Genomic DNA, 144,179 nt, shown 5'->3' with positions numbered 1-144,179 from the left:
CTCCGCCCGGCACTATGAGCTTGTAGATCGGCTATTTTAGCTAAAGTATAATTGACGCTTAAAACACCAAAAGGGGTCCAGAATGGGTTAAATGAGCATTTGTATAGCAACACAAATTGACATTAATATGACATTAGTTAAGTATTGAATTAAAGCTGCAATGGATACACAGGCCATTCAGAAAAAGTTACATCCAACCAACTATGTTCAGAGAAACAGCAGAGACAGTTTTTAAATGAGATGGACATGTATATGATAGAAAACATTAAAAGCATCCTTATAAGCCCTATAACCTTAACCCAATTTGCTATTGTACATGGTCATTACAGGTCAATCCACTTGGACTCAAGGTGTCTCATCAGCCGTGGACGGTGTCCTGTTGAGAGACGCAGAAACATCACATGATTCAAGATTACAACATTGACAGTCCAGGTTTGTGCATCAGCAGATGTTTTATTTTATCATGCAAGTAAGGACATGTTAGCATGGCCAAAACAATCACCGGTAGAAGGTACTTTCAGTTTTCTGAAACGGGGTTCAAGTCCCTGCAGTGATAGAAGGCTTAATGCAGCATGTCCTGCTTGTATGTTTATTACATGAAATGTTATCATAAGACATACAACAGCAATACAACAACATCATTTGTGTGATATTGAAATGCAATTTTAATTGTCAATCGTCTGAGGACAGGTGTGGGACGTTGCAGTACAGCAATGAAGTGGGGGTCTGACAGATGTGTAGGGCATGAGAGAGAGAGAGAGAGAGATATGAACAGTATATAATTGCAAAACATGGTTACAGTCACTAGCAGGCAACTAGTTTTATACTAATATTTTGTTTGTTGTTTCATTTTTCAAAAATAGCAGACCTATACAAGCTCGTAGCGCGCCACTCGGTGGCGCGCGCTATGAGCTTGTAGATCTGCTATTTTTCAATAGCCTGGGTAACCGGCATGGGTACCAGATTCTAAAAATGTCTTTTACATCCTGACAGTTTTCTGAAAAAGCTATTTTTCTTCCATTTTTCAAAAATAGCAGACCTGCAAGCGCGTAGCGCGACACTCAGCCTTTTACTGGGGACCCCCTGGGAATCCCCCAAGGGCCCCCGGGGGTCCACGAACGCTTAATTGAGAAGCACTGGGATGCATTCTAAGCATTCACGCACAGTTATCTTTTAGAAATGTCATTTTCAATGTGAAAAGACTGTAGTTCACTCGGTGGCGCGCTACGCGCTTGTTGATCTTCTATTTTTCAATAGTAGCTGCGTTACCTACGTTTACTGGGGACCCCCTGGGAATCCCCCAAGGGCCCCCGGGGGTCCACGAACGCTTAATTGAGAAGCACTGGGATGCATTCTAACCATTCATGCACAGCTATCTTTTATAAATGTCATTTTCAATGTGAAAACAGTCTACTGTAGTTCACTGCTGTCTATATACTTCAAAAAGAGCTGCGTTACCTACGTTTACTGGGGACCCCCTGGGAATCCGCCAAGGGCCCCCGGGGGTCCACGAACGCTTAATTGAGAAGCACTGGGATGCATTCTAACCATTCATGCACAGTTATCTTTTAGAAATGTCATTTTCAATGTGAAAAGACTGTAGTTCACTCGGTGGCGCGCTACGCGCTTGTTGATCTTCTATTTTTCAATAGTAGCTGCGTTACCTACGTTTACTGGGGACCCCCTGGGAATCCGCCAAGGGCCCCCGGGGGTCCACGAACGCTTTTTTGAGAAGCACTGGGATGCATTCTAACCATTCATGCACAGTTATCTTTTATAAATGTCATTTTCAATGTGAAAAGACTGTAGTTCACTCGGTGGCGCGCTACGCGCTTGTTGATCTTCTATTTTTCAATAGTAGCTGCGTTACCTACGTTTAATGGGGACCCCCTGGGAATCCGCCAAGGGCCCCCGGGGGTCCACGAACGCTTAATTGAGAAGCACTGGGATGCATTCTAACCATTCATGCACAGTTATCTTTTATAAATGTCATTTTCAATGTGAAAAGACTGTAGTTCACTCGGGGCGCCCCTCACTTCACACAAGTGTGATTTTGTTTTTGCCCTCAACATGGTTGTACTGATCTCACTGACCTCCGGCCTGCAAAGGAAAAGTCACTGGCAGTTGAGTTGAGTGCCTGGAAAGCCCTGGAAAGCCCCTGGGAAAGGGAGAGACCTGGAGCAAAATAAAACAAATGGATAGAGTGAAGAGAGATTAATAGCATGGAATAGAATCCATGCAGCAAGCCCTCTCAAAGTGGGGTCTGGGTATGAAATTTGTCTTAGCTTCTATTTCTAAACTATGTAATTCATATGTATACATTTTGTATGATCTTCTGATGTATTCTGATGTTTTTTTGCATTAGTCGAAGACACTGAAAATGTGTTTCAGATCTACATGCTCACAACTCACTAAATCATGTGTGGGTTTATTATCCCTGGCACAAAATATGTTCTGATGGGGTTCATGGGGCCAGATAGATACATATATATATATATGAATCTTGACATGTAAACGGTTGAGAACCACTGCAGTGGACTATGACCCAGTAAAACCAGGAAAGCATCTGTGTCATTTTAGATTTTCTACAAGCTCTCAGCGCTGTGATGTGACACGTTGTAGATTGGCTATTTTCCCTAAATGTATGCACCACCCGTGTACGACGAAGTGGGGCATTAACTTAAACATCACACTTGAAGTGTGAAGTGAGGGACGCTCTTATCATCATACATCATCATATATCACATTCCGTGCTCAGTCAATCAAATCATTGCTGTGGTAAAACACACACAAAGTTAGGCATAGGAGGTGCTAGCGCCCATCAAAAATCACACTTGTATGAAGTGAGAGGCGCCCAGATGTTTGGGGGCATAATATATTGATATTACCATGTCTGTGAAAAATATATCGGCGAGATCACGTCTTACAATAATTTACCCCAAACAAACATTAAAGTCCATAGATTTGGCTGGCACAAATTACATCATCATTTACACTAAACAAAAATGTAAGTGCATAGACTTAAATGTTCAAAAAGGGGCGGAGGAGTTGAAACAAGGGTTGGAGATACCAGGAACTACAGTATACCCCATTGCTACTGCACTGGCACTATCACTATGTATAAACCAAGTACATGTTTGATATGGGCTGCACTGGCACTATCACTATGTATAAACATAAAGCACGTTTGATATGGGCTGCACTGGCACTATCACTATGTATAAACATAAAGTACACGTTTGATATGGGCTGCACTGGCACTATCACTATGTATAAACATAAAGTACACGTTTGATATGGGCTGCACTGGCACTATCACTATGTATAAACATAAAGTACATGTTTGATATGGGCTGCACTGGCACTATCACTATGTATAAACATAAAGTACATGTTTGATATGGGCTGCTAAATGTTTTCTCTCACGTGCACATTACACAAAGGACTGTGATTTTAATACCTGCTGCTACATTATATCTGCTGCAAAATGTGGCCTCTACTTTTAATTACTTTTTAATTCTACCTCATTTGTACTTCATTTCCTTTGTTTCTTTCTGTATTCTCATGACAATTTTCGAAACTACAATGTAGGCATTTAGCAGATGCTCTTAATCCAGAGCGACTTACATTAAGCAAGAACAAAAAAGCATGGGAATACATCACATAAACAGCATTTATCATGAAACATGCGTAAGCTAAGAAAGTAACAGTGGAATATCTATATAATGAAACTATACATATAAACTATACATATATACTAATATGCTATACATATGTACTATGACGTGCTATGACTACATACAATGCAATTATAGTGCAGTCTACATAACATGCTATAAGTCTGTATCAAATGCTATCTAAGTCTACAGAAATGCTATTTAAGGGGGTAGGGTAAGTGCTATGGGCCATGATGGAAGTCTGAAAAGGTGGGTTTTCAGACTACAAAAACAAACTTCTACTCAATCTTTTACACCTGTACACTTTTGACAATAAAGTTAATCAAAAAGAACATCAACTTCATTGTGACACTGACAGAACAGATGGTGTTTATCCTCTCTCTGTCTATGACACGTCTGGGAAGACTCGCTGTTTTGGCTGTTAGACAAGAGGATGGATGATGGATGGGGTGGGGCAGAACATGTGTGCGCCACAACAAAGCGGAATGCTTGGCATGGTTGCCAGCTTGCCGCCTCCAAGCCCTGATGGCACCATGACCGACCACGGGGACTTTGTCCTGTGGAGACATTCATTGTGGGATCCGAATCATTCATGGTGGTTATTTCCAGTTGTGCCGTCCATCATGTCCATACAGGGGCATTAATGGGCCTTAGTTCCAGAGCGATATTTATGCAAACATGTACTACTTCTACTTTGCCAAACATGGACCATGAACATACGGTAACTACTAGTTAACTAAAGACAAAGTGGCATTTATGTCTTGACTTCTTAAATTCTCTGTGTTCAACATGGACAGTAATTCGTGGAAACATTTGTTATTTTGTTTTGTTCCTACGTGCTGCACATGAATCCTGCACAGGGTCAAGCCATTCAATTATTTGTTCTAATTCTTCTTGCACCGTGACCAGACATGCGGTTCCAGAACCAAACATGTACAACTGGGCTCAACTCCAGATAACGCTCAAGTCTGTGAGGAGAGGCTGAACTGACCTAGCCAAGCCAAACAAACAAACAACCCTGGGGGCCTGGATTTAAAATGTTTCTTCTTTTCAGTAAAATAAGGTTATGTTGGCGTTTCTATTTCACTACAAGAGACAGACAGACACACAGACAGACACACAGACACACACACGGACGCGGAAACTGTAATATTACCAGAACAACCAACTATTCAAGTTTCCAAGGAAAGGAGCTGGGATCTTCGACTGCAAGAAGCCAAGTCAGTTTAAACACAACTTGTATTGAACTGTACTTTCGCTGAACTGTACCCTTTATACAAACTGTTAATAACATTTTCAATTAATCAATGCCATTTCCATGAAGGCTTTTACATCTGCACATGTATATATTCAAAGGTATGTTACATATTACAGACAGTCCCTGGACCGTATTGCTTCCAAACCTCTCAGGACTACATATAGTGTACAGCTTATTAAAAATAAGCAAATAAAGTATCCTATAGTCTCCGACACTCATGTAGGCTACAGTACAGTTATAACAATATGGCATTTGTGCACTGCTGTCATTTAAAGGTAGGTTAAGTGATATAAGGTTAAAGCACAATATTCTGATAGTTATCATTGGTACAGACTAAATGGTAAATGGTGCATTTATATAGCGCCTTTATCCAAGGCGCTTTACATAGATTGTGCATTACATTCACCCATTCACACACACACATTCATACACCGATTGCAGCGGAAGCCATACAAGGTACCAACCAGCACATCAGGAGCAATTTGGGGTTCAGTGTCTTGCCCAAGGACACTTCGACATGTAGACAGGAGGAGCCGGGATTCGAACCGCCGACCCATGGATCATTGGACGACCTGCTCTACCTCCTGAGCCACAGTCAGACTCAGAGTGTTTGTTCTGTAACAGTGGACTCCCTGCCGCTTCAGCTATTTGATGAACAGAAAATACATTTTCAGGAAGGTGACAAACATTCAGACAATCAGGAAAGCATACCCATTTATGAGATTAATTTTTACAGTGTTCTAGTAAAGTTCCAATTGTGTAATAGTAGTAATGTACAGCATTTGTTTCATCACATCCAATTACACTTGTTTAATCTATCTGGGTTCTTACCGAGTTCTCCATCCTGATTGGATAATGGATATAATTGGTATCCTAACCAAAAATGCATTTTCTGTTTAATAAAGAGCTGGAGAGACATGGAGACTCCTGATACTGAACAAAGAAATATAGCAATGATTACTATCAGAATACAGTGCTGTTTTACACTTAACTAAAGAAAATAACGTATCCTTCCATTTAACACGTGACAATGGAAACTGTAACACAGTGCAGTACAACTAAATTAAGCTTTGTCAGTTTGAAGTGAAAATAGTAACTCGTCAAATCACCTCAATGTCAGTGATAACTTCTGCTAATGACGTTAATGGTTCAAGTTGGTTAGACGGTACTAATCTCTAGTAACAATTGTTACACTTGAAAATCAGAACTTGACAGCACTGAATTGATATACTCGTCGTAGTAGGCTATATAAGTTAGGCTTCAATGCTTGCAAACCTCTGACCCAGCATTTGGAAAATGAAAATGAAAAAATACATAAATTAAATCCAAGTGTGTTGGCCCCCTTGTAGTGACTGATGGGTAGAATTTGCCATATTGTGGTTTTCTTTTCTTGGACTGAAAATGTCTAAACTCAACTAGATGTCATAAATCCTACTCAGGCACATCAGGGCAGAAGAGAATAATTTACAACCAGCTATTTGACCCAGGCGTGACTGCCAGGACAGTAGATCTTGTGGGTACAAACACCAAGCTCTTCCCAGTGGAAAACAGCTGAGGAAGAGAGAGACGCTTCTCTTTAGAGAGATTGGTACCAAAGCATTAGTGATTTAGAGCAGTGGTTCTGACATTGTTATATGTCAAGGACCTGCAAATGAATATAGATCTGCCCCATGGACCCCCATCTGAAAGTGTTCTGTGCCAGGAAGGATTGATGTTGTTAAAATGTTGTTGTGAGCTTGTAGACCGAATAATGTTGTTAAAGTGGTTAAACTGATTGTGATGCCAATTATATCAATTAATTTTGCTGAGACCCCCTGGAACCTCCTCAAGGACCCCACTTTGAGAAGCACTGTTTTAGAGAGATTAACAGAAACATGATGATGTGTGTACATGAAGGATTACAGTATGTCAAGGTATATTTCTAGGCATTATTGCTGTTCTAAATTAGAGCATCATAAGTAGATGTACTCAAAGACTTTACCTACCGATAATTGCAATTTTCAGGTACTTTTACTTTACTGGAGTACTTCCAATTGTCTATAGTCCAATACATCTCAGGGACAAATATTTTACTTTTATTCCACTTGAGTCCACTACAATCCTTTGAAAACTTACTTTGTAGATTCTGATTATCATTACATACATTAACCATTTCAAACCTATTTAAACTTTGGCTATTTGAAAATAGCCGATCTGCTATTTTCAAAAGATTTCGTATACATTTTAAACATGTAGCCTATACTCTGCATAATAAGTACTTTTACTTTTGGTACTATAAGTATATTTTGATGCCTATACTTTTGTACTTTTACTCAAGTAACTTTTGATTACCAGACTTTTACTTGTAACAGAGTGTTTCTACGTTGCAGTATTGATACTTTTACTTAAGTACTTTTTTCCACCACTGATAATTAGGATGTCCCTTTCGCAAACACAGTGGATTCAAATGTATAACATTAGGCCTACTATGCTGTTCATTGCAGATTGTCTGGCCTGCCTTTGAACAAGTATGGACACTTAACTAAAATAGACACTACAGCACTTAGCCTACAGTCGTATATCATGAGCTTGGTAATGAGGAGACTATCTGCTCCCTCCCAGAGTCCAGAAGTTGTTCTGCAGCAGCCAAGAGCTCCTTGCATTTGTCTGTAAACCTTTCAGGTTGTTAATTTCTACAGGCCGTTAACAAAACCACATTGAGCACATAATGTAAGCTGTCATGAAAAAGTTAAAAACTAAGTTATATACCACTGCCAGTAGAGAGCATGATAAAGATAACAGATGCGTTCATGGACGCAAACTATCATAAAATAGACTATTTACTGATTAAATTATTTCCTTAAGTAATGTGGTCTTCACTGGTCTAGGTCAGTGGTTGTGATTCGTTTGGACTGGAGACCTAATGGACCTATGGCCGGGTCTTAGCCTAAGATTTAGACTCTCATAGATGTATTTTATCCATTCTGACATTTAACAGCTATATTGTACAAAATGGCTAACCAAATAATGCATCTGTCTGGGTTAAATTAGCTTTGAGGATTTTACAGTAGGCTATTAGAGATTGGGGTCCCAGAGATTAAACTGGGGGTCCTTGGAGGAATGAATGAAAAACAGTTTGAGAAACACTGCTGTCATGAAAACAGTTTTCACGTTTTGCTGAAGTATGATAATCTTTAAAGATATCAGTGTGGTCTTCACTCCTCCTTAACTCTTCTAGGGGTCATCATGCAAGCATGCATGCATGGAAAAACACTCATACCATTCCGTTCAGATGTAGGTCATAGAATTGACACAACTGTTGCATCTCCCAGCATGCAGCTATGCTGCAGCTGTCACTGTAGGATTAGCCAGGCTATTTATTTGATTTGCTTTAAACACGAGTTAAATCTTAATTATGCATCCAAAATGTCTATGTCATTATGTTGCGAGACATTTCATTCAGCCGTGCTTTAAATGACAAGCCATTTTATCATTAACTCGACATAAATAACTATAACTCACATTAACAATCGTGCTCACCATGTTTTAGCCTATAATAACATGAGAGCTGAACAGTCGTGTGTTTACCAGTTCATTTGCACATTTTATAGCCCTACTTTGCATCAACTTCAACGTACCTCCTCCAGTGCTTTTATCCCCCGGCGCTATTTATAGCCCGGAACGTCCTGCTTTGTGACAGCAACGAATACTTTGACCAGATATGGTTTCCTTTCTGATCGAGCAGCCCCGGCACTAGCACTCTTAACAGTCAGCGTCTCCTGTTAGCCAGCCAGAGAATGCAAAAACTCGGCACAAAACTTTTTACTGCACAAAACCGTCCATGACACCCAGAGACTGAGATAATATCCTTGAATGTGCTTAAGTCGCCCCGGAGACCCGCGTATGGTGGGAGCTTCTCTAACTAGTGCCTACTACTACTGGGCTGTACTGTAGTCAGAGAGGCTGGCTGTTCTCTCCCCCCTCCTCCCCCCCCCCCCATCTCCTCTCCTCTCCCCCTCCTCCCCCCCCCATCTCCTCTCCTCTCCTCTGGACCCCTCATCCCCTCCCCTCCCCTCCCCTCCCCCCTATGGAAGCATAAAGCTGCCATAACTCAAAATGGCAAATACGAAAAGTCAATTGACAAAAATAAATCTAAAATGCAAAAGCTTTTACATTTCATCTCCAGGTGTGCTCATTCTATGACAGAATGAAAACGATAAATAAAAGATCATTTGATTTTACATTTTCCAAAAAAAAAATGGTCCGGTAATTAGTGGACAATATTAAAATGCAATTGCAATTTTGAAAATGAAAATGAAAAAAAGAGAAATGCCGTTTAATCTTCAGGTCATTAACACATTTGAGACAAAAACTAGAAAAAGTGCCCTTCTGGGCACAGGTCTCCACCAGGATAGGAATGTAGGACATTGCAGTTTGCCTTCATCTGGTGGTTGGATAAAAGGGCAACAAAAGTAAATTAGAGGTAAAAACACTTTTCGGCCAGTTATAGCGCCACCTTGAGGCTGAGTTGAAATTGTTCATGTGGCATTTCTTCCTCGGCCTAGTGGGAATGTGCGTGCACAATTTCACAGAAATCACGCGATGTGTTCATGATTTGCAGCATTTTGTTTGAAACTGAGCACTCCTGTGAACTTTGGAAGCCAATCTTAACCAATCAGGATGGAGTCTGAGAAATCTGAAAGACCGGTTTCGTTGAATGGCTCTAGAGAGACTGTGTACCAATTTGCGCGATGTTTGGACAAAATCTGTAGGTGTACTGTGCAAAAACTTGTTTTGCACAAAGCGGCCTCCTGGTGGCGCTATAACAGGCCGTTCTGGAAATTTTGGGGCAGCGGTTCATCGTTGGCATCCAGGGAGTGTGTGTGCAAAATTTGGCATCAACCGGGTTAACGGTGGCCGAGATTAGGTGCTCACGGACACACGGACGGACGGACGGACGGAGTGCAAAACATACTCTCCCCCCATGCCTTCGGCCTGGTGGAGACAATGAGTAAAATGCTGCAATTTGTAAAAATGGCTAAATATGACTCCTAACATTGTTGACGAGGGACTGGGACTCATCTAAATGACCATCCCTGGGACTCATCTAAATGACCATCCCTGGGACTCATCTAAATGACCATCCCTGGGACTCATCTAAATGACCATCCCTGGGACTCATCTAAATGACCATCCCTGGGACTCATCTAAATGACCATTCCTGCACTCATTACATTGAAAATCTATTTACATCACTGACCTTACTACTCGGTAGGTACTGTAGTAGAACTCCTACTTCCACATTTCATTAAAAAAAAATGGCAGCTCTACAACCTCCCAATGTATCACTAGGTGATGCATTGTGAGCTTTTAGATCAGCAATTTATTTCATATTTTATAAAGTACCTCCCTGGTTATCACAGAATTTCAGATTCTGCAAAGATTCAGGTTCTGGATTACTCTTCATTGTCTAAAAGACTAAGACGCAGCTGAGACGACATTGGAAGTTTATTTGGATGCAAATGAGGCGAAAAACTAAGACCTTCAAAAGTTCACCAAATGGATGCTTAATGACAAGGCTGCCAGCCAGCAGAGAGCCTGATGTGTTTTCAACCATGCCCCTGCTACGGCAGACCCCATACATTTGGCTGTCTAATTATTCAGCTGATGTGTCCCTATTTTTTGTGACGAAGACCCACAAGGGTCGAAACGTTGTTCATACAAATAAAGAATTTTCCCTGGGAGCAGTGAATCAGTGTGCGGACATCCCTTTCTTTTCATTGTACGTATATTTTTAACCATCTGGAGATGTGCGTGCTTCCCGTCGGATCCTATCCCTATTTTTCAACCACTTTAAATCTGGTGCCCCCGTCTTGGGACACCAGGTTTTTTCTATTTTCCATTTTTCCCCCCTTCTTTTTAAGAAATTTGCTTAGATAAAATGATTTAAAAAAAAAAAGAGTTTAGAAGTGTTCATTTCTTACACATTTATTTGAAACACAAGTCTTTTTCAAATTATTAAAGAAAATGACAATTTAAGAAAACATGCATTTAAACCACAAAACAAACAAACTCAAACTATTCAAATACAAACAGCATGCAGAAACAAAACGATAATAGAACTTTTTAGTGTGTCCTAGTCAGTCAGTGGTGGGCAGCTTCTCTGCAATGTCTGCCATGATTTTGTGGATCCACACGTCACTGTTTTCCTGGCTGGTGTCCACCAGGTACACCGTCAGCCTGCGTGGTAAAGTAGGGATGTCACTCACTCATCATTACATATAATTTATTTTTTACACTGAAAAATAAATACACATTTACTTTTGCCTTTTAGGCTTTGTAAACAAACATTTCACAGGGTAGATACATATGACTCACAGCTTATACTGTATACGGCGAAATGGCAGACATTTAATAACTTTATACTCTCAAAATAAAATAGTGGAAATAGCCCAACTGCATAATGCATCGCGTTGAGCTTGCATATTGGCAATTTGTTTTTATAATGTTTTAAATCTTATTTAACCCATTCTGAACGTGAACCCATTTTGGTGTTGGCTATTGAAAAATAGCAGATCTACAAGCTCATAGCGCGCCACCGAGTGGCGCGCTACGAGCTTGTAGGACTGCTATTTTTGAAGAATCGAAGAACGACTGACATTTTTAGAATCTGATCTCAGGTCAGAATGGGTTAATCAGACCAGTGTGTGTCCAGTGGAAACCTCGTATGAATCTGATCTCAGGTCAGAATGGGTTAAGTGATTGTGATTAGTGGTCATAATTGTGAGCAACCTACCTGCGTGCCCACACCTCCGGGCCCTCCTGCACTCTCTCCACCTGGGCTACCAGGGCCTTCTTCTCCACGTGGTTCCTGAACAGGTTGGAGGCTTCTTCGGACCACTGCTGCTGTCCCACACCTGGTGTGCAGACAGGGATAATAATAATAATAATATCCCTCTAAAAAGCAAGTACCCCTCAGTTTGATATGCATTAGGGATAATATTAATATCCCTCTAAAGCAAGTACCCCTCAGTTTGATATGCATTAGGGATAATAATAATAATATCCCTCTAAGCAAGTACCCCTCAGTTTGATATGCATTAGGGATAATAATAATAATATCCCTCTAAAGCAGGTACCCCTCAGTTTGATATGCATTAGGGATAATATTAATATCCCTCTAAAGCAAGTACCCCTCAGTTTGATATGCATTAGGGATAATAATAATAATATCCCTCTAAGCAAGTACCCCTCAGTTTGATATGCATTAGGCGCCACAGACAAAAAACATTGGATTCAGACCCAATCTGAATCTGTCTGCACACAGCTGAGAAACACACATGTAAATCCCCCTCCCCACCTTTGTAGCCACAGAAACACCTCTTTGCATGTGATGTGACAGTTACATTTATTTTATATTTCATACAAAGATGCCATTGCCTGTAATCGCAAATATGCCTTTCTTTCTGTACATGCATTATATCAGCAAAGTGTAGATTTTTATGTTTGAGGGAAATTAAGATTCTCAGTAAAAAAAAAAGGCATTTATCAACCGGTTAATCGATCGATAAAGAAAACGTAATAAATTAATGAAAATCGCTTTATATTCTGATATTAAGGCTGCGGGGTGCGCACGCTTATCTAACACACCAAAAGTCCGACATGCGAAAATCACCCGTTGGTCCGACATGCGTTGGTCCGACATGCGTTGGTCCGACATGCGTTGGTCCGACATGCGTTGCATCCCGCGTGTGGTTAGCGTTTATGGTAGACTCAGAGTATCGGACTAATGTTGGACTGTTAGTATGTCGGAACTTATGCCTGTACCCAAGGCTGCAACGATTCATCGTAATCAAATGGATTATTCAATTAGTTGCCAACTCATTTAGTAATTGGCAACTAATCGCTGGAGTTTTTCTGCAATTAATCGTGCGTGTTTTCCCACTTTGTTTTTCCAGTGTTAAATGTAACTACCGTAAGCTAAAGAGGAGTCAACCATCGGTCTTCCCTTACAATCTGCTGATGGTTGCACATGCACAGTAGCGACTGCAAAGCATGATACATTAACAATGGAGAATCACATGGTATCCAAAAACATCTGATTTATTTCAATGTTATTTGTCTTTTATTTGAATAGCAGCCTAATCAGCAGCTGAGCAAAATGTAATAATGTACTTTGAATGAATTATTCATCTTTAATGTATTTTTTTTAGTTAGAACATGTCTAAAATAACCTAATATGTAATGTATAAGGCGATTAATAGATTATGAAAAGAATCATTAGTTGCAGCCCAGCTGCCCCATCTGATAGTAATCACGAAATGAAACAAGGAAACGAGAAGACACATTTTAACCCATTCTAACCGGGCACCCATTTTGGTGTCAGCATCATGTCGTGCTTTAGCTATTTAAAAATAGCAGATCTACAAGCTCATATCGCGCCACCGAGTGGCGCGATACGAGCTTGTAGGTCTGCTATTTTTTGAAAAATCGAAGAACGACTGACATTTTTAGAATCTGATCTCAGGTCAGAATGGGTTCATCAGACCAGTGTGTGTCCGGCGGAAACCTCGTATGAATCTGATCTCAGGTCAGAATGGGTTCATCAGACCAGTGTGTGTCCGGCGGAAACCTCGTATGAATCTGATCTCAGGTCAGAATGGGTTAACTCAAGACTAAAATTGAAGCTAATAAATGCTTCCCTTTCCTGATTGAATGAAATTTACAAACTACCTGAAAATGTCTCTAAGTAAACGCGACCATGTCTTTCCGGCACCCCAGAGCTATTTTGAAGGAATCCTGGGAATGGTTGTGTCAATATGACCACCGTCTGACTCCGTACATGTATGTCTACGGTACTTATACATGTAGTTATTTAAACTATTTTACATTGCTTTGCACTCAACTGACCTGCCAGCTGTGCGGTGATGGCCTGGAAAGGAAGCTGTCTGAACTCCTCTATGAGAGTCTGGAGTTGAGTAGAGCTGACCAGTTCGTGTTTGCCGTAGTCCAACTCGTAGATGGACACCAGTCCGTTGGTCAGAACCCCCTTCACCATCACACGGTGCCAGCTAGACAGACAGACAGACAGGTCAGGTTTATTGGAGGAACACGTCACGTTATGAAACAACAAGCACGACTATTCTATGACGGATTTGCAGGATCTAATGGAACGTAACATTGAATTCACTGTGTTGCAAGAACATATGATTCTCAAACCTTTTCATTTCAAAGAGCCCCAGTTACTATGCATCAGGCTACAGATGGCCATAACTCTGATACTAATAATTTAGCTGGTGACCCCCATGGAACCCTGGGGGTCTCTGCCTGGGCCACACTTTGAGAATCACTGTGCTAGAGGTGATATTGGGTTGGGTAGTGTTCAGTGAGGGAAACAAAGAAAACGATGCTTTAACCACGTCAGACCGTACAACGTGTACAGACGTCATAACTAATCCAACCGATGGATCCAGTGGACGTGTACACAACGACCTAGCGCTTTTTCATTGATGTCAAAAATATATATATATATATATTCAGATTATTTTCTTGCGTTGGCCTCTCCTTCTGCACCATACTCTGTTCACGCAGCGTTGGCCTCTCCTTCTGCACCATACTCTGTTCACGCGTGCACGCTGCCGTTCACTTCCTTGTTTAGAGCTCCTAAAGGCTCGTCTCTACTAATCTAGGGAGCTCTCCGTGGTTTTGACCAGATGGGTATACTTCCGTCTTCATTTCTGACTTCAACATGCCTCTGGTTTAAAAATATCAACACTTCTAGAGACTCTCGTAATGATCGCAAGGTAAGCAAGCAACATTATGCCTCCCGGTGTGAAGTGTCCTTGAGCAAGACTGAACCGTTAATTTCTGTTAACTTGTTGTGCAACTACACAATAAATAATATATATATAGCGGTAATAGCGCTGGACTATTTCAGTTTGTTGACCCTAGATGCAACATTGAGAAGAAAAAAAAAAAAACTGCCACTTACGTCTTGTCCACTTTCCCGGCATAGACGTGTCCTTTGTGGATCAGCGTGTCTGTGGAGGTGTCCTCAGTGCGGTTGTAGTAGAGAGCCATCTCTCCCATCAGCACAGACAGCTTGTACAGCTCCCCCCACGGCTGCACCACGAAGTAGCCCGGGTGAAGAGCCACAGACACGTACACGTCCAGGTTCTGACCCGCCTACAACAGCAATGCATGGATGGATATAACAACGAGGAAGCATCAAAATAATATTTATATGGCGGGGCATTTTCACTTAACCCATTCTGACCGGGCACCCATTTTGGTGTCGGCATCATGTTATGCTTTAGCTATTGAAAAATAGCAGGTCTACAAGCTCGTATCGCGCCACCGAGTGGCGCGATACGAGCTTGTAGGTCTGCTATTTTTGAAAAATCGAAGAATGACTGACATTTTTAGAATCTGACCTCAGGTCAGAATGGGTTAATCAGACCAGTGTGTGTCCAGCGGAAACCTCGTATGAATCTGATCTCAGGTCAGAATGGGTTAAGCCACAGTACTGTACTTCTACCCAACACATCATGTGGAAAATGACATAACAGCAGTGCATAGCCTTTGCAGAGGTGTTGTGCTGTATTCAATGCACCATTCATTTTCAATGGAAACCAGCGACGGCAGACGTTTGGAGCTGCTACAAAATCTACAATCCAAATTTGAGCTGGCTTCAACTGCAGCTACAAAATGACCAAGTGTTGTTTAACCATCTTCTCTCTGCACACAATTCCTGTTTGTAATTAATGGGGAAACAAATGTACATGATCCAGTTCCTTGATATTGTTGCGGCTCGTCAGTCAGGACACATGCATAAATCTTTGGTAGCCATTATGTGGTGGTGCTTTTTATATTGTTACTGCGGGCAGAAACCTCTTATCTTCATATTCAAATGTTTTGGAGTTTTATTTTGTAAATGAATGCCCTACTTGATCATGCATCACACAAAAGCATCAAAAGCAGTATTTATTTTTACTTGAATCGTGAAAAGTAACAGTTTTGGACACCCACCCGGGGAGCCTCCAGTGGAGGGGGCAGGGACAGTGGCTCCTCTACAGCAGTGGGGGTCTTGGCAGGGCTGACCACTTCAAGCTGGTCCCGATGGGATGAGCTGATGGGTCTCAGGGCTGGTCTGCTCAACCTCTCCACTACAGTCGAGTCATCATCACCTATAAGGAGTATGAACAGCCTGGGAGTCATCCTTGCACACGTCTTTAATTCTGGCCCAGTTATTATAATAAGCTACCATGTGTTGTCCAGAGGTGAATAAACTGTTCAACGTGAATGACAAGACATCAAAATTATACTATAGGAAAGTCAATTGTATGCATTACTAAATGTGACAAAACTTCCCTGTTATGTAGTAGCTTGAAATTAATCATTTGAAGTATCAGAAAAGACACATTTGGGTTACGCTCTAGTGGGCCAGAAGCCATCCTGCACGTAACCGATTGTCATTCAAACAACAATGAATTGGGCCTTGGCTACTGGTAAACCTGGTAAAGTGTAAAGCATATACGGTAAATAAATCTGGGTTAAAATCGGACCAGAGGCTCCCTTTGCTGCATATCATCCCCACTATATCTCCCGCTTTCTATCACAGTAAAGCAGAAATACAAAGAAATAATCTCTAAAAAAAAAAAACTCTGAATTAGTCGTTTCAATGATTTGGTTTCAGACCATTTGAAAAAGAGTACTTTTAGTATAGCAAATAATTAACTTAAAACTGAAACCTAAAACAATCAAACTTTACGCACTGAAAAACGTCCAACGTATTATGAAATGTAAAGAGGGATCAGCGATGAACAGGCTGGTGGGCTGAGATGGAACACACACAGGCTCTGGATCTAAGCTCTACCAAAGACTGACCCCCACTGCTTTCAGAGGAAGACTGGTGCATCTTAACCACTTGAATGGGGGGGTATTTTTGGCAAAGACACCAGAAAGAAGCGGTCCAAGTGAGTTTCACCAAGACCCGTGTTTTAAGTAGTTAAGCACTTAGCCGTACTAGAGTCCAGACGCTGGTTGGGGCTGCCGACTTCCACAATGTTGTTGTTCTGCTCCGTGAGTCGTAGCCACAGTTCTGACTGGGCCAGCTGATGGTTGAAGCTCTTGTCCCGCTGACCTCCAGAAGAGTTGGGGAAAAGGTAGATGTGGACCAGCCTGTCCTCTTTCACCTGGTCTAACTGCACAATCTGAGAACAATGGGGAGGTTCAATTTGTGATGATTTTGTTAATGGGTAAAGTTGATCAGAGTTGCACTCTAGGCCCAGGCCGTAGCTTAACGGTCTGGGCACCGGACTGGTAATCCAGTCGCAGTGTGCCGCGGGTTCGACTCCCGGACCCGACACGGCCTTTACTGCATGTCATCCCCCCATCTCTCTCCCGTTTCCTGTCAGCCTACTATCTGTCCCTTCAAAAATCAATAAAAGGCGTAAGCCGCAAAAAAAATATCTTAAAAAAAAAAAAAAGAGTTGCACTCTTTCCTGTAATACCAAATCTCTTCATGGGAAAAACTACAAGTTCCCCACAGAATGGGGGGGGGGGGGACGGGACGGGACACACGACGACGACGACTTGATAGGGTTTAAGTGTTTAAAAACCAACCCGACTGACCGTAGATATGTCATTCTTCATTTAAGCATCAACATCTATATTCAAACATTGCATTTGTGGATACATTTTGGGATTATGTAAACTACAGATGATTACTACACCGTGAATGGGCTTGCGCCTGGGAACAGGATTCACGGTTCAATCCCTGCCAAAGGCCGCCTGTCAAAATGCCCTTGAGCAAGTCACTGATGAGCCCATAACTGATAAATAGGATGATGCCTTGCGTGATGCTTCCATTATAAATCTTTGTTAAAGGGCTACAATGTGCATGCATGATACGGTTTGTGGTGTGTGTGTGTGTGTGTGTGTGTGTGTGTGTGTGTGTGTGTGTGTACCTTCATGCTACAGTTGGTGGTGTATAGTATAGCTTCTCTCAGCCAAAGAACGGTCTCAGGATTCCCTACTGGGCCAGTCAAGTCAGCCAGACAGCATTTAATAGCCTGGGGGAGGGGAGAGAGAGAGCATAATGTGGCTTAATATACCGTAGTTTCACAATCTTACATCAAGTTTACAATTTTCTAAATATTAAGCTCTGCTGCGTGTGCATAAGGATGCCGCTGAGGTCTGTTGGACGAAACGACTTTGCAATGGTGATTTTTATTTATTTAAACTCTCCAGTGATATTTTAAAATATCACATTTTGCCACACATTTATAACAAGAATTGGATTCATTTCACAACAATTTGTTTCATGAAACAAAGGTTTTGAAAATAAATAAATGTTCAATGTTTATCGGGTACAACATCCCATGTGTGTCCTAGCTCTCAGCCAAAACACTGACAGGCAGACGTATGGATGGACCGGACCACTCCTCACAGCTAAAACTCTGTGATGAAGTCACCCGAGCACCTTCTGGCTGGAAGACATCTTCACCTGTATTAAAGCGCACGTCGTACACGCATGCAACTGACCTGTGGTGGTATGACGGTGAGATCATTGAGGAAGGGTGTGGGGATTTCTCTGAGCTCAGTCACCGACACAGAGGCTGGTATACCCAGATCAATGAACACGATGTCCATCACTCTGTTGCCATGGATGTTGGTGATCTAACACACACACACACACACACAAACAGTCTGATTGAGTACCGAGGGAGTTTTCCTCTGCAGGTTCTTTTATTATAATTCTTCCACGATGTGTGGAGGAGATACTAGATGTTCTTACCTCTGCTCTGGACCACTTGTCTTTGTAGCGGGACAGGCAGAGCTTGCCATAGTAAGACCTGGAAACCAGAGACTCTGACGTCACCTGAAAACAAACACCCAGCATATATCAGGACTCTGATGTTAACCTGAAAACAGAAATCGTCCATTGGCGATTTTGGGCCAGATGATGGGTGATAGGAAAATATTGGTCACCCAACCTTAAATCAAACAATTGTCAAAACCCACGTCAAAACTGTTGTGGGAAGAAGGCAAGATTGTTTTAACCTGACGCTGCCAGATGAGGGCGGTATTGGGTAACCATGTTCCCCAACACAGCAATCATCTGGGATCTCTCAGGGAGTTGAGCTGACACAAATCCGTTCCGTACCGAACCAATCAGCGTGAGCTAAGGGCGGGATATGTGCGAAACCAGACGTGAAGCTATATAGACACGTCAATATGATTGGTTGTGTTTGCACGCCCACACGGTGATAGACAGACGGTCCCATCCAATCATCTACCAAGTATCTTGAAAAAAAGGAACAGCCCCGTCATCGAATTTGCTTCCGCGATCCCAGATCCCAATAAGCTGTGAAACAAATTTGTGTAGCAAGCTTCTTGGATCTGGCAGCGTCAGGTTAAGTTTGTTTAGGACCGTCACAAAACGATATTAAAATATACTATATATATCTGATTGACTTTATACCACTTAAATGGTATAAAAATCGGGTAAATTGCAGATCACTGATCAAGTTATTTTGAGTGAATACCTATCTGTTGCTGATCGATCGGAGCACCTCTAAAATGAACCATTTATTAATTAACTACACCAGTTCAAATATAATAATTTTACGCTCAAGAGTAAAAGATCTATAAGGGGTTCATTTGGACCTCTGGTGGTCCCCGGACCACTGGTTGAAAACCACTGATCTAAACATTTAGGGGGGGGGAAAAAAGTAAATAAAATCAATTCCAGTGATACATTTACGGCGTTGGTTCACACATTAAAAAAATTAAAAACTACCAGCCACTACTATCCCGTCACTTGTGATGTCATTGCGTACCTGGGAGAGGAAGAAGGCCTGTATTTTATCCAGGAGTTCATGGAGCTTCACGGTGCCTCTGCTGGGCAGCTGGCAGTGCAACGTCCCATCTGAACACACATTGGTCACACTAACGTCCTGGTATGTACTGTTCACCTGGGACACAATAGAACAGAAATACTGTACTGTTCACCTGGGATACAATAGAATAGAAATACTGTACTGTTCACCTGGGATACAATAGAATAGAAATACTGTACTGTTCACCTGGGATACAACAGAATAGAAATACTGTACTGTTCACCTGGGATACAACAGAACAGAAATACTGTACTGTTCACCTGGGATACAATAGAATAGAAATACTGTACTGTTCACCTGGGATACAATAGAATAGAAATACTGTACTGTTCACCTGGGATACAACAGAATAGAAATACTGTACTGTTCACCTGGGATACAACAGAACAGAAATACTGTACTGTTCACCTGGGATACAACAGAATAGAAATACTGTACTGTTCACCTGGGATACAACAGAACAGAAATACTGTACTGTTCACCTGGGATACAATAGAATAGAAATACTGTACTGTTCACCTGGGATACAACAGAATAGAAATACTGTACTGTTCACCTGGGATACAACAGAACAGAAATACTGTACTGTTCACCTGGGATACAATAGAACAGAAATACTGTACTGTTCACCTGGGATACAATAGAATAGAAATACTGTACTGTTCACCTGGGACACAATAGAATAGAAATACTGTACTGTTCACCTGGGATACAACAGAACAGAAATACTGTACTGTTCACCTGGGATACAATAGAATAGAAATACTGTACTGTTCACCTGGGACACAATAGAATAGAAATACTGTACTGTTCACCTGGGATACAACAGAACAGAAATACTGTACTGTTCACCTGGGACACAATAGAATAGAAATACTGTACTGTTCACCTGGGACACAATAGAATAGAAATACTGTACTGTTCACCTGGGATACAATAGAATAGAAATACTGTACTGTTCACCTGGGATACAATAGAATAGAAATACTGTACTGTTCACCTGGGATACAATAGAACAGAAATACTGTACTGTTCACCTGGGATACAATAGAATAGAAATACTGTACTGTTCACCTGGGATACAATAGAACAGAAATACTGTACTGTTCACCTGGGATACAATAGAATAGAAATACTGTACTGTTCACCTGGGATACAATAGAATAGAAATACTGTACTGTTCACCTGGGATACAATAGAATAGAAATACTGTACTGTTCACCTGGGACACAATAGAATAGAAATACTGTACTGTTCACCTGGGACACAATAGAATAGAAATACTGTACTGTTCACCTGGGATACAATAGAATAGAAATACTGTACTGTTCACCTGGGATACAACAGAATAGAAATACTGTACTGTTCACCTGGGATACAATAGAATAGAAATACTGTACTGTTCACCTGGGATACAACAGAATAGAAATACTGTACTGTTCACCTGGGATACAACAGAATAGAAATACTGTACTGTTCACCTGGGATACAACAGAATAGAAATACTGTACTGTTCACCTGGGACACAATAGAATAGAAATACTGTACTGTTCACCTGGGATACAATAGAATAGAAATACTGTACTGTTCACCTGGGATACAATAGAATAGAAATACTTTAACTGGTATGTACTGTTCACCTGGGATACAATAGAATAGAAATACTTTAACTGGTATGTACTGTTCACCTGGGACACAATAGAATAGAAATACTTTAACTGGTATGTACTGTTCACCTGGGATACAATAGAATAGAAATACTTTAACTGGTATGTACTGTTCACCTGGGACACAATAGAATAGAAATACTTTAACTGGTATGTACTGTTCACCTGGGACACAATAGAATAGAAATACTGTAACGTCCTGGTATGTACTGTTCACCTGGGATACAATAGAATAGAAATACTGTAACCAACAGCAGAGAATAATTCTCTAAACCACACTTTCAGAATATCACACTACTTGGGTAGCCTGCCTTCCCCATTTTGGGCAATTCATTATAGTGGTTCTCAAACGTTGTGATTTCAGAGGACCCCATGACTCTGAGAGTGTACAAATGGCAGGTCCATTTGTACACACTCAAGAGTTACAGAACTGGCCCAGGCCGTAGCGTAACGGTCTGGGCACCGGACTGGTAATCCAGTCGCAGTGTGCCGCGGGTTCGACTCCCGGACCCGACACGGCCTTTACTGCATGTCATCCCCCCCATCTCTCTCCCGTTTCCTGTCAGCCTACTGTCTGTCCCTTCAAAAATCAATAAAAGGCATAAGCCGCAAAAAAATATCTTAAAAAAAAAAAAAAAAAAAGAGTTACAGAACTGTAAAGACCCCACAGCATACTTTAGTTTTAGGTGATAACATACTCACCGCGTTGGTGGGGAAAACTCACTCACACCAACACATTACTAACCAACATCACTTAAAAGGTAATAAGGTGCAGGGGTAGATGGTTTGTAAGGCTAGACGAGGCTAAATGCACATTTATACTCCAGTTTGAGTTTATCACCAATGTGTAGTTTAATGGTTAGAAAACTACAACACTATGTCATTCACCGCGGACCCCGACACATCTCTGTATTTACTGTCAGTCTGTCAGACAAGTCCTTTCACTCTGGGGCTATCACCTCCTTCACTGATTGGTCTAGAAGTTGGGTGGGTGGTCCCTTAAGGTTTTGCAAGCATGCGGGGACACGCATCTGAACCAGAGGGAGGCGGGGTCAATGCTCGACAGGCCTCGACTCATTATGAAGGCGACAGGTGAAGGTGATAATTTATCACCTAAAACTGGAGTATTTATGAGCCTTAAGCCTTCCCAAATTTGATGCTGGGTATTTTTCAAATCTATATAATATATGTGTGCAGCATTATATAGGCTGTAGTGTGTGTGTGTGTGTGTGTTGTCGCTGCCCCCTGGTGACAATCGGGTAATACTACAGCAGCCGGTTGGATGAGGATTGCGATCGACTACTTGGCATGTCTGCAAACCTCCACCTTCCAGTCTCTTTGTAGCAAACAGTAGAGCGTGCCGTTTTTTGGAAAACAGCAAAAAGCTAAATGGATATACAGTATGGTCTTTTTCAAGGCAAAGATGAACTAATTTAGAAGAAGCTGTGAGTCAGCTGTACCAGTGACCTCACAGTTCACACCCCCTGCAACACAGCGAGCCGGGCATGCTGACACGGTGGTATGCGGAGAACTCACCAGTTTTCCTACTCGCCGCGGTTTAGTGCATTTTAGTTTTACTTTACCTTCCTTTAAATTGCATTGAATTGAGATTGAGCGAGAGAGAGAGAGAGGATAGTTGTTTAGAGTTTACACTAGATGAAGTAGAAATGCTAAAGTTCATTGGAATTCAGATACTCAACATTTTATCATTATCTAGCTGACCATTTATGCACAAAATAACTTGCTCACTTTGGAAATGAACCAACATCTGTGGGTTTGACATACTACACTGATGAAGACAGCGTGTTAACATAAGGATGAAGACATTGATGAAGAATTTTTCCTGCGGCGAGTTGGTAAACCAACGAGTTCTCCGGTATCCGACACGGAGATGCTGCCGTCTCTGGGTGCAGTACGTTGTTCAGACTAGTCATTGGTCCCACAAATGACAACCCACCTCATCTCCTAACCTAACCATAAGCGCAAGCACGGGGGCAGACGCTAGTCCGACATGCGGACGCACGTCGGACTAATGCCCCGTCTGAATTACATGCGGTCCCCGCCGTCTGTGTGCCGTCTCTGAGGAGCCATGAGCCGGGAGGGGCAGCAACATTGCCGCCACCGGGTAATCTCCACACTGACTTGAGACTCCAAAATATCCCAAAACAATGTCCTGGAAACAGAACACTTCATTTTCCTCAGACTACTTTAAAAAGGTAAGATGCAGTGGCTATAATTGTGTCAAGGATCTTGCTGTCGTGAGCAATGGTGTACGAGATCGGTAGTAAATTGGTCAAATTATGCGAAATAACAAATTTTAGGCCATTTTGTGGGAATAAATAAATGCCGATTTCACGGGAGTAATCACCCACGCAATTTTGACAGCCTCGTCAAACATAAACCCCACTCGCCACCTATGATAAGGTGATCTAAAGTGGAGTATGCATACAGCTCCATTTGGAACCTCCTCAAGGAACCCTGAGGTAGATCTTGTAGATCGGCTATTTTTTTAAAACCAATCAAGTTAAAGTTCTGGAACTTTAACTTGCCAAGTAGGACCCAAAATAAGTTCTGAGAAGCTTACCTGAAACAGAGTCATAATGTACAGAACGGGAGCCACGATTACAAAATGTAGGTTGACTACTATTAATTGTCAAACAAATAATAATTTTTGGCTTTGAACACTGAACATATGACTATACAATTTTAATTTCCGTTTGCCTTGCATCAGTTACTTAAACAATGTACAGTTAAGTACAGTACACACTCTGTGGCATGAGGTGGGTAGTTAATTGTATAGCTCAAAAAAAAAGTTAGGTGCATCCCCGATTAAGACAGAATGAAAATGAACTTTCCAAAATGGAAAACGTCCATTGAACAGAAAAGGTTAACAAAACACAGGTTTACATGTGAACAATAGTGTTGCCTACAGCGATCACACTAATAATTGTGACAGACCCATTATATTTCACGGCACCACTTGCTAAGAAAAGAGAGAAGCGTACTACAGTACTAACCGTCAGAGGGTTATCCATGGTCCTGTCCTGCACGGCCTTGAGGCAGAGCTGGTTGATGTTGACGTCGTCATCTTGTGAAGTGTCGTACAGCACGACCAGGGGATCACAGCGATCCACGAACTCCATCAGGAGGATCTTGTCGACGGCCAACGTCTCCAGGCTGGCTAGGACAGCCTGATGGGAACTGAACGACTCTAGGCCTGGGATGGAGGCAGGGAAGAGAAAAGGATACAAGGAGAGGGTGGAGGGAAGAGGGAAGAGAAGGATACAAGGAGAGGGTGGAGGGAAGAGGGAAGAGGGAAGAGAAGGATACAAGGAGAGGGTGGAGGGAAGAGGGAAGAGAAAAGGATACAAGGAGAGGGTGGAGGGAAGAGGGAAGAGGGAAGAGAAGGATACAAGGAGAGGGTGGAGGGAAGAGGGAAGAGGGAAGAGAAGGATACAAGGAGAGGGTGGTCAGAATTGGGACCAATGTTCCCCCTAACGTGCGCCCGTGCGTGCACGGCTGCATCACATGTTCGACCGTTTTTTCCCGACACACACACACACACACACACACACACACACACACACACACACACACACACACACACACACACACACACACACACACACACACACACACACACACACACACACACACACACACACACACACACACACACACACACACACACACACACACACACACACACACACACACAATGCAAATGCTAGAATCACTAAAAGAATGTTTTCTACCATGAAAATGCAGCGGCCCGAAACATGCAGAGCCTAGCCTAGCCTACAAAACGAACATAAATGTTCTTTTGCGTCGCATATGGAAAGTGACCATGGATATTGATAGATAACTTCTATCTTTTGTGGGTGAATGATCAGCTCCTTTGACCTTTTTGACCCTTTTAATCTGGTTGCCCTGTGTAGTGACTTCACACTGTCTTTTGGCGTTTAGTTAGTGAGAATTATTGTTGCACTGTCTGTCTAGAACCCTGCATGTAACAGACCTTGGAGGCCAGGCATTCTCTTATCAGCTCGCCGAGACGGCATACCATAGACAAATTATCCTTTATAGCCGGGTGCCCACCTCTGTGCGCTTTCGGTTTAGCGCCGGTATTTTTCCATCCAGTGTTTTTCCATCAAGTGCCCAAAACTACATACATTGAGTAAGATGCTCCTCGGTCTTGCCACGTCTGCTTTGTACCATTCTCCATTTTGTATTGACGAAGTATATATACTGTCTCCCATTTTGGAGGCGGTAGAGAGAACCCACTTACAAACCAGACCCGCACGGGGTCTGGGTCAATTCGATTGTAAATTATTATGCTGTGTATGTGAATTCTTGTTCTGTTCTCTCTGAAGCTATATATAAAAATGACTAAAAGCCTCATTTTGATATGGATGTCTCTCCTTGGGTGGACTCAGGTAACATTTTGACATTTATTGGGTAATCCTCCTGATGTAACAGTGTTTATAATGGCTGTTTACTTAAAGTATCCTGGTAAAAGCTAAAGTTAAGTATATATTGTAATGGGATTACTCCTAAAGTATTCTGAGTGTTCCGGCGCATTTTGGCTCTGCTCCGGAGCGCTCTCAGCTTCTAGCCCTCTGCAATCGAAGCTTATCATTGATCATTCTTAGTCTTCTTTACAAATTATACAGTCCTTTCAAAGCTATCATTATTAAAGATGGATCCTATTTAAATTTATCCATCAGATATAATCCCTGTGTGATGCGCACAGGGATTATATCCATTGTCTTTTTCAGTCTGAGATAACGCACTTACTCCAGGTACGAACAAAAAACTGATCTGAAGCGGCACATTCGTTTAGTGTTGATTTTTAACTATCTACAGAGTCCTTTTTGTATTTTCTGTGGATTAACTATAGTCTACAGTTTAACCCAGTGAATCTCTGCCATTTTAATTTCAAGGGGCCCCAAATTAAATGTATATGAATTAGCCTAGGCCATTTCAGTATGATTTTCATCTCTGGACTGGAACCCGGATCTACATGGCCAAAAGCCAGTGTTCATTTAACTCTGAGTGTAGGCTAGTTAGGCTACAAATGGTAGGCCTAGCAAATGCTCACATCACACCATACAGTATATAGATTACATGCATACATTGTATTAATCATAATGCCTGTCACATCTCTGCTAGGACTAACTTGTTTTAGACATCTGTCAATATCAATCAATAGGTCAATGCATTATTTTGTTGACTCATTTAGGCCTATTGTATTTATGTACACAACATTTATTCCTATACATAGTGTTCACATATAATACTGAATAATAATGGTGCTTTTTTTTTTCCCTGGCAGGAAACGGTTAATTAAAATAATGCAACCGTTACTAATTCTGTAATTAGGTTTGAATAAGCCATAATTGGACATGAGCATAATGTACACATCACACTCATGTTGCTCAGCAGTTGTTCAAGTTGCACTCAGAAGGTTGGAGTGTTTGCTCAGATCAATGATTTGAAGGAACATTGATTGAGACCGGGAGAATCAGATCCAACATTGAGGAACTGGACTCCGTTACATCACATTTGGAGACATTTCCAGAACCCATTTTATCTCACTGTCAAAGCTGGTATGTGGACTTCACTTCTGCTATACAATTACAATACCAGTGCTTCCAAATACCAAATGTTTTAATTTCAAGGACCACCATAACTCTTGAGTGTACAGATGGAACCAAATGGACCAGCTAGTGGCCACTACCGTTAAGTACACTCTCAGAGTTACAGACGTGTAAGGATCCATTCCATAGGAGTCGTTAAAGGGAACCGTTAAGGAATCGGACCGTCGTTACAATCCTAAAGGATTCCATTCCATGGAAATATGCAGAAAAACAAAAAAACACTAATACATTACTCTTGAGACAAAGTAATAATACTTTTTAATATAACATTACCTTCCTGAATCCTGAGTAATATCGCCCAACACTGGTCTTGATACATATCAAGTTCGGGGTCGTTGGCATGAAAATGTTCCTGAACCACTGACTTACATGTACAAAAATACAATCTACGTGATGTGGATCTATACCTGCTAGTCTGACGTTGGTGGCCTGGAATGGCAGTGTCAGGAAGTCCTCATGAAGCTCCAGCAGATTTGACCTTTTGGTCTCCTCTGACCAACCGTAGTCCACGTAGTACACCTGGTGTGCACACAGACACATGTTTGTTTTTTTACAGACACAATTAGTTGTCAACTAACCACCTGAGTAAGCTAATGGGCTCCATTCACACCAGGACCCCAGAGCAGCTGGGAAATGTTGAATCTGCCTTACCGTACTGGCCAAAGCTGAACTGCAGGCGGGCAAAGTACTGTACATGCACGAGCAAAAGAGTAGAGAGTTCTTCCAGGTGCTTCAAACGCCACTGAGCAACTTCCATCGAAAAATGAATAGCTAGGGGCAGGGCAGTCCGTCCCTCTATTTTATATATCTATTCTAAATTCAAGAAAAGCTGTCGCAAAGTGTCGTCTGTCTAAGACCTTCCTTAGAGCAAGACTGCTGCTCGCTTTGGGGCCCATCTCACAACGCATGGACAGCCACAAGGAACCTAGCGCCGCACAGCCCTGTCTTCCAGCCTCAATGTGCACTGCTTGCAACCACCACCCATTTCTTCCACTATTTTAATTTACTTAATTTTTGCCAAAAAAAAACCCAACTCTTACGTAAGACTTCTTCCCGCAGATCACGTGTAACAAGTGAAATGCATGTTCGGAGGGACACGGATTAATGTATGGGTCAGTTTTCTGTGCAACACTCCCGGAATGTGGGTCTGTCACCACAACATGTAATGAGCGGGTCCATTTAGCTACACACCCAAAGTTACATTACTGTGACAGCACCATCCTGTGCCATCAGTCAAATAAAATTATAAATACATATATACAGAGATGCAATGACAGTTTATGACAATCCATCTATCTGAAATAATAATTAATTAATTTTGTGCCCAACAATTCTTCTTCTACATTCTCTAATTGTGTAGACAGACTCTAATTGTGTAAATTAAATAATGCATCACAATAATCTAACTCTTGAGAACGTAACATGAAACCAAATGCACACGGGTCAATTTGGTTTAATTTTACGCTCTCAAGAGTTAAAGATCTATAAGGGTCCATTTGGTCACCAACTCTCCATTATTTAGCTGGGGACCACCTGGTGGTCTACGGACCACTGGTTGAAAACCACCGATATTTATATAACAATAGACAGGTAGACGGCTAGACGCCCCTTTGGCTCTGGGACATCTGTATCTCGGGCGCCATCTTACAGGGAAGGAAGCCACAGAGGCTTCCACGTGGTAGGCCAGAGGCAGGTTTAAGTTAGTTCATTTTAAGGACCTCCACAAATTTGTACACTGTCAGTTACACCCCCATACGGGGCCATTTGGAACCCACTGGCGTAGCGGAGTGTGAGAGCCAACATGCACAATAGCAGCACCCTGACTGTGTTTGACCAGAATGGAACAGAGCCTTCATTAGTATCATCGGTAACACCTGTGAAGGAAGTAGGGAAGGGGCCCCAAGTTCTTTCCAAAATGGCATGTGTGTATAGAGCTATTAACACAAACTACACTACAGCATAATATAGTATGGCGTGCAAAAACAGCACATCTACAAGATCACAATGCAATACTTTGTTAGCTTTTGGCTAAAAGATTTGGTGTGGACAGAAAACTCATATAACTCAGGTTATATGGATAACCATTTATGATGAATATCATTTTGCCCATGTTGACAATACCTAAAATACATAGGTACGCTACACCAGGTTGAACATGGTCAACTCTTACCATGACCTTGTCAAATGGCAAGACTGCCACAATCTGGGCCCTGGCCAGCTCATCCCCATCCTCTCGGACAGCTGCCAGCTGACCCATGGCAGGGCTGGAGAGGGGTTTTTGGGCAGAGCTTTGGCTGTAGAAGGTGCGCATGGTGTCTCCCATGGCCTCTAGGGCCTTGGAGAAGTTGTCACCTACATACCTGAGGTCAATGACACAAAGAAAGAGAAAGTGTATTTAGTGGGCATGTTTTTCAGTCAGATTATTATTGTCTGTGGCCACTTCAAGAGCACTGGAGGCTCTCCCCAAAGCTTAGAACAATGGAGAAAACCATAGCTAGATAGAACATGGAAATATTGATAACCCACCAATTACAAATAAGAAATGGAGTTAAAGAGTCAGTCCAGAACCTGTGTCCTACCTCACAGTGACAGCAGTGCAGTCTTTGGCTTCAGTGACCAGTGCAGAGGCGAACTGCTCCTTTGGCATCTCCAGAGGCGGAGGCACCACAGGGCTCTGAACTCTGAGTCCTGAAGGGATCAGTGGACTGCTGCCAACATGGCTCTTATGGGTTTTTGACATGTCCAAGTCTGCAATAATGGAACTATACAGGATGGCCTGTATGGGGTCAAGAGAAGAGCATTAAATCACCATAGACCAGTGGTCCTCAAAGTGGGGTCCAGGAACCCCCAGGGGTACTTGGGGGGGGGGGGGGGGGGTACCCAGCTAAATGATTGATAGTTTTGAACAAAAAGGATCCTTACAGCTCTATAACTCAGTCATGGGGGTCTGTGGAGTAATACATAAAAAAAACTGTGGAATTAGAAGTGGGAGAACCACTACTATAGACCATTTTAACAGTGTCCTTAATGTGCTAACCCAACTACCTGTATGATTATTAATTGTTTTGAATTATCCAACCAGTATTATACTTATTCTAACCAATCCTTCAACTTTAAGCCCTTTCATGAATGGGAAAGTGCTGCGTCACCACTTGCACTCCATTTCAAAAGTAACCAATCTACAAGTTCGCAACCCAGACTTTTGTAAACATTGTACCTATAATGGCATGTCGAAAATAGGGACGCAAGGGTTAATGTGGCTATATAGTGGTGCAATCGTGAAGTATCTTGTAATGAATAGTGAATCCACATTGACATGCCAACAACCTACCTTGTTCTTGTTATTGGGGAAGGGGTATTCCACAGTGCATATGTCTGGCAACATAGACAGGTTGCTGTGAACCTGTTCTGGGAAGGCAGTCTTGTACGTGTCCAGGTAAAGCTTGGACAAAGCATGGGCCCACAAACCCTGAGTGCAGGTGGAATTTATTGAACTGTTAGTAAATTGTCATAAGGATAGAGGGGAAAAAGTCAGATGACAGAACATCAAATATATCAATGTCTTGTAACTGCAAAGTATTGGGAGGTTTTAATAAGCCTGAAGTTGATCAGTTTACTGATGTAAATAATGTGCCATTTAGAAGTGTTAGGTATTTGATTATTACGTGAACACAATATCAAGATTGCCTGAGTTCAGATAACTTGTGATGGGCAAAGAACAAAGCATCAACAGATGAATGGATTAAGTACCTGTGCATACTTGGACAGTAGCTCCTTCAATTTTACACGCACATCTGGCGATACATGGACAGAGGGGGGAGAGGTGACGGGGGTCAGGGTGATGTCACCGGGAGAAAGTGGGGATACAGTGAAATGAGGGGGGGGACATAAAGAGATGGAGGGGGACGCAACGACAGATGGACGAATGCAAGTGGCAGGAGGTACAGGTTTGACCGGGGAATCGTCCACTGGCTTTGGAGGGAAAAAGAAGGTAGGACTGGCTAGCGGACTCTTGGGGATTATGGTGGGTTTCGGGGTGGGGGGTGGGGTGAGGATCGCAGCCGGGCGGCTCGTCCTTGGCTTGGGTGTAGGGGAGCACGTGGTGTTGGACACAGAAAGAAGGAGAGGCGGGTAGACCAGACAGTCTGCTCTGTTGACGAGATGCTCTATCTGTAAGCAAAAAGGCAGGGGAACATGGAGCAAATAGTGAGGACAATGGTGAATGTGAAAGGCGCATTTAATGTTTAACACTACGCCAACTGTCCGTTTAAACGGCACACGCACACACAAAAAGATGTTGCTTGAAAATGCGATTCAGTTCAATTGGGACCAATAATTCCTCTCCTTTGTGTGCAGATGAACTAACCGATTTATATATTATTCATCTTCCTGGTGTCAGTTTTGTCAGAACCGCCTCACCTGGTTAGCAATACACTTTAGTTTAAAAGCGACAGATTGTGCCTTGCAACATGTTTTTAGAATAATAAAAAGGAACAGGTTTGAATCAGTGTTGTTTTTGGCAGGCATTTTTTAGATTTAGTCAGTCTTAGTCTTTTGGAAAAATGCTTAATTAGTCTTAGTCAGTCTTAGTCATTTGGAAAAATGCTTAATTAGTCTTAGTCAGTCTTAGTCATTTCTATCCTTGATAGTTTTAGTCGACGGAAACTCCTAAGGGTTTTAGTCAGTTTTAGTCATTTTAGTAAAAGGTTTTAGTCCAGTTTGTCAAAAAAATTAAAATGTCTTTAAATAAAATGTCAATAGCGTACAGGTATTAAATAGAGCTGGGACTCGATTAAAGAAATTAATCTAATTAATCAGAGGCTTTGTAGTTAATTAATCTCGATTAATCGCATTTTAATCGCATATCATTATTTGACCCAAGAACTGTGAGAGAGCCATTTTTTAATGGATTTTGGTATACTAGTGAATAAATGAATAGTGAATACATAAGTTTAAGCAATAAAACATTGTTTTTGTAGTAATATCTCAAAATTCATAATTTATATAGAGCTTTTCTGAGTACCCAAAAATGCTTTACAAGGGGGACATGATAAATCAAAAACAACTTTATTAAAGGAAAAACACTAAGTAAATAAAAATAAATAGCTGGTGAAAGCAATATTGAAGGTTTGGATGGTGGGGGCATGTCTCTGAAAGTTTTGGGGAATGCATTCCACAGGGTTTGGGGCGGGCTTCAATTGGTGCAGCAAATATGTGACATGACCATAAGAAAACACCTCTGTGTTTCTTCCGTGGACATACAGTAACAGCCATAGCAGATTTTACATTTTATTTGGCCATAACCGTTTAGTTAGAAACCATGTCATCTGGCCAGGTACTTGAACTGCTACTGGGAGTTGGAATAACATTAGCTCTGATCCATAGTGTTAGAAGGAGGAAAGTAGGCTTTCACATCTTTTTTTATGTTAAAAACGAGGGGCTGCACAGCCTGCACTTCCGCGGGTGTGAGTGAGGGGAAAGGATCAAATTAAGTACCATAGAACTCCTGAGTCCTAACTACGCTATCGACCAGAGCTACTGTTGTTGATTGACGTTAGCTTCCAGGCTAGGCTAGGTGCAACATGTTTCGCATTGAGCTGATACTGGAGGCTTGACGAGGTGCGGTGATATGTGAATTCTTTATTGAATAATTGCACACAACTGTGCTGTAATCCACGCTATTATCGGATAGCCTTTTAAATCCTATTTCCGATCCACGGGGACAAGCAAAGTGATCTCAGCGGCTTCCCCCAGTCTGGTGGTGTTATTGTTGTCTGAAGAGGACACTGAGTCGAAATGGGACGGTGTGTGTGTGTGTGTGTGTGCATGCATGCATGCAGATGGGGGTGACCAACAAGGAAAGGAGAGGAGGATAGAGAGAGAGCAGTGACATTATTGGCGGAACATTTTCATGCATTTAAAACTTTGTTCGTCAATCAACTAAAATGTTCGTCTAGCCTCGTCTTGTCAGCGATAACACACACACGTCTCGTCATCGTCATCGCGTCAAACAGAGCTAATTAGTTTGTCAGCGTCAGTCTTGTCCCGAATTATTTGAGTGTCGTTCGTTTCAGTCCGTCTTAGTCCTGGAAAAAGGGGCGTTGACGTCATCATTTACGTTATCGTCAGTCCTGACGAAAACAACACTGGTTTGAATGTAGAATGTTTCCAACCAATAGCGACAATACACAGACTACCAACTCACCTGACAGATGTGTGTCCACTTGTCCATGTCTATGAGGGTCTGGGGGTGGAGTTGCTCGTTGAACATTTTCTTGTAGACGTCTGGTAGCTTCGACTTCCACAGACCACTGTAGTGCTTAGCAAGCAGCTGAGTTAGCCTGCTCTGAACTTGCTCTATGTGATAGACAAAGATTTTAAATTAAAGCTGTATTCAAATGAACCACTTAAAACAGTCATTGTTTAGTAGTAGACCAAGGGTCAAAGGCCCCCTCCTTTTTCCCCTCTAGACAAAATATTTGCTAAATATACAGATTTACAAGCTCAAAACACATCAAGTTGCATTGCGGGCTAGTAGATCTACCACTTTGCCTCTGGGTTCTCGCGAGACTGACTGCATATAACGTTACTGAGCAGTTGTTGTCGGGAGATCACAGTAGCTTGTTTCCGCGTCAACGCAGGGAAACTAACAAACAAAACACAGCGCACATGTCAGGAGCTTATATACCCTAAGGTCAGGAGCCGATCGAGCAACATTAATGATGGCAGCAGCGGCAGTCAGTTCTTCCTCGCAAGAGGAGGATCCGCGACAAGTGATTTACAACCCGGGCAATCTTAGAAGTGCTGTATGGAAGCACTATGGCTTTTGGTCAGTAAACGGGGAAAAAAAGTTGTTTGCAAGATATGCAAGTCGGAGTTAGCCTCCCACGGCTCAACAACCAACCTGGCTAACCATCTCGAAAATATACATCCACCAGAGCATGAGGCATTGTCAACCCCCGAAACCAAACAAACAACCACGTTTGAGTGAATACTAGTATAATTTGCCTGCGGCAAGTTCTCCCTCCAGCGAGGCAAGAGGCTTAGAATGAAACTTAGACTGTCCCATTTCATTAAGTGTTCCAACTCGGTTTTCAGCAGCAGCAGCAAATGCGCACATTGCGCAGAGAGAGAGAGAGAGAGCTGCCCACCTGTGTTGAATAAATACATCTACACACACTACACAGTTGGTTTATGTCTCATGTTGCACAGTATTGGTGTAAATGATATAAAAATCCGAATGGCTCGAATTGAAATCCGAATGGGTCGAATTGCTCGAATCCATGTGGGTTTTTAAAAAGAATATCCGAATGTAATTTTTGGACAATTCCGGCAGCACTACTCGACACCCTCACTGAATATAAAGGCTTAGGTTAAAAGGAACGGACTGACAGGGGAAAGAAATCCCACTTTACAAGCCGGAATTGTGTGAAGGGAGAACATGACTGAAAATCGTTACAAGTGTCAAGCATCCATTTGTATCTCCATGTTGCTGAAAACGGCTCGTTGCCTTTGCTTTGTAGCCATAGCTATGGCGTTAACACAGCATAACACCTTAAGGACCTTTAAGCATTCTATTTTGACACAAGGACAGCATATAGATGACTTTATGTTATGGTGAAACATACCTCCAGGCTGTTCTTCTCGGTAGCTGTTCTTCTCGGTCCTGATGACAGAGAGAAGAGTTAGTCCTGAGAGGGCGATCATTTTGTTCAAAAGACATTGAGATGCATGCTTCCAAACACTGGCACATGAAATGCTTTTTTGACTGCTCAGTGTCGGTTACAGACTCACCGGTTAAGCTGGACACAGTGTTGTTCTCGTCAACGAAAACTAAAACGAAATATGTTCGTCAACGCCCATTTTTCACCGCACGAGAACTTGACTAAACGAGACAAAAACCCACATGTATAAACAATAATTGGACTAAATCATTATGCAATTTAGTTGATAAATAAAGACGAAACGAAAATGTAGTTAACAAAAATAAAGACTGAACTAAAATCTGTCTTCATTTCGTTCATGAACAAAGACTAGACGAAATATATTTATTTATATATTTTCTTCCTGTGAGCGCATACATGTGCTCGGCGCTCGCCGAGGCAGCACCAGCAGCACGCACGCACACACACACACACACACACACACACACTAGAGTTGCATGTTGTGCTCAGAACAGTTACAAAAGTTACTAAACTACGGAACGCAGGTTGGGCCGTCTGTCACCGAGTCATGGTTGAATTAAGTGTTTGCAACATGAACCAACGTTATCAAGCTTATGTTCGACAAGCGACAAAGGAATATAATAAGGCTTATTGGACAGCAAAACACAGGGAACTGGAGATGTTATAAACGCCAGGAATTGTGAAGAAATAGGGTCTCGTCATAGAGAGCACCCTCTCTCTGATCCCCGCCCGGTGAGTAGCAACACACATGAACGTGTGTGCGTGCGTGCAGCCTAGTAGCAATAATAATAGTGACATTAGCTTAGCATGTAGCAACACACAAAGGGTGCATTCGGAAATGCGCACCGGGAGCGCACTCGCCTATTAGTTTGCGCCCCAATGGTGCTTGCGTGCGCAACCCGCGCGTGCTCAACTTCTAACCAGGTGTTTAGTAATGTTTGGCTGCACTGGGATCAGTTGGTTAAACAAGTGGACATTAAGGTTCTATAGGAGTTGTCTTGTTGTACTGCACTGGGATCAGTTGGTTAAACAAGTAGACATTAAGGTTCTATAGGAGTTGTCTTGTTGTACTGCACTGGGGTCAGTTGGTTAAACAAGTGGACATTAAGGATCTATAAGAGTTGTCTTGTACTGCACTGGGATCAGTTTGTTGAATTGATTTTTAAGTTTTAACTCATTTTTTTGAGTGGTGCAACTGGCTGGCTGTGTCCGAGCACGAAAATAGCATTTGGTTTGTTTTCACAACCAAGTGCACTGTAACACAAACACATATTAACTGTTTATATGATCAGTTTGGGTGTGACAGTACAGTACAGTAGAGGGACCCCCTGGGGACCCCCACACAGTAACTCTGTCATTTTTCAACCGTTTCGGATGTGGGGCAGCTCACCAGAACCGGGCTGGCACTTCATGTGGAAGTTCTGGGGACCCCCCAGGGACCCCCACACAGAGTTGCATCACTCAGTTCAGTAGATTTTTGTGAAATATTTTTTAGATTAGATGGAATCATGGAAACATAACTGTTGATAAAAAAGTAAAGGGCTAAAATAATTGTCTGACTAAAACTAGACTAAATTGTCAGACTAAAACTAGACTAAATTGTCAGACTAAAACTAGACTAAAATGCCAATAGTTTTTGTTGACTAAAACTAAACAAATAAATTCACGGTTTCTTGGACTAAGATAAAGACTAAAATTCGTGACTTTTAGTCGACTAAAACTAAAGCATGAGTTTGACTAAATATGATAAAAACTAACGGTGATTGAAGACTGAGACTAAATTAAACAATAGCCAACAAAAACAACACTGGCTGGACTGGCTGAGCAGAAGGAGGTGAAAGGACAGGTGCCCTGTGACAACAGAGGGAGAGTTAGGCCTGAGAGAGCAAACATTTTATGTTCAAACCACGTCAAGATGCACGCTTTTAACAGAGGCTCATTTTAACATTTTGCAGCAAGATCAAGTATCACAGAGCAATCCAGTCCCCCGCCGGATAACCCAAGTGTTGTCATTCAACTATCCTAGGACACGTTGTGCTGTCAGTTACACTCACCGGTTAAGCTGGACAGGTTGAGCAGAAGGGATCACAGGGCACAGGATTGTCACAGGGACTGTCACAGGGACTGTCACATGGCACCTGTGACAAAAGAGGGAGAGTTAGGCCTGAGAGAGCAAACATTTTATGTTCCAACCATGTCAAAATGCATGCTCTCAGCAAGACAAAGTATCACAGAGCAATCCAGTTCCCCGACAGATATAGCAAGTGTATTCATCCTAGTCCATTTGGACCACTCCTCTGTCGTCAGTTGCAGACTCACCACTAGGGTTGGGTGACGATACGAATACATCGTCAATCGCGAATATACGAATCCAATCGCCGAATATTTTTATTAGGCGATTTCTCGGGACGATTTAGCCCAATTAACCTGTAAAGTGTGAGCAACATGTGAATCAATTTGGCCCAGCAAAGTAGTAACAGCGGCCGGGTGGAAATCACCTCCTCCCGTTATAATGTATGCTCCCACAGTCCACGCACTCAGCAGCATCGGGCACCAGGGCACGGCACTTACGGCCTGGGAGCTGAGGGAGGCTGTAGCCTACATGTTGTTTAAGCTCCGGAGTCCAGACCGATGCAGTTTAATAATATACAGTCACAACAGAATGCACACTGCTGTCTCGTGTCTCATCACAATCCCAATGCCTCACCCGTGAAGTCGAAAAAAACTGTCTACTAGTGTTAGTGTATAGGCTCGGGGATCATTCGTTAGCTTAGCGCTTAGCTTAGCGTGTAGCCCCTACTGGTGCTGCAACCCACTGATTGAACTTCAACTCCACCTGTAATCTAAGTTATTTTTATTGACAACGTGAACAAACCCCGACACCAGCGCTGCAAAAATAGACAGATCTACAAGCTCTCAACAGCAGCCAGCAGCCCGGCCGCAGCAGCTTGTGGGCTCCGCTGCTCCGCTCCGAGCCTCCGACGGACCGCCGGTGCGGGGAGTCAAGGGAGCAAGTTACCCTGGCTGTGCAGCTGCGCTGCAGTCTGCAGAAACGGACTGATCTACAAGCTCTCAACGCCTAGCGAACGGAGGTGCAAAAACAGGCAGGACGCGGCGCCTTGAGAGCTTGTAGATCTGGCTTTTTTGCGACCTGCAGTGAGCTTTTATGACACGAATACATCGTTAATCGGCGAATATTGGTCAGACGATGGGCGGTTGAAAAAAATTGGCATATCGCCCAACCTTACTCACCACTTAATATGGGCAGGAGGAGCGAAAGGGAGTGAAACCACTGGTCCCCTGTGGCAACAGAAAATAATTAGGCCCGAGACCTGAAACATCTTAACCCATTCTGACCTGAGATCAGATTCTAAAAATGTCTTCTATGTCAGTCGCTCTTCGATTTTAGTAAAATACCGGTAAGCAAATTAGGTATTTATGCCATGGTTGATCTGCGGAGAGGGTGAGCCTGTCCACATAGACCATGAAAAAAAAAAAGAATGGATGTCACGCCAATACGACTCTACAGGCAGAAAAATTAAGCCAACTCTGGAGTGATTTCAAATCCGCCATATTTCTATATCCGGGTCCAGACATCCCAGACGAATGCCATTGGTTGGGACCCGTTTAAAAAAGGTTGTCCACACACGTCAGTGAAATTACCCGCCTCCCCCGGGGAGGGGGAGGCAGTTGCCCCCTGACCAGGGGGAGGCAGTTGCCCCCTGACCAGGGGGAGGCAGTTGCCCCCTGACCAGGGGGAGGCAGTTTAGTGACCAGAATTACTGCATGTTTGGTGAGGGTACCAACCCTAGGGGATTAGGGCGATATGACATTTTGCCCCCTCTGTGTTGTCAGTTGCAGACTCACCGGTTAACCTGGGCAGGTGGAGTAGAATGGGGTGGAACCACTGGTCCCCTGTGCTGAACAGGAACGGTAGCATTCAACCTCTGATTAAGCTGCCTGTAGTTAGAGAGGAGCGAATGTGATAGAAACATTGCAGTCGAGCAGGAACCATGCAACTCTATACTCTTAAATCTTTGTTAGAAAAAATAGAAATATATCTATATTAAATTTCCCCTTCAATGTCAGTGGTGTTTAATGTTTTGACCCGTTTTTTCCACCCAGTGTCAATTATCTAATGTGATCCTGGGTGCTTTAAGTTTCCATTCTTTAGAAATAAAGAACCCAAAACCGGTAATCCTGGCCACTCGGCCAACGCTACACTATCAATAAAGGCAGAACAGCCAAAAGAAGAAATACAGGAGCGTATACCTGCCCTTTTTGTTCCATTCCTAAGCTAATAATGCTGGTCTGACAAAATTCTGTCAACCAATTGCTTGGTCAGAAGAACTACCTGTAGTACCACCAGTAGTAGTACTTCCTCTGTGGGAACCTCTGAATTAGATAACATGTAGTGATATGATTAACTGTTTTGGTACGATTGATGTGCGACCGATCCCACAACCTCCTACCTGAAATCTCCTGTGGTACTGACACCGCTTCTGGACATCTGGTTATAGGGCCGTGATGATGATGATGATGGACGGCTCGGTGGCCAAGAAGGAAAACCATATGACGAGGGCTGCCGGAGGAAAGACTTGGGAGTCACTGGAGGGAGAGAGAGAGAGAACATTAACTTACCACTTCAAGTGTCTCTTTTCTGACCAAAGGAGAGTGCACAGCGCACATCAATAGTGGGGTGGTACTGACCACGGGAGATAAACTTGAACAGAAAGGAGAGGTTGCACAACTCGTAGTCACGATGCAAGAAACTTATTTTAAGATGACCAACGTTCGGCACAAAATGCCTTCTTCAGGGTTACCCTTTATAATTTTTATCCCACAATTTTGTAACCCATTTTTTCACCCTGTACCAATTGCCTAAGCTGTAATCCTGGGAGATACTCCGCCCTCTGCCAACCTGGGGAGGGCCTTAATTAAACTGAGCTCATGCCTCCTCCAATGGGTGAGGAGTGAGTGTGCCGCTTCTTATCACCTGACTGGGGGTGGGTGTGTGGAAGGGGGGGGGGGTTTGGATGGAAGGAACACATACCATACATGGGCAACTGGTGGCCGGTGGGCCCCCACCTTCACTTAACCCATTCTGACCTGAGATCAGATTCATACGAAGGTTTCCACTGGACACACACTGGTCTGATTAACCCATTCTGACCTGAGATAAGATTCTAAAAATGTCAGTCGTTCTTCGATTTTTCAAAAATAGCAGACCTACAAGCTCGTATCGCGCCACTCGGTGGCGCGATATGAGCTTGTAGATCTGCTATTTTTAAATAGCTAAAGCATGACATGATGCCAACACCAAAATGGGTGCCCGGTCAGAATGGGTTAATGCTGCCCTCAGGTTAATATCAGAATACTGATATATTATTGATTTCAGCTGTTACAATTCCAAACATGCAAACATGAAACATGACCCTCTTTTGCATGTCCAATGTGTTTGGATTTAGTTCATAAAGTTAACATACCGGTAACTATAACTAAATTAGACAATTCTTTTTCAGGATTTCAATTCAAATATAGCAAAAATAGCTGATCTACAAGCTCAAAACACGTCACGGTGCGACGCGTTTTGAGCTTGCAGATCGGCTATCTTTGCCACGACAGTAATGTGCAACGTGGCCCTGGAGTCTGGAGTGTGTAAATATTGTGGCCCTCTGGAGTGAGTGTGTAAATATTGTGGCCCTCTGGAGTGAGTGTGGAAATATTGTGGCCCTCTGGAGTGAGTGTGTAAATATTGTGGCCCTCTGGAGTGAGTGTGTAAATATTGTGGCCCTCTGGAGTGAGTGTGTAAATATTGTGGCCCTCTGGAGTGAGTGTGTAAATATTGTGGCCCTCTGGAGTGAGTGTGTAAATATAGTGGCCCTCTGGAGTGAGTGTGTAAATATAGTGGCCCTCTGGAGTGAGTGTGTAAATATTGTGGCCCTCTGGAGTGAGTGTGTAAATATTGTGGCCCTCTGGAGTGAGTGTGTAAATATTGTGGCCCTCTGGAGTGAGTGTGGAAATATTGTGGCCCTCTGGAGTGAGTGTGGAAATATTGTGGCCCTCTGGAGTGAGTGTGGAAATATTGTGGCCCTCTGGAGTGAGTGTGTAAATATTGTGGCCCTCTGGAGTGAGTGTGTAAATATTGTGGCCCTCTGGAGTGAGTGTGTAAATATTGTGGCCCTCTGGAGTGAGTGTGTAAATATTGTGGCCCTCTGGAGTGAGTGTGTAAATATTGTGGCCCTCTGGAGTGAGTGTGGAAATATTGTGGCCCTCTGGAGTGAGTGTGTAAATATTGTGTCCCTCTGGAGTGAGTGTGTAAATATTGTGGCCCTCTGGAGTGAGTGTGTAAATATTGTGGCCCTCTGGAGTGAGTGTGTAAATATTGTGGCCCTCTGGAATGAGTGTGTAAATATTGTGGCCCTCTGGAGTGAGTGTGGAAATATTGTGGCCCTCTGGAGTGAGTGTGGAAATATTGTGGCCCTCTGGAGTGTGTGTGGAAATATTGTGGCCCTCTCCATCGTCAAAGTTGCCCCCCACTGACGTATACAGATATGATGCGACTATGTTCACTATATACGTTATTTTGATAGTTCATTAAAATAATGGTGATATGGATTTGAAGTCATATTGTCCAGTCCTAGTGTGGTTGGTTCTAATGCATCTCTCCTACCGTTGGGCATGTAGAGCCTAGCGGGACTGGGTCTCATTCTACAGTTGACCATCCGGTTGGTCTTGCTGGTTTTCTTGGTGGACTTTTGCATGGCCACCATCTGAGCAATGTGGGCCGTCTCCTGACACACTGCAGCAAAGCACGTTAACTGCACAACACAGACGCACAAATCAAAATATATCAAATCACCACAATTCAGAAAGACAGTCTGTGTTCACAGAACATTCTGTTGATTACATTTATCTAGAAAGCAACAGCCATTTAATGTTTCACGAGATAAATATTAAATTACCAAATAAAGTCTGGGTTGCAGTAGCCTCGGAAACCCCGACGTTTTTATTTCCAGGGAGGAAAAAAACGTCTGGGTCTGAGTCCACAATTCGGCATAGAGTAGCGCAAACATTGCTCACTCTCTGCTGATTTCTGATCGTCTGCACCTTTGTAAAATTGACATACACACGCACACATGTACACACACGCTCCTCTCTCTCTGTCGCTCTAAGTAATTAGTCTCATGTCGCGCAGCTGCGCATGGATCCTGCCGGGAGCTGCCCATGCCATAAAAAGCATAGGCGAGTTCCAGGCTAGGGTTGCAGCAACAAGTCTGAACTTTTATAGCAGCAATTTAAGAATCTTGATTTATTTTCTTAAAAAAAATTAAGTACACAGATCTTGTATACCCATACAAGATCTGTGTTCTTAATTATTATTTTGGCATATGTTAATGCATTTAAAATAAAACCATATCACCACCATTAGCCTTTTCATGTCGCGCACCCCATATTTGTCTTAAACTTTTCTGATGAATTGAAAATGGTGGACCCTGTTACAAGTCTTACTGCTTTAGTGCTTTGCATGATTTTGTCCACAAAGTAGCAGTTTTTGAAAACAAGCACTTCCAAACTCTGACACTTTAACATTGTTTAATGCAATCAGACAGGACTTTTTGGATGAATGGGATGTCAAGGCCAGAAAGTAGTTTTTTTCCCACTCAGTGGGCGTTCCCGCATGACTTCCACGTACGATGATGTCACGCGTATACACTCTATACAAGCTAGTAATGTCTGCCTCTTTCTTATAGCTATAAGTTTAGTAATGTCTGCCTCTTTCTTATAGCTATAAGTTTAGTAATGTCTGCCTCTTTCTTATAGCTATAAGTTTAGTAATGTCTGCCTCTTTCTTATAGCTATAAGTTTAGTAATGTCTGCCTCTTTCTTATAGCTATAAGTTTAGTAATGTCTGCCTCTTTCTTATAGCTATAAGTTTAGTAATGTCTGCCTCTTTCTTATAGCTATACGTTTAGTAATGTCTGCCTCTTTCTTATAGCTATACGTTTAGTAATGTCTGCCTCTTTCTTATAGCTATAAGTTTAGTAATGTCTGCCTCTTTCTTATAGCTATAAGTTTAGTAATGTCTGCCTCTTTCTTATAGCTATAAGTTTAGTAATGTCTGCCTCTTTCTTATAGCTATAAGTTTTGACAATCTGGCCAGTGTTTTTATTGCCACCACAGGTCACAGTTAAATATGAAATCGGTCATGCCTCGTGACATCACGTGATGTCATCAATATTAAGCCCATATATGGAGATCCCTGATGTCATCAATATTGGCCAGCAACTCTACATCTCACCTCAAACCCTTAGATCTCCATATAGTCTATATGGAGATATAAGGGGTTTGGGGTGAGATGTTTGAGAGTGTAACATGAAACCTTGGTTTCATTTTTGAGTTTAAGATCTATAAGGGTTCATTTGGTTACCAACTCTCCATCGTTTAGTAGCTGGAGACCACCTGGAACCCCCTCAAGGAGCACTGGTGGTCCCCAGACGACTGCATAACAGAGCAGGCAGCGCATGGTCACTGTTATGATCCGAATGCAGCTGCCATTAGAAAATAAAAGCCTGGATACCGAGGCTACGCTACTGTATGATGGATGCAACACAACACGTAATCACTGAAAGAAGCCACTGAATTACTTCTCCCATGCGGTTCTCCAGGCGGACCACGGACGGGACGGAGCGCAGGTAGGGCTCCAGCTCCTTGTGGCCGAGCCTCCACAGCGGGATCGTCTCTCCGCACAGGGAGCGGTACTCGGCCTGCAGCCGGTGGATGGCCACCCCGGTCTTGCTGGACTGGAGGACGGACCTCAGCAAGCTTTTCACAGACTCCGCGTCCTCCGACATTGTTTTAAATCACTGTACTGAAACAGAGAGAGAGAGACAGTGGTGGAAGTGGAAGATATGATTTAATTCAAACGTTCATTTAAAATGAAGTCCAGCGTGTCTGCGGTCGGTTGGATTGATTGATTGAAATATTTATTAACAGTTTGTAGAATTTACAGTACATTTTACGCACAAACTCAATACAAAGACTGTTAACTGTGAGTGGACGACCCAATTAAGCATTACACTTGTTTACAACAGGGTCCACATTGTTCAATTCATCAAAACATTTAGAGACATACAAATAGACATTTCTATGTAGCTAAAGAACAGAACAGGAATTCATCATATAGGAAGCAAAAAGGGAAAAGATACATATACAGTGAGGGGAAAAGGGGGGGGGATTCAGATTTTACAGAGGCCAGTTTCGAATTGCAGCCATCCGTAGGTGCCCTTTGAGAGCGGTTTTGAAGGAGTCAAGGGATTCACATGTCTTAATGACTGTTGGTAGGGCGTTCCACATTTTGGTGGTCGGTTGGAGGCCTTGGCTTTGCCAAACAAGCCATCAACTCGTCACGGGCAGGTTTGTCCCAAATTGTCCGCGACGCGTCGATAGCTTAATTGTAGCCTTATCTGTTTTCTCCTTTGACAAACGATGGCGTGTGGTTGTCTTGACTCTTCTAGTAAGTATAGTACAAGTTACATCGCGGGTGGAAAGCTTTAAATACAGAAGACCGGCTCATAGATATAAACCACCTGTTTGACATCATGACATGGGTGTCGAATATCACATAAATGTAAAAATGGAATACGTCAATGTAGTTTAAAACGTTACTTTGCTTCTTTAACGCGAGGCGAAGTCGGGGAGTTGCAGCTGCTAAACGACCACGCCATGAACCAACACACACACACACGTTTGGTCCAGCAGGTGTGTAGGCTTAGCTTAGCTCAGCTCTAATTAATTACACGTTTTAGCGACAATGTCGAATCGTGAACGAACAATATTACTTGCGAGAACTAAACGAAAAGCTTTGTGTTGTGTCGCACGTGCTGCTCGACGTATATTTCACACTTTTTTTTACCTGTTTTCTGCTCCTTGAAAGACTTTAACTCCAAACTCACTTATGTTCTTCTCGTTCTGCGTACCTTTACTTACTACCTTTTCTCCCTCTACAAAACTACAAGTTACAAAACTCGCGAGATGAGATCATGGCATATACCACGTGTCAGGGCCTGGCACAATGTTGCCAGAATTTGAGAGAAATAAGCATCCAGGTCTGTGAAAACAAGCCCAAAAGAAGCGACTATTATTGATTGATTGATTTTTGCATTGATTTTTTTCACAGTATGCAGAATGGCCCCTGGGTACATTTCAAACGAAAGTCAATACAAAAGTCAATACAAAAATTGTTACATTGTGGACGAGCCATGACTGATTAAGCATTTTCACTTGTTTACACTTTTTCAATTCTGGCACTATAGGCAATTGAAAATAGCAGATCGACAAGCTCACGACGAGCTTGTAGATTTGTAGAAAAATATTGGGGGAAAAAAAACATTTTAACGACACAAATCTGGTATGGGGGTCCCTGGCACAAAATATTTGTAGATGTAGGGTCCGCTCTATGGTCCTTGACAAGACAGAAATGTATGAGAATCACTGGTCTAAACGACATTAGGAAACAAGCCCAAATAAGCGACTACACTTTATAAACAAGCCTCAGAAAAACCGAAAACCACAACAATTACAAATATTTACAAGCAACTACAGAAAAAGTCGCTTATAAATAATAATCGGACATGGCAACACTGGCCTGGACTGGTCCGGGTCATAGAGTATAACTCTATGGTCCGGGTGGGTTTATACAAACGAATAGCTAAATACATAAACGTAATGTAATATGCGGTAATATAGAACCAACTAAAAATATATAATAGTTAGTATATGAGTGAGTAACAAACAAAAAAAAACAGAAATACACAAACATTATTTCAGGATTCAGTAAATCTATTTGTTGTAAACCGACTGATTTAAGTAGCCTACATAATTCTGTTTTAAAAAGAGAAAAGAGTGATTTCATTTAAAATAAAAATCACTACCTTTAGAGGTTGTGAAAAAAACGTTCATCAGATCATCATCAATAGCGCCATCTTCCGCATTATTATAGTAACACATATAGCTGTTAGTTAAATGATAAATAATGGCTCGAATTTATATAAGCTTTCCATGAGCCTGCCCAAGGACGCTTTAAATTAAAAGTGATCAATAACAAACAAGTATATAATGCCATAAGCTTGAGAGAAGTGTGTCTTTTCAAGGCAGCCTTGAAAGAGTCCAGGCAGTGAGTGCTAGAGCATGGGTTCCCAAAGTGGGGTCCGGGGACCCATAGGGGTACTTGAGGGAGTTCCAGGGGGTACCTAGCTCAATTAGAGATAGTTACGAACCAAATGGACCCTTATGGGTCTGTAACTATGGAACCAAATTGACCCTAACGGGTCCATTTGGTTCCATTTGTACACTGTCAGAGTTAAATTAACAGTGGTTTTACAATATGAATTGGGGGTCTCAGAGATTGAAATGCCATTAAATCGGGGATCCGTAGCATAATGCGTGGGAAACTGGGGGTCCATTCAAATAATATGTTTCGGAACCCCTGCTAGAGCCGTAAAAAGAGTGCGTCCACTAAGGAAAGTAGGCTTTCTAATAGCACAAGCCGCCTTCGTATTGTTGAGTAGCAAAAACGTTCTTTATATTTTCGCTACAGACGAGAGGCTGGTCTTGTTTTAATAGTTTAATAAAGTAGGCCGTTCTCCATAGCGTATCAAATAGTGATGACAAAAAAGATGATATACGTTTGACTCTTATCATCAAATTAATTTCCCATTCCAAGTGCATTTGTCTCATACATAACACCAGTGCTGCTATTCCATATTTAAACTATTTTGAGCAATGGTATAATACAAAAAATTCAGTCGGTAGCTCAGTCAAAAAGGTGTGGGCACACCTGGTTTAGGCTAACTGTACCATCACGCTGACATTTCTATAAGTTTGACACCAGCAAGGCAGCAATCAATATCAGCATAATTATATTATGGGCACATTTCTGCTGCTTCCTGCAACCAGAAAACAGAAAATGCAATGTGTTCATTAGAGCGCACCACCAAGCCGGAGGCTCCACTGCCAGGCATTGGACCTGGGTCATTTTAATCTGTTTTAATGCTACCATAATCATTAAAGGCATTAACAATGGCTCTGAATCCCCATTGGAATCGTTTAACTTATGAAATACCATGCAATGGAGGGAAATAATTCCTCATAAGTTTACTTATACGTATGTATGGATGCTGACTGAGTCTTTATTATTCTTCACATGGCGTGATTATGATCTCCGGTGGTGGCGGTGACTCTGGCTGGCCGTTCTGCATCCGTGAGGCCATGACCCATGTCCGAACCACTGTGTCCTGGTCAGGATGGTGGCTGTCTGACTGTGGTGATGATGGATAGTGCTTTCTGAGGAGGATCAGACGAGGGTTCCTCATCAAGGTGTAGAGGAGCAGCCAGCGTCTCCTTCCTCTACTGTGTGCAGAAGACTCTGGAAGGAGAAGAGATGAAGAAAGAAGTAAGAAAGAAACAAGGTTGCTTCAGAGAGACACCAAGGTTGTACGAGGGACAGAATGGGAATTATTGGACATAACATGAGACATGATTATGAACCTTTATTTAAATGTATAGTATACAGACTTACTGAGGCGAGCCTGGCCCTAACATGTGGGTCACGCACCCACACACACACACACACACACACACACACACGCACACAACTGACCGGTTGGTCTGTTGTTGAATGTGGAGTAAGCAGAGGCCGTACGTCTCTCCAGAGTGTTGGAGACGAGAAGCTGACAGAAACACACCATCACTGGATTGTTGTGGTAGTGATCAGCGAATATCATCCCAATCCATGTACTGTAGCCTGGAATATGAGGGAGATAGTTACACACACTGGAGTGGACAAAGAGTTTATCAATCTGTGTTCTGTAGTTACACACACTGGAGTGGACAAAGATCTTATCAATATGTGTATTGTTGAAACTTGGATGCTAGATACACATACCGGAAAAAGATAAATATCAATCCATATTGTATCCTGGAATTGACCCATAATGTTTATTGACTGTATATCAATGGTTTTCAACCTTTTTCATTGGTGGTGAACGTACCAGGGTCCATGGTCTCGTACCCTCTCTGCATGATGGTTCGGTCGATACGGGAGACCAGCCATGTTCCCACCACCACGCTGGACAGCAGTCTCAGGATGCAGTTGCTCAGCCCCATCACCACATTGTAGAAGAAGAAAAAGTAGTTGAAGCAGTGGAATGCCTTCCTGCATGAGTGGGGCACAAAAGGTGCGTTAAAAGAGCAACTTCACAGAGACCTCGTGCCATTATGAACTGGGTGTTAACACCTTAGTCTTAATGCGTTCTATGTCTTCAGAGCTTGTCTCAATGGAATGGTAGGAGGAGGAGTAGTTTACCCCAAAAATCACTTATTTTCTCTCATTACACACAATCCTAGAATTCATGGAGCTCTTTTTTGGGTGTTTGTCGCATTCCTAATCCAGTGAGTGGTGGAGTCTCGGGTAGGAGACTCAACAAGTCTACTACTACTTATTTAAAGAGTCTACAGTAGAGTAGGAGACGTCTCCCGCGAGTCTCCTATTGACCCGCTCATCAAAAAAAAAAAAAAAACATCTCCACGAGTTCAAGGATAGAAAACAAGCCATGTTTGGGAGAACTAACCCTTGAAGCATCACATAGTTTCTGCTTAGATGTTTATGCAGCCTGGGAAATTAATTTGTCAATTAAACTACACCAATAAACCCAAATGTATGCTACGGGTGCGTTCGGAAATGCACACCGGGAGGCTGGAGTGCCTATTAGTTCGTATTGGCAGTGTGCTCAGTGTGCCTATAACAGAACGCACCCTAGGTTTTACCCATTGTCCTGTGTGCAGTGTTGTTTTTGGCAGCAAATTTAGATTTTAGTTTTAGTCATAATCCCTTGCATAGTTTTCACCTGGAATGTTTTAGTGTTAGTCTAGTTTTAAATCTAGTTGATTTAGTCGAACAAAATGTATTTCGGCAGGTCTTGATGCCGTGATGACGTGACGCGACGCGAGCTTGTAGATTGGCTATTTTCAGCATGCAACTAATTGTAAAATGACTTATACTTGATGTCCACTAGTCCCTGACATTTTAGTCTAGTTTTAATTTGTTGACAAAATTGTCAGTATATTTAGTCTTAGTTTTAGTCATCATAGCTTAGTTTTTATTTAGTTTCCATTTACCTTCCGTCAGTGGAAAAAGATTGATGAAAATGTTTCGTCTTAGTTTTAGTCAACGAAAACAACACTGCCTGTGTGTACACTTTCATTACTGTTGCCTACCTGTTGTTGAGAGCTAGAGGTTTGTGTTTGTCAGTGGGAGAAATCCTGTCCTGGAGAAAGAAGATCTGCACCAGAACGACCTGCAGAATCACCACCGCTATCACCACACCTATGGTTAGACTGACACAAGCAGTACAGACAGGTCAGTATCTATCACCACACCTATGGTTAGACTGACACAAGCAGTACAGACAGGTCAGTATCTACCACCACACCTATGGTTAGACTGACACAAGCAGTACAGACAGGTCAGTATCTATCACCACACCTATGGTTAGACTGACACAAGCAGTACAGACAGGTCAGTATCTATCACCACACCTATGGTTAGACTGACACAAGCAGTACAGACAGGTCAGTATCTATCACCACACCTATGGTTAGACAACAACAAGCAGTACAGACAAGTCAGTATCTATCACCACACCTATGGTTAGACTGACACAAGCAGTACAGACAGGTCAGTATCTATCACCACACCTATGGTTAGACTGACACAAGCAGTACAGACAGGTCAGTATCTATCACCACACCTATGGTTAGACTGACACAAGCAGTACAGACAGGTCAGTATCTATCACCACACCTATGGTTAGACTGACACAAGCAGTACAGACAGGTCAGTATCTACCACCACACCTATGGTTAGACTGACACAAGCAGTACAGACAGGTCAGTATCTATCACCACACCTATGGTTAGACTGACACAAGCAGTACAGACAGGTCAGTATCTACCACCACACCTATGGTTAGACTGACACAAGCAGTACAGACAGGTCAGTATCTATCACCACACCTATGGTTAGACCATAGACTGTAAAAAATATGGACAAAGCGTTCGCCGGGTCTAACATGGACGTAAAATGAAGCCTGTTATTCCTGCACTGTAAGTCGCCATCTTTCTAGATCCGTTTGGTACCAGCTGGCCATTGGCTGGCTCCGTTTTGGACCAGCTGGCCATTGGCTGCCCAGACAACGAGGCGGGACTTCCCCCCTTCTTCTCCGTTGGTTTTTATTTTGACTCGAGTGGGAGGGGAATCCCGATCATAGACTGTAACGGTAGCCACGCCCCTCAGAACATACGCGATGTTTTTTTTTCTTTATGGTAATTCTTTTAATTAATGGGACCATAATTTTCCAAAAAGAATATTATGACATTAGAAATGAGACTTTAAACTAGTGACTGGAAGAAGAAAGTATTCATGACCATGTTTATTAAGGTAATACAGTCTAGGTGAAGTTGGGCCAAAATACATGGGCCTCTATGGAGCTATGGGGCTTTTTGGGTCCAGTCCAGCGCCACAACAGGCCATTATATGAACTACCGATTTCAAATGAGGCTTCACGAAATATCTGGCTGACTGCCCCCCTGGGTTAGACAGACACAAGCAGTACAGACAGGTCAGTATCTATCACCACACCTATGGTTAGACTGACACAAGCAGTACAGACAGGTCAGTATCTATCACCACACCTATGGTTAGACTGACACAAGCAGTACAGACAGGTCAGTATCTATCACCACACCTATGGTTAGACTGACACAAGCAGTACAGACATGTCAGTATCTATCACCACACCTATGGTTAGACTGACACAAGCAGTACAGCGGTCAGTATCTATCACCACACCTATGGTTAGACTGACACAAGCAGTACAGACAGGTCAGTATCTATCACCACACCTATGGTTAGACAGACACAAGCAGTACAGACAGGTCAGTCAGTATCTATCACCACACCTATGGTTAGACAACAACAAGCAGTACAGACAAGTCAGTATCTTTAGGTATATCACACAGGTCAGGTGTCTGTCTGTCTGTCTGTCTGTATGTCTGTGCAATAGACAGACAGAATGAGAGACAGACTATTGATCAATCAATCATTCAATAGACTATTAATTGATTGATCAATATATCGATAGAGGATAGGCTTTTATTGATCCCACAAATAAATTCAGTCGCCAAAGGCAGCACTACGGCAGTTAGAAACACAGGGCAGTTCGATACGGAAAAAAGGAGATATGGCCGGGAATCTTTCTGTTTCCCAGGCGGTACCCATCAGGTAGCAACAATATACTAATAGTAATGATAAATGTATGCTATATTATAATACAGTATCAGTGAAAAACAATATCAGTACAGTGTGCAACACTGGATGTTAGGACAGCAACAAATGCAGACAAATCCCGAAGACCACAGTTGTCAGAGAGACAATGTATGCGTAAATACATGCATACATTTACGGTAGGTAAAGTAGGTAGTCTTACATTATGATTCCGAGGTTAGTGAGCATGGATGCCACTCTGCCATGCTGTATTGGTAAAACCAGCACGTAGACAAAGAGCAGGGCAAACAGAAACTGGACAAAATGAACTATCAGATAGCCTGGAATCACATCAGAAAACAATAATGAAGCACATTATCTGTCATATTCTTGTCTCACTAAATCAACAGCGCTATCATATATTTGTACTAGCATAGTATTTGAGTTTACGGAAAGTCAGGCTGCTCTTGTATCATATTGTGTTTTTATCTGCATCGCAAAAGAAAGGTTCTTACCCCACAGTGTGAAAGCTATCTGCCATCCCGAGTATCTTGCAATCGCAGCCTGCAAAGAGCATTAACAAACACATTTACGTTGTGTTTTTGTGTTTTGAAAGTGTGTAGTTGCGTGTGCGTGCGTTCGTGTGTTACTCACTACGCTGACAGCAGAGCTAGGGTTATGGAACTTCTCAGGAAGAAAGCCTTTCTGTCCAGCCCACAGTCTCTTAAGGTGTTTCCTATGACCGTAGTACATTGAAAACAGTATTTAATAATGGATTCATGGCTAACAGGTATTTCATATCAATAGGTCAATTGGAAAGACTCTTTATAGAGGGTATGCACAATTGCACATGCACAAAGTCAGTGGCAAAGTGAGTTTAATATCATTTAACATCGTTTAATACAATCAGATAGGACTTTTCTGTTTGGAATGACTGTCAAGGCCCGAAAGTCGTTATAAGTTGTTCCCGCATAACTTCCGGGCACTTCCATTTTCAACTGGTCACTTGAACAATGTACTGTGCCTGTTTGCTTTAAATCTGCGGTTATCATTCCTGTCCCAAAGAAAAATAATATCACCTGTCTTAATGACTATAGGCCTGTTGCCCTAACATCTGTCATTATGAAAGTCTTTGAGCGACTGGTATGTAAACACCTGTCCAGCATAGCACTAGATCCCCACCAATTTGCCTACAGAGCAAATAGGAGTGTAGATGATGCAGTGTCCCTCTGTCTGCACACTATTACCCAACACATAGAATCCAGATCCACCTATGTATGCTCGTGTACTTTTTGTTGACTTCAGCTCCGCATTTAATACAATAGTGCCTGGGAAGCTGATTTCAACCCTACAGGAGCTAGGCGTCAGTACACATCTATGTAAATGGATCTTTAATTTTCTATGTGACAGGAAACAGGTGGTCAAAATAGGTGATCTCGTCTCGCTGTCGAGGCTCCTAAACACTGGGGCCCCCAGGGGTGCGTCCTTTCTCCACTTCTGTACTCATTATATACTCATTTCTGTCAATCTCACTCTAGTACAGTTATGATGTATAAGTTTGCTGATGACACATCCTTAGTAGGTCTTATTACCAACGAGGTTGAAACCGACTACCGCAGAGCAGTAGAGGAGCTGGTGAGATGGTGTGAGAGTTGCAACTTGATTCTAAACATCTCTAAAACCAAAGAGACTTTAGGAAATAGATATCGAGTCCCCTCCCCCCCTTTTCATCAATGGGGAAGAGCTAGAAAGAGTTTCCTCCTTCCGGTTCCTCGGGACCACCATTCATGAATCCTTATCATGGGATCTTAACACCAGTCTCATAATAGGTAAATCACACCAGCGTCTCTATTTCTTGCGGCAGCTTAAGAAGTTTAAAGTCAGCCAAGCAGCCATGACTCACTTCTACAGGGCCACTATTGAAAGTGTTCTCACCTTCTCCATGCTGGTCTGGTTTGGTCACACAACCTCTCAAGACAAATCAAAGCTGGAAAGAGTAGTACGTCATCAAAAACGCATCAAAAACCATTGGATGTAGCCTCCCTACACTTTCCTCACTCTATTCCACCAGAATAATTAGGAAGGCTAATAAAATCATTGCAGACAACTCCCATCCTACACATCACCTCTTCAATCTCCTCCCATCAGGCAGGAGATATAGAAGTATCCAGAGCTCAACATGTCGCTTCAGGGATAGCACTTATACCCCGTAGCCATTAGACATCTGAACTCATAGATATATGCATATAGCACTTAAAAAAAAAGAAAAAAAAAACTGAATGTAATTGCCTATGCTGCTGGTTTTTGTATTGTATTGTCCTTCTTGTTTGTGTGTATCTATGGTTGTCTGTATATGTTGAGTATGAACCAAGACAAATTCCTATCAACTTGTTGACATGGCAAATAAATTATTGAATCTTGAATTGAATCTTGAATCTTGAATCTTGAATGATGATGATGCCACATGCAAACCCTCTATTGGCATCCATAATGAACCATGTACATACAGAACCTTTGTGTAATATTATTCAAATACAAAGGGGTGACCCAGAGATAGATGAGCGACGTGGCTGCCAAAATTAAATGTAAATTTAAAATCTTTTGTCATCTTAAAGCTACAGTTTTATGTCTATTGTCTGTCTCTCCTGACCGAGTTCATTACCGGCACATTAATCCCATTTGGTGTTCAGTCTCCTTCCGATAATTCCATTGACAACCAGTAGGTGTCATATTCAACACTCAACACTTATGTCTCAATGGAACACTACCTCCAATCACTACAGTACTATTTTATATTGTAATTACATATAGTACAGAATGATTGCTTAAAATAACGTTGAATTTACTCAAATAAGACCTGTAGCTTTAATTTGGGAAAGTGAAAATAATAAAATAATCTTTCAAAATGCAATCAGTCTAATTCCTATATGATAACTAGTTCAACAAGTTACAATTTGTGATAATTTTTCTTCTTGATCTTGACACCACCAAACTACAATATATATGTCAGGTACTGAGTTTGAGATCTAATATACAAATTATGTTTCTTGTCCAGAATCAAGTTTCATGGCTTTTCATACCTGTAACATGCCAACACATGGAAGATGTACACTCCAGAGGTCAGACTGGCAAAGATGGTGGTAGCAAGCCAAGACTCTGAACCAAACAACAAACAAACAAACAAACAAACAAAAATTATTTGACTTCACTTTACTAATTGCTAATTCATGGTTATGGTTGGGATTACACTACACATCAGTGTTTGCGCTCGGGTCGATTTAATTCTAGTGATTCGATTATATGGTTATGAATCATACAACTTTGAAGACAAGTCAGAAAGACTTCTTTCACTTCAGCCAATAAGCAAGAACGCACGCACACACGTACGCACACACCAACTCACTCCTAGCCACATAGGTGAACTCCTCTAGCTGTGGAATCATGGCTTCCAGAGCCTGACTCTGGTTACAGGAAGCAGCCAGATGTTGAAGAGTGTCCTTCCACATGTCCAACCTGTCAAAAGCCAGGTCACTGAGACTGTAGTCTGCTAATGTCATCTGAGAGAGAGAGAGAGAGAGAGAGAGAGAGAGAGAGAGAGAGACAGACAGAGACAGAGACAGAGACAGAGACAGAGACAGAGAGGAGAATTCGTCCACAAACTGACAGACAGATAGACTATGTTTCATTTGTCTTCCTGTAAGAGGATCATAAAGTTCTGTTATAATCTACACAGCCATGTGAACTTCTGTGTGCAAGTGTGTGTTTCTGTTAAAAGTTCACACACACAATACATGTACATACACTAAGGCTGTCCCCAAACATTCAAGGTTCGAATGTTCGCTCGTTAGGGTTGGCACTCGAATCTTAATTAATGGGCTTGAACCATTCGTTTTTTTAATATAATTTTTATTTAAAAAAAATAATAATAATAATAATTATTTTTTATTTTTTATTAACTTGAAAATATATCTCGGCGAGAATGCGATATGAACATGTAAAAAAGTTTCTAGTGCATTCCTGTCAGAAGTTACGATTTTTAAAAGAAATCTCCCCTTATTGTTCTGCTGTGCACGTTCATTTGGTGATTGGAGACTGACGCGTCTCTCTCTCTCTCTCTTAGCATTGTTAAGCAAAACGGTCACGGAAGATCTGCTTTTTCCCTGTGCCCACTTCTTGTGAGTGTGGAAGAACACACTTTTGTTGCATTAGAGCAGGGTAAATATGAAGTTTAGCGCCACGGTCTTGTGTTTATATTCCTCTTACATACCGGTAGGCTGTATGTTATTGTCGCAACAAAACACGTTGTGTGTCAGAGAGTGAGGGGGCCTTCCTGAGCGAGGGGGCTTCTGACGGCGTCGCTTACTCGCTTCCCCTCTGTCAGAGGAGGAAGCGACGCGCAGCCGTCGGGAACCCCCCCAAAGCGACTGCTCCCCCACCCTTCCGAAAACTGCTACAGAAACTCAGACGCTCTGATCGAGACGTTTATTTTTTTAATTAATTAGAAACAAATGGTCCGAATGTTCACTCGAAAATTTCTGCCGAAGTTCGAGTCCTAATATAAGGTCTAGGGTACAGCCTTAACATACACACACACACACACACACACACTGAACAAAATCTCCTTACCGTATACAGCCCTATGAGGGATATTATAGCAGTACCGATGATTCTGTTGGGGAACTTGAAGTATGGATCCCACTCATACACCCTCCTCTGAAACCAGCTCACTGGCTGACCACTGTAGACACAGGGTTGGTACCGTTATGCCTGATTTATGCTTAAGTTGCACAGTGGTGTGCGCACATACGTGCGTGCGTGTGTGTGTGTGTGCGTGTGTTTGTTTTGCTGGTATACCTGTCTGCAGGTATTCTCCGCAGCAGTCTTTTGGTATGCTGTAGCTGGTGTTGTTGCATCAGTTCCTCTGACTCCTGCAGCATAGACAACATCTCCCAATGAATAATCAAGGGTCTATACTTGTCCCCCCAGGCTTTTCACTCTACACCAAATCGCTTGGCCAAAAATACCTGCGTCTTTGTAGCTGACAAGCTCATGCGTCGTGTTCCGATACAAGTACAGTTTCATGCACGACTATGATAAAGTAGACATCAAATCTGATTGATTGATTTAAAATGTCACAGTATCTAGAATGGGTACATTTAAAACAAAAGCACAAGTCAATACAAAAACTGTTACTTTATGGGCAATCCATGATTAAGCATTATACTTGTGCAGGGTCCACCATTTTCAATTCATCAGAACATTTAGAGACATACAAATATACACTTCTATGAAAAACAGGAAATCATCATATATATTCTACAAATGCCTTTTAAATCAGTAGCTTTGACTTGCACACACACACACACACACACACACACACACACACACACATTCTCATACACTCTAACCTCTTGCTGCAGTTGCAGGTGCACGCGTACAGCTTTGAACAGCATGTAGACATATCGTCCCAGGAGGAAGATGAGCGACACGATGGACGGCCACTGGGAAATGATCTTCTGGTATTTACCCAGCTCCTATTATTATTATTATTATTATTATTTACACACAGAAAACAACATGTTTCTTGTGTTGGTTTAACCAAACATGTCTACCGATGATGTCACTGGTAGGTTTCGAGAACCCTCTACTACACTCTACAGCCCTCCTCTGAGACAGTGAATAGACAAACAATGTATTATATTAATAATAGTTTACATCAGTGAATATATGATTGTGAGATGGAGGATGACTGTGCGGGAACCCCTTTTGGTGTTTTATACATGTTATAATTTAGCTGTTGAAAAATAGCAGATCTACAAGCTCATAGCGCCACTACGAGCTTGTAGGTCTGTTATTTTTTTATTTTATTGTGAAAATATTTATTTCAGAAAACTGGAGGATTTAGAAGATTCTTTTTTAGCCTAAATGGGTTAAGCAGTCACACCTGGCCTGAGTCAAACTTGGCTCAGAGCTGTTGTGACTGCTTAATTCCTCCAGCTCCTGGCCCTCATGTAATGGTATGTCATTCATTTCCAATATCTACACTCCCTGGAGAAAAGCATTTTATTCGTGTTGATCGGACCAGAACAAAATCAGTACTCACCTACCTTACCAGCAGGGCAGGAGAACATGTCCCACAGAGTCACAATGGTCCTGCAATCAGACATGACCACACAGGTACAATACATACAGTCAGCATACACAAGTAAGACGCGCAAACGCGGGAAGCGAACGCAGCTCGTGTGTGTGTGGTTGTGTGTGTGTGTGTGTGTGTGTGTGTGTGTGTGTGCTACAGCTGCGCCCTGTGTGTGTGTGTGTGTGTGTGTGCTACAGCTGCGCCCTCTGGTGGCGGGCGGGTGGTGTAACAGCGGGACAGACACACACACAGACATTCAGCCCTTGCTGTCATAGTAAGTGGCTCACTGCGTTCGCAATTACAAAATGCAAGTTGTGTAATACAAATCGTTAAAGATGGAGTGGAGATGGATTTTTGTACTTTTTCTGTATGTAAGTACTGTATGTGTCTATGGACTACTCTAATAGACCCCCAGGTGTTTTGTATTGTGTCTATGGAGTTAACATTACTCTAATAGACCCCCAGGTGTTTTGTATTGTGTCTATGGAGTTAACATTACTCTAATAGACCCCCAGGTGTTTTGTATTATGTCTATGGAGTTAACATTACTCCAATAGACCCCCAGGTGTTTTGTATTGTGTCTATGGAGTTAACATTACTCTAATAGACCCCCAGGTGTTTTGTATTGTGTCTATGGAGTTAACATTACTCTAATAGACCCCCAGGTGTTTTGTATTGTGTCTATGGAGTTAACATTACTCCAATAGACCCCCAGGTGTTTTGCATTATGTCTATGGAGTTAACATTACTCTAATAGACTCCCAGGTGTTTTGTATTATGTCTATGGGGTTAACATTACTCCAATAGACCCCCAGGTGTTTTGTATTGTGTCTATGGAGTTAACATTACTCTAATAGACTCCCAGGTGTTTTGTATTGTGTCTATGGAGTTAACATTACTCTAATAGACTCCCAGGTGTTTTGTATTGTGTCTATGGAGTTAACATTACTCCAATAGACCCCCAGGTGTTTGGTATTGTGTCTATGGAGTTAACATTACTCCAATAGACCCCCAGGTGTTTTGTATTGTGTCTATGGAGTTAACATTACTCTAATAGACTCCCAGGTGTTTTGTATTGTGTCTATGGAGTTAACATTACTCTAATAGACCCCCAGGTGTTTGGTATTATGTCTATGGAGTTAACATTACTCTAATAGACCCCCAGGTGTTTTGTATTGTGTCTATGGAGTTAACATTACTCCAATAGACCCCCAGGTGTTTTGTATTGTGTCTAAGGAGTTAACATTACTCTAATAGACTCCCAGGTGTTTGGTATTATGTCTATGGAGTTAACATTACTCCAATAGACTCCCAGGTGTTTTGTATTGTGTCTATGGAGTTAACATTACTCCAATAGACCCCCAGGTGTTTTGTATTGTGTCTAAGGAGTTAACATTACTCCAATAGACCCCCAGGTGTTTTGTATTGTGTCTATGGAGTTAACATTACTCCAATAGACCCCCAGGTGTTTGGTATTGTGTCTATGGAGTTAACATTACTCCAATAGACCCCCAGGTGTTTTGTATTATGTCTATGGAGTTAACATTACTCCAATAGACTCCCAGGTGTTTTGTATTGTGTCTAAGGAGTTAACATTACTCCAATAGACTCCCAGGTGTTTTGTATTATGTCTATGGAGTTAACATTACTCCAATAGACTCCCAGGTGTTTTGTATTGTGTCTATGGAGTTAACATTACTCCAATAGACCCCCAGGTGTTTTGTATTGTGTCTATGGAGTTAACATTACTCTAATAGACCCCCAGGTGTTTTGTATTATGTCTATGGAGTTAACATTACTCCAATAGACTCCCAGGTGTTTTGTATTGTGTCTATGGAGTTAACATTACTCCAATAGACCCCCAGGTGTTTTGTATTGTGTCTAAGGAGTTAACATTACTCCAATAGACCCCCAGGTGTTTTGTATTATGTCTATGGAGTTAACATTACTCCAATAGACCCCCAGGTGTTTGGTATTATGTCTATGGAGTTAACATTACTCTAATAGACTCCCAGGTGTTTGGTATTATGTCTATGGAGTTAACATTACTCTAATAGACTCCCAGGTGTTTGGTATTATGTCTATGGAGTTAACATTACTCCAATAGACCCCCAGGTGTTTTGTATTGTGTCTATGGAGTTAACATTACTCCAATAGACTCCCAGGTGTTTTGTATTGTGTCTATGGAGTTAACATTACTCCAATAGACCCCCAGGTGTTTTGTATTATGTCTATGGAGTTAACATTACTCCAATAGACCCCCAGGTGTTTTGTATTGTGTCTATGGAGTTAACATTACTCCAATAGACCCCCAGGTGTTTTGTATTGTGTCTATGGAGTTAACATTACTCTAATAGACCCCCAGGTGTTTTGTATTGTGTCTATGGAGTTAACATTACTCCAATAGACCCCCAGGTGTTTTGTATTATGTCTATGGAGTTAACATTACTCCAATAGACCCCCAGGTGTTTTGTATTGTGTCTATGGAGTTAACATTACTCCAATAGACCCCCAGGTGTTTTGTATTGTGTCTATGGAGTTAACATTACTCTAATAGACCCCCAGGTGTTTTGTATTATGTCTATGGAGTTAACATTACTCCAATAGACTCCCAGGTGTTTTGTATTGTGTCTATGGAGTTAACATTACTCCAATAGACCCCCAGGTGTTTTGTATTGTGTCTAAGGAGTTAACATTACTCCAATAGACCCCCAGGTGTTTTGTATTATGTCTATGGAGTTAACATTACTCCAATAGACCCCCAGGTGTTTGGTATTATGTCTATGGAGTTAACATTACTCTAATAGACTCCCAGGTGTTTGGTATTATGTCTATGGAGTTAACATTACTCTAATAGACTCCCAGGTGTTTGGTATTATGTCTATGGAGTTAACATTACTCCAATAGACCCCCAGGTGTTTTGTATTGTGTCTATGGAGTTAACATTACTCCAATAGACTCCCAGGTGTTTTGTATTGTGTCTATGGAGTTAACATTACTCCAATAGACCCCCAGGTGTTTTGTATTATGTCTATGGAGTTAACATTACTCCAATAGACCCCCAGGTGTGAATATAATGCTGAAATGTGTCTTCCTTCAAGTTCCTTGTGTATTTTTGGTTTCTTGCTGAAAGCTGAAAGCCTTTGAGTCAAAAGGCCCAATCGAAATGACAGTGATCATACAACAGCTGTGGGTGCGGCTTGTGTGCACCACATCACATAAAACATCATTGTAACACTATAGGCCTATCTGTAGAAAAAAATATTTTTCCTAGTATAATCATAGTACCTGATTGCATGATCAATCTATCTATTCCCTTATCCCCATAAAAAAAGAATAACTAGTATCTTAAAGTTTTCAAATGATTGTAGTGGACCACAAATTACAATATCTGCCTCTGCGATGAAGTGCAGTAGATAATGGGAAATACTCAGGTAAAGTAAACCATACCATACCAATTGTACTTGTTTGAGTACAGTGTTTGAGTGGTATGAGTACATATAGTCCTACTTAGTATGCTTTCCACAACTGAAAGTAGCTCAAATAACCCATTCTGAACTGGCACCCATTTTGGTGTCAGCATCACGTTATGCTTTAGCTATTGAAAAACAGCAGACCTACAAGCTCGTAGCGCGCCACCGAGTGGCGCGCTACGAGCTTGTAGGTCTGCTATTTTTGAAAAATCAAAGAACGACTGACATAGAAACATAGCTTATTCAGAAAACTGTCAGGATGTATAGAAGACATTTATAGAATCTGATCTCAGGTCAGAATGGGATAAACATGATTACCAGGGCAGAGTGTAGAGTATCCCCAGCACGGCTCCAACCCCTCTGAATGGAGTGGACAGACAGGCAAAGAAAGGGAAGTAAACCAAGCCGATCTCCAACGCTCCAACCAGGTACACTATAGCTACATGCAAAACATAACATCATCATTAAAACTCATTCAGTGCCACCTGGTGGACACCGAAGCCCATTATAAATAAAATGAAATTCTACTGTGCATGTCATGTCATCACCTGCACACACACAATATTAGAGGAATTTTCAAAATAAAGAATAATAAAAAGATTAGGCGTCCTTGGCACTCTAGGACATCAGGGGGAGGCGTCCAAAGGCGTCCTGTGGCACTGAAGGCTCATATCATACATAGTCTGGATTTTCGGTGGCGAGGTGACCACCGCTCCGGTGGTGATCATGTTGTAGTTCAGTGGTCACCTAAACACCGAAAATCCAGACTATGTATGAGCCTTGAGTGAGTTAAGCCAAAAAGACTCTAAACGATTCTAAACATGCCTTCTAAAAACTACTACAAGGCTAGCGACACGCTTTGCGCCACCTTGTAAGTAAGTAAGTAAAGTTTATTTATAGAGCAACTTTCACAGACAATTACAGTCACAAAGTGCTTTAACAACAATAAAATTAAAACAAGTCAATAGTCAATAAAACAAGTCACTAATAAAGTAAGACAAAATAGAAAAAGTAGAGTAAAAATAAAGCAATCAACATTTAACCAGGCCGGCTATGGAAAGGCCTGTTTAAAAAGGTGAGTTTTCAACAGTCCTTTGAAAATGTCCACAGAATCCACAGTCCTTAGGTGGAGTGGAAGCTCATTCCATAGGGTTAGGGTTAGGGTTAGGGTTAGGGTTAATAGCCTAGGGGCAAAACCTGCAAAGGCTCCATCGCCTTTGGTTATTCGCTTTATGTCTGAGGAACAACCAGCAAAGCCTGTGATGTGGATCTTGTGAGCTTGTAGATCGGCTATTTCCACTACTTATTAAACATTTGTTTTCGAATTTATGGAATTTCTTAGATTTTTCGTTCATTTCTTCATACAATTACTGGGGGGGAAAAATCATTGACTTTTGTTTTTAATTCATGAAAATATTTGCTTTTTTGGAATTTTCTTTTGAAAATATTTTTGAAATAATAATCATTAAAGACAAAATGTAGGAAACAAAAAATAAAGGGATCCATACAAATCTGTCCCGTAACCCACAAATGGGTCCCGACCCAGTTTTTGGAAGTACCTCTAGCCCAGGGCGGGACATGGAAGGGTACTGTACATGGAAGGGTACTGTACATGGAAGGGTACTGTACATGGAAGGGTACTGTACATGGAAGGGTACTGTACCTCTAGCCCAGGGCGGGACATGGAAGGGGATGTAGCGCTCAGAGAACAGCAGCAGGACACTGGAGGACACGGCACCGAACGCAAAGCCATAAGACCAGCGGTTACTGAGGCTGCCGATGGTGTCCAGAGGCCTGAAATACACAACACAGCACATGTCTGTAACACAACACAGCACATGTCTGTAACACAACACAAGCACACAAACTTACAGTGGTGTAGGTCAATGGTTCTCAAAATGGGGCTCGGAATCTTTCCAGTAAGATTAACGTTAATATAGCATCAAAAGCAGTTTAACCACTTTAAACCTATATACCCTGGCTGATGGCTATTTGAAAATAGCAGATGTTTTGCTTGTAGGTCTGCTTTTATTGTCTCCACCAGGCCGAAGGCATGGGGGGAGAGTATGTTTTGCACTCCGTCTGTCCGTCCGTGTGTGTCCGTGTGTGTGTGTGTGTGTCCGTGAGCAGCTAATCTCGGCCACCGTTAACCCGGTCGATGCCAATTTTTTTTTTTGCACACACACTCCCTGGATGCCAACGATGAACCTCTGCCAACTTTCCAGAACGGCCTGTTATAGCGCCACCAGGAGGCCGCTTTGTGCAAAACAAGTTTTTGCACAGTACACCTACAGATTTTGTCCAAACATCACGCAAATTGGTACACAGTCTCTCTAGAGCCATTCAACGAAACCGGTCTTTCAGATTTCTCACACTCCATCCTGATTGGTTAAGATTGGCTTCCAAAGTTCACAGGAGTGCTCAGTTTCAAACAAAATGCTGCAAATCATGAACACATCGCATGATTTCCGTGAAATTGTGCACCCACATTCCCACTAGGCCGAGGACGAAATGCCACATGAACAATTTCAACTCAGCCTCAAGGTGGCGCTATAACTGGCCGAAAAGTGTTTTTACCTCTAACTGCACGGATCTGTGGATAATTTACTTTGTTGCCCTTTTATCCAACCACCAGATGAAGGCAAGCTGCAATGTCTTACATTCCTATCCTGGTGGAGACCTGTGCCCAGAAGGGCACTTTTTCTAGTTTTATCTGGAACACTATTTTCCGATGGGGGTCCTTGGCCAAATAGATTCATTTGGGGGGTCCTTGTATTTAAAAAGTTGGAGAACCACTGGTCACACAGTAGGTTCTGTAGATTTGATTGAAAGCATATAAAAACATTTCCCAGCATTGTATTGTGAGAGAGAATGTTCATGCTCACACGACGACTCCAAAGCGCCCCTCCAGGAACGGCAGCCTGTGGTCAACAGGCAGCCGGCGTGCACGGGTCTGCAGGAACGACAACGCCAGTACGATCACCACCTGGAAGACAACAGCAAAGTACATGCCATCATAATAATAATGCTCTGCAAAAAGTTACCAAAACACACAAAGATAGACTTTACTAATAGCTGAGGAGAGGTAGTGGAGTCCACTTGTTTGGAGCAGTATAGTCAATGAAGTGTATGATTTAACCACAGAAATCCCAGCGTCATTGTTGTGGCTTTTGCAGAAGATCGCAGATCGACAAGCTCACAGCTTGTAGCCTACTGTCGATTTCCAGTGAAAGCTTTCACCACAAAAACAGAAAATACACTAGTACAGAGCCTTGAGGGACTCAACCATTATGGTTTAACCCATTCTGACCGGGCACCCATTTTGGTGTTGGCATCATGTCATGCTTTAGCAGATCTACAAGCTCATATCGCGCCACCGAGTGGCGCGATACGAGCTTGTAGGTCTGCTATTTTTTGAAAGATCGAAGAGCGACTGACATTTCTAGAGTCTGATCTCAGGTCAGAATGGGTTCATCAGACCAGTGTGTGTCCAGTGGAAACCTCGTATGAATCTGATCTCAGGTCAGAATGGTTTAAGTGGTTAAAGGTTTGAACTTGACTTACTGCTGGGATGATGGACAGATGCAGGAAGAGGTCCATGGAGATTCCATTGTGACAGGTGGCTTCCATGGAATCCTATTGGAGCACACAGCATGATTTCATAATATCTCAAATAGTGCTTCTCTAAGTATCCAACTAGCCATATATATATATTTTTTTTTATCCCACGATTTTTGTAACCCATTTTGTGTAAGTGTAATCCTGGGCACTGCTCCCGATGCCAACCTGAATGTAATGCACAATCTATGTAAAGCGCCTTGGATAAAGGCACCGTTTACCATTTAACTACAGTTGATTGTGTGATTTGTTTATGTATCATGTTATTTGTTTGTCCTGATGGTTGCTTGGAGAAAAAAGATTATCTTTATATTATATTATATTATATTATATTATATATTATGTTGGGTAATTTCCGGGCCAGCTGTCAGCAACAGGCTTATACGTAAATCCATCCAAGTGCAGTACATAGAACAGTAATACAGCAGGTCATTTACATGTGGACTGTGGAATGTCTTGAATCCATAGTCTATAATGAAACTGAACATCTCCCCACCTCATGCGTTCCCACTACACTTCTTGTATGTTTACAAAGGCTCCTGCCCCCTTCAGAGCTTAGAGCTCACAGCCTCACAACATGATCGTATGAACTTTACAATGATTTGCGAAATCATAAACTGCTGCCGATAGTAAAAGACATAACAGTTTGCTATCTCACAGTTTTGGATAAGAATTTGGCACAGTCGTTACTCACCCTTTTTGATGTGTCCTCATCAAGGACAGTGGTGTTTCAGCCTGTTATGCTATGGCACTGTGTGTGGAACTGTTCTCTTTTTCCTGTTTCTAAACATGTGACTCATACAGCTGACCCTTGACCCCAGGTGTAATCTGTTGATTACTTCCTCTGTCTTTATTAGCTTTCTCTCCCTCTCCTAACTTCTTGAATATCACACACACACACACACACACACACACACACACACACACACACACACACACACACACACACACACACACACACACACACACACACACACACACACACACACACACACACACACACACACACACACACACACACACACACACACACACACACACACACACACACACAAAATCGACTACCAGTTACTCAGTATTGGAACTGTAAACAGTGAGCTCTCTGACAGACGATAACCAAACGACCATTCACCTCCCGCCTCCATTCCACAACACATCCTTCATTCCAAAGCATTGAGAGCAACACATTCTAATCAGAAAATAAGACAAAGGAGCACATCTGTTTGGCTGGAGTATAAATCCCCAACAAGGTGCTCTTTGGTGCAAACATGCGTGACAAAATGTATTTGCAAAAAAGGCACTGAAACAACATTCAAAACCAACTGAAATTGGTCAGTTGGGTTTGTCAAAAGTAAAAATGAAAAAAGTAAAGGTGTGCGCATGCGTGAGACCAATGGTGTTTGTATGTGGATGCGTGCATGGCAACTGTACTGTAGGCAGATGTGAGCCTGTGTACCTCTCAGCCTGTGTACCTCTCAGCTGTTGCATTCCCACAGATACTGCAGACTGTAGCTTGCTTTCTGTGGTAAGGAGGACAGACACTTGGAACACGATGACTGCTAAAGTGCTTTTGTTGGGTCTCCTGCTCATCCTCACAGCTGCAGGTAACAGATAAAACATTATCTTTATGTTTTAACATGATTTAAATAAGTGTTAAATGCCTCTATATTCTCATAGCAATCGTTGTGATAAGACTATAGTGATTGCTCAGTAACAGGGGTCTCTCAACCTTCAGGTCAAGGGGAGGGAATTCTATGGCACTCAAGTGAAATTTGAAGTGATTAAGTATAGGAGACCAAATTGGAAGATAAATGACTCCTGATCGGATAAAATGTGTAACCCACCTGAAAATGAAAACATGGTTGTTACTGCTGTTACTGAACAAACACTCCATGATTACTTGCTATTTAAGTGAAGAGCTTTTACTTTAACAATAAACCGTACAGCACCTTTAACCCATTAAATGCCGATTATACAAATGCCTTCTAAACCAGTAGTTCTCACTCTCACTCTTGTCAAAATATGTACAAGCTCGCAGTGTGACATGAAGTGACGCACTGTGAGGTTGTACATCTGTTATTTTTTATTAGCCAATGCAAAAATATACATACCGTATTAAGTATTAATGACAGTTCTAATATGGTTGTTTAATATGTTAGCCTTGTGTACGGACTCATGTAATCAATATTGATTCACCATATTTGACAATGAAACCATAAGTGGCCTCATCCATAATGTGCTTGTTTCACAGATGCAGAGGACAAATCTGGTGATGTGAGAAAGGTGATAAATCCTTTAATGTCGTTAAGTCTCTTAAACTTAACCCATTTTGTGCGGGAACCCCTTTTGGTGTTGTAAGCATTATGTTATACTTTAGTTATTGAAAAATCGTGAAAATGTGGCGCAAATCTTTGAATATATTCGTTCACAATGAACGTTTAAACTCATACCTTTGCTTCTGGGGGGTCCATGAAACTACATATTTTCAGATGGGGGTCTGCGGCCAAATACAGATAAATCTGGGGGTCCTTGATATGGAAAAGGTTGAGCACCACTGACATAGAAACATGAGTTTTTCAGATTTTTTTTTTTTTTAGAAGACATTTGTAGAATCGGCCTCAGGTTGAAATGGGTTAAAAGACAAGATCACCCATTTCATATTATGTACTGCAAGTTGACCTCAGGATTAATTCAAAATTATGTCACCCTGAGAATCCGTAGTGAAAAGTTCTTAAGACCGCACAGGTATGGACTAGTATTATTATTAATGTTGTAATTTTCCTTCCGTCATACCACATGGTTGTGCTTGGCAGCCATCTTGCCCTGACCTGGATGAAGAGATCATGGCATGTCCTCTCAATCTTGCTCCCGTGTGTGGCAGCGATGGCAACACCTATGCCAACGACTGTACCCTGTGTGTCCACAGGCAGTGAGTATAATTATGTCATTCTGACCTGAGATCAGATTCATACGAGGTTTTCGCCGGACACACACTGGTCTGATGAACCCATTCTGACCTGAGATCAGATTAAAAAAATGTCAGTCGTTTTTTTAGATTTTTCAAAAATAGCAGACCTACAAGCTCGTATCGCGCCACTCTGTGGCACGATATGAGCTTGTAGATCTGCTATTTTTCAATAGCTAAAGCATAACATGATGCCGACACCAAAATGGGTGCCCGGTCAGAATGGGATAATTATGTACACAGCTGCTCCGTTCTCAGGACTAGTGCGTGAATCAGTCTCATGGGAGATGAGATAACCACTTTTTCGACCTGGCTTCCAAAGTTCGGGGGCGTCATTATAGACGGGTGTGACCTATACTGGGGTGATGAGAACCCAAACACACGACAAAACAAATGATTTACCGTCAGGTGAACAGAGAAGACATCACAAACTAAAATGATGCAACACTAAACAAGGACTGATGGGGAAAAGGTGACCTCGCGTCACCAGGGAAAAGGTACATGTGGGGCGATTACAAATGACATACAGTCACCAGGGAAAAGGTACATGTGGGGTGATTACAAATGAGATACAGTCACCAGGGAAAAGGTACATGTGGGGTGATTACAAATGAGATACAGCCAGTGGCGGACCAGTACTCATCTCCCATACTTGAGTCAAAGTATAGATTCAAATATTACTCAACGACAAGTGAAAGTTCAAGAACTGGAGTACTTCAAAAACACTTTATGTAATCAAAAAGACATTCTTTTAACCCATTCTGAACGGGAACCCATTTTGGTGTCAGCATCATGTTATGCTTTAGCCATTTAAAAATAGCAGATCTACAAGCTCATATCGCGCCACCGAGTGGCGCGATACGAGCTTGTAGGTCTGCTATTTTTGAAAAAAATCGAAGAACGACTGCCATTTTTAGAATCTGATCTCAGGTCAGAATGGGTTCATCAGACCAGTGTGTGTCCGGCGGAAACCTTGTATGAATCTGATCTCAGGTCAGAATGGGTTAAAGTATCCAGGAGTACTGTCCGGGTAGCTCAGTTGGTAGAGCCATTTGCCTTTGGTCATGGGTTAAATCCTGGGCACTGCCACCACAGCGCATGAGTAGCACATCTTTGTGGAGTTGTGGAGTAAGTACTGGGAGCTGATCTATGGGAGCTACTGGGATCTACTGGGAGCTCCGAAATCTATCTCCCAGGGGTCATTGTAACATGGATACACTCTCATTTTCTTTGCTGATAATAAGACAGTAAGCCTCTCCTATCTACTTACTGACTGTCACATCATTGTTTGTTCTCCAGGACGACCAGAATGGATATCTTGATTGTCAAGGAGGGGAGCTGCTGACTTGCCAAGATGTGACATCACCACCAAGCAAGCCTATCAGATCTAAGGATTCTACTTGACCTGTCTTTCTTGTTTACATCATGACAATATTAAACATAATTCAGCAAAAAAAGAAAAGGAAAAAGAAGTTGGACATTTTCTGTACCGTTTTATCCACAAAATGAGAATAACTAGCCATTCACACAGTTTATAAAACTGTTAGGTAGGCTATTATTTGTTATAACTATGTATGAATTCCTGGATATGCGAGAAAGTGTCCAGTGATGAACTGAACAGTGCCCATGCTTGGTGGGAACCCGTTTGACTTCCGACATGTCGGTAAAAAAACCTTCAACTGATCCAGAATGGCACAGCACGCCTGGTCTTCAACCTCTCTAAATGATGAAATGTCTCTCCTCTTCTGCATTCCCCTAAGGCTTAGGGAATGACAAATCGCATATGCCTCCGGTTTGTTGCTCATTTCATTTCATTCATGTATATGCACCTGCATCAGTTGCTAGCTATACCCGCCTACTTGATCTTATAGGCTTTGTAATGTTGTAGACCAGTGGTTCTCAAACAATTTGATGTCAAGGACCCACAAATTAATATCCATTTGGACCCCCATGTGAAGGGCTAGAATGGACATTGGGCGGGTAGGGGAGCATGAGGGGTGAATGGTGTGATCAGTGAGGGGGCCACTGTGAGAGCATAGCGGGGTGTGGTGGCTCACTGGCTCTCAGGAGGGTACAGGGAGGTTGGGGTGGGTGTAGAGTAGACTGTAGACTAGAGGTTAAGAGGGGGGTGGAAGCCCGGGATGTCATGTGCTGTCCCCATTATCCCCTCTACATATCTCAAAAGCTCCACACTTATGGACCAAGCTGGTCCATCATGGGCTTGGAGAGGGAGTGGTGGTCAGTGCTTACAGTTTACTGGGCTAGTGTTTACTGGGTCTTGGCACAAGTAGTGGAGGAGTATGGCGGGGTAGGGTTCAGATTGGCTTGCCGCAAATGTATTTTCTGGAGCATTTTAACAGAGTGCTGTGTCCCTGCTGCTATCTGACAGACAAGCATCGCTTTCTGCATACAGGTTTTTAACTGGGCCACATTGATAAATATCACTGTGGGGTCCTGGTGGCAATAGGCCTATTACTGGTCTTGGAAAATACCAAACAGCCACGGGCCCACGGCAGAGACAGACTCTCCTGTGAGCCAGTCTGACACAGGGACACCCGTCTGCCTGACACAGGGACACCCCTTCTGTCTGACACAGGGACACCCCGTCTGTCTGACACAGGGACACCCGTCTGCCTGACACAGGGACACCCCGTCTGTCTGACACAGGGACACCCGTCTGTCTGACACAGGGACACCCCGTCTGTCTGACACAGGGACACCCGTCTGTCTGACACAGGGACACCCGTCTGTCTGACACAGGGACACCCCGTCTGTCTGACACAGGGACACCCCGTCTGTCTGACACAGGGACACCCCGTCTGCCTGACACAGGGACACCCCGTCTGCCTGACACAGGGACACCCCGTCTGCCTGACACAGGGACACCCCGTCTGTCTGACACAGGGACACCCCGTCTGTCTGACACAGGGACACCCCGTCTGTCTGACACAGGGACACCCGTCTGTCTGACACAGAGACACCCGTCTGTCTGACATAGGGACACCCCGTCTGCCTGACACAGGGACACCCGTCTGTCTGACACAGAGACACCCGTCTGTCTGACATAGGGACACCCCGTCTGTCTGACACAGGGACACCCCGTCTGTCTGACACAGGGACACCCCGTCTGTCTGACACAGGGACACCCCGTGGTGGTTTGACAACCACCAACACTGGGAACCAACCTTCCTTATTATCTACAGTATACGCACCCACAAGGGACAAGAGTATCTTGGGCATACGAGCTACTGTAGCATGACCCCCCCCCCCCCCCCCAACATTCTCACAACAGTTTATTTATTTTAATTATATGTATTTAAAGTGTCTGACTCACGCAAATAACTATGCTATGATGACATGGTTAACAACAGTCTTTGGGCCTAATGGTGAAAACAGTTTCATTCTCCTGGGTTTCACAACAACATACAACTTGACAGAATTCTTGTTGCAGTCGCAACTCTAATAAGAGAGTGGCTTATTAGCTCTATGTATTACGGAAATCAAATAACACATGATTATTATCTGTGTTCGTTACATACCAATAGTTGTCACAGCTTGTTCTCCATCCAATCCATCTTCAACCGCTTATCCATAGTCGGGTCGCGGGGGCAACAGCTCCACCAGAGAGCTCCAGACTTCCCTCTCTAGAGCAACATTACTAACTTCCTCCTGGGGAATCCCGTGGTGTTCCAAGGTCAATGTAATCCCTCCGACTGCGCCTTGGCCTGCCCCAGGGTCTCCTCCCAGTGAGACCAGGGTCTCCTCCCAGTGAGACATGCATCAAGGACTTCCCGAGACGCTCAAGAGTCGAGAGGCATCCTAACCAGATGCCGAACCGAACCACATAAGCAGGCTCCTCTACAGGCGAAGAAGCAGCAACTTTACTCAGCTTGTTCTCAGGAACGAAAGATATCTCAAGGAAGTGAAAATTACAGGATGCAGTTTCTGAATATATATAGAGTAAGTGTATACAGAAGGAACAACATTCTAGTAGCCTCATATGACTACACGTAGCAATGATTCACTTAACCCATTCTGACCTGAGATCAGATTCATACGAGGTTTCCGCCGGACACACACTGGTCTGATGAACCCATTCTGACCTGAGATCAGATTCTAAAAATGTCAGTCGCTCTTCGATTTTTCAAAAATAGCAGACCTACAAGCTCGTATCGCGCCACTCGGTGGCGCGATATGAGCTTGTAGATCTGCTATTTTTAAATAGCTAAAGCATAACATGATGCTAACACCAAAATGGGTGCCCGGTCAGAATGGGTTAACAAAACAGGAGGGAAAAGATTCAACCAAGAAATATGTTTGCAGTGCAGACCTGCATTTTCCAAATGTGCCTTTTATAGCACCACCAGCAGGTCAACTTTTGTCAAAATATCACGCAAATCGGTGCACATGATAGTCATGTGATCAAGGATTAAGATGGATCTGTCCGATTGTATTATATGCTACTGTACATTGTGTATTGGCTATTAACTACTGCTTCTATGATCACTCGATACCAAACAATGCAACAAATGTTCCTGACCTGGTGGAGAGGAGCACCTTTTCTAGTTTGAAAACACTAAAGAAAAAATATATTCTTCCAATATGCTTAAAAGAAAAAACAAAAGGTGGAATATGCTTTTGATACTATAGTTACAGTCTATTAGGAATTCAACCCTGTTCATAATGGCTTGCAGCAAACAGAAATGCTCCAGTATAGAGGATATTAAAGACTTGACAAAGCAATGACAACATAATAGAACAAACTTTATTTATAGTTTCTCTACATTCTGTAGAACAGGGGTCTTCAATGACCAAGGACCCCAAAGCTGAGAGTGAGATGAAGCAGGGAGGGACTAGCCTGGCATGGCCTGACTAAATCACTACGTAGATATTTGTCTGGGACTTCGTTGTGCAAGACTTAGTTCCAAGGGGCGGTTACAAACTAATTCCAACACCACAGCAAAAAAGTCTCACTTTGAATAGTGGGCTCGAATTGATTGAAATTAAATTCAAAGTGCCAGACCAATCTACCCAGGATTCTTTTCCCTGTGCCAGGAGGGGAGGGGAGGGGACCCCCACTACATCTTGTATAAAATTGTGTTACGGATTTAAAATATTCATAGATAGCTTAACCTTTGGCTCTGTACTTTGTCTGCTCTTTTCTCCTCACTACACCAAACTAGAGCTCTTCACCGGGTCCCCTGACTCCGAAAATACCCGAGTTGACCCGAGACCCGCTCGGGTCGGAGTCGTGTTGTAACGTAATCACTCGGGCCGGGTCGGAATCGGACGTATCCCCCTCGGATCTCGGGTCTGTCAATCATTATGTGTAATATCCGAGTGGATCCGAGAAGACCCGTAGTTAATCAAATTAACCTGTTAATAAAATATTCATTCAGTGTGTGATTGTGTGCCAGTCTGACTGAGGCGATATAGCTACTCTTTCTCTCTGTCCGCTGCATGTGCGCTCATGCTCCGCATCGCTGCGGAGGAGAAAAACGGGGGGAAAAGTTCCGTAAAGTGTGATCAATAAATATTTTAGGCTGACCTAGGATCAGGTTAGTGTTGCAGCGACACGAACGGCTGTGTTACGTGATGATTATGCTGATTTAGGATCAGCAGCGCAGTGGTTTTGCCTCAACGAGGTGAAAGCAAACTAGCAAAGCTCAAATCAAATTAATATAAGAAGGATTAAGCAACTCTTGGTTGCTTAATTTGTTGTTATTTTGTTTGGTTAATTTTAAATGCATGCTGAGGAGACGAGAAGAGACGACTTTTCTCTCTCTCACCCTCTAGGCCTACTGCAGTGCGCAGTCTCTCTCTCTCGCGCGCGCTTTAATCATAAAATGGTAATTAGTCAATACGTTATATTATTTCTATATAGTCCACATTTATGTCGGCCTGGCTGGGTCTCTCGGAATGTTGTAATTTCGGATTTGGACCCGTGGAGAGCTCTACACAAAACCTCTTTGCTCACAGCCCTGCGAGGCGCTGCGAGGCGCTGCGAGGCGCTGTGAGGCGCTGTGAGGCGCTGTGAGGCGCTGTGAGCTTGTATATCTTCCATTTTTGGCCAAAGGTCTTCTCAGAATAGGGTTAATGTAAAAAATAAAAGAAAGAAATATCCTATCACGCAGATAGATTTGGCAGACCCCCTGTAGTAACTCTGAGGACCTACTAGGGGTCCAGGACCAGCTGTTGAAGACCCCTGCAGTGTAGATCATTTTTCACCCTCAAACTACCGCCAAAGAAAAAGTGACAATGTCACAATAAAACAAATAAACACAATAAACAACAGGATTACCAACAACAGCGAGTAGACCGTTGACAGGTGACAACAACACATTCAGGTTCACATAATGTAATGTTCATCTAGAGGTTGTCTTCCTGCTCTGGAGATATTTCTGTAAAACAAAAAACAAAAACCAGAATCAAACAGGGCAACCAAATAGACCAAAGTCACCAAACTACTTCACTCGCTCCAATTTCTATGTTAATATACGTTCCCACAATGCCCAGCAGAGGGCAGCAGCTTGCAGTTCTTAGAAGTTGTACATCTTGTATTGAAGGCCCAAACCGCTGGCCTGACAGTTGTTTAGACCAGTGGTTTTCAACCCTTTTCATATCAAGGTCCATTATTTATTCTGCATTTGAGCCACCATTAAATCTCATGACCACCATTTTCATGAGATTTAAGCTCTCAGACCTAAAACTGAATAATATGTCCACCTTTCCATGCTATTAATGTTGCCTATTAATGTTGGTACCATAGGAGAGATAACATGCAAACGTTGACCAAAATAAAAATTATATAATATAATTATATAGACTTACGGGTATATTACGGGTCCATTTGGTTTCATTTTACACCCTCAAGAGTTAAAGATCTAAGGGTAAGTTTGTTACCAACTCTCCATCATTTAGCTGGGGACCACCTGGCACCCCCTCAAGGACCACTGGTGGTCCCCGGACCATTAGTTGAGAACCACTGCTTTAGACCAGGGGTTCTCAACGCTTTTGGCTGGGGTCCCCCGGAAATGCTTTGGCAATGTCTTACCCACCTCGCCCACCCCCGACCGCTACAATAACCTTAATAATAGAGAAAATACATCCTATAAATAAATACTGAAAACAGATATAATAATTAGGGAAAGTTTATGCATGCACTGTGTGTACTATGTAATCTCTCAATTTCCATTTTTTCATGGGTGACTTTAGAAGAATGGCAACGGGACAGACATCTGCAATGCAACATCATCTTGTGCACAAAGCATCCAACTGTACCTGCCAGTTCTCATGGTGATTCTGGCTCTTGCAGTGGTTCAGCTCAGACTCCCGGCCTCCGGTGAAGAAGCGGTTGCACAGTTTACAGAAAAACCCTGTTTTGGGAACCAGGAACTCCATGCCTGCAGGGACAATATGAATGTATAGAACAATATCGAACATGAACGGAGAAAATCTACCTTTTTAATATACTAGACCTGTACGTGCCCATCGCAGCCAGCCACGGGCCTATTTGGGGACTTAATAATATACGTTGTCATAGCACCCGGTTTAACTGTCAGCCGGTGTCCCACATGGAGATCTGTGTCTGTGTGTGTGTGTGTGTGTGTGTGTGTGTGTGTGTGTGTGTGAAGACTGAGTCTGTAACTCGGGTACAATACAATGTATATTTCTTTCCCTTCTCCTTTGGGAAAAAATCCACAGTGTTAATTTTTTTTTAAAATATATTTTTTATCCCACGATTTTGTAACCCATTTTTCACCCCTGTGTCAATCATCTAATGTGATCCTGGGCTCTACACATCCTCCGCCAACCTGGGGAGAGCAACGGACTTAACTCATGCTTCCTTCATGCTTGAGTGTCCAAGTTGCTCCTTTACACCTGACAGGGGGGAGTTTCCCTGGTTGGACGTAGCGCGTGGAAGGAACACGTTATTCCAACCAGTTCCTTTCCCCTCCATCAGGCGCCCCGGCTGGCCAGGGGGAGGCAGTTTAGAGACCAGGATTACTGCATGTTTTTGTGAGGGTATCTACCCTAGGGGACACGGGGAGAACATGCAAACTCCACACAGAAAGGCCCTTTCGCCAACCCCGCCTTCGGGTATGGGCACTGATGACGCGGAGGAGGAAACACGCCGCCAGCACCCACAGCGCCCCGAGCGGGAATCGAACCCAGGACCTTCTAGCTGTGAGGCGACAGCACTACCAACTGTGCCACCGTGCCCTCCACAGTGTTAATTTAAACTAACTGAAATGGAGTGTACAAATGGACACTCTCAGAGTAACAGCTGATGGCATGGACCGTATCTCACCAACAGCACTGTTCAGGTCAACGGGAGGAGGCTTGTCTTGTGTCTTCTGTTTCTTCTGTATAGGTCCTTCCTCCTTCTCTCCAGGCATCCTGCGCTTCGCTGAAACAAAAAGAATGTTGGGAGTGTCCGGGATTACATAAAACTAAATATTATTGCACGGCAAATTGTGGTAAAGTCAACCAACTGCTTTAAGTTACAATCAAAACAGCTCACATGCCCTTTTGATGGGGGGTAACTACCTGTCAGAGGGGAGTGTTGGCTGGGAGGAGGAGTAGGACTAAGGCCCTATACCTCCTATCTGGGGGGGGGGGGGGGGGGGTACTACCTGTCAGTGGGGAGTGTTGGCTGGGAGGAGGAGGAGGACTAAGGCCCTATACCTCCTCTCTGGGGGGGGGGGGGTACTACATGTGTATACCTAAATATATCTAAATATTGAATCAAGCGACTTAAAAACTGGGGTGCACACAAAAGCCAGGGTAGACATTAAAATGACCCCAGAAGTGAAAATATCGCTTTATTATTATTTATTTTTTTAAACTGTAAAAACTTGCTTTTATGGATTAGTTTGTCATCCTCATATTTATAAGCACTTTCGGTCAATTCTTGTAGTTTTTAAATGTTCTATATAAATAGTGAGTTGATCATTCAACCTACCAGAGACGGAGGCTGCTTTCTTCTCTTTGACCCTTTGTCCTTGGTTCTCCGGCTCTACCAACTCCTCAGCCTGGCTGTGGCTGTCTGGACCTTGGTTCTCCTGCTCTCCTCCTGCTGTAGGCTCCACACCAGAGGAGCACACCTCCAAATGGGGGCTGGTGGAACCCTCAGGTGATCCTCCTGCTGTAGGCTCCACACCAGAGGAGCACACCTCCAAATGGGGGCTGGTGGAACCCTCAGGTGATCCTCCTGCTGTAGGCTCCACACCAGAGGAGCACACCTCCAAATGGGGGCTGGTGGAACCCTCAGGTGATCCTCCTGCTGTAGGCTCCACACCAGAGGAGCACACCTCCAAATGGGGGCTGGTGGAACCCTCAGGTGATCCTCCTGCTGTAGGCTCCACACCAGAGGAGCACACCTCCAAATGGGGGCTGGTGGAACCCTCAAGTGATCCGGCTGTCCCCGATGGAGCAGATGCAGCGAGGGAATCCTCTGCCAGGGTGGAGTCCATATTGGCTGTAGTTGAAGACATCAAAATGCATTAGGACTTTTCAGCTGATTTTTGTATTTCGGTATTAAACTACAGTAAAATTCCCAGTTTAAATAAACATATTAAAGCAGGTTGTATATGTGCTGGAACAGAGGGAGCAGTGCTACCTGCTACAGGCTGAGGCACTGGCACAGCTGTGTCCAGCTGGTCAGCGGCGCACATGGCCTGGGGGACAGGCGAGTGTGGGTGCTCAGTGGTGACGACCGGGCCCAACGCGGATTCCACACATGCAGGATTTTCAGAGGCGGTCGCAGCAGTTTCATAATTGTCTGGAGCAGCTGTTGCCAGGGTGACCGTCCCGGGTGAGCCCTAAGAGGTTTACAACAAGTACGCAGGGAAACAAGTTAAAAACTGTAAAAAATAAAATAAAAAGAATGGAAAACTAAAAACTTAGGACAAGATAATGTCCTCGTCCACCATGTTCACCATTCGTTAAGACACAGTGGTGTCAAGCTTGCTACTATGTAAATCCTTTGGCTTTTTGTTTGTTGTAGAGTGCAGCATGGAAAAAGTAGCAACAACTCACAGTATTCTGCCAAGCGGCAGTTGGTTTGTGAATTCCTTTTAAATCATTGAGTTCCAAGTGTTTCTCCTTAAAGGAGAATTCCATACTAAAAGGCTTTCTTACCTTTCTTTGTAGTTGTTACGTCCCCATCAAAGAGGTCCAGGTGTTATTTTGTGCAAAAGCTCCTTATTGGCTATTTCCCCTAACATAAGCCCTAAATGAATTGCATTGAATTGAATTGGATGTATGGGGTGTTGTGCTAATTTGCTTATTTCCATCGCTCAAAATTATATATATTTTGTATATATCCTCTCTTCATAATGTAAATAATAACCCAAGCGGCACACTTTACTACTTATTTCGATGGAAATAAGTGAATTAGCACAACACCCCATACATCCCATTCAATTCAATGCAATTCATTTAGGGTTTATCGTAGGGGAAATAGCAAATAAGGAGCTTTTGCACAAAATAACACCTGGACCTCTTTGATGGGGACGTAACAACTACAAAGAAAGGTAAGAAAGCCTTTTAGTATGGAATTCTCCTTTAATGACCCCTCTGTGTGAATGGGTACTACTACTTAAATCACTTTTTTGTTTTGCCATGGTATTTGTTCAAGAAATAGTCATTATTTGAGGTGTTGCAAATTTTTAATTTAATAATAATAATAAAATGCACAAATCTCAGAGTGCTACACGGTTAAAAAGCATGGCAAAACAAAAAAAACTGCATAAGCAACAATCAATATCATGGGACCGAGCTTGGCTAAACTGAAAGGGTCAAGTTAAGACTAGGTAAGATAAAGAATAATTAAGAGAATGAGTTGTTAAAGAGGTAGGTCTTGAGGCGACAAAACCTAAATCCAAACTTTGATTATGCTGTACTCGACTCGTTAAGACCTTAGATGACCACCATGATCCCAGCAGCCCACATCGACCAGCTGGGTGGACATTCAGACCACTGAGAAATAACGCACACACCACCACATTGACCCGAGGCCCAGTCTACACAGCACCACATTGACCCGAGGCCCAGTCTACACACCACCACACTGACCTAAGGCCCAGTCTACACACCACCACATTGACCTGAGGCCCAGTCTACACACCACCACATTGACCTGAGGCCCAGTCTACACACCACCACATTGACCTGAGGCCCAGTCTACACACCACCACATTGACCTGAGGCCCAGTCTACACACCACCACATTGACCTGAGGCCCAGTCTACACAGCACCACATTGACCTGAGGCCCAGTCTACACACCACCACATTGACCTGAGGCCCAGTCTACACACCACCACACTGACCTGAGGCCCAGTCTACACACCACCACACTGACCTGAGGCCCAGTCTACACAGCACCACATTGACCTGAGGCCCAGTCTACACACCACCACATTGACCTGAGGCCCAGTCTACACACCACCACACTGACCTGAGGCCCAGTCTACACACCACCACACTGACCTGAGGCCCAGTCTACACACCACCACACTGACCTGAGGCCCAGTCTACACACCACCACATTGACCTGAGGCCCAGTCTACACACCACCACATTGACCTGAGGCCCAGTCTACACACCCCCACACTGACCTGAGGCCCAGTCTACACACCCCCACACTGACCTGAGGCCCAGTCTACACAGCACCACATTGACCTGACTGAGGCCCAGTCTACACACCACCACACTGACCTGAGGCCCAGTCTACACAGCACCACACTGACCTGAGGCCCAGTCTACACACCACCACATTGACCTGAGGCCCAGTCTACACACCACCACATTGACCTGAGTGAGGCCCAGTCTACACACCACCACATTGACCTGAGGCCCAGTCTACACAGCACCACATTGACCTGAGGCCCAGTCTACACAGCACCACATTGACCTGAGGCCCAGTCTACACAGCACCACATTGACCTGAGGCCAGTCTACACACCCCCACATTGACCTGAGGCCCAGTCTACACAGCACCACACTGACCTGAGGCCCAGTCTACACACCACCACACTGACCTGAGGCCCAGTCTACACAGCACCACACTGACCTGACTGAGGCCCAGTCTACACACCACCACATTGACCTGAGGCCCAGTCTACACACCACCACATTGACCTGAGGCCCAGTCTACACACCACCACATTGACCTGAGGCCCAGTCTACACAGCACCACATTGACCTGAGGCCCAGTCTACACACCACCACATTGACCTGAGGCCCAGTCTACACAGCACCACACTGACCTGACTGAGGCCCAGTCTACACACCACCACATTGACCTGAGGCCCAGTCTACACAACACCACATTGACCTGAGGCCCAGTCTACACAGCACCACACTGACCTGACTGAGGCCCAGTCTACACACCACCACATTGACCTGAGGCCCAGTCTACACACCACCACACTGACCTGAGGCCCAGTCTACACAGCACCACATTGACCTGAGGCCCAGTCTACACAGCACCACATTGACCTGAGGCCCAGTCTACACAGCACCACATTGACCTGAGGCCCAGTCACCACCACATTGACCTGAGGCCCAGTCTACACAGCACCACATTGACCTGAGGCCCAGTCTACACAGCACCACATTGACCTGAGTGAGGCCCAGTCTACACACCACCACATTGACCTGAGGCCCAGTCTACACAACACCACATTGACCTGAGGCCCAGTCTACACACCACCACATTGACCTGAGGCCCAGTCTACACACCACCACATTGACCTGAGGCCCAGTCTACACAGCACCACATTGACCTGAGGCCCAGTCTACACACCACATTGACCTGAGGCCCAGTCTACACACCACCACATTGACCTGAGGCCCAGTCTACACAGCACCACATTGACCTGAGGCCCACTCTACACACCACCACATTGACCTGAGGCCCAGTCTACACACCACCACATTGACCTGAGGCCCAGTCTACACACCACCACACTGACCTGAGGCCCACTCTACACACCACCACATTGACCTGAGGCCCAGTCTACACAGCACCACATTGACCTGAGGCCCAGTCTACACAGCACCACATTGACCTGAGGCCCAGTCTACACACCACCACATTGACCTGAGGCCCAGTCTACACACCACCACACTGACCTGAGGCCCACTCTACACACCACCACATTGACCTGAGGCCCAGTCTACACACCACCACATTGACCTGAGGCCCAGTCTACACACCACCACACTGACCTGAGGCCCAGTCTACACACCACCACATTGACCTGAGGCCCAGTCTACACACCACCACACTGACCTGAGGCCCACTCTACACACCACCACATTGACCTGAGTCCCAGTCTACACAGCACCACATTGACCTGAGGCCCAGTCTACACAGCACCACATTGACCTGAGGCCCAGTCTACACACCACCACATTGACCTGAGGCCCAGTCTACACAGCACTACATTGACCTAAGGCCCAGTCTACACAGCACCACATTGACCTGAGGCCCAGTCTACACACCACCACATTGACCCGAGGCCCAGTCTACACACCACCACATTGACCTGAGGCCCAGTCTACACACCACCACATTGACCTGAGGCCCAGTCTACACAGCACCACATTGACCCGAGGCCCAGTCTACACACCACCACATTGACCTGAGGCCCAGTCTACACACCACCACACTGACCTGAGGCCCAGTCTACACAGCACCACATTGACCTGAGGCCCAGTCTACACACCACCACATTGACCTGAGGCCCAGTCTACACACCACCACATTGACCTGAGGCCCAGTCTACACACCACCACATTGACCTGAGGCCCAGTCTACACAGCACCACATTGACCTGAGGCCCAGTCTACACACCACCACACTGACCTGAGGCCCAGTCTACACAGCACCACATTGACCTGAGGCCCAGTCTACACACCCCCACATTGACCTGAGGCCCAGTCTACACACCACCACATTGACCTGAGGCCCAGTCTACACACCCCCACATTGACCTGAGGCCCAGTCTACACAGCACCACACTGACCTGAGGCCCAGTCTACACAGCACCACATTGACCTGAGGCCCAGTCTACACAGCACCACATTGACCTGAGGCCCAGTCTACACACCACCACACTGACCTGAGGCCCAGTCTACACACCCCCACATTGACCTGAGGCCCAGTCTACACACCACCACATTGACCTGAGGCCCAGTCTACACACCACCACATTGACCTGAGGCCCAGTCTACACAGCACCACACTGACCTGAGGCCCAGTCTACACACCACCACATTGACCTGAGGCCCAGTCTACACACCACCACATTGACCTGAGGCCCAGTCTACACACCACCACATTGACCTGAGGCCCAGTCTACACACCACCACATTGACCTGAGGCCCAGTCTACACAGCACCACATTGACCTGAGGCCCAGTCTACTCTACACAGCACCACACTGACCTGAGGCCCAGTCTACACACCACCACACTGACCTGAGGCCCAGTCTACACATTGACCTGAGGCCCAGTCTACACATTGACCTGAGGCCCAGTCTACACAGCACCACATTGACCTGAGGCCCAGTCTACTCTACACAGCACCACACTGACCTGAGGCCCAGTCTACACACCACCACATTGACCTGAGGCCCAGTCTACACAGCACCACACTGACCTGAGGCCCAGTCTACACAGCACCACATTGACCTGAGACCCAGTCTACACACCACCACATTGACCTGCTGAGGCCCAGTCTACACAGCACCACATTGACCTGAGGCCCAGTCTACACACCACCACATTGACCTGAGACCCAGTCTACACACCACCACACTGACCTGAGGCCCAGTCTACCCACCACCACACTGACCTGACTGAGGCCCAGTCTACACACCACCACATTGACCTGAGACCCAGTCTACACACCACCACATTGACCCAAGGCCCAGTCTACACACCACCACATTGACCTGAGACCCAGTCTACTACACACCACCACATTGACCTGAGGCCCAGTCTACACACCACCACATTGACCTGAGGCCCAGTCTACACACCACCACATTGACCTGAGGCCCAGTCTACACGCCACCACATTGACCTGAGGCCCAGTCTACACACCACCACATTGACCTGACTGAGGCCCAGTCTACACACCACCACATTGACCTGAGGCCCAGTCTACACACCACCACATTGACCTGAGGCCCAGTCTACACACCACCACATTGACCTGAGGCCCAGTCTACACACCACCACATTGACCTGAGGCCCAGTCTACACACCACCACATTGACCTGAGGCCCAGTCTACACAGCACCACATTGACCTGAGGCCCAGTCTACACACCACCACACTGACCTGAGGCCCAGTCTACAAATGGCTTGAATTAGTAGCTCTCACACTTTTTTCAAGCAGCAAGCTCGCAGCACCGCACAAAGTGAGGCACAGTAAGCTTGTGTAATTGCAATTTTTTAACAAAAGCTAAAAGACACCCGGTTTTAATGGGTTAATTTACTCTTCCAATGATTTCAACCGTAGCCCAAAAAAGGCGAGGAAATGTGGGCCACTGTTTGTTTCCCAAACAATGACATTTTGAAGTAAAGATCCCTTCTTTTTTCATCACATTGTTTTTGGTTTAATTATTATTTCAAAAGATTACAAAAATAATAACAAAGCTGAATTGATAAATGTTCACAAAACATGCAAAAAAAAAAGCAAAAGGAAAAGGAAAAAGCAGCGGGGTTGAAAAGTTAGCGGAAGCTAATCACAAATGGAATTACTTGCGGTGTGTCTTCAGACTCCGACTCGCGTTGTTCTTCTGTGCTCGTCTCCTCCGCCGCCACCGAAGTATCCATGGCAACGACAGCGGGCGGAGGAGGGGGGGAACCGGAGAGGTCGCACACGTCTCCCGTCGTCTCCTCTACCATTGCTGTGGTATCCATGGCAACGACAGCGGGCGGAGGAGGAGCGGTGATGTCGTGGACGTCTCCCACCTCGTCCACCGTCACAAAGTCGGTCATGTCAAACTGGAAGCCTTGGAACGGGTCCTCCTCTGACTCCACCTGAGGATAATGCAACAGCAGTGTGCCGTTTGACAGCACATTTTCATTTAGTTTTAGTCACATTTAGAAAATAATCAAAATCCTGAAAAATGGAGGTAGCTAGTTTCTGCCGGACAGCGGCTTATATACCAAGTTAAGACATGTTTTAACAAAGCTTTAGCAGTAGAAAAGTAGAAATGCAAAATGATGTCCAAAGTGATTTAGGCAGACTTAGTGAGTGCTTCAGTGCCGTATTTGCGTAGTATCTTTTGAAGTGGCCAGATTAATTGTTTTTATTCATATTATATTGTCCTCTACTGTGCACGTTAAGACTCCCCTTTGCAACGATATCAAATACCTTGGGAAGTTCAAGACAAGCAGGCTTGCATGAAGAAACCTCTCCATCACCAGCAGCAGAGCTAGACGACTTGGTCTCCTTTGGTCCAGAGTTCATCTTGTCCTCTTGAGGTTGCATGGCGAGGGACTTCATGGCCGCATCCGGGTTGCAGACTCGTGTGGGAGCAGCGTTGGAAAGATCCTCTCCATCCTGCTGGTCTTTACTCAATTCTTTCCCAGCGACTTCATCCTTGCTGCTGATCTTCTCATCTTTCAGCTTGCCCTCCTTCATCTTCTTCCACAGTGAAGCAGTGTGTTTTATTCCCTTCAGGTGTTCACATTTAAAATTATTATTTTTAAGGTATTTGATTGAGCACTTACAGAGAGAACAGTAGTAGTGGTTTTTTTGGGTTTTGTATTTTGGGTGTTGTACAATACATTCATCTTCGCTGAAGATCTCAATGTTTTTGTCGTCTCTCTTCTTCCCAAGGTGCAGGTTCAGGCTTAGCAGCTGGTTGTGTTTCTTTCCATTCACGTGGGTGTCTACACATTTAGCGTCTCTACTGTTCACCGTGCTTTCACAGAGTGTACAGAAGAAGTCTATGGCCGTGCCGTCGTAACAAAGGTCCACAAGATAGTCATACTTTCCATTCTGTTGAGTGTAGTCCTCCTTGTCATGGACCGGTGACTGCTAGGAACAGAAAACAAGGACATGTCAAGCTGGACAGTTAAGAATAACTGTTATCTAGATCCAGGGTTCCTAAACATTTCAGGCTGCATATCATTACAGGTGAAAGGTTTCCCACAAATAATTGATATTTGCATGACACAAGACAAGTATACAATAACGATTAAGTGGATAATCGATGATTAGATAGATAGACTAGAAAACATACCGTTCTTCTCAATTATTCAATTAATATATACACAAGTTATCGATAGAGAATTCACTAAGAGGGGGCACGGTGGCGCAGTTGGTAGCGCTGCCGTCTCACAGCTAGAAGTTCCTGGGTTCGATTCACGCTGGGGACGCTGGGGGGCGTGTGCTCTCCTCCACGTCATCAGTGCCCATACCCTAGGTGGGGTTGGAAAAAGTGCCTTTTTGTGTGGAGTTTGCATATTCTCCACGTGTCCCCTAGGGTAGGTACTAGGTAGGTACCCTCACAAAAAACATGCAGTAATCCTGGTCCCTAAAATGCCTCGCCCTGGCCAGCTGGGGCGCCTGACGGAGGGGAAAGGAACTGGTTGGAATAACGTGTAGAACCCAGGATTACATTAGATAATTGACACTGGGTGAAAAAATAGGGTTACAAAATCGTGGGATAAAATATAGTGAAAAAAATATATATATACGCCAAGACTATAATAGATAGTTGCAGCCCTACACCCTAAGATAAGAGTGCTATTTCTGGGGCTCCGAGTCCTCTCCTACCTTAATATCCTGCTGGTCTTCATCCTCGCGGCTGGTCTTCTCATCAGCATCGTCTCGCAGCTCGCCCTCCTTCAGCTTCTTGGCATCAAAGTCTAATGCGCTTTTGTGTGTATTTGAACGCAGGTGATTTTGTTTACTATAAGACGATATGTTGCAGAGTTTACAGTGATACGTTTGCTGTCCTTTAACATTACGGACACTTTTCTCAAAACACTTTTCTCCCAACAGTTGTAAACTGTGTCCTCTTCCCTTCAGGTGTTCATCTTTAGCCTCGTCATCTTCGCCGCTGATCTTTGAATCACCGCCTGCAATTCGCCTGCAATTATCTTTTTTCTTCTCTCCTGGGGCAGATCTTGGAGTAGAGGCAGATCTTGGAGTGGAGTCCTCCTTGTCAGCTGTGGCCACTGCGTGGTTGTCTTTGTCATTGACAGCTGACACCTAGGAGCAGAAAACGACATAGCAGCTGACCTGTATGACATGCAGTAGAGTCAAAAGTACAATATTTCTATATGAAATGTAGGCATTTAAGTGATCAGCTTGCAAAAAAACTACAATAAAAAAACAAATGCTCCGAAATGTACTTAACAGTACACAAGTAAATGTACTTAGTTACTGTCCACCACTGCCTTTGAGTAAGTATAAATTGGCCTCTGGGCTGAACTGGGACGACCTTGGGAAGTCGGTCACAGCTCCCATCTTGTGTACCATTACTGTAGTATCCGTGTCTTTAAACTCACATCTCCTACCTTATCTACCACCACTGTAGTATCCATGTCTTTAAGTTTAAACTCACATCTCCTACCTTATCTACCACCACTGTAGTATCCATGTCTCTAAACTCACATCTCCTACCTTATCTACCACCACTGTAGTATCCATGTCTTTAAACTCACATCTCCTACCTTATCTACCACCACTGTAGTATCCACGTCTTTAAACTCACATCTCCTACCTTATCTACCACCACTGTAGTATCCATGTCTTTAAACTCACATCTCCTACCTTATCTACCACCACTGTAGTATCCATGTCTTTAAGTTTAAACTCACATCTCCTACCTTATCTACCACCACTGTAGTATCCATGTCTTTAAGTTTAAACTCACATCTCCTACCTTATCTACCACCACTGTAGTATCCATGTCTTTAAGTTTAAACTCACATCTCCTACCTTATCTACCACCACTGTAGTATCCATGTCTCTAAACTCACATCTCCTACCTTATCTACCACCACTGTAGTATCCATGTCTTTAAACTCACATCTCCTACCTTATCTACCACCACTGTAGTATCCACGTCTTTAAACTCACATCTCCTACCTTATCTACCACCACTGTAGTATCCATGTCTTTAAACTCACATCTCCTACCTTATCTACCACCACTGTAGTATCCATGTCTTTAAACTCACATCTCCTACCTTATCTACCACCACTGTAGTATCCATGTCTTTAAACTCACATCTCCTACCTTAGCTACCACCACTGTAGTATCCATGGCAACGGCGTCGGGCGGAGGAGGATTACTGGGGAAGTCGGTTACGTCTCCCACCTCGTCTACCGTCACAAAGTCCAGGAGGTCTGGGAAGTCTCGGAACTGATCCTCTTCCGACTCCACCTGAGGATGGTGATGAAATAGATGAGAACGCTCCTCCGTCCTACTCCTTCCGGACCCGGAGGCCACAACACTCCCTGCCTACAGGAGTAGTGACACAAGTATCACCCTACAATCTACTGTTGATTTAGTCCATGGGTCGGAGGGGGGGGGTCGCCAAATTATTTTGGGGGGTCCCCAAATTATTTTGGGGGGTCCCCAAATTATTTTGGGGGGTCCCCAAATTATTTTCAAAAAATAAATCTTTGCAACTAAATGGCTGGAAAATGTAAATTAAGAGTTTACATAGTACGTGGTGCATGCATAAACTTTCCTTAATGATTATATCTGGTTTCAGTATTCATTTATATATTTTCTCTATTATTCAGGTTATTTTTGCAGTCAGTTTGTATTGTTGGTGGGGAGGGGGGTTGCGAGACATGGCCAAAGCATTTCCGGGGGTCCCCAGCCAAAAACGTTGAGAACCCCTGATTTAGTCGACTGAAATGTATTTTGACGGGCCTTGATGGTGTCGTAACGACTGATTTTAGAGTTGGTTGCATGCTGAAAATAGCCGATCTTGTAGAGCTGCTATTTTCAGCTATTTTTATGCTATTTTATGCTTGATTCATGATGAACCACTGATTCCAAAGACTTTCGTAGTGGAAATATTCACTCATTGCACTCATTGCCGCACTAAAGCGACATGGAGCATGTCACAGATTTAGCGACTCGGATTTAACGTCCTAAATGGATTAAGGCGAGCATTCCAGTTACCATCAGAACATCTATATCAAATTAAAAAACATTAAAAAATAGATTTTATCTCGTCTGATCCACGAGCACATTTTTACTAAAAAAAAATAAAAAAAAAACATTATTGACATTGACATTTCCGGTGAGCACCTGGTTGTCTCTTTTTCTCTGCCAACTATATCAAATACCTTGGGAAGGTCAAGATCAGCATGCTTGCTTGAAGAAACCTCTCCATCAACGGCAGCAGAGCTAGATGACTTGGTTGTCTCCTTTGGTCCAGAGCTCTTGTTCAATTCCTTTGGTGACGTGTCGCACACTCGTGTGGCAGCAGTGTTGGAAAGCTTCTCTCCAACCTTAATACGCTGCTTGTCTTTACTCTTTCGTTCTTTTGGAGCTGCTTTCCCAGCAGCTTCCTCCTTGCGGCTGGTCTTCTCACCAGTCTTGTCTCTCATTTCGTCCTTCTTCACCTTCCTGGCACGCTTGTCGTCCAGCGACGTTGCGACACTGTGACCCATGTGCGGCACATTGCTGCGACCAGCTGATAACAAACTGCTGCGACCAGCTGATAACAAACTGCTGCGAGCAGCCATGTGGTTTTTTCCCTTCAGGTGGAGGAATTTAGACTTAAGGTCATTGATGTAGCACTTACAGAGATGACAGTAGAAGCGCCTGAGGTTAATGTTCTTATTAACCTCTTCAACATAGTCTTCTTGCTGCATGCGAGACAGCATCTGGTGCCTTTTCGTTTTCAGGTGGGCGTCTATACGTATAGGGTCTATAGATTTAAACCTGCTGCCACAGAGTGTACAGAGGAAGCCAGTGACCGCGCCCTGATGACAGACTTCCTCCATATAGTCACGCTGACCGTTCTCCTGAGTGCCGTCCTCCTGGTCAGCTGCGGGCACTGAGTGGCTGTCTTTGTCATCGTCAGGTGACTCCTAGGAACAGAAAACAAGATCACGGTCAAGCTGGACAACACGAGAGTACCAGACCAGCATGATGGCACTCTAAAGGGGGTTTAGTTGATTTATTTTATTTTTTTATATTTATATTTATTGGGTTTTTTCTTCAACATAACATAACATAGCACGGTGGGAGCGGGGAAAAAGAGGAAACATCGGGCAACAGATTCACACGTACACACACACATACACACACGCACACACACACACACCATGCCATTCCGGTCACACCGTAACCTCACCATTTAACGTCCAATTAATGTAGTTAAAAAAAAATGTCACTCGTTCTTCGATTTCTTCAAAAATAGCAGATCTACAAGCTCATATCGCGCCACTCGGTGGCGCGATATGAGCTTGTAGATCTGCTATTTTTCAATAGCTAAAGCATAACATGATGCCGACACCAAAATGGGTGCCCGGTCAGAATGGGTTAAAAACATCTCTCAGCCAGTGTGTATGTGAGGGCGGGGTGGGTGATTTCCATCTCATAAGAATTAGGCGTCTTGCCAGTAGTGTTACAAAGGCTATAAGGTCTGCTTGGGATCTAGACAGTGGGAGTTGAGAAATGCCAAACAGCGCTGTAATGGCGTTAGGCACTATAAGTGTCCCAGTTAATACTGTAAGCGTCTCAAAGATTTCCGTCCAAAATGTGCTCAGAGACGAACATGTCCAAAACATGTGTGCGTGTGTTACCGGTGTCTGATGGCATTTTTCACAGTTAGGATCAATGTTATCGTATATTTTTAACAGCTTAGCTTTCGTCCAGTGGGTTCGATGTACGACTTTACACTGGAGTAGGCCATGTCTGGCACAAGCTGATGAAGTGTGAACACGACTGAGAATATCCTGCCAAAGATTGTCTGAGATTTCCATTTCCAAATCCTCCACCCAGCACTCCTTCACACTATTCGTAGATACAGAGGATAGGGACTGCATTAGGTCATAAAAATATGAAATTATACGTTTTTTTCACCGGTACCTGAATTAGAAAGTTATCTATGGGGCTTTTTTCGGGTATGTCAGGGAATTGGGGGAACCTGTTACACACAAAACTCTAGATTTGTAGATAGCGGAAGAAATTTTGTCTGGGGAGATCGAACAAATTTGAACGCTCTTGGAACGAGCCAAAAACATTATTAATGTATAAATCTTTGAATCGTTTGATTCCCAGATTGGCCCATACGGCAAATGCCCCGTCTGATATGGAAGAAGGAAAGACATGGTTATCTATTAGTGGGGCCAGGGTAGACAAAGACTGTAGGTCAATGTGTCGTTTAAACTGATTCCTAATTTGTAAAGAAGTTTTAACCATTATATTATTTGTGTACAAGGAGGAGTTGCAGTTGGGAGGGCAATGTACCAGAGCAGCCAGAGATACAGGCCTTGAGGAAAATGTCTCCATCTCTAGCCACTCTGGTGGAGGGCTAAGTGCTCCTGGATATAGCCAGAGTTGTAGCATACTGAGATTCGCAGCCCAATAGTATAATCTAAAATTTGGCAAGGCCATTCCTCCCAATGGTTTTGATTTTTGTAGAAAATCCTTACGGAGTCTAGGTTTTTTTTTATTCCAAATAAAGTCCAGTATTAGGCTATCAATTTTTTGAAAGAACGTCTGTGGGAGAAAAATTGGTATGGACTGAAATAAATAGGAGAACTTAGGTAGTGTTCATTTTGACAGAGTTAATCCTTGCGGCCAAGTTTAGTGGAAGCAGTGACCATCGCTCAAAGTCCTGTCGCATACCAAGTAAACATGGCTCAAAATTGGCCTGCAGTTGATTTCAGAGTAAAAGCGGACATGTCTAAATAATAACATCATCCATGTCTGTGATACTACTTTGTATATAGTGATCATCAATAGAGTAGAGAGGCAGATATCTCCCCTAGTACGTATTTGTATGTATATTGTTTGTTTGGTTGCATTGTCCTGTCTTTTCTTTTTCATGTACGTTTGATTAAAATGCAATAAAAACTAAATGGAAAAGAAATAATATAGAAATGTGGGTTCTCAGCAGAAACCAGTGGTGACCATTGGCAATCAACCGACTGCTGCCGATTTCTGTGGGGTCCCCCGGGGTAGGTTATTTATGTGGGGTCCCCCGGGGTAGGTTATTTATGTGGGGTCCCCCGGGGTAGGTTATTTATGTGGGGTCCCCCGGGGTAGGTTATTTATGTGGGGTCCCCCGGGGTAGGTTATTTATGTGGGGTCCCCCGGGGTAGGTTATTTATGTGGGGTCCCCCGGGGTAGGTTATTTATGTGGGGTCCCCCGGGGTAGGTTTATTTATGTGGGGTCCCCTGGGGTAGGTTTATTTATGTGGGGTCCCCTGGGGTAGGTTATTTATGTGGGGTCCCCCGGGGTAGGTTATTTATGTGGGTAGGTTATTTATGGGGTAGGTTATTTATGTGGGGTCCCCCGGGGTAGGTTATTTATGTGGGGTCCCCTGGGGTAGGTTATTTATGTGGGTAGGTTATTTATGGGGTAGGTTATTTATGTGGGGTCCCCCGGGGTAGGTTATTTATGTGGGGTCCCCCGGGGTAGGTTTATTTATGTGGGGTCCCCCGGGGTAGGTTTATTTATGTGGGGTCCCCTGGGGTAGGTTATTTATGTGGGGTCCCCTGGGGTAGGTTATTTATGTGGGGTCCCCAGGGGTAGGTTATTTATGTGGGGTCCCCCGGGGTAGGTTATTTATGTGGGGTCCCCCGGGGTAGGTTATTTATGTGGGGTCCCCCGGGGTAGGTTCCAGAGGTTCCTCAGGATAAATGATTGATTGCGAACGCACTGAGCACTTACTATGAGACCCTGCAGATCATGTCTGTGTGTGTGTGTGTCTGTGTGTCTGTCCCGCTGTGACACCACCCGCCCGCCACCAGAGGGCGCAGCTGTAGCACACACACACAGGGCGCAGCTGTAGCACACACACACACACACACACACACACACACACACACACACACACACACAACCACACACACACACGAGCAGCGTTCGCTTCCCGCGTTTGCGCGTCTTACTTGTAGTTAGGAACCAAATGGACCAGTGCAGGTCTGCAACTCTGAGAGTGTAACCATACATAAACTCTCAGAATGATGGTAGTCCGTAGCCTATTGCATACCAAACTGGGGTTACCTTGAATGAATCCCCGGAGACAGGCAGTCCGCGACCTGAGGTGAAGATCAGGGGATTGCTCTGGACGACACACGGAAACCTGGAGTAGTGTCTCTTGACGTTGCAAACCGCATCAGCTGTTAACATCTCACAGATGATCTGAACGGTGGAATGAGGGATTGTTTTCGTCAATAAAATACCAAGTGTGCAACAGTTACTTACTCGTACGAAAGAGTTTAATAAAAAAATATAGGTGATCAGTGAAATTCCACAACAAAGTTTAGTCCGTTTAGCTCAGCAGTTCTCAAGATGGGGTCCCAGTTAACCCCAGGGGTCCCGGGGGTGCCCAGTTAAATGATATAGGAACCAATGGACCCTTACAAATGTCCACCAGGCCTGGTGGACATTTGCGAGAACCGGAGATTTCGCTTTGCAGTGATGCTTCTGCTGCAAATTGACAGCTTATAGGCATTTATTTATTTTAGATATCGTTTGGACTATTTATGCCTTTATTTGAGAGGACAGTAGACTGCCAGGAAATGGGGAGAGAGAGATGGGGAGTGACATGCAGCAAAGGTCATCGGGATCAGGATTCAAACCCACAAGATGCCGTCAGGCTTGATTACCCGGACATCTACGGCAGCCGTCCAGGCCATCTAATGGGTATTTATGTGGGGACCGAAATCTGCGTTGTGATTCGGTACCTGACATATAGGAGTATCGGTACCCAAGCCTACTTATAGGGGAGGAGCACATGGGCTAATCAAATAAAATAAATCAATATGATTTTGTTGAGGCATGGCGAATGGCTTGGGCATCCCTGCTCTATCACATGCAGCCACCGCAATATGTTTCAAACGAAGTCCACACCCACAACACCAGAGGGAGTGCAACAAACCATGTACAACCCAGATTCGGCACAAACCAGGGACTAAATTCTTTTCGCTCCTATGCCACCAAAATGTGGAACGCCCTACCAACAGTCATTAAGAAATGTGAATCCCTTGACTCCTTCAAAACCGCTCTCAAAGGGCACCTACGGACGGCTGCAATTCGAAACTGGCCTCTGTCAAATCTGAATCCCCCCCACCACACCCCACCCCTTTCCCCTCACTGTATATGTATCTTTTCCCTTTTTGCTTCCTATATGATGAATTCCTGTTCTGTTCTTTAGCTACATAGAAGTGTCTATTTGTATGTCTCTAAATGTTTTGATGAATTGAACAATGTGGACCCTGTTGTAAACAAGTGTAATGCTTAATTGGGTCATCCACTCACAGTTAACAGTCTTTGTATTGAGTTTGTGCTTGAAATGTACTGTAAATTCTACAAACTGTTAATAAATATTTCAATCAATCAATCAAAAACTCACCATGTTGTGATTGAGAACCAGGGTGTTGTGGACCTTTTCGATTCGCTCGACTAATTTCAGGACCTCCAAAGATGCGGTGGGCGTGTCAGGAACATTTCTGATCACCAACAGTTGCTTCCAGCATACGTCCTGCAAAACATCATCATTAATGATAATTAAATCATCAATTAACCCTAGTGTCCCTATAGTGGGCATGTCATGATAATAGGTGAGCATTCTCTTAAAATAGAGGATTGTGTGTTGTGAGTTTGTAGTAGGGGTACCGCAGTTAATCAAACCAATCAATTTAAAATATTATTATTGTTTGGCAAGGACTGTGTCAATGGAGTGTACAAACTATCTTAATTTCGAGCACATGTTTTAGTCATAGTGTATGCCCTCGTCAACGTGAGATTTATCAACCAGGGGTAACCGTCAATTCTAGCGTGAGATTATGTTGATAAAGGGATATTTCACTTTAAAAAGAAAGTATGGTCCTTTTATCGTCTACTCAGGCTATTATGAACACACCATGCAGTTTTTAAGTTGCTCGATCCAGTATTTAGATATTCAATATTCATTTTGATATTCATACAAACCCATTGTGACTTCGAACTCCATTTTAGCCATGTTCGATTAATCAAAAACATCCGTCCTTGGTTTTGGTGATATTGTCCTTCTAATAAGTGAGGTTCCCGTGTTTTTTGTATTTATTTTTTTGATAACTTTTCTATTTTTTATGGATTCTTGTCCTTTTCATTTGACAAAAAAACAGTGTGAAGTGAGTGGTGCAACTCCGTGTGGGGGGGGGGGGGGTCCCCGGAAGTTCCAGACACCCAGGAATGCGCCCACGGGGCCGGGCCGGTTCCGGCGAGCCACCCCACGTCCGAAACGGTTGAGAAATACCGTGTGGGGGTCCCTCTACTGTACTCTACTGTACTGGCACACCTGAAATCATATATATAGTTAATATGTGCGTGTGTGTTTGTGTTGCGCACAGGTGGTGAAAAACAACCATGCTGTTTTCGTGCTCAGACCCAGGAAGCCAGCCACCCAGCCACCCACACACACACACACACACACACACACACATAGCTCCGTAAGGGAGTGGTTGCACCACTTAAAAAAACACGGGCTCCTCACATATTAGGACAATTTGAGACACCAGAACTAAGGATGAATCCAACATGTTTAAAATGGAGTTTGAAGTCACAATGTGTTTGTATAGGAAGGGCAGCTGAATGAATATAAAATGAATGAATGAAAATGAATATAAAATATCTAAATAATGAAGCAAGAAACTCTCTGGGGTGTTCACATAAGCCTGAGTAGACAACAGTTTTTTTTTTTTAATATCCCTTTTTGTAAATTAATTCAATTGTGCTGTTTTTGCCATTGTTACATTTTGCTTATCTACCAAGTGATTATTGTCATTGATCACAGATTCAGGAAAATAGTCGCTTCCCAAAAATAACAGATCTACAGTACAAGCTGTAAAAGGCGCAATTATATATTTTATCCAAAGCACTTAATATAGATTGTGCATTACATTCACCCATTCACACACATATGTTGGAGGAAACCATGCAAGGCATCAACCTTCACATCAGGAGCAATTAGGAGTTCAGAGTCTTGCTAAAGCAGTGGTTCACAAAGTGGGGTCCGGGGACCCCCAGGGGTCCTTGAGGGAGTTCCAGGGGATACCCAGCTAAATGATAGTTTGGAACCAAATGGACCCTTATGGGTCTGTAACTACTCTGAGAGTGTACAAATGGATCCAATCCATTTGCTTCCATTTGTACACTCTCAGATTTACATTAACATTGATTTTACAATATAATTGGGGTCCCAGAGATATAGAAATGCCATTAAATGAGGGTCCATAGACTAACGCCAGGGCTCCACTGGGCGCGTCGCGTCTCCGTCGCGTCCTGCTTGTGTCATGACAACGTCAACGTCACGCTAGAGGTGCTCCACCGCGGGCATTTGAAAACTGCGCGTCAGCAACATTCTTTTATGTTGCTGTCAACGCGTGCGTGCGTCAAAAAACGAACCGGGGCAATTTTTGAGTCACCGAACGCAGCACAACACAACGTAACGTGGGCAGTGGAGCCACCCTCCATTGATTAAAAGGGAACATTCCCGACGCTGACGGAGACGCGACGGAGACGCGACGCAGACGCGCCCAGTGGAGCCCTGGCGTAATGCATGTCAAACTGGGGGATCTTGAAATTAAACTGGTTGAGAATCACTGCTTCTCTTAGGGGGTCCCTGCATGGCATATCTTTTCAAATGGGGGTCCGGGGGGGGGGGGGGGGGGGGGCAAATTAGTGTCAATTTGGGGGTACTTGACATGAAAAAGTGTTGGAACCACTGTGCTAAAGGACACCAACTCTGGGGGATCCCGGGATCGAACTGGGAACCGCCACTCTACCCCTGAGCCACTGCTGCCCCAGTTGTCATAACAACGGTGTGATTTGGTACTGTAGCTTGTAGATCTGGCAAGCAAGCAACACCAACAGCAAGGCGGTGTATACATTAAAATTAAAAATGTACATATTGTATGGACTTTTGGGTCAACTTTAGTCGTTATTAAATGTGCTATATACACAAGTAAAGATGACTTGACAATAAGTTTGCCATTAACCCATTCTGACCGGGCACCCATTTTGGTGTCGGCATCATGTCGTGCTTTAGCTATTTAAAAATAGCAGATCTACAAGCTCATATCGCGCCACCGAGTGGCGCGATACGAGCTTGTAGGTCTGCTATTTTTGAAAAAAATAGAACAACTGACATTTTTAGAATCTGATCTCAGGTCAGAATGGGTTCGTCAGACCAGCGTGTGTCCAGTGGTAACCTCGTATGAATCTGATCTCAGGTCAGAATGGGTTCGTCAGACCAGCGTGTGTCCAGTGGAAACCTCGTATGAATCTGATCTCAGGTCAGAATGGGTTAAGATAGGGAAGCTCAGAAGGAAAGACAAAAATACTTACCGCTTTGCTAGATTGATTCAGAAGATTGTACAGCGCCACCTGCAGGAAAGGGTTGGCATTTATAAGAGGACAGCACTACATGTCAACATTGAAGGATATCAGGACTATGTTATAATAAGTTATGGACCAAAAAAACAGAAACTATATAGTAATAATATAATAGCCTAAAATACAAAATATAAACTAGCGTGTAGATAGACAGAAGCGTACTGGTGTGTTGGCTGTGGGTCTGATGGCCTGATCCAAGTTGGTCATCTTCAGTTCAGAGTCATTGATCTTCAGCGGGGTGACGCTGTGGTTCTTCATCATCTCCTCAGCCATCTCTGTAAGTGGCATCGACAGCAGCACCTGATGGACAAACACCAGAAGTAATGAATTTTCACTTTGTAAGTACAAAAATCATCTTGCCCTGGTCAACAAAAGGATGTGTCAAACTTTTGAGATGTAATATAAAAAACAATTCTGTTGCAATGCCGGCGTGGTAGATGTTCTTTCGATTCCATCTCACCGGGTCTTGGATGTAGCGGTGCATATCCAATCCAATCCACTTTATTTATAAAGCACATTTTTATACAAGGTTGAAACAAAGTGCTGTACACAAAGAAATACTAAAAAAATCACACCAGTGTGAACAGAGTGGTGCAACTCCCGTCTATTGGTTCTCTGTATCATTCCAATTTGTATCGTTCCAATTTCTTCTCTGTATCGTTCCAATTTCTTCTCTGTATCGTTTGCGTCCAGCAGGTGGCAGCCATGTCACATACTTCTCTCGTTCCAATTTCACACATGCGCACACCACTCATGCTCATGGTTACAGGTACACAGGTACACGGACATTGCAAGCTGGATGTAGGAGTGGTTGCACCACTCAAAAAGAAACAACAACAACAGTACATAGACAGGGCACATAAGGACACAATGCAGTGGAAGCAGCAACTCTTAATCAGTATGTTCAAAAGTTTTCAGACATGATTTAAAGATATTTTTTTTTGCGGCTTACGCCTTTTATTGATTTTTGAAGGGACAGACAGTAGGCTGACAGGAAACGGGAGAGAGATGGGGGGATGACATGCAGTAAAGGCCGTGTCGGGTCCGGGAGTCGAACCCGCGGCACACTGCGACTGGATTACCAGTCCGGTGCCCAGACTGTTACGCTACGGCCTGGGCCTTCAGACATGATTTAAACACAGACAAGGTTTGATAAGCTCTGACATGAGGTGGAAGTTCATTCCACAGTGTGGGTGCTACAACAGAACATGACCTATCCCCCCCAGGTGGGATTTCAGCTTGGATTTAGGGATCTTGAGAAGTGACTGGTCAGTCGACCTCAGGGCCCTTGTCGATACTTTGGGAGTTACAAGTTCCGAAATATAGACTGGTGCCAACCCGTTTACAGACTTATATATAAATATAGACCGGTGCCAACCCATTTACAGACTTATATATAAATATAGACCGGTGCCAACCCATTTACAGACTTATATATAAATATAGACCGGTGCCAACCCATTTACAGACTTAAAAGCAAACATTAAAATCTTAAACTGGAGCCTGTAGCGCACAGGAAGCCAGTGTAGGGAGGCAAGGATCGGGGGGAGATGTGATCATACTTCCGTGTCCCTGTTAAGAGGCGAACGGCCGCGTTTTGGACTAACTGTAATCGTGAGGCAGGCTTGGGTAACACCAACATACAGTAGACAAGTCGGGTTGAAATAAAAGCATGTATGAGACGTTCAAAATCATTAAAAGTTACAGCAGACTTGACTTTCGCCTCAACTGATAAAAACTGGATTTTACCACAGAATTGATCCGTTTGTCCAACTTAAAATCACTGTCCAATTTGTGACCACCGGTTTTAAAAACGGTTGCAGGGGGCCCAGATCCAGAGAGGAGGTGTCACAGGCAGTGCTGGGTCTGAACACCATGACCTCTGTTTTACTTTCATTGAAGTTAAGAAAGTTCTGGGCGGCCCAGGCGGTGGCGTAACCGTCTGGGCAGTGCCCGACACGGCCTTTACTGCATGTCGTTTCCTGTCAGCCTACTGTCTGTACCTTCAAAACAAAAACAATAAAAGGCGTAAGCCGCAAAAAAAATAAAATAAATAAAAGAAAGTTCAGGGCCATCCATGCTTTTATGTCCTTAAGACATTCCAGCAGAGTGTTCAGGGAGGTGGTGGGATCCTTTTTCTTCAGCATACGTGTTAGCCGAATCCCATTCCCGCTTCCAGGAATTGCCAGCCATGCCCTTGTAGACAGGTCCTCAGGAATGGAACCAAGCATCTCCTGTACTGTCCAGTTGAAGGGGTGGCGGGACGTGAGTCTGCATGGGGGTGCTGCCTTAGTTGTAGTTTCGTGCAGGATATGCAATTGCAAAATACCATCCTCAGCCACGTCTCCTATGAAGACGAAGCTTAAGCCTGGGTCCAAGAGAACTAAGCCAGGGAGCTCTGAGACTGATGAAATAGTGGGTCTAATAGAGAGCCCTCAACATGGTGGGCTGTCAAAGTGCTAGTTGCCACGTTAGCGACCATATTTACAATATGAAAACCATGCATCTGTCAATTGAACAATGTAGGTTACACACGTTGGAATTAAACATGGAACCTGCAGCATTAGATGAGTAATTCATTGTATATGTGTTGGACGTTTGTGGTTGTGCTAAACAGACACCTGCTGCTTAACGACTACAAATACACTGTCCGTGACTGTGTACTACTACTAGAGTAGCTTTGCATCTTTGTATCTTTTGCATCTGCCCATGTGAACGCAGCATAACGGCGGGGCTCCACCGGGCGCGTTGCGTCTCCGTCGCATGCGTCTAAAAACGAACCGGGGCAATTTTAATGCAGTCACGCAACGCAACGCAACGCAACGCGAGCAGTGGAGCCACCCTTCATTGGTTAAAAAGGGAACATTCCCTGACGGTGACGGAGACGCGCCGCTGGCACGCCCGGTGGAGCCCCAGCTTAACGTGTGGCAGGATAGGAACGTCCATACCCCCCCCCCACCCCCCTCCAACGCTGTGCGCACCAAACTACATGTCCAGGTGCTCCTTTGAGTACTAGCCCAAATTATAAATATGCACCCCTGCTAAAGTTACAAATATAGTTTTAAATGATGATGTTCTTAATCTTGTGCAGAGCAAATTTCATCAGTGGCATTTCAATATTCAATATATATAAGTAGTTAGGTGGAACAGCCTTTTCAGCTCAGCTCCTTGCTCTGAACGTGCCTCTCCTTGGCTCTTTTTGACAACTAATGTGCTATTATTTATATTATATTATTAATATACATTATTTGATCTGTTAAGTGGTCAGATGGGTGGGCCATGTGAACAGTCACGATTCATATGATTTGATACCACCGTGGGGTGTGCTTAAATCTAGTGAGCTTATCTAAATTAAACAATAATTATGCAATACAATAACAGTTATAGCCTTGTGAGAACACAATATCAGAAGGGTCTGTCCAGCACTCATTGCTGACGAGTGCCAATAAGAAAATGTTGTTTTCAGTTCAAAACCGCATTAACCCATTTTGGGTGGGAACCTTTTTTGGTGTTTTAACATTATGTTATAATTTAGCTATTGAAAAATAGCAGATCTACAAGCTCATAGCGCGCCACCGAGTAGCGCACTACGAGCTTGTAGGTCTGCTATTTTTGAAAAATCGTGAAAATATTTATTTCAGAAAACTGGAGGATTTAGAAGATTCTTTTTAAATTTTGATGTCAGGCCTGAAAACCCTTCCCTGCAGTGTGTGTGTGTGTGTGTGTGTGTGTGTGTGTGTGTGTGTGTGTGTGTGTGTGTGTGTGTGTGTGTGTGTGTGTGATACCTTTCCTAACTGCGCAGCCACGATGACGTTAGCGGGGGGAACTCCATAGGGCTGGCCCAGTTTGATGACATCACTCTCAGTCCAGCCGCTCTCAGGAAGCCCAGTGATCAAAAGTGTGGATTGTGATATTAATTTCAGATCAGGCCCGTTTCCTGTAGGAACACACACAGCTCTGTTAAATGTCCTGTTTAGTCAACCCAAACCTTTCACAGACACAATGCAACTGGCTATGTTTAATGAGCAACAGAGTTAACAGTGTGAATTGCAACTCTTGTTACATTTTACAATTTGCACACCTCTATTTCAGATTTCGCAATATAGTGACACTATATGGAATCAATACTGATCTGATGCATGTTTTATTCTCTGCATGGGATTCATCTTACCTGAATCCTTACCACCTTTAGCAGCCAGTTCATTCATCTTACCTGAATCCTTACCACCTTTAGCAGCCAGTTCATTCATCTTACCTGAATCCTTACCACCTTTAGCAGCCAGTTCCTGGGTAGATGTCCTGTGAAGACACGAAGACATTTGTTTTTATCTCTGATGTGTGCATGTACAGCAGGCTTGTAAAAGAAGAGAACACATCGAACTTACCCTTTACTGACTGCTGTTGAATCGTATGCTTCTGGTTTCTAAAAGAAAGGAATCAAGGCAATAAGAAAAATGACATTTAATCATATAGGCCTACTGTAAGTAGAGTTTTCAGACGTCAATGGATCTACTGTATCTGAAACACTTCAACTCTATATGTTGTTGATCTCCAGGGATCTGTAAATGGTGCCCTTTTTTCCCCCTCGTCTACAACAGTCACTTCGCTGGAAATAGCCGATCTACAAGCTCATAACACCTCATGCGGTGAGCTTGCAGATGTGATATTTTCACTGAACATCTGGCTATAATGACATGCCCAGGATAGGGATGCTAGGGTTCATGTGGATCTCTAATTAGTCGTAGACAATGTTTCATATCTCTGAATCTTCACAACACACACGCAATATAAATGTTTGTCCCTGATGGAACTACCACAGACGAAATATTAATATACAACTAAATGAATAAAATAAATGGGAAACCTTGGCTAAAGTGACAGTAATGGGCTCAGTGGGCTGGTCTCCGATGGAGAGGCTGCTACACTGGGCCAGAGCCAGAGCATCCGTTTCCTTCTCCATACACACCGATGCCTAGGAGGGAAGACAATAAGTCTGCTATTAAGATAATAACAATAAGCGTCTATTAACAATAGATAATCGAGACAAAACGTTTGAATTAATGGTGATGTGGATTTGAGGTCATATCGCCCATCCCTAATGAGAATACCGTCTGGCCTTGGTCTGCCTCGCTGCCAGACAACAGAACCACGTTGTTGTACTTCCCGAAGTCCCTGACGCACGTTTTCACGTCTTGTTCTGTGGCCGTGGCGGGGATGCCCGTCAGGTACACCAGACACGCTGCGGTATCCACCCAGGTTCTCTGGGTGGATACCCAGGTATCCTCCCAGGTTCTCTGGGTGGATACTTTCTGCATTTTCTTGGCCGGCGGAGATTTGGCTGACTGGAAAACAATAGACTTTTTTTTATGGCTCTTTGACTGTAAGATCAGAATCAGCAAGCACAGCACACAATCAATTGATTGATCATTAAAATAAACATGTTCTGAAATACACATCTGACCAGATCTACATAATTTAAGGCACGACGTCGAAATAAAAAATAACGTTCGCTCTGAAAGAATATATATTCAAAGATTTGTGCCACATTTTTAAGATATATCAAAAATAGCAGACCTACAAGCTCGTAGCGCGCCACCGAGTGGCGCGCTACGAGCTTGTAGGTCTGCTATTTTTCAATAGCTAGTATAACATAATGCTTAGTTAAAACACCAAAAGGGGTTCCCGTCTAGAACGGGTTAAAACTATATTTGTAACTTTAAATAATAGTATATTTAGACCCACTATTTCATCAGTCTCCGAGCTCCCTGGCTTAGTTCTCTTGGACCCAGGCTTAAGTTTCGTCTTCATAGGAGACGTGGCTGATGATGGTAGTTTGCGTTTGGCCAATTTGGGAACCCATCTGGCAGAGTCGTCATGTTTGACAGATGCATCGCGGTGACGTTTCAAACCATCGCGAGAAGAACTCCCTGTATCTGTAGATTGAGGCAGAGGGGAAAAGGGAATAATTAATAAAGACAGACAACATCAAAGGGCCCATTAAAACCAATCGACATTGCGAATTTGCGATCTGTAGAGCCTTGCTGCTAGGGAGCTAAGCTGCCCTGAAGGTGGTGCTAGATAACTAGTGAAGTGTTCACCAAAATATGTGATCTGCCAATTAGATGAGATATCGTGTGCACGATTGGAAAATATCGCTAGTGGAAAAGGACACAGGGTCATCAAACCATGAGTGGGATTGATCAGGGAATATTATAAAAATAATATTGAAAAAAACAATCCTTATCAAGACATTTCTTCACCCATGTTTGTAAAGGTGTCTAACACATTTCAAAAAGTTGAGTTAGTTTAGTTGGGGTACTGTAACCGTATCTGGGACAAATCTAAAAATGATTACTTCTGCCTTGAGTAGCTTATGAGGGGTAAGAATAAGCTTTTTCTCATCATTCTGAATCCATTGCAAGCATTTGTTTTGCACCAAAACAACTCCTTGGCATACAGTAAGTACTTCCATGCTCATTTTTCCTGCTAGCCATTGGCCAGGTGCAATTTCTGACTTTTCTTGTGAGCACTGCGCTCATAGAAAACAAAGGTAATGGATCGCACACAGTGGCAAGAGTCTCAATTCTATGCATTTTCTACATAACAGAGAGACGTTTCTGCTACTCAGCCTTCATCAGTGTGTGGTGAATCTAGAAGTGAAGAAACCATACTCCAAGATGCACAGAACGGTACCCGTCGGTCACAGCCTTTCACAGGCTTCTAGATAGTGACCTAAACTGTCCCAGACAAGTTTTGAAACAATATATTAGTAAACCAGAGACACACTATGGGATCTTTGAGAGACCTGGTCATTGCTAGACTCTGAATCTACCAAACCTTTCACCTCACTTTATCTGCCCAGTAACTGAGTCTTTTCTGCAGGTGAGCCTTTCAACAGAACATTATTGAAAAACTATGCTCTGAACAGAACAAATTAAGTAAAAGGTGTGCCAATACATAAATTGTATAAAATTGCGTTTTGGTTGATTCCATTAACTTGTATGTAGCATCTCTCATGCAGCATCCCATTTACCTTGGTGGTGACGATGATAGGAGTGACGGGGGGTCTGGTATGATCTCCCGTGTTGCCCTTGAGGGTGGGGACCCCCTCTGTGTTTGTCAGGAGGAGGAGAGCTAGGGCTTGGAGACCAAGAATGGGACAGGGATATAGAGCGAGTGGGAGAAAGCTCCTTGGTGTGCCAGTTGGTTTCGCTGTCATCTTGGCCCAGGGAGTGTTCCCTCCTAGAGTGGCCAGGAGGAGACAAAGAGGGAAAGGGAAGTAAAGTTACATTTCCGTAAACGGTAATAGTTTAATTTTAAAGTGACATCTTCCATGTTTTCAATGTTTCAGTGCTTAAAAAACAAAATAAAATAACTGAAACACAAGTGATACTGACCTTGGTAGCTTGTGTTTCCACTCTGGGTAGCTACAAAACACACACACACACACACACACACACACACGCAAACACACAAAATGTAACACTCTATAGGCAAGCAGGTAGTCCTACAACACGCATTTCACAGGTTTTCCATAATCATAAGGCGATGTATGGCTTCTACAAGTGTTTAAATGCCTCCTCACTTCTTGCGTAGGTCTCGGCAGGAATCACTGTGCGTTATGCTGTTGACATGCTCAATCCAAGCCTGGAGGGGGGAAAAAAGAGATAGAGCGAGAGTGTCACAAGTAATGGCCAATCATCTAGCCCATTCTGACCTGAGATCAGATTCATACGAGGTTTCCGCCGGACACACACTGGTCTGATGAACCCATTCTGACCTGAGATCAGATTCTAAAAATGTCAGTCGCTCTTCGATTTTTAAAAAATAGCAGACCTACAAGCTCGTATCGCGCCACTCGGTGGCGCGATACGAGCTTGTAGATCTGCTATTTTTAAATAGCTAAAGCATAACATGATGCTGACACCAAAATGGGTGCCCGGTCAGAATGGGCTAGACACCAATTAACCCATTCAGGCCTGACCTCAAAATAAATAAATAAAGTTTTTCTATATCATGACAATTTTCTGAAAGATTTGAGGCACATTTTAACGATTCTTCAAAAATAGCAGACCTACGCGTTCATAGCTTGTAGATCTGCTATTTTTCAATAGCTAAATTATAACATAATGTTTAAAACACCAAAAGAGGTTCCTGCTCAAAATGGGTTAACTGCAGGCACAAAGCAAACGCATTAGTAAAATGCAGATAGAAACCATAAGTAGTGTATTTGTGGCTCTGTTAATACTGCTATGGCTTAGGTCTCAGAAGGCAATGTAAGAAGCAGAACGTACAAAACCATTTCTGAGTGAGGTGTTTTTGTCCAAGTGCTTTTTAATACTTTTCATTGGTTCAATAATATTTTAACCAACACACAGACAAAAGGGTGTTCAATAGCACCGATTTATGAAAAAAAAGATGGCTAAATGGGTGGAGCCTGTTTGGCAGATGTCTATATAACATACTTTTCCCCACTTTAAGTTAACTTTATGACGTCTTTCTTTAAAAGGAAAGGATTCCAAATAATCCTGTTGGCTTCTTCCTTATCTTGCACAATAACTTTCTTTTGATATCTATCATGATTCGTTTCCATTTTACAACGTAAACTAAACTAAATCCATTTCAAGTTTTGAATTCATATAAAAAAGGGAACAAAATAAACAGATGCACAACATTTTCAAGAATTTCCCCAGAAGGCCAGATGGATAACTAGGATGAATAAGATGGGGCTGTTGCTGAGCGGTGCATCAGACCAGATGGATAACTAGGATGAATAAGATGGGGCTGTTGCTGAGCGGTGCATCAGACCAGATGGATAACTAGGATGAATAAGATGGGGCTGTTGCTGAGCGGTGCATCAGGTCATTCATCATTTCAATGTTCTGACTCAACTCGAGCGGAACCTTTGTTACATGTCGTCAGTTTCCCGTTCCTTCTAGATTACTACCGTAGATAGATTACATTAAAAAACAACCATAACCCGACTATAAAGCTATTACATATTGGTGGCAATCAATCATATTAAATGGACTGAGAGCCCAGACATGTAAGAAGACTTTGTTAAAAATAAAGAAAGGTTCTGACTCTGCCATAATTTAGGCAAATGAATATCAGCAACATCGAGAGTTGATTCAGCTTAAAGCTGAACTGTTTATCCTAAATTGCCATCAAAGAGAAAAAAGGTAAAACCAATACAAAAAAATACATCGATTTCATATTCATACAATTTGTAGATTGTAGCACAGGTGTGCTAATTTCATTACGACAGTTTGACTCCAAACTGCTCCAGACTGCTTTGATAATAATACTGTCATTACTAAACCCAAAAACAATATAATTAAACTGACCAGAGATTATTTTCATTACTGTAATACTGATTATTTCATAGAAACTGTTATAATTTTCTAATGTTATTTTAATCAGTCAAATAAATTGAATACTAGGACTTGTATGTAGGGTATAGTAAACTATAAACCAGATTGCGTCTCTTTTCGCCTTTAAAAGAGTCCTCTTGATATTAGAAATTCTGAACTTGTTTTTCCCTTCACCAGGCACTTTCACAATATTGTTAAATGATCCAATTATGTATCCGACATTCAAACAAACGGGAACTGGTAGCCACTGGTCTGCATTGTAGTTTGGAACCAGTGATAAACCAATTGGTTCCAATTAAGAACAACACAGAGCAGAATTAATAACAAGTGTACAGGTATTCCTTTCAGGAGATGACACGTTGACACTCACCTTGGCGTGCTCACAGTCTACCTCACACAAGGAGCAGGTGTGAGGGTACACCTTTGGAGACTGCGCTGAGAAATCACATATCATGGTGGGAGTGGGCAACCTCTTGGTGGTCCCATGTGATTTCAAAACAGGATGTCTGGATGATGAGGAAGGGTCGTTCCATGTTTCTGAGGAAGGCCTTGGTTTGGCGCCGTTCCTACTGTACTCTCGGTCTGAATGACGAGGTCTGTACAGTTTGGAGAATTCTCTCACAGGCGGCGGTCGTTTGTTCTTGTGAACCTCAAAGCTTGACCTGCAGTGATCCAGGTCTACATGCTCGTTTGGTTCAAAGGGTTGCAGAGGAGCATGCCACCTTTCAGGCATGCTCTCTCCAACACTGCCGTCATCGCAGTCTTGACTAGCATGACCGTAGTCAGTGACTATTCCTGCAGACTGTGGAACACTGTGGAACCTGGGCACTTCTGGGGTTCGCAAATGTCCAGTACTTGGCAAGGAGCGGGCAGGAGGTGGCAGTACATCATGGATGACACGTGAGGCACTCTGAGAATATGAAGAGGAAGCCGCATTGTTCTGGCTTTTTGATTTATTCACCTGGAGAAACCGAAGGATGAAAGGTAAATTTTCAGGGTTTAGCTGATCTTCAGGATACTGACTCAGAACCTCGAGATCCTCGGTGGAGAGCCCCAAGGTAGCCAAGATACTCTCTGCACGTTCTGGGGTGTATAAACCTTGCTTATCCACACCTCCACCACTGCTATTTCCACCACCATGAGAGCCCCTAGTCTGAGGGGAAGGTGGCTCATAGACAGGGGCTTGCATCCAGGCCTGATTACCCATTGCAGAGTGGCTGCTCTGCGGCTGCTGGTTGACTGTGGAGGTAGGACTGGAAAACATTTGGCTCGGATTTGGCCGAGACCTTTGGTTATGGTTTGGCTGGTTCATAAGGTCCATGAGACAGCGGTCCACGTCCCCAGATCCCCTGGTAGCCATGGCCGGTACCAGCTCGTCAGGCAGATGGCTAGGAGGAGGGTACCTTTGCTGCTGCTGTTGGTGATGAGTAGGACCGGGCCTATTGGAGGAAGGCTGTGGCGGCCCCTGTTGCTGGCTGGGGTGGTGATACATTGTGTTGCAATGTTTAACCCCCACTCCCACACTTCTCAGCACACACTGTCTACTACTGAGATGTTCCTGGATACCAAGGAGACAACAACCACGCTGCCGCTATCATGCGGCACACTGGCTGCCAACAGTCTCAGCTGCTGGAGCAGTAGGTTGCTGGCGGCCGAGCCGGGCCTGAGCTTCAGTCTGGACCAACTGGGCAGAGCTGCCACTGCAGCAGCACCAGCTGTAGGTCCAAAGTGGCAAGGGGCCTCTCTGGTGCCGTATGTGGTGCCAAATGTTCTGCTGCTCTGGTCCAAACGGTCAGGGTGAACAAGACTGATTGTCTTTCTGTGAGCACAGCAAGGCTGGGAGATGGAAAACAGAAATATTAGATTAAAGATGAACAAGCTTTTCCTCTGAAGTCTGAAAATGTTTTGAGAGGAAGTCTTTGTCTGCAATATTAGGGTTGCCACCCATCCCCGTAAAAAAAAAGAAAACGGAATCATCCCGTATATGGAAATTAAAAGTGTCCAGTATTGAACTGATACAGGTCAGGACACACTTTATTCCGTATTTTGAGGTTGGGGAATCAATATGAATGAAATTTATTTTAGAAATTACGGTAATTCTGCTGTCCTGCAACTGCTCCCCTTCTCGTTGTTGCGTGACCTGTGAGTCTGGGTCTGTGTCTGAAAATGTGCTCAGCTCATTGGCTCATTTACTCATGACATGACCAATGAGAGAAGCGCTTTCAGTGTTAAGATAAGATCTCTGCTGCCGCCACACCAGGGGTGCCAACTGCCAAGTCCGTTTATTTCCTGCAACGTTTCGCTTTATTATTTTTTTTCCCCAGAGTTGCGTATTTGCGGGTTGCGGTTTTTTGGGTTAGTTTTAAAAAATGTGGTGGCTTGTTTTGAAAATCTAACAAGCTACATTTCTTTGATGTATATAATATAAATAAATACTGGTTTGGGGGAGGGTGAATTACAGATTCACAGTTAATCTGGTGTCTCTACTTATTACGCCCTGGCTAAAGCATGGGTGTAATAGTATAATAATTTAAATGTCCAAAACATTCATTCTTATATAGTAGTATAATAGTATAGTATAGTATAATTATAATAATGCATTGAATCTTTTTAGGATTAGGATTATATGGCCATCAATCATATTATTGGGCTTGTTTTTTCGAGGGGAGATTTGGCTTATTTCTCTCACAAGAGTTGGCTTGTATTCGACTTGATTTGGGGGTGGGTTGGCTTATATCTCTCACGAGAGTTGGCCCCACACCCTCGCCTGCAAGCATGAGTTGACAATGTGACAGTACTACCGGCTCAGAAGAACACAAGTTGAATTTATGTCTAAAGAAAAATCAGACCAGTCTGAAGCGAGTGGTGCAACAGCACCCCCTACTGGTACTCTAAACAAAGTCCCATAGATAGTCCCATAGGCCCATAGGGACAAAGCTGTTCCTTGGAGTGGTTGCACCACTCAAAAACTAAAGACTGAGACATCAGAAGTATGGAAGTACAGTACAGTTTCAGCCACGGTAGAATCCACAAAGTAAACAATTTAAAGTGAGAAGCAGCATAGAAGCCAGGAGCAATGACACCGTTCCTTGTCTGCCAAAGGCACCCAGACAGCTAACAGGTATTGTCAAATCATTGTCAAATCAAAGCGTGTTGATTAAAAAAAATAAAACCAACTCTGGTTGTTGTTAGGCTTGTAGTATGCAAATAGTTAAACCAGGGGTTTTCAACCCTTTTCATATTAAGGACCATTATTTGTTCTGCATTTGAGCAACGGACCACCATTTGATGAGATTTAGCCTCTCAGGCCATGCAGATGTTTAACATGCAGATGTTTAACAATAATTTAACTGTTGCTATAACTGTTGAAACCAAATGGAACCTTATGGGTACATATGGTTTCATTCTATGTTCTCAAGATTTTTTTTTAATTGATTGATTGAAATATTTATTAACAGTTTGTAGAATTTACAGTACATTTTAAGCACAAACTCAATACAAAGACTGTTAACTGTGAGTGGACGACCCAATTAAGCATTACACTCGTTTACAACAGGGTCCACATTGTTCAATTCATCAAAACATTTAGAGACATACAAATAGACACTTCTATGTAGTTAAAGAACAGAACAGGAGGCCAGTTTCTAATTGCAGCCATCCGTAGGTGCCCTTTGAGAGCGGTTTTGAAGGAGTCAAGGGATTCACATGTCTTAATGACTGTTGGTAGGGCGTTCCACATTTTGGTGGCATAGGAGCGAAAATAATTTAGTCCCTTGTTTGTGCCGAATCTGGGTTGTACATGGTTTGTTGTACTCCCTCTGGTGTTGTGGGTGTGGACTTCGTTTACATTAAGGAAGTATTTAGACAGGTACATGGGTATCTTGGTGGTGTATCGAATCTTGTGGACCAGACCCATTGCAAGATGCTGTACTCTGTCGTCGACCCTAAGCCATCCCAGCCTGTCAAAGTGGGCAGGGGTGAGGTGGGTTCGGGGGGTGAGGCCAAGTAGGAGCCTGACCAGTTTGTTTTGGGAGGTCTGGAGCCTTGTTTTAAAGGCCTTTGAGGTGCTGTGGTACCAAGAGGTGGATGCATAGTCAAAGAAACCTTGTACGAGGGCTCCTGTTAAGGTCTTCTTGTTGACCAGTGAGGAGATCCTGTAAAGGAATCTTGTTCTTTGATTGACTATTTTTATTACATTGGTGGCCATTTTATCACCGGAAAGATTGGCCTCCAGGATAGAACCTAGGTAGGTAATTTCATCTTTTTGTGTGATAATATTGTCACCCACTCTAACCAAGAAGCCATCTGCCTTGCTGAGATTACTATTTGATCCGAAGAGAATGGATTCAGTTTTTCCCAGGTGTAAGGATAGTTTGTTATCAGCGAGCCAGGTGCAGATTCTACCGAGTTCAGAGCTGAGGGTCTTTTCAACCAGATCCATCTAATAGAAGAGTTGCGATATTGAGGGGGCAGAAAACAGCCCGGTCACGTGGTTCATGTACTTGCGCGAGCCCATAGACTCCAATGCATTCCGTAAACTTCCGGTTGTCCCCATTCAATAGAAGTCTATGTAGAAGAGCCACCATTGGACTGGCCCCATGAAGTGAACCGAGTTTGCATAACTCTGTCTTACTCTATGGCTCTGGTACTGGGTAACCAGAAGAGTGCACACCAGAAGCCCGTATGCTTTGGAAAATGGTCTGAAATAAGTTAAAGTACATTTGAACATTTGACATGTAAGGCCTAATTGCAACTATTACTATAACATTTGTGGACGTCATTATGGCATAAACAATAATGGGGAGTTGGGGACGGCTCAGAGTGTTCCCGACAAGCAAAGTAGGCTTTCAACTTAAACCCATCTTTGTTTTGGTGAGTAGCGGAAGTGTATTCTTTATTTTTACTTAAAGGGACACTTCACACTTTTTGCATAAAAAACATAATATATTAATGACGTTTAGAAGATTTATAACACTTTCCTGGGGTCTTTGTGTGTGAAATTGTGGTTTTAGATATTTTAGATTTTAGTAGTGTCCATGATTAGTAGTGTCCACTTACTTCCTGGCCTACATATCCACAAGGAGGAGCAGTGCACCAAAGCATTATGGAAATTGTAGTCCAGGAAGCAAGTGCCCAGTATGCATGTCTTGCATGACATCTAAAACCACATATTACACACATAAAGACCCCAGGAAAGTGTTCTAAAACGTCATCATAAACATAATATTATTTTTGCAAAAAGGGTGAAGTGTCCCTTTAAGTCGAGGGGCTGCAAAAAGTGAGCTAGCAAGCAAATGAGCTAGCCTCCAGTTTCCTAATGCTAATGTTAATGCTAACGTGTAACACTAACGTTACAGTGGCTGCTCTGTGATCGTCATGTTAAAACAACAAGCTTAATAAACGTGCGGGTTCAAGTCACTACAGCACAGCTTCCAGTCCACGCGTGTAAACAACGCAATAATATAATGTGCAAAAATCTATGTAAACAGTGCGCATGCATGCAAGACAACTTCTCTTCCCCGTGTGTGCTAAAGACCTTTATTTATCCCACACATGCATTGTGATTCACAAACTCCATTTCATTACAACACAGATAGCTATGGTCCATAGCTCTAATGCCTTTGCAGGCATTAGAGCTATGGACCAGAGCTACAACACAGATATATAATTGTACCTTTTTATCACGTATTGTAATGTGGAACTCCTTGGATTTGTGTGTCAGGATGTTTGTTTATTCTCTTCAGACGCAGAGCGACGCACTTTCGGCTCAGGCTTTCTTCTTCTTCTTGTGAATTTCCGGCAGTCTAGATGCCTTAGTTCCGGCACATTGCTGCCTCCCACTGGTCGGGAGTGCGTGGATCTGTGTCCGGAGAACTCGCCAGTTTACCATCAGGAAGATATGTTGTCGGAACTGTGGGAAGCTCGCCGGGATCTGTGGGCAGCTCGCCGGACAGCTCTCCGCGATGGGATATGATCATATGATATACATTTTAGAGTAAAACAGACACAGAAAATTGGGCATAGGAGAGGGGATAGCACCCCTCAAAAAAGGTGAATGAATTGAGTTTTGGATAAAGATAACAGAATGCTAGTGGGAAGACGTCCTATCCATTTACCCCAGTAGCGCTCCACCCCATCCTTGGCCCACTTATTTTCTCCAGGTACAAAGATCTATTACAGGTCACCATCATGCTGTCCCTGATGATTCAGAATGATTTTTGATTCCCTGTTGACTTGCGTTACCAATTTACCTGACCATCATGGTCAATTTATGATGAATTCCTGTTCTGTTCTTTAGCTACATAGAAATGTCTATTGTATGTCTCTAAATGTTTGTATGTCTCTAAATGTTTTGATGAATTGAACAATGTGGACCCTGTTGTAAACAAGTGTAATGCTTAATTGGGTCGTCCACTCACAGTTAACAGTCTTTGTATTGAGTTTGTGCTTAAAATGTACTGTAAATCCTACAAACTGTTAATAAATATTTCAATCAATCAATCAATCAAAAAAACCACAGAGAGTAGGCCTATAGATGGATTATCAAATCCATGCTCCCTGGCCAGGGAGCCCATGGATGGGTTTTAAATCAAGAACTGTATCTTTATGAAACTGACACTTATTACTGTATATGTCCTTTTAATGAAGTCTCTAAAACATGTCATTATTAGCGCAGCGCTATGGACAGATCGGATGACCAACACATTTAAGAATTAGCACATAGAGGAATATTGCTAATGTGTGTATAAGTCAGTACTGTAGGAAGGCCAAACATTGACCAACTTCTACAACCAGTAAGCAATCATAAACATATTTAAAACATAACTCCAAATAATTACAATATAATTACACTGGACTTTTATGTACACATAAATTGTCATCTTTTCTAGGTTCGGTGTATTAGAGGGGCGCTCTTATCATTCATCACTTTTGGCATCCTCACTTTTCTGACCTCAGCCAATCAAATCATCGCTAAGGGGACAGAGAAAGCTGGGCATTGGAGGGGCTAGCACCCCTCAAAAGGTTGAATGAATCTTGCATCCTAGTCACAACAGTGCTGGTGCAGAGGTAAAGGACCAATCCGCTCTGGTTTTACAGCAGATACACAGGAATGTATAATACACTGAATGCTGGGACCCAAGATACTATCTTGGCTCAGTTTCACGGTTTCTCTGGGGTTGTTTAATTGTTTGTTAATTGTTTCAAATGAAAAATACCCTACATTTTACATTTTCTATGGTGAGGAATGTGGATTCACGCCATGTCAGACATTTCTACATAAAGCCTAAAGCTATAGGGTCCCAAATATTTAGCATGGCATTTTGAAAATCAGAACACACGTTATAAATTATAATATGGCAATTATAATTAACACCAGAAGTCAGTCACCAGAAGAAAAGACCAAATACATTTATTAATATTCTTTTCTCTTTATAAGTTTTCGTTAAAACAGCTTGTTTTTCAATGATGATTAATCAAAGTACCACAAAATAAAAAGGAAAAGTGACAATAACAAAATGTTTACCAACAAGAAAATGTGGACAGTTTATGGGTGACAAAACATTGTTAAGGAGAGGATTGACTTGACTCCGTTATTCAGGTTCATAATAAATGAATGTTCAGCTAGAGGTTGTCTTCCTGCTCTTGAGATATTTCTGTAAAAGAACAAACAAAAAACAGAATCCAACATCAAATACAGCAAATTACTTAATTGGCTCAAATGCACATGTTCACAAAGGTTCCCACAATGTCCAGCAGAGGGCAGCAGCCTGCAGTTCTTAGGAGTTGTACATCTTGAAGGACCAATTGTCATTGACATTGACATTATCACTGAAAGTGCAGAAACATCCTTGAATTCTAAGTGGTGGTAATTATATCTGCCAGAGGGAGGCCCTATTTCATCCTCTCTGAGTACTGGGGGAGGACTTTGTTTGAAATAGACACTCATGCTTTCCACAGTTTCTAGGGTGTGATTTGGGGTCCTAAGGATGAATACAAAATTAATATCAACATCTTAAAACCAAAATGTTGAATTGTGGGACATCAAAAGGGCATGTGATGTAAATCAAAAGGGGGGGTAACTACCCGTCAGTGGGGAGTGTTGGCTGGGAGGAGGAGTAGGACTAAGGCCCTATACCTCCTATCTGGGGACAATCAGGCTCATTTAGGGGTCCGGTGTCTTGCTAAATTCAGGTTTCCCACACATTTTTAACAATGAATTTTCTTCATAACTTCATAACTTCTTCAAAGTATGTCATCCCATTTCTTTTAAAGATATTTTTTTGCGGCTTACGCCTTTTTTATTGATTTTTGAAGGGACAGACAGTAGGCTGACAGGAAACGGGAGAGAGATGGGGGAATGACATGCAGTAAAGGCCGTGTCGGGTCCGGGAGTCGAACCCGCGGCACACTGCGACTGGATTACCAGTCCGGTGCCCAGACCGTTACGCTACGGCCTGGGCCGTCATCCCATTTCTAAGCCAATAGAAATCATACGGTGCAATAATGAGGCTCTCTTACGGTTTACACCTATGCCGTCAATGCCCCACGACAGACTCCAGCAAAGGTCTCACGTGACAAAAATAACTACAGATCTACAAAGCTAACATAACGTATCTATTATTCGTGTCCACGTGACATCCGGTATACATTAGGGGCTGAACGTATTTCACGTAATGCTAGACATGTTTTGGGACATGAACAAAATCAATAGCATTTTCCAAAACATTTGATTAATTCCAAACCTTTTCCAGGCCTGGAAAAGGTATTTCATGACCGTGGGAAACCTGTAAAGCAGTGGTTTTCAACCTTTTTAATGCCATGGCCGATTATTTATTCTGCATTTGAGCCTCTCAGACGCAAAACTAAAGAATATGTTGTTGTTGGATAAGATTTCGTCCACAATAAACAGACAAAAGTTGATCAAAATAAAATGTACATTCTCAAATTGTGTGGACTTCTTGTAAAGTAAGTAATGAAGATGTTTAACAATAATTTAACTCTAGTGTAAAAACCAAATGGATCCTTGCGGCTCCATTTGGTTTCATTTTACCCACTTTATCTACCCTACCCACCCCATCCCTACGTCTTGTGTATGTTGGTCCTACCTGCAGGTTGTGGTTGTGCTCCAGGCTCTTGCAGTGGTCCAGCTCTGACTGCTGTTCTCCACTACTGAAGAAGCTGTTGCACACTTGACAGAAGAAACCCGTTTTGGGAACCAGGAACTCCATGCCTGCAGGGGCTGCATAGACAAGCACAGACATTGAGCAATCAAGGACAATAGAAATGTATGGAAACGTATTGAACATGTAAATGATCGATCCTACAGTGGATGGCATGGACAGCATCTCACCCTCCGCACTATTAGGGTCAAAGGGAGGAGGGCTGTCAGCAGTGGCAGCTAGTGTCTTCTGTTTTTTCTGCGTAGGTTCGTCCTCCCTTCTCTCGTTTTCAGACCTCTCGTCTTCAGACATAAGGCGCTTCGCTAAAACAAAGAGAATGTTGGGTGTGTTTATATTTGTAGAGAGTAAAATGAAGTACTATATGTCTACAGACTGGTCAGGGGCAACATGCTGTTGTTTGACTGTATTGTATTATCCAAGTTGTGGCACACACCATTCACATTCAGTAATCAGTTAGCCATTCAAATTCATGTGGAGGATTGCAGTAAAATGTAAAAATTGTCGGCTGAAAAGCTGGATGGCACCCCAAAAATAATAACTTAAAGAGCAATCCACTACAAAGTGTGTATCATTTCTAAACACCACCACATTCATAGATCCTACCAGAGACAGAGGTAGCCATCTTCTCTTTGTCCTCGAAATCCCCCATCGGCTCTACTTTCTCTGGCACCAACTCCTCAGCCTGGCTGTGGCTGTCTGGACCTTGGTTCTCCTGCTCTCCTCCTGCTGTAGGCTCCACACCAGAGGAGCACACCTCCAAATGGGGGCTGGTGGAACCCTCAGGTGATCCTCCTGCTGTAGGCTCCACACCAGAGGAGCACACCTCCAAATGGGGGCTGGTGGAACCCTCAGGTGATCCTCCTGCTGTAGGCTCCACACCAGAGGAGCACACCTCCAAATGGGGGCTGGTGGAACCCTCAGGTGATCCTCCTGCTGTAGGCTCCACACCAGAGGAGCACACCTCCAAATGGGGGCTGGTGGAACCCTCAGGTGATCCTCCTGCTGTAGGCTCCACACCAGAGGAGCACACCTCCAAATGGGGGCTGGTGGAACCCTCAGGTGATCCGGCTGTCCCCGCTGGAGCAGATGCAGCGAGGGAATCCTCTGCCAGGGTGGAGTCCATATTGGCTGTAGTTGAAGACATCAAAATGCATTAGGACTTTTCAGCTGATTTTGTATTTCAGTATTAAACTACAGTAACATTCCCAGTTTAAATAAACATATTAAAGCAGGTTGTATATGTGCTGGAACAGAGGGAGCAGTGCTACCTGCTACAGGCTGAGGCACAGCTGTGTCCAGCTGGTCAGAGGAGCACATGGCCTGGGGGACAGGAGGGTGTGGGTGCTCAGTGGTGACGACCGGGCCCAACATTTTTGAATGGGCTTCTGACGTCTCTGGAGCAGCCGTTGCCAGGGTGACAGGCCCCGGTGAGGCCTAAGAGGTTGGTGTCAAGTATAGGGTCGACATGTTAAAAGTTAAAACCGAGAAAAAATTAATGTAAGTGTCCACCCTGTTCCCTGTCAAAGTGGTGGTACGCTTGCTACAAAGGAAATTCCTTTAGGATCACATCAGATCAGTATTTACTCTGCCTCAGCTTTTCTAAGATCTGCCTCAGATAATAAATGCAAGATAAATTAATTAGCCCAATCTCTACTGAGGTAAAAGCAAAACTAGTCCGCAAAACAGATCAACTATATCAAATACCTTGGGAAGTTCAAGATCAGCAGGTTTGTTGGAAGAAACCTCTCCATCACCAGCAGCAGAGCTAGATGACTTGGTCGTCTCCTTTGGTCCAGAATTAATCTTGTCCAATTCCTCTGCTTCCGGCTTGCAGACTTGTGTGGGAGCAACCTTAATATCGTCCTGGTCTTTACTTAGTTCTTTTCCAGCGACTTCATCCTTGCAGCTGATCTCATCTGTATCGTCTCTCGGCTTGTCCTCCTTCATCTTCTTGGCAGCAAAGTAAAGCCTGAGGTTTAATCTTCTTTGGTGTGTCTCGGACTTCAAGTGACTGTGATAGTGCGTTATGGCGCATTCGCAGAGATTACAGTGTAGACGAATGACCTTTCCAATAGGATTAAGAACCTCCTTGATATATTCATCTTTTTCGATAACACCTTTCTTCTGCATCCCTCCTGGGACAGAATTGTCATTCTCCCGAGGAGTGAAGTCCTCCTTGTCAGCAGTGGGCACTGTGTGGCAGTCTTTGTCATCGTCAGGTGACTCCTAGGTACAGAAAGCAAGGACACGTAAAGCTGGGCTCCATCTTGCGCCACCCTTATCCCTTAACTTATTTTTACTATTTTGAAAATCATTTTAAAATAGTTCAACTAGCCGATCTACATCTACACGTGAGCTTGTAGATCAGCTATTTGAACTATTTTAAAAGGTTTTTTTAAATAGTAAAAAAATGGCAAATAAGTTTAGGGTGAAGGGTGAAGGTGTGGCACAAGATATAGCCCATAGTATATAAGGCTAGTGACGCAACGCAGGCTCAACAGCACAGTGCTTTTCTGGTACGTTCTATGGCAGCTGGTGATCTGCTCAAACTAAATTACTCTTAACTCGCTGAAATCTTGACAGATATACAAAGATTATCAACGTGGCTATGATTCAGGATGCTTATCTGCTTAATGTTATTTTCATAGGACAGTAAATTATAAGTACTCAGTGTCATCTGATGTGTATAACAAACCAAACAGTTTGAAAATCGGTTGAAAATTGCGCAAGTTATGGCCATTTAAAAAGTACATGCACCATAGACACAATGTTATGAGTGAGCGAGCTCATTGGAAAGCTCCTCTCCAACCTTAATATCCTGCTGGTCTTTACTCTGTTGTTTCTCAGCAGCTTCATCCTTGTGGCTGGTTTTCTCATCAGTATTGTCTCTCAGCTTGTCCTCCTTCAGCTTCTTGGCATCAAAGTAACGCTTGATTTCTAATCTTCTTGTGTGTTTCTCTGTCTTCATGTGCTGGTCTTTTTGTGTTATTTTGCATTCGCAGAGTTTACAGCGGAGAAACATGCGGATGCCCTTGCCTCTATAATTTGTACGGACCACTTCAAAATATTCATCCTGCTGGTCTTTACTCACTTCTTTCATAGCAGCTTCATCCTTGCAGCTGGACTTCTCATCTGCATCGTCTCCCGGCTTCTTGCCGCATAAACGCATGTATTCTAATCTTCTCTTGTGTGCCTTTGACCGCAGGTGCTGTATTTTATCACCAAGCTTTATGCTACGTTCACAGACTTTACAGAGGAGGAAAGTGACCTTGCCAGCAGGATTACGAGCCGCAACGTAACATTTCAGTTGTTCATCCTCTGAATCGTTGAATTTTTTCTCTTTTTTTACTCGATCTTTGTGTCTTCTTCCTTTCAGGTGCAGCTCTTTGGTATTTCCATGGTTTGGTATGGTGCATGCACAGAGTTTACATCGGAAGCAGAGGAGCCTGCCAACAGCATCAAGAACCTCCTCAACATATTCATGTTCGCTGCTGATCTTTTTTGAGCGCCAAATATCACACTCTAAATTCCTGTTATCCACATTAACATCTTTCTTCTTCTCTCTCTCACTGTCTTTGTCATCGTCAGGTGACTCCTAGTAGGAACAGAAAACGAGGACACAGTCAAGCTGGACAACAAACGGTTCGAACTAGAAAGATGCAATTCTTGAAAAATTGTAACGTCTGCCCTGAAAGTGTTAATACTGTACGCGTAAACACACAATCTAAACGGACTAAAGAAGTGCTTTGTTCATCTGTCGATTTTGAGGCTGAATTTAGAACGTGGCCAAGGGCCAGTAAATAGAACAATGAAGGACAGCACTGCTTGTCTTCATGTTTGTGAGGGGCGCTAGCCCCTCCTATATACAGGTTTAATGTTTGTTTTTAGTTCAAGGTTTGTTTTTAAAACGCCATTGACAATGAAGGGAAAATTTACGTCCTCTTGTCCCCAACACAAAAAATCCCATTAACAATAAAGAGAATTTAATGTTTGTTTTGACACCGTTTGTTTTACATCATCATTACCTAATCATAGCGTGATAAAGAGTTCCCCTCCCTTCATACGGGTGTGATTTTTATTCATGTATACTATGTATTCCAATTTGTTCTGCTTTGGCGTGTCAACTTTGTGTATTATGAGTTGCGTGGGCTGCTGTATCACAAGACAAAATGTGTATTATGTGTTGTGTGGGCTGCTGTATCACAAGACAAACTGACAATAAAGTAATATCGTGCCAATCCCTCCACGTGCAAAGTGATTTGTTCAAGTGATTTTGTTTAATTGATTCAAAAAACGTATTAGACTGACATGCGTCACTCATTTCTTGAGGTCACTTCACGGACCCACTAGGCTCTATAGCAGTGTTGATAAGCTCAAGTCTTGATTGATTTTTGGGTCTTTAAAAGATTTTGGAACAGGGCCCTTAAGAGAACCCGGTTTCGATCCCCAGGCATCCAGACTCACTACCAAAACTAACTATCTATATCAAATACCTTGGGAAGATCAAGATCAACTTGTTTCCCAGCAGCGTCATCCTGGCCGCTGGTCTTCTCAGCAATATCTCTCAGCTTGTCCTCCTTCCTCTTGGCATAACATCTTCTTGTGTGTGTCTCTGCCTTCAGATGCTGGTCTTTTACATCACGTGCCACGTTGCATTCACAGAGTTTACAGTGGAAATAAAGGAGCTTGCCATGAGGAGTACAGACCTCTTCCAAACTTTCAACCGACTTTTGTAAATTATCAGCATGTTTTTGTCCCTTCAGGTGCTTCTCTGTATCTTTTGGGGGGAAGACATATTTACAGAGTTTACAATGAAGAAGAATGACCTTGCTGTTAGGATTATGAGTCTCCTCAAAATATTCATCTTCGCCGCTGATCTTTGCATGGCCCTCTGCATTTCTGATGTCCATCTTAACACCTTTTTTCTCCTCTCGTGGGACAGATCTTTCATTCTCCTGAGTAATGCGGTCCTCGTCAGCAGTGGGCACTGTGTGGCCGGCATTGGCAGGCGACGCCTAGGAACAGTAAACAAAGACACGTAAAATAAAATTGGGCAACAGTTAAAATCCACAGGTGTGAAGTGTTAACAGTTTGACTGCGGAAAACGATTTACCGGACTTTTAATCAACCCCCCTTCACTGCCGAGATTGTTGTATTACCTTTAGAGCATACGCTGAATTATTTGGGCTTTTAATCCGCGAAAATCGAGCGAAAAAAGCTTCCTCTGTCTGTTATGAACGATCGTACCACCCGCCATCTTGGTACACCCGGAAGACGCAGCACAGGACCCTCCTCCATGAGGCGTTGAACCCCATTCGTTTACATTGGCCTCAATTTCCCAGAAGCCCTAGCAGCCCACAGCATGTGACGATTTCCGGTTTCATCTCAAAACAGATGCATCTTCTCTCTTTCTCCGCGGCGATGACGGATTTTCTTTTTTTTGTTTACATTACGGCGGATTAAACACATAAAACAAAAGGCGCGTATGTCCGATATGGCAGCGACAATAACCTGGAGTAATCCATTCAAAGCACGGAAACTGTTAACTGAAAAGTATAGTTAATGCCTGAAAGTTTGAAGCACTTTTACTGGATAGAATCATGTTGGCTTTAGTCAGCAAGTATCTCTACAGTCTACACAGTATGTAAAGGCTTGTTAACCAACTGGCTGTTTGTCACCAACATGATCAAATATAAGTGAGTGCACAACAGCCAGTGGTGACCATTGCCAATCTACAGTAACAAGCAGCTGTTGGTTGATTGCCAGATGTCTCCCTCATCTATCCGTCTCATCTAAGTCTACCTTCTGTCTCCCCTACACTGTCTCCCAATCAGGACAGCATGATACGACACATTTAATTGACTTGAAATGTAAGATCAATGATGCTAGGAATGTTCTAGCAATGCATGCCACCTAGTACTGTATCAAGGGCTGGGCCTGAAATGAGTGGTGCAATTTACAAAATCGAAATGGTGGCTAATGACATAATGAAAATAGCACATCTACGTGCTCACGCCGCATCACATCTGCTAAGCATCGTGAGCTATTTTCTGTGTGACACCTTCCTACGACGAAGTATACTGGGCTTAAGGCTTAATGCTAAACTGGGTGACCTGGGGAAGTCGGTCACGTCTCCCATCTTGTGTACAAACATTGTGGTATCCATGTCTTTAAACTCACATATCTTACCTTATCTACCACCACTGTAGTATCCATGGCAACGGCGTTGGGTGGAGGAGAACTGGGGAAGTTGTTTATGTCTCCCACCTCGTCTACCGTCACAAAGTCCAGGAGGTCCAGCTTTCTGTTCTTGCCAAGCAGATTAGCAACGTGTCTTCTTCCCTTCAGGTGGGCGTCCTTCCCATCATAAAGTGTATCAAGGGTGCGATCACAGAGCTTACAGTAGAAGCACCTGGTTTTATTCGGGGCATTAACCTCCACAATATATTTATTGAGGTCCGCCTCAATCTCGTTTTCCTTGTGAACCCTTCCCTTCAGATGGGTGTCTTTAGTATCAGTTAGGAAGCTGCATTTACAGACTTTACAGTGGAAGCCAAGGATTGTGCCATCATCAAAACACACTTCTTCTAGATAGTTTCCATGATCTTGAGGTCGTATGGCGTCCTGGTCAACAGTGGGCACGGTGGGGTTGTCTTTGTCATCGGCAGGCGACTCCTACGGGAAGAGTAAATAAGGACAACACTTTTCTTATTTTATTTTATTTTACTTAATACTATGTCTGTCTGAATGACTGAATGATATGTCTCATCATGAGCAAAGTATCAAAATGAAAAGGCTTGCTATAAAACAAATTGTTCTGTTAACTTATTCATGGCTGAACCCAGATGTTCGAAAGCACTGAACAAACAGACAGCTGGACCACATGTATCAGTATCACTGCAACGTCATCTTACTTTACAATATGTAACCCTTGTCCCCACAAGTAAACCATTCCTGCCTATATGTGGACCAGCTAAGATGGATCACAAGACCGAGAGAGATGTTCACAATCAAGCTCAAAATAGAAAATGTAAGATCAAAGTTGCTAGAAGGAATGTTCTCAAAACCCCAAAACTTTGATGTCTACAGCAAATAATGGCAAGGAAAATATAGGCAGCAGCAAACAGAAAGGTGCAAGCGTTGTGAAGCTGAACATTGTTTAATCCGTCAATTTATCTCTTTATAAATGCAAGGGAAATTAACTACCCAATCTCCAGATAAAATGTAAAGTCACTAGTCAGAAAAACTGAAAAACTATAAAGTATCAAATACCTTGGAAAGTTCAAGATCAGCAGGCTTGCTGGACCAAACCTCTCCATCACCAGCAGCAGAGCTAGATGACTTGGTCTCCTTTGGTCCAGAGTTCATCTTGTCCAATTCCTCTTGCGTGATTGCCTTGGTCTCTTTCTTTTTTTGCAGCAGTTCGGTTATCCAGTTGTACCAAAGAACACCTTGTTGTAGATTTGTCTGTTTTACTCCGGCCAAAAGATGATTCACCTTCTTGAAAAACAGTGAAGTCATGTGTCTTTTACTCCTCAGGTGTTCGTATACAGTCTCGTTGAGGTCGTCCTTACAGAGCTCACAGCGAAAGAGTGTGTCTGGATGCTGTGATGGATGGATCGACACAATACATTCATTCCTGCAGATATCCTCAAAGTCATCTTCTCTTCTCTTCTCTGCCAGGTACAAGCTCCTTAAGGTGTTCTTCTGAATGAGCAATATGTTGTGATTTTTTCCCTTCAAGTGGTTGTCTATGGTCAATTCATTCCTTCTGATGTCACAGAGATTACAGTGGTAGCCCATTACCTCGCCAAATAAATTATAGGACATCTTAATATAGTCAGACTTTACATAATCATAAAGAATTGACATGGAGTCCTCCTCTTCAGCAGCGGGCACTGTGTGGTCGTCTTTGTCATCGTCAGGTGACTCCTAGGCACAGCAAACAAAGACACGTACAAATTAAACCAAATACATGACAGCAGCTGACCTGCAGCAGCATGACAGGAAGTATTCATTATTAATAATTCATATATTGTAGTTCATTATTAACTAACAATTACAAACACTATAGAAACATAGTTTTCTTTTTTTAATGAATGATGATTGTGATTGTGATGAAGGTTATATAGACTAAAGTAAGAAGGGTGTGCATTATAAGGTACGGCTACACCTTTTTGGTCTAGCCGTTGTTTTGGTTTGATGTGTCATCTTTCACAAGAATTTAGATCACAATTCTCACACGATTCTTATTTTTTCTCAGAAAATATTTATTAAAAAAATATGAGCTAAAATAACTAAAATTAATTGGAAAGCCAACTAGTGCTGCACGATTCTTCACAAAATGAGATTGCATTGCATTTTCTGATGAATTGTCCAGCACTAACTGTCTACTTACTACATTAACTGTTAATATCTCCAATTGATTGCAGAGTGAAACTTTGAGATTGAAAGACTTTAGAATAATTTTATCATTAGTATCTTACGTGAGGAAAAAAACTAGATAAAGTGTGGGGCACAGGTCTCCACCAGGGAAGGTCAGGTTGTGGCCTCCTGGTGGCGCTATAATATGCTATGTGAAAAGGGTGCCATTTCTTCACTTTCTTTACGCCTTGGTTGGCAATTGGATGATTTGAGAAATGTTGTTCCAAAAATGTGTTTTGCAAAAATCCACCTGCTGGTGGTGAAAAGGGTGGGATATATTCCTCAGCCTAGTAGGAAAGTCTGTGAAAGATTTCACGTAAATTGCAAATCCTGCAAACTTTGAAAGCCAATGTGAAATATCGGACAGATCCGGCTTGAACACATGACTATAGGGATAGTGTGTAACGATTTGTTGTAGTTGCCAAAACTAGAACAGATAGACTACAAGTAATAATGTGTCAAATGATCACAGCCAGGGACACCATAGTGTCAAAAACTAGCCTTTCCGCCATGTGGATGCAAAGTTCATCGACAGTCTGTACTGAATAAGATGCAAATGGTAGTAAACAGTGTGTACTTAAAGGAGAATTCCATACTAAAAGGCTTTCTTACCTTTGGTAAATGGTAGTAAACAGTGGTAAATGGTAGTAAACAGTGTGTACTTAATCCAACTTTTACCTTTTCTCCTTCCTTACCTTATATCTCCACTCGCTCTCCCGTCTCTCCTCCCGCTCCTGTCTCTCTCTCGCATCTTTCTCTCTCCTGGCTGCTCTTTCTTTCCGTTGGTGCCTCTCCTCCTCTGTTTCAACGTGTTTCGCCGCATCTTTCTCTCTCCTGGCCTCTCTTTCTTTCCGTTGGTGCCTCTCCTCCTCTGTTTCAACAGAGTGTTTCGCCCGGTCCTTCTTCTCTTGTGCTTTTACCACCCTTTTGTCTCCCTGCCGGCTGGATGTCTCCGAGCCGTCTCTCCCTGAGCTCCGCTTACTTCCCTTCGACCCTGACCCAGGAGAATCCTCCCTGTACCTTTTCCGCCTCTCCTCTCTCTCCCGTGTCCCCCTGTCCCCTCCTCTCCTCTTCTCCTCTGCTTTTACAGCGCTTTTGTCTCCCTGTGATCTGGAGGTGTTTGCCTTTGGTTCCTCCACCCCTTGGGTCGTGTATCCCACCTCGTCAACTGTCACAAAGTCCAGGAAGTCTGGGAAGTCTTGGAACTGGTCCTCCTCTAACGTCTCCTGAGGAACATGATAAAATGGATCAGTTGTCGCTCGACATGATGACATCACACACTCTCCTATTGGTCTAGGGATGAACCAATTGCCAAAGTCTCCCTCCCATCTCAGAAAACTCTGAACAATGTTAAGCACTTTCAGACTGAATAATGGAGTAAAACTAAATTAAAATTCCAAACATTCTGGCTACATGGGGAGATTTTGTAGGTCGGAACTATTCCGTTCAGTGACACAGTACTGCCACACTGTCAAAAGAGCTGCGGACAGCCGAAAAACCGGGTTTTTAGACAGCTGGTGGATGGAAAAAAAGCTCCACTTCCGCAGACGACTTGCGCGACGGCTTGCGGACGACCGCGCGGACGACTTGCGCTGAGGAGAGCGCAAGTCGTCCGCGGAGGTGGAGCTTAATTCCCATCCACCAGCTGTCTAAAAACAGCTGCGCACACGCCGTCACAGCTTCTTCTGTCCGCAGCGCAAAACGGTTTTCCGCTCAGGTTTTGGAAACCCGGTCAATGAAGCTACATTCAGAGAATGACCGTGCCGTCATCATTACACACCTCAACATTGCCGCTGATCTTTTCATCGTCCCCTGCATTTCTGTTGTCAATGACAATGTCTTCTTCTTTCTTCTCTCCTGGGACAGAGTTGTCATGTTCTTGAGGAGTGAGGTCCTCCTGGTCAGCAGTGGGTACTGCGTGGCTGTCCATGTCATTGTCAGGTGACTCCTAGGAAGAGAATTCAAGGACATGTCAAGATGGGCAGCTCTGCCTTTAAGAACGTCGGTCCGCCCATGTCACACCGCTCTTCTTAACCAATAAAATAACAGCTTAGAGCCCTGCACGGTCGCAAAATATGGGCCCTGGCCCGGCCCGGGTCCATTGAGTTAAGGTCCGGCCCGGCCCAGCCCGTTATAGTACCTCAGTTTTAACCCATTCTGACCGGGCACCCATTTTGGTGTTGGCATCATGTTATGCTTTAGCTATTTAAAAATAGCAGATCTACAAGCTCATATCGCGCCACCGAGTGGCGCGATACGAGCTTGTAGGTCTGCTATTTTGGAAAAATCGAAGAGCGACTGACATTTTTTAAATCTGATCTCAGGTCAGAATGGGTTAATCAGACCAGTGTGTGTCCAGTGGAAACCTCGTATGAATCTGATCTCAGGTCAGAATGGGTTAAAGCCCGGCCCTGCCCGAAGCCTGACACCTTTTCTAGCACCTCGCTGTGCGTGCATTCACAGTCTAGCAGCGCTCTGCAGTCTGCTCTCACGCTGCATGATAAAAAACAAACCCACAATAATAATGACGGAGGAACACTGTACTCGTTTGGTAGGCGGTAATTCTCCTGAAGTATTTAAATTGTGACTGCTTGTTGCTCAGAACGACACTATAGCCAATCTACAAGCTCACAACGTGTCACTGTCTCGGGGTGTGTGTGTGTGCGCACACCTGTGTGTGCACACCTGTATGTGTGTGCTCGCAGCTGCAGTGCACAAATAATTAGAAGAGAGAGAGAGGATGAGAGCACGGTTAGCACTGTAGCACTCTGACAGAATGAAGGAAAAAAGTTTTATGTCTGAAGAGAATTCAACACACCATTTGTTAAAGGTCTTCAGATTTTAGCTTGCCAACTGTGCTTGTCTGTGTGTGTCTGTGTGTCTGTGTGTGTGTGTGTGTGTGTGTGTGTGTGTGTGTGTGTGTGTGTGTGTGTGTGTGTCTGTGTGTAGGGGTGGCTTGTGGGTGGATTGTCACGTCACTATGGAGTGGACAGCGGCCGGAGCATGCTACCGCACTGCAGAAGAAAGTCCAGTCTGGGCCTGTTGGTCAGGGATAGAAAAAGTCCGTTTTGGCGGGCCAGGCCGGGACCTGGTCGGGTCCCAACGGGCTTGCAGGGCTCTTGTGATCTTGCGGATTGTCACTTACTCTCTATTCCAAGAATGAAATGAGTGTTCAAGTGTGTGTTTCAATGTGTGTTCCACCATCATCACAAACCTCTGCATTTACGTTGTTCAAGTCGGCACCTTCTGATTTGATCACTCCTGGGACAGATTCTTTATTCTCCTGAAGAGTGGAGTCCTGCTGGTCAGCAGGGGGCACTGTGTGGCTGTTATTCTCCTGAAGAGTGGAGTCCTCCTGGTCAGCAGGGGGCACTGTGTGGCTGTTATTCTCCTGAAGAGTGGAGTCCTGCTGGTCAGCAGGGGGCACTGTGTGGCTGTTATTCTCCTGAGGAATGGAGTCCTCCTGGTCAGCAGGGGGCACTGTGTGGTTTTTGTCAGGTGACTCCTAGGATAGAAATCAAGGACATGTCAAGCTGGACCACAGTTCAAATGAAACCAAATCCAGCAGTAGAAGTATTAAACACTTTTACAGGATAGAATCATGTATTGTATCGTTAAACAAGACAAGTATCTAATATTTATTTGGAAAAGCTTATTAAAAAAGATTGCAGGTGATTTTACATAGCTGTTTTTCACTTCCGTTCCATGGCCGTGAATCGTTTGCCTTCAAAATAACAGTACAAAATGAAAAGATCGAGGCAGGAGTAAATTAATTAATTAATACCTGGCAGGGAATGTATTGACACATTCACTGCTTAATACCTGGCAGGGAATGTATTGACACATTCACTGCTTAATACCTGGCAGGGAATGTATTGACACATTCACTGCTTAATACCTGGCAGGGAATGTATTGACACATTCACTGCTTAATACCTGGCAGGGAATGTATTGACACATTCACTGCTTAATACCTGGCAGGGAATGTATTGACACATTCACTGCTTAATACCTGGCAGGGAATGTATTGACACATTCACTGCTTAATACCTGGCAGGGAATGTATTGACACATTCACTGCTTAATACCTGGCAGGGAATGTATTGACACATTCACTGCCATGTATTAAGAAATCCTTCCAAAACCGGCAGTGTTTTAATTTTCAGTCAAGAAAGAGGTCCCACTGGGACCCGAGATGTGAACCGGATGTAAAAAAAAAAAAACCTCTGTGTTGTGGAAAATAAAATAAATTGTGTAACCGTGATCATCAAGCTTTTTTTGACCCAAAACTCATTTTTCAGACTGAATAATGGAGTGAAACTAAATTAAAATTCCAAACATTCTGATAAGCCTAAGAGAATGACCGTGCCGTCATCATTACACACCTCAACATTGCCGCTGATCTTTTCATCATCCCCTGCATTTCTGTTGTCAATGACAATGTCTTCTTCTTTCTTCTCTCCTGGGACAGAGTTGTCATGTTCTTGAGGAGTGAGGTCCTCCTGGTCAGCAGTGGGTACTGCGTGGCTGTCCATGTCATTGTCAGGTGACTCCTAGGAAGAGAATTCAAGGACAAGTCAAGATGGGCAGCTCTGCCTTTAAGAATTTAGGCCTGACATCGAAATAAAAAAAAAGTCTTCTGAAAGAATATATATTCAAAGATTTGTGTCGCATTTTCACGATTTTTCTAAAATAGCAGACCTACAAGCTCATAGCGCGCCACTCAGTGGCGCGCTATGAGCTATTTTTGAGCTATTTTTCAATAGCTAAAGCATAACATAATGCTAACACCAAAAGGGGTTCCCGCCCAAAATGGGTTAAGAACGTCGTCCGCCCATGTCCCACCGCTCTTCTTAACCAATACAATACCAACAGATATATGCTCCAATTCACGTCTTGGGACAAAAGATGTGAACCAGATGTAAAAGTAAAAGAAAAAAGAGAGAAAAAATAAACGCTGTGTGTTGTGGAAAATAAATAGTGTAACCACGATCATCGTTGAATAAAGCTTCTTTTTTTAAACTAATAAATTATTATTTCTAAATCAGGCAAAATCTTCACTACTATATTATGAAAACAAATTGTGGTAATTAAAGCCCATTATTAATGGACACAAATTTTATTTGGGTTATTTCAGCAAGCCAATATTAATTTGATTTAATACCATTAAATGAAACTTTTTAAATTATGAGAATATAGGCTGTCCAGCACTGCTTGCTGATGATTGTTTTTAGTACAAAACCTCATTAACCCTCATTAACCTATTCTGACCGGGCACCCATTTTGGTGTCAGCATCATGTTGTGCTTTAGCTATTGAAAAATATCAGACCTACAAGCTCGTAGCGCGCCACCGAGTGGCGCGATACGAGCTTGTAGGTCTGATATTTTTGAAAAATCGAAGAACGACATTTTTAGAATCTGATCTCAGGTCAGAATGGGTTAATCAGACCAGTGTGTGTCCAGTGGAAACCTCGTATGAATCTGATCTCAGGTCAGAATGGGTTAAACCTCATTAAACCCTTCCCTGCAACGTGTTTGTGATTCCTTCACACCCACCTTTCCTAATTCCGTAGCTTTAAATGGCTGGCACAGTTCGATGACATCACTCTCAGAAAGCCTAGTGATCAACACGATGGGATTATAACTACATTCCTCTGCTGAAGTTTCCTTGTGAAGTTTAGGCCCGTTTCCTGGATGGGAAATTGGAAACAGACTTAGAATCACTGGCTTTAAACGGCATAAAATGGACAAAAAACTTCTGGGTAAAGAGGCTCTCGGGTTGACCTACAGCAGGGGTCCTCAACTAGAAATGATGAAGGTCCACACATATTTTTTTGAATAAGACCGAGGTCCGGTCCCATGCGCGGCGTCCATCGGAGAGCGGGGCTCTATGCCCGTTTAGTATGGTCAAGCCAAGCTTATACAAATCAGATCCCCTTCCACCCAACTAATAATGGGGTGCAGAGTGCAGGCCCGGAGTGGAACTCTAAATCAGGCCGGGAGTTATACGCCCTGGCAGGCCACACTGTGCGCGCGTAGCGCGTGCCAGAATTTTGGGGGCCCTTGGGGGACATTTTGGGGGCCTTTGCAGCAATTTCACATGAGAAATGTATACCATCTGATGTTATTTATATTATTAACTTAACTTTTTTTTTTTTTTTTTGGGTGGTCCGCAAAGAGGTGGTCGGACCGCGGTCCGCCAGTTGAATACCCCTGACCTACAGTATATTTTTTATTTTCTCCATGGGCTTTGGCATCACCTTACCTGAATCCTCAACACCTTTGGCAGCCAGTTCCTGGGTAGATGTCCTGTGAAGACACAAACACAAAGTCGATTTTTTTATCTCTGATGTGTTTTGTTAGAGGAGGAATGAGAGGGTATGTACAGCAGGCTTGTAAAAGAAGAGAACCCATCTAACTTACCCTTTACTGACTGCTGTTGAATCATCTGGTTTCTAAAAGAAAGGACACATGGCAATAATAAGAAAATGCATTCATTTATATACAAGCACATACTGTAAGTAGAGTATTCACACTTAAATTGATCTAACTGTATCTGAACCTCTATTGATGTCTTATAGCTCACAACCATCATTTCATATTTTGTTATCTTCAACACACATTCAAAATAAATGTCACTGATGGAACTACCACTAAATATTAAAGGAGAATTCCATACTAGAAGGCTTTCTTACCTTTCTTTGTAGTTGTTATGTCCCCACCAAAGAGGTCCAGGTGTTATTTTGTGCAAAAGCTCCTTATTGGCTGTTTCCCCTACCATAAGCCTTAAATGAATTGCATTGAATTGAATGGGAATTGAATGGGGCTATGGGGTGTTGTGCTAATTCGCTTATTTCCATCGCTCAAAATTATAATTTCTTTGTATATATCCTCTCTTCATAATGTAAATAATATCCCAAGCGGCACACTTTACTACTTCTTTCGATGGAAATAAGCGAACTAGCATAACACCCCATAGCCCCATTCAATTCCCATTCAATGCAATGCAATTCATTGAGGGCTTATGGTAGGGAAAATAGCCAATAAGGAGTTTTTGAACAAAAAAACACCTGGACCTCTTTGGTGGGGACGTAACAACTACAAAGAAAGGTAAGAAAGATAAGAAAGCATTCTAGCATGGAATTCTCCTTTAATATATAACTAAATTAATACAATAAATAGGAACCTTGGCTAAAGTGGCAGTAATGGGCTGGTCTCTGATGGAGAGGCTGCTACACTGGGCCAGTGCATCCTCAGTGCATTGGCATTGGTATGTTCCCATACAAGGAATTTGACATAGAAAACTCATAGAGTACTTAGGGTATACAAAGGAAATAAGAATATAATGTTACGATCTAATCCGTAAAAAAAGAGACATCACAGCACTCTTTAAAGCCCATATTTTATGCCTCTAACGTAAACATCCGATTAGTGCAGTTTGTTGGAGCCATCAGAGTCTAGAATCATTGCGCTCGGCACAAGAAGAATTAAGTTCATAATCAAATTGCATAATGTAGCTTTAAAACAAAGTCTATTAGACTCACTGTTTCATCAGCCTCGGAGCACTTCGTTTTGTTGGACTCAGGCTTAGGCTCTGTCTTTGGGGCCTTGGCTGACAACGGCAGTTTGTGTCTGGCAGAGTCATCACGTCTATCAGCCTCAGAGCGCCCTGACTTGGACTCAGACTTAGCCTCGGAGCGCTCTGACTTAGTTGTCTTGGACTCAGGCTTAGTTGTCTTGGACTCAGGCTTAGTTGTCTTGGACTCAGGCTTAGTTGTCTTGGACTCAGGCTTAGTTGTCTTGGACTCAGGCTTAGTTGTCTTGGACTCAGGCTTAGTTGTCTTGGACTCAGGCTTAGTTGTCTTGGACTCAGGCTTAGTTGTCTTGGACTCAGGCTTAGTTGTCTTGGACTCAGGCTTAGCCTCGGAGCGCCCTGTCTTAGTTGTCTTGGAGTCAGACTTAACAATGGAGTGCCCTGACTTAGTTGTCTTGGACTCAGGCTTAGCCTCGGAGTGCCCTGACTTAGTTGTCTTGGACTCAGGCTTAGCCTCGGAGCGCCCTGACTTAGTTGTCTTGGACTCAGGCTTAGCCTCGGAGTGCCCTGACTTAGTTGTCTTGGACTCAGACTTAGCCCCAGAGCGCTCTGACTTAGTTGTCTTGGACTCAGACTTAGCCCCAGAGCGCTCTGACTTAGTTGTCTTGGACGCAGGCTTAGGCTCTGTCTTTGGGGCCTTGGCTGACGGCTCGTCACGTCTAGAAGATTCATCGCGGGGATGTTTCAAGCTGTCACCGGAAGAACGTCCTGTAGCCGCAGATTCAGGCAAAATAAACAAGGGAATAATTAATGAATAAAGGAGATGGAGTCGTCAGTCTCTCATCATGACCAGGTAGCTCTAGGTAGTTAACAGTAACCAGGAAAGGTTAAGCACAGTACTGGAATAAATGTTACTTTACACCACTGGCGAGGAGTAGAAGGAGAGAGAGGACAATGCTGACCTGGTGAGTGTCTGTCTCTTCTCTCAGGTCGATGGCTAGTAGAGGAGGACGCCCCTCTGTGAGAGAGCTCGGGGCTGTCTCTTCTCTCAGGTCGATGGCTAGTAGAGGAGGACGCCCCTCTGTGAGAGAGCTTGGGGCTGTCTCTTCTCTCAGGTCGATGGCTAGTAGAGGAGGACGCCCCTCTGTGAGAGAGCTCGGGGCTGTCTCTTCTCTCAGGTCGATGGCTAGTAGAGGAGGACGCCCCTCTGTGAGAGAGCTCGGGGCTGTCTCTTCTCTCAGGTCGATGGCTAGTAGAGGAGGACGCCCCTCTGTGAGAGAGCTTGGGGCTGTCTCTTCTCTCAGGTCGATGGCTACCATAGGCGGCCCCCCCTCTGTGAGAGCGCTCAGGGCTGTCTCTTTTCTCAGATCGACTAGAGGCGGACCCCCCTCTGTGAGAGCGCTTGGGACTGTGGACACTGCTGGGCCGGGGGTCCTTTCCACGACCATGGTCTTCTGCTGGTGAATTAACAGAAGGAAGATGCAAAATCACATTTGATCTTAAGGACGGGTATACTAGCCATTATTAATTAATTACGCGAGGTGCTCATGACGAGTAGGCTCGTCTTAAGGTGTTTAATATCGCTATAAGATTGCCTAGCTATTTTCCATTTTTGCAATCGCCCCAGTTGCTGGCGAGCAACTGGTTGCCAGCTGGTGCTGGCGAGGCCCTAGCAAGTATCCCTCTTGCTAGGGCCTCGCCAGCACTGCGTGTGTGCGACCAACCACATTAGCTTCTGTTTTAGCCACAGCCTTTGCACGCTCTTTTCTCAGAAACTACGCCACTGTCCGTGGTTTTGAACATACCGCCGATGTTCGGAGGTCTTTTCTGATTATCCGGTGATCGTGATTGGAACATTGGCATTTTCTAGAGAAAGGATGGACCTCACTTTAGCTCGCTAGCATTGGTGTTATTGCTTTAGCATCCAAGATGGCACCCAAAACCGGAATTGCTTCTCATCACGTGGCACCCAAGCACCACCACTTTCGTCCACCAGGTGGCACTCATTGTGTTAAAGTCTACAGTACAGCGTCACATCGAAAGCAGCAGATTTGCAAGCTCAAAGCGCGAAGCGATGCATTTTGAGGTTGTAGATCTTCACAGGGACAATGCTGACCTGGTGAGTGTCTGTCTCTTCTCTCATGTCGATGGCTGCTAGAGGACGATCCCCCTATGTGAGAGTGCTTGGGGCTGTCTCTTCTCTCTGGCTCCTTTCCACAACCATGGTGTTCTGCTGGTGAATTAACATGAGGAAGATACACAATTGGTGCCGTGACACAGAATGTGTGACGTCACATCTGCTAATCAAAGCTAGTAGATGTTCAAGCTCGTGAGGCGTTATGATCTTGGCGTTATTTTATTGAATTTGAATCCTGAAATCCGACAGACGATTTACATCTTCAAACTGGGTGAATATGTAGCAGAGTGGCTCAGAGCCGACGCCTGTTGTGTGAATGTGTAGCAGAGTGGCTCAGAGCCGACGCCTGTTGGGTGAATATGTAGCAGAGTGGCTCAGAGCCGACGCCTGTTGTGTGAATGTGTAGCAGAGTGGCTCAGAGCCGACGCCTGTTGGGTGAATATGTAGCAGAGTGGCTCAGAGCCGACGCCTGTTGGGTGAATATGTAGCAGAGTGGCTCAGAGCCGACGCCTGTTGGGTGAATGTGTAGCAGAGTGGCTCAGAGCCGACGCCTGTTGGGTGAATATGTAGCAGAGTGGCTCAGAGCCGACGCCTGTTTGGTGAATATGTAGCAGAGTGGCTCAGAGCCGACGTCTGTTGGCCTCACAAGTCTAATATCTCCCCCAGTCTATAGGGAATCTTAGGGATATCCCTTTGGTCTAGTGGTTAAGATATTGGACTTTCACGTGGGAGACCCGAGTTTGAATCCCGGGCGTTACATTGGTGCCGTGACCCGGATCGTGTTTCACCTTGGAAGGACGATCACGAGCGGACCATGCGCCTCAAATTCACAGCAAAACAAAATCCATGTCCCACACCTGTGGGTGTGTGTGTGTGTGTGTGTGTGTGTGTGCGTGCGTGCGTGCGTGCGTGCGTGCGTGCGTGCGTGCGTGTGTGCGTGCGTGCGTGCGTGCGTGCGTGCGTGCGCGCGCTATGGTACCTCGTTTCAGTCGCTCACTCTCTCTCCCCGTTCTCTCTCTCCTCGCTGAGACAGACAGAGGGGGAGAACGCTCCTTGGTGGTTGGGCTGTCATCTCCACCCAGTGAGTGTTGTTCCCTCCTGCAGCGGTGAGGAGATGACAGTGGGGTGAGAAAGAAGGGAATCAAATATACAACTCCGTAAAAAGATAACAAGAGACCAAAATCGACACAAAACAAATAATGTTTTAGGCGCTAAAATAATTCTTTGGAAAACGCAAGTCAAACCGACCTTGGTACATCGGGTTTCCACTCCGGGTACCTAAACAAACAAAATATTTTCTTATTATGAATTACTCAATTACAGCAAAATAGATGTCAGCCATCAGGTCACCAGACAGACACACAGACCCTTTTGCATTAATTTAAAACGGCTGTGTCATGAGTACATGCACACAGAACTTGTGGGTAATAAATGCAGGCTTTTTGTCCCTTCTTCATAGAATACTTTGTGGAGTATTGCCAAAACGACCTAAACAAAACAAACATATTAAAAATGCTGGTCTTTAACGTGAATAAACAAAAGATATCAAGGCATCTACAGGACAATTAATTGCCTCCTCACTTGTTTTGTAAGTCTCTGCAGGAATCAGTGTGTTTTGCACTCTTGCCATGCTCAATCCAGTCCTGGAGAAAAACAAAAAGGAGAGAGAAATATACTGTATAACAGGAGAGAAAAATGGCAAATTATCATTTAGGAGCCGGTTATAATATATTACAACAATCAAAGTTGAAGATAGTGAGCATATTTAGAGATAGTAAGCCATATTTAAAGTAGTGCTTTTTTGCTGGCTATGTTAATACTGCCATGACTTACAACAGGTTCACCTGTGAAGGTGATAGCAAATACATTAGTCTTCCATTTCAGAAAGGACGGAGAGCTGAAATGTGTCAGAGAAATGTCACGTCTCAACAGCGTCAAGAACCCCCCCTTTCAATTCTGCTGGCTGCTGCACGTTACAATATACCGGCGGGGTGTGCCGGATAGTGCCGACAAAATAGCGGCAGAAGTTACACCAATACTATAGTGTCCAACAAGCATAGTAAGGCATCAGTCGGAGCAGATGTCTATCCCCGTTTCGCAATGCGCTAGCATCTATAGATGCTGCTAGAGATGGACTGCTGAAGTGGAACGTAACAGACAATCAGCTCAAACGTGCATTTTGCAACCCATTTTGGGCGGGAACCCCTTTTGGTGTTAGCATCATGTCATGCTTTAGCTATTTAAAAATAGCAGATCTACAAGCTCATAGCGTGCCACCGAGTGGCACGCTACGAGCTTGTAGGTCTGCTATTTTTGAAAAATCGAAGAACGACTGCCATAGCTTTTTCAGAAAACTGTCAGGATGTAGAAGACATTTTTTTAATCTGATCTCAGGTCAAAATGGGTTAACCACCCACATCTTCTGAGTGACTGAGAATAATCCATGAGGAAAGTTTATTCCATCAATTGGACTGGCCTCCAAGTACTTGGGTAGTGGATACTGCTGATCTGTAAGCTGACTGACATCATAGACTGGACCCCACTGGGTAATGACAAATACACACAATCAGTGCTTACATCTTTGTACTGATGTCATCATAGCACTGACATACTGCCCTCAAAGTACGCTGACAATGTGTGCTGATGATGGTCAGTAAGGCCTGCCACTAACTCAATGTGTGCTGATGATGGTCAGTAAGGCCTGCCACTAACTCAACATCCCCAGAGTTTCTTGTTGTGTCTCCCACTCCGCAGTTCCATATACTTCTATAATGGACCCCCAGCTGCCTATCAAGAGTGTGACCGCAGACCAGGACCATGGAGCGCTACCATATTATATTTACCACCACACTGTATTATCTTAACATTGTTATATTATCCAACATCATTGTTATACCATATCATATTATCATATGATCTTACACAATTACATTTATTATTGCCACTACTTGTATTTGCCTGTATCTCCCTCTCTGTATCACCTCCTCCTCTCTCTCTCTCTCTCTCTCCCTCCCTCCCCTGACACGGTCGAAGCAGATGGCTTGGCCGCCCACCCCAGAGTTGGGTTCTGCTTGACATTTCTTTTAAGTTCCAGCTAAGGGGGAGTTTTTTCGTTTTCACTGACACAACATTGCTTGCTCAGGGTGGGATCTCTGTCGGTTCTCTGCTCTACATGTAAACTTTACTGTGTTACTGTTGAGACAACTTGTTGTGATTTGACACTTTCATAAAATGTAATTGAATTGATCTACAACCTGACAAAGCATCACAGTAGTGTACTGTACTGACACCATCGCCATAACCTGGACAGTGCTGGGTATATAGTCTATATACTCCAACGTCAGATAACTGACATCATAGATGGGTACTTTGTGCCTATATCGGCCACACAACAATATTCAATAGGCACGTTTTGTCTGCTTTGCAAGGTTTAGGTTTAAGTACACACTACGGAGCATTGGCCAGGTTATTGGGTGAAACAAGCCCTCTATCCCTCTCACTTCCAGTCTGCCACTTCAACTCACCCTCCCCTTCTCCTGTCGATCTCTCCGTCTCAAACCATCTGAGCAGCAATCAGCTGAGTGAAGCTGAAACTGAATTTCCCCCCACGGTAAAGGTCTCTCCTCCCCCCTCTCTTGCTGATCAAGCTCTGGTCAGATGTCACACACAACATCGCTCCCTCTCACATTTGCACCGACGTTGGGATCGGTGTCAATATTTGGGCATAAGCTGGGCAGACAAACACCACCACAGACATCTTGAACTTGTCCGCAGACTCGCTAAAAGCCAAGGGCTCGTCTGAGGTAGGACTGAAACCCTCGTAAATAAGAAGAGCGCCACTGCTCCAAGCAGCTCAAAACAGTAAAGCCTGCAGCAGGGAACAAACTTACATTTTAATTTAAAGTTAATGAACATAAATAATTACCAGCCAGGGAGAGTTTTACCAGCCAATAAGGATAAGTAATGTACTGTAAATATTACTACATAATATTGTCATGCAATACAGGCATAAATAATATTTTTAAATTATATAAATTTATATTTTAATCATGATTAAATCAAATTGATTATTTTGCAAAGTAGAGTATAGGATACTCGGAAGCAGACTGAGAAAATATCCTTGGCTCTTCTGGCCATTTAAAGATGATGTACTATTGTACATTTTGCACTTGTACAGTATTTCCTCTCACCGGGCACTTGATGGGTAAATGATCTAGTATTGTACAGTATCCGACATTAAAACCAATAAGAATTGGTACTAGCCACTGGTTGACACACTAGTTTGGTTTCAATGAAGGATGATGACATTGAGAAGACAACTGCCTAGCAAAACAAATTGAAGAGTTAAATTCAGTGTGCAGGTATTCCTTTAAGGACACCCTTAGACATTGAGACGACGACACGTTGGCACTCACCTTAGCCTGCTGGCAGTCTATCAGACACAGGGTGCAGGTGTGAGGGTACACCTTTGGAAACTCTGCTGAGAAATCACATATCATGGAGGGAGTGGGTAACCTCAACCTGTGACTGCCGGCACGTGATTCTGAAAGGGAGGACCATGGAGCAGGACGTCTGGACATTGAGGAGGAGGAGAGGTCGCTCTGTATTTCAGATGAAGGGCTTCTTCTGTAGTGTAGGTCTGGACAATGAGATCTGGGAGGCTGGGGAAATTCTGCTGAAGGTGACCGTCTGCTCTTGTGAACTTCGCCGCTCGAACCGCGGTAATACAGGTCTCCAAACGTATTTGGATCAGCGGGCTGTGGACGAACCTGCCAACTTTCAGACATGTCCATTCCTTGTTTAAGAAGTGAGGACGCTGGTGGACAATCTATCTTAGTGGATATCATCTTTCTTTCACTAGATAGCGGCTCTCGTATGAAAGCCTCTCTGCTGCTGCTGACATCAGTGACTAGACTTGAATGACCATAGTCAATGCATTTTCCTGCGGTCTGGGCAACACTGCGGACGTTGGACACTTCCGGGGATTGCCAATGTCCCGAGCTTCTCTGGGAGCAGGAAGGAGGCGGCAGTATTTCACGGGCGGCGCGTGTAGCACTCTGAGAATATGAAGAGGAGTTGAAAGCTGCAATATTCTGATCATTTGATCTCCTGCTCAGCATGTTCTTAAGGATGTAGGGTAATTTATCAGGTGTTAGCTCATCCTCAGGGTACTGACTAAGAAGCTCCAGATCCTGCGTGGAGAGCCCAAAGCTAGCCAAAATATTCCCTGCACTTTCTGGGATATCCACTATATTCTGTATAGTCACACCTCGACTATTAGAGCCCCTCGTCTGAGGGGTAGGTGGTTCATAAACCGGGGCAAGCACACCAATTGCAGAGGGCTGCTGGGTCACGGTGCAGGGAGAACTGGAAAACATTTGGCCAGGCTGTTGTTGGTAGCTTGACCAATCCAGCCCTTGCTGGTGGCCCGGTTGGCTTTCAAAGCGAGGTCGCGAGGCATCGCCTCCAGACCGTGAGCCATCCATACGGTCCAACTCCATGCCCCTGTCCCTGGAGCAGCCATCCATACGGTCCAACTCCATGCCCCTGTCCCTGGAGCAGCCATCCATACGGTCCAACTCCATGCCCCTGTCCCTGGAGCAGCCATCCATACGGTCCAACTCCATGCCCCTGTCCCTGGAGCCCATGATAGGAGGGTTCTGGAAGTGGCTGTGCTGCTGCTGCTGCCGCTGCTGTGGATGCTGCTGCGGCTGCTGCTGTTGCTGCTGCTGCTGCGAATGCTGCTGCGAATGCTGCTGCTGCTGCTGTGCATGCTGCTGCTGTTGCTGCTGCTGCTGCGGATGCTGCTGCGAATGCTGCTGCTGCTGCGGATGCTGTGCATGCTGCTGCTGCTGTTGCTGCTGTTGCTGCTGCTGTTGCTGCTGCTGCTGCGAATGCTGCTGCTGCTGCTGTGCATGCTGCTGCTGTTGCTGCTGCTGCTGCGGATGCTGCTGCGAATGCTGCTGCTGCTGCGGATGCTGTGCATGCTGCTGCTGCTGTTGCTGCTGCTGCTGCGGATGCTGCTGCGAATGCTGCTGCTGCTGATGTGGATGCTGCTGCGAATGCTGCTGTTGCTGCTGCTGTTGATGTTGCTGATGTGGATGCTGCTGCTGAAGTTGCTGCTGCTGCTGCTGTTGATGTTGCTGCCGCTGCTGTGGATGCTGCTGCTGTGGATCCTGCTGCTGAAGTTGCTGCTGCTGCTGATTATGTTGCTGCTGCTGCGAATGCTGCTGATGCTGCTGTTGCGGATGCTGCTGCTGCTGCGCTTGCTCTTGGTGATGAAAAGGACTAGGCCTGTTGGGGAAAGGTTGTGGCGGCCCCTCCTGCAGGCTGCGGTGGTGATACATTGTGCTGGTGGTGATACCCCAGCCCCTGGCACCCACCTGCAGAATAGTACGGTGAGGAGGGTGAGCTGTGCCCGAACTTCAATCTGGACCAACTTCAGAGCTGCCACTGCAGCAGCACCAGCTGCAGGTCCAAAGAGGCAAGGGGGCCTCTCTGGTGCCGGTGGTGGTGCAAAAAGTTCTGCTGCTCTGGTCCAAACAGAGGGGGTGAAAAAGATAGCACAGCAAAGCTGGGAGATGGAAAACAGAAATATAATATTAAAGGTGAAAAGGCTTTTCCTTTTCAGTTTGATTTTTTTTTTAGATAAAGTCCTTGTCTGTACAGTGTACACCCCTTCGCTAAAGGTTGACACCGTATTCCTGTGTGTGGACTCATTACACAACAACCATTAGGCTACATCACAGAATAGATGCAGTGAGATTTGAGATCTCCTCCGTGTCCAATGGCTCCACCATGGCTGTCTTGCAGGACGGGATGTTATGCAAACAGTGGATCAATGAGAAGCACTTTCATCTCCAGGTAGCCTAAATGGCCTTAACTGAGAAAAGAAAACATACCTAGGCTTTACCCTGGGGACCAGCGACACACCCTACAATGCTGGCACACCACACTTGCAATCCACTAAATTGTTTGTTTTCCTGTACAGGTTCAAAACTAAAGAAGTGTAAAAACGTGGATTTCTTGTAAGCATTGCAGATGCAGCTAATCAACTTAATAATGGAAGCGACCCAATAGCTAGGGCTAGGGCACATGATATCTAATCACATGGTCTCAAACGCCTGACAATGAGTCCCTGGTTTGATTACTGGCCGGCCAAACCATTTGCTGCACAGACATCACTCCCTTTCCTGTCTCTCTCTCTCTCTGCTGAATAAAATACACTGCTATAAGAACTCTTTCTATTACGGGTAAGATTGCCTCATTGCATCATCTTCCATTTATCCTTAAACCCACACCCCTCGCCTAGCTCTTTCTCCCATCTACCCACAACTCACCCAAATACTAACGCCAACATGTCCTCCTCCTCTCTTATCTCTCTAGATGAAGCCCTAAGACTAGCGATATCCACTAGACTAGACCAACCCCCTGTCCTCCAGAGCCCCTTCCTTCCTTAATGCTCCATACCACAGGCCCTGATCTACTCCCTTTTATTACTACCATGATCACCAAGACACCAACACATCTGTATTAACGTCAGTCTGCCATGCCGATAGGCCATCATGTCAGTCAGAGACACGCCGCTCCTCAAGAAACCAAGCCTGGAACCCTCAGACATAAAATACTATAGACCAGTATAAGTCTAACCAACATTCTCTCCATCTCTTATACAGTATATGTCACTCAGGCCAGGAGTGTGCCCAACTCCTTATCTAGGCCTCAGCTCAGTTATTTCAAAGCTTGACTACTGTAACTCCCCCCGCCTCCCAGCAAGCTCACTTAAGCTTCTCCACATGATCCAGAATGTCACAGGACAGGCATGCTGCATGCCTGGTCCTTCAACCAGCCAAAATGTTCATGTTGGCCTTGTAGGCCCCATACTTATCCAACCCTACAACCCCTCCCGCTTAGATCAGTCAAGCCTTCCCTGAAACATCCGGGTCAACGCTCCACTCTCCTGGTCCCATATTGTGGAATAAACTCCCCTTGCAGTCAGAACTGCAGAGTCTGTCTCACTACACCTCACACTCTAGCACCTCTCTCAACATTATAAGTGCTACCTTTGTGGGAATTAATTCAATTCTGAGCAATCTCACACATACATCCAGGCCCTGGTGGTGTACTATAAGGTCAGCCTCACACCTGCCTGCCATGTTTTTACCCTGTAGTTTTAACCGGAACTGGAAAATGATGTACAAAATCAGCCTTTAAACCCTCCAGGGACACAGGGGTGGTCTTTTAGATGGGACCCATCTATTTATGCATCTATATCTATATGCATCTATTTGCATCACTCAAACTATTACCATATACTTTGTTTGTTGAGAATGGTCCCCCAGGGGTCTATATACATGGTTTACTCCATTTTCCCCTATTGACCAATCCGCCGAGCGGCAACCACCATATAACTGCGGTGTCAACTTAAGCAGCGATAACAAGAGCTGATTGAGTTTGCCGTTATGATTGTGCCCAGGGCAGGGCAGCGCTCCTTGGATTCAGCTTCATCTATAGATCACATTTCTACACTGAATTTAGCTTATCTACAAGATTGATGTAAATGATGACTATCATCGATAACTTATTTGTTGTTTATGTCCCCTGGATTTTTTTTGTGCAAGTTATCCTTTTAGCCCAAATGTATCACTCTACTTTGTGCGACTATACATTTTGCCTTTTCAATCAAACAAACAACCAACCACAACACCACTCCAGTGGCTGATAGCTGCTGGTATATTGTTATGTTATGTAAACTAACTATGCCATTCAGGTCCTAACAGGGTGCAGTGTATGTTGGCTCAGTGGACGCCTGGACGGACTGTTAAATGATGGAACAGAACCTTAATTACTATCATTACGTGTGAATTACTATTATGTTATTACATATGTGGCTGCTCAGGCAGAGCTGCCAACACTCCACTCCACATCACATCTCCTGCTGCATGACTCCTGCAGTACCATTTATCCATCCATACTAAGGCTAATGCTAACATTACAGCGGCTGCTGTGTGTTGGATCAACACTAGACTATCATAGCCGTGTATTTATTGACTCTGGCATTTGCGCTTACGTACGTATCATGTGTAAGTATAAATGTCAAACTAAGCAAGTGTCAGACTCGAGTAAATAAATCTTGATCGAAGGTGCTATTTTTAAGGCCTGGTCCATTGCGTTAGCGAGGAACGCACTGGACGCACAAGGAGTCCCTATTGCTCAAGTAGCCCTACATAATCATATGATATACATATTACTACTGTATTATAATACACATTAATAATCTAGCGGTATGTAAACAATGGACTTATAGTTCCGTTTGGAACCTCACCATTAGCTGCAGTTAGCGGGGCAACTCTGCTAAAGGCCATTTTGTCTACAGGGCTTTATTCATCGCACACATTGGCCCCTTGACCGGCAGTGACCACAGCGCTCTATAGTTTCATAACAGTCAAGTACGTTTACCTCTTATCGCGTATTGTTGTGGAAGTGGAGTGGAACTCCTTGGACTATATATCTCTCTCTGATGTTTACATATTTATTATCATCCATGGACCATGGTCGACTCGATCGCATCCTCCACACGCACGTAGCTAAGCTACCGATATGTTTGTTTTGCAGATGGGTTCCGGTTTTAGAGTATAATAATATATGAAGGTTCCGGTTCCCAGATTGGTTTAGTCTTTAGACGTAAAGCGCAGGCTGACTAATCGACAGCAGAATGTATAGTATCTGTTGCACATGACACATGACACAGACAGAGTGGTAAACAGAGCTGCCTGCTACATATTCATTAATATATCATATTTTTTGTTTTTAAGTGGTGCAAGTTGCACCACTTAACTGGATGTGGATTTTGGTGAACCCAGACTTTTCCTTTGGCACCATCTTTAGGCCAAAACTAGATTGCACACTAGATTTATCAAAATCAGGATGAACCCTATTAAATAATCCGGCAGCCAGCGGGTTTCTTTTGTTTAAAGTGGGAAATTTGATAGGCCTATATTGTTTTTTTTATTGGCCTAAAGTATTGTCATATGGTACATTCATGAATCCACTTGCTGACTGGCTGTCGGTGTTGATCATTTTTATAGGGGGATATACAGTAGGCTATGTGGCCAATACCATAACATGATCTAACGTATAAGGCAAGGTTTTCTAAATGTCATTATGCTTTAAGTAGCATAGCCTATGTGACGTGTCAGACTTGGGAGTTTTCATGATTCTGAATCCATTCCAAGCATTAGAGTTTTGCACAAAAGAACACTCCATATTGCCCAAATGTGCCCAAAAAGTGATGACCTTTTAGCAGTGCAAAACGAATGCTTGGAATGGATTCTGAATCATGGAAACCCCCTAGTTTGTCACGTAGAGACTCAGCCTTTTCCATAGCTCCAGTCATCACCCATATAGTTAACCTCTCCATCAAACAGGGACAGGTCCCCCAAGATTGTAAACTGGCCAAAGTAACCCCCTTGTACAAAAAAGGGAGTAAATTAGAACCCGGCAACTACCGCCCTATTTCTATTCTAAGCTCCATCTCGAAAGTGATGGAAAAAATAGTCTATGAACAGGTTGAAAAGTATCTTGCCACTAATAAATTGCTGTACGAGTTCCAATCTGGTTTCAGAACATCCCACTCCACTGACACATGCCTCCTCTATTTGAGCGACCACATCAAACATGAGGTGGATGCTGGAAAATACTGCGGCATGGTCATGCTGGACCTCCAAAAGGCTTTTGACACCGTGAACCACTCCATACTGGTTAACAAGCTTAAAGCTATTGGTTTTGATAGCACATCAGTGAGCTGGATGCAATCCTACCTGGAGGGGAGAGAACAGATGGTGGAGGTGAACGGAACACTGTCCCCTCCCCTCCCAGTGAGCTGTGGCGTCCCACAAGGAAGCATACTAGGGCCTTTACTGTTCCTAATTTATGTTAACGACATGACTTCAGCTTGTGACTGCAACTTGTTCCTGTTCGCAGATGACTCAGCACTGCTGGTCTCGGACAGGAACAAACTGCAGGTTGAAAAGACCCTCAGCTCTGAACTCGGTAGAATCTGCACCTGGCTCGCTGATAACAAACTATCCTTACACCTGGGAAAAACTGAATCCATCCTCTTCGGATCAAATAGTAAACTCAGCAAGGCAGATGGCTTCTTGGTTAGAGTGGGTGACAATATTATCACACGAAAAGATGAAATTACCTACCTAGGTTCCATCCTGGAGGCCAATCTTTCCGGTGATAAAATGGCCACCAACGTAATCAAAAAAGTCAATCAAAGAACAAGATTCCTTTACAGGATCTCCTCACTGGTCAGCAAAAACACCTTGAAGACCTTAACAGGAGCCCTCGTACAAGGTTTCTTTGACTATGCATCCACCTCTTGGTACCACAGCACCTCAAAGGCCCTTAAAACAAGGCTCCAGACCTCTCAAAACAAACTGGTCAGGCTCCTACTTGGCCTCACCCCCCGAACCCACCTCACCCCTGCCCACTTTGACAGGCTGGGATGGCTTAGGGTCGACGACAGAGTACAGCATCTTGCAATGGGTCTGGTCCA

General features: G+C 43.7%; 3 protein-coding genes and 1 long non-coding RNA gene across 4 annotated transcripts in view; all 4 read right to left on the bottom strand.

The window, feature by feature from the left end:
- The window catches only part of LOC310858879, a 9,143-nt gene extending 267 nt beyond the window's left edge, over positions 1-8,876 (bottom strand). Inside the window, exons 1-3 of the long non-coding RNA XR_014569240.1 lie at positions 8,553-8,876; positions 2,094-2,175; positions 1-376 (exon numbers count right to left, since the gene is read on the bottom strand). The exon at positions 1-376 is cut by the window's left edge and continues 267 nt beyond it. This is a non-coding gene — a long non-coding RNA (uncharacterized lncRNA). The remainder of the gene's footprint in view (positions 377-2,093; positions 2,176-8,552) is intronic.
- Positions 8,877-11,045: 2,169 nt separating this feature from the next.
- Positions 11,046-43,684, bottom strand: LOC310859200 (tudor domain-containing protein 7A-like; the record flags this gene model as incomplete). Its single annotated transcript, XM_083765601.1, has 22 exons — positions 11,046-11,154; positions 11,711-11,831; positions 13,825-13,985; positions 14,906-15,099; positions 15,943-16,100; positions 16,940-17,126; positions 17,883-17,987; positions 18,460-18,594; positions 18,713-18,796; positions 19,758-19,892; positions 24,502-24,701; positions 27,552-27,663; positions 29,315-29,504; positions 29,724-29,920; positions 30,476-30,613; positions 30,895-31,314; positions 33,350-33,501; positions 34,773-34,810; positions 36,884-36,967; positions 39,302-39,437; positions 41,503-41,650; positions 43,478-43,684. 22 exons carry the CDS (start codon positions 43,682-43,684, stop codon positions 11,055-11,057), a joined length of 3,402 nt encoding a protein of 1,133 aa, XP_083621727.1. The 3' UTR covers positions 11,046-11,054.
- Positions 43,685-47,023: 3,339 nt separating this feature from the next.
- stra6l (STRA6-like) lies at positions 47,024-72,669 on the bottom strand (the record flags this gene model as incomplete). The annotated part of the gene is made up of 20 exons (XM_083765600.1): positions 47,024-47,256; positions 47,491-47,634; positions 47,882-48,045; positions 49,107-49,226; positions 51,377-51,494; positions 51,669-51,717; positions 51,808-51,889; positions 54,234-54,309; positions 54,557-54,710; positions 55,780-55,891; positions 56,008-56,081; positions 56,562-56,687; positions 57,261-57,306; positions 61,081-61,201; positions 62,426-62,556; positions 63,648-63,748; positions 64,327-64,398; positions 65,812-65,978; positions 70,102-70,358; positions 72,563-72,669. The coding sequence occupies 20 exons, from the start codon at positions 72,667-72,669 to the stop codon at positions 47,024-47,026; spliced, it is 2,454 nt and encodes an 817-aa protein (XP_083621726.1).
- On the bottom strand, positions 72,089-142,210 carry LOC310859198 (uncharacterized protein). Its single transcript, XM_083765599.1, has 28 exons — positions 142,076-142,210; positions 138,601-139,190; positions 137,032-138,441; positions 134,198-134,259; positions 133,865-133,894; positions 133,596-133,714; positions 132,596-132,709; positions 131,442-131,936; positions 130,490-131,247; positions 129,369-129,400; positions 129,211-129,254; positions 128,502-128,635; positions 127,330-127,497; positions 126,159-126,404; positions 124,725-124,892; positions 123,640-124,170; positions 121,793-122,452; positions 120,710-121,195; positions 119,014-119,535; positions 117,330-118,115; positions 88,409-88,441; positions 83,745-84,413; positions 83,126-83,407; positions 76,968-77,169; positions 76,311-76,826; positions 75,657-75,755; positions 74,627-74,748; positions 72,089-73,746 (listed from the first exon to the last, which is right to left on the bottom strand). Exons 2-28 carry the CDS (start codon positions 138,961-138,963, stop codon positions 73,711-73,713), a joined length of 9,087 nt encoding a protein of 3,028 aa, XP_083621725.1. The 5' UTR covers positions 138,964-139,190; positions 142,076-142,210; the 3' UTR covers positions 72,089-73,710.
- Between the last annotated feature and the right edge of the window lie 1,969 nt (positions 142,211-144,179).

Source organism: Protomyctophum parallelum, assembly GCF_964188405.1.
Source record: "Protomyctophum parallelum genome assembly, chromosome: 5".
In the NCBI taxonomy this organism is placed as follows: Eukaryota; Metazoa; Chordata; class Actinopteri; order Myctophiformes; family Myctophidae; genus Protomyctophum; species Protomyctophum parallelum.
Note: the sequence above shows the minus strand (reverse complement) of the source record. Positions and strands in the feature narration are given on the sequence as shown.

Excerpts from the sequence above, each read along its gene's own strand:
- LOC310859198 (XM_083765599.1), bottom strand. The coding sequence starts at position 138,963 with ATGTATCACCACCGCAGCCTGCAGGAGGGGCCGCCACAACCTTTCCCC. Across the intron at positions 121,196-121,792 it reads CTGATCTTGAACTTTCCAAG|GAGTCGCCTGCCGATGACAA; the intron begins GTATTTGATACT and ends CTCTTCCCGTAG. Across the intron at positions 84,414-88,408 it reads ATGACAAAGACAGCCACTCA|CAGTCACCGGTCCATGACAA; the intron begins GTGCCCGCAGCT and ends TTCTGTTCCTAG.